Source organism: Adiantum capillus-veneris, chromosome 27 (assembly GCF_014529385.1).
Source record: "Adiantum capillus-veneris isolate H3 chromosome 27, ASM1452938v2, whole genome shotgun sequence".
Classification (NCBI taxonomy): Eukaryota; Viridiplantae; Streptophyta; class Polypodiopsida; order Polypodiales; family Pteridaceae; genus Adiantum; species Adiantum capillus-veneris.
Window position 1 is genome coordinate 137523095 of NC_140957.1, and position 144179 is coordinate 137667273.

At 42.8% G+C, this 144179-nt stretch overlaps 1 protein-coding gene across 1 annotated transcript; it reads left to right on the forward strand.

Annotated features, from left to right (window-relative positions):
• Window positions 1-62743: 62743 nt before the first annotated feature.
• Window positions 62744-118679, forward strand: LOC147422817 (putative plant SNARE 12). The gene is made up of 10 exons (XM_086502508.1): window positions 62744-62934; window positions 77965-78057; window positions 86846-86939; window positions 87042-87079; window positions 87151-87236; window positions 87630-87709; window positions 87786-87842; window positions 117721-117813; window positions 117884-117958; window positions 118059-118679. Exons 1-10 carry the CDS (start codon window positions 62759-62761, stop codon window positions 118155-118157), a joined length of 891 nt encoding a protein of 296 aa, XP_086358634.1. The 5' UTR covers window positions 62744-62758; the 3' UTR covers window positions 118158-118679.
• Window positions 118680-144179: the final 25500 nt, after the last annotated feature.

Below are 144179 nucleotides of genomic sequence, written 5' to 3' on the forward strand. Positions count from 1 at the left end.
TATGCAGGGAACCTAGGGTTCCAACATGCAAAAATTCTTTGTAGAAGGAATAAGGATTGCAAAAATTCACAAGAAAGAGTAGTCGTGGAAGTGCGTCCCTTTGATGTATTTTTTCATGGAGATCCCTCTCCAAAGGATGTACTAGGGCTGCTTGTAACCTTCTTTTATTAATGCAATTCAAGCTCAACTGATCTTTTTTTCTAGCTCTATCCAAAGAAGAGCCTCCTTGTGAAGAAACTCAAGATACCACCAACATGCCACTTCATCAACAAAACAAGGAAATGAAGAGAACAATACATTAGAAAACGGTACAACAAATCTTTTTTTTTCTTTCTTTGCGAAACTCACAATTGTGAGTGGATTATATTAGCACCCCAAAAGAATTACAATTACTAGTCTTAATCTAATAAGTCTCCGGTTCAATTACAACAAATCTTAATAACACTTCGGTTCTGCAACCAACACTTGAGTACACATATGGCGCAAATAAAGATCTCCATTCGTTGATCGAGAAGTTTCAATTTTCTTAAAAAGGACAAAGAAAAAAAAAAGTGATCTCTTGTGTTCGGCGCTATGTTTTCCACTGACTTGGTGGTCAAGGAGTCTATTGTGGCAAGGCTCTCTCCTTGGTGGCAACCTTAAGACCATTTGGGTCTACCTTAGCTGGAAAGGTCGTATGAGTACAAGGTGGCACCCTTTATTAGCCGACATATCTAGCTCTATGTGACTTGGGTATGGTGTGATGCCATGGCTGGGAGGGAGCATGGCATTCCTTGTAACTTTTTGGTTTCTTAATTAATATAAACACTCACTATTGTGAGTTTTTTTTTAAAATTCAACTTCAACTTCAAAAAGACATACATATATATATATATATATATATATAGTCCCCTTAACAACCCAAGTAATTAAAAATCACGATAGTGAGTATCTATATTATAAATTCCACAAAGAAAAGTACAAAGCAACCTCAAGCTCAAGTCAAGCCTTGAGGGGCCATTGGTTACACCAAGAAGTTACACAGCCTCAACTAGAGGCAAAAAAGAAAACCCATGAGCCCTTACCCATTGTAATCAGTCCTGATGGCAGTAGTTGTCCAATTCTACTCATCTGAATTCTTCCTTTTTCCAATCACCATAATCATTTTCCTACTTTCTTGGATAATCTTTGTGAAGTTAGTTACAAAGAGGTCCTTTTCAAACACTTAGCAGTTCCTAGAAGCCTTTCAAATATCATGAAGGAAGCAGAAGCTAAACAATTTGTGTACAGATTAAAAGTACTTGGCTTTTCATCCCCTTCCCTTCTAAGAACAAATCGTCCTTGAAGACCCCTATCTTCCAAGTCCGTTGGATCCATTTATAGATCTTGCTTGCCAGGCCTCTAATCGTTTATTTTGCACTTAATTTATCCAATAGTAGCATGTACAATTAGAAAAATTGAAGATGCACCAATTAGGTCGCCCCAAATTTGGAAAATAAAAAAGGCTTTCAAAACATGAAAGGGAATAAGTAAAGGGTAAGTTTAAAAAATGAAAAGACCCATGGAAGTGAAAAGTCAAAAGACTTGTTATGTTTATATAAAGAGAGATGGTCGAGTGCAAATTACTAGATTTGTGTTAATCTTTGCTTAATTTTCCCTTAGTGTTTTTTTTTCGGCAAAACTCACGATTGTGAGTGAATTATATTGAACATCCCAAAAATTACAAAACATTGTCATGCTCGTGTCGAGCCATGACATCATCAAGAGACCCATAATTACATCGGCTATCTGGGGAGCCACCCCTAGCGGCCCACGCCCTTATCCTTGATAAACGAGGCCAATTATCTTGTCATAAAAACTAATATTTAATACTCCCAAATGATTTTCTCATGTTAAACTGATCATTTAATATGGGGAAGTACCAGGCGAGTAAAAGCTAGAATATTGGTAAGGCTGCCATCGGTCTCTATCAGGGATCCAAAGGAGGGAAAATAGTGATCCAAAGGGGGACATCCTACAAAAGAGCAATGTGCTTCAATGGGGCTTAAGAAACCTATCCATTAAGACTTCCATAGGCTAAGGTTCCAAAAATCAAACCTTTTATCCAATGGCCAAAGCAAGGGGAAACTGGATGGTCATGGGAAGACTAAAAGGTCTTCCCACATCCCTAGGAAGGAGGGGGCGAGCCCATATTGTAGGGGATGAGAGAGAAACACACACACACACACACACACTCCAAGGCTCCCCCTTGACACAAAGGGAATACACATGTCAAGCTCCTAGGCCAGTTGCCCCCAACCTCCCCTCAAATCCTATTGGATGGCCATAGAGGTGGAACAATGAGAATTAGGCTAGAGTAAATTTAGTCTAATCAATTAAAAAATTCTTGATAAAAGAACCAATAGAAATTAAGCTCCCTAGAAGACTATTGGACAGTCTACCAAGGGGTCCAATGAGCATCTAGCAGCCCAATGGCTTATTGGCCAAAAGACAAAAAGGTCCAATGAGAGTTTAGATGAATTATTTAAATACCTAAAGCTCTCACAAAAGGGGAAATGGAGACACTTGTCAAAAGGCTATCAACTATGATTCTAATTTTTGATTGGCTAAGCTTTACAGGAGCCAATGGGAGGCCAGCATGAGCATTTAGCAAGTGGGGTCAACCAAGATGAGAGGGGGGCTGCATTTTACTCAATCACAATGCTCTACACACACACACACACAACTAGTGTGTGCAAGAAGAACTCCATCTCCGTCTCCAAGCATTGAGAAGTAGAGGCCTACACCAACAACTCTTGGCTATGGAATGAAAATCCAACCATGAGCCAAGTTTCAATGGCATGCTCATCTCCTCTACCATGCTAATTACTAATCTAAGCTATGCTATTAGAGTGATTATGTGAGGAGAATACTTCTTTCTCGTAAGATACCTCTTCTTCCTCTCAATCTATCCCCATTCCCTACTAGCTCTCACCATTTTTGAAGGTGTGTGAGGTCTTGGGACTGAGGCTAGGGACACTAGGTGTGATTTTCAAGCATAATTTGGTGCATGAAGCTTCCATCTTCATTGCACCAATGAGTTTTGTCAAGGAACACAAGAATTGTATTGTACAAAAGTCTCCTTTGATGGGAGAAGCTATAATACAAAGCCTTTATGGAGGGGGGACCGTCTCCATGTGAATCCGGTCCTCAACTGTTGTCAATTGTTCTATATCTCTCTCTTTTCAAGTATTGTCAATGCCAAATTAGCTAGGTGTGAATTGCTATGTTGCTTTCTCAATTAATAAGTACTCTCTCTATGCTCATTAGGGACTTGTTATTAATGAAATGCTCACTATGTTATCAATTCCGCTACACACAAGTTATTAGTGCATTGAATGTTACATTGGTATCAGAGCTATTGGTTTCCCATTTCTTGCTCAAGAAGATAGGTCCTCAAGCTTGCTACAAATGGTTGGTGTTATTAATTGCAAAAGAGTAAGTAGAATAGGGATTTTTCATCCTTGAAGCACGCCTCCTTTATGCAATTAACGGGGACAAAGTCGAGAGCTATGGTTTTAATAATGGAGTCCTACGGGGCTTGCTTATGGCTTAACCATTATTGAGCTATTAGAAGCTTGACAGGAATCGGTGCTCTCCGAAATCTGTTGAGCCCTCTTTTCTATTCCTTGCAATTAATAATATTTGACCCATGGGTATAGATGCTTGAGTGCTTATCTTTGAAGGCAACTAGGGCTTGAAGTGCCAAAGTACAAGCAAACATTTACACCTATAATTTGCTAGTATGGCTGAGAAAGGAAAAGGAGAAAGTTGTCAACTGTTGGGCCATCCAAGAGCACCACCTAGATGCTCGTAGCAAGAGAAAACATGCTTTAGGAAAAAAGCTCGTGTTCTATGGAGAAGGATATAACAGATTCAGTGGTATTCTACTTATTGTAGACAGAGAATTGGGGCCAAAGATGGTTTTCAACCATCCCTTTGGTAGAGTCTTTGGAGTTAGAATTAGGTGGGAAGATCAGCCCCTTGCCATAGTGAATGTGTATGGCCCTTGCAATGCAAAGGATAGAGCTACATTGTGGAACATCAGGGATACTCAATAGAAGGGGAGTGGCTGTTGGTTGGGGATCTCAATATGGTAGAGAAGAGCAAGGATAGAACAAGTTCCACCAATACGTTGGCTGGCATTGAAAAATCTAAATGGATGACCTTGTGTGTGAAGTGGGCTATGGTTGATATGTGGGAGGTGGGCCCCTGGAACAGCATGTCTGGGTTCACCTACACAAGTCTCCGATATGCCCGCACCACTGACTGGATCTCGTCAATGTTGGAGATGAAGGTGATCTCAACAAAAAGCCTATCAAATCACGTGCCCTTACACATTCAACTCAAGAAAGCTAAAGGGGAGGGATAGACCCCAAAAGGGGTGAAAAAGTTTCTTGTAGTAGAGACACACCTGTTCAAAGACTTCTTTTTAGAAGCCTCACCAAGAAAGCATTGGTTAAGCTCAAGAAAGATGTGGATCTCAATAAACCTAGTACTTGGGACCTATTCACTCAAAGCATTCAAAAATTGATCAAAAGCCCAGGCCCTCGTATTCAAAAAGCCAGTGAGACACACCTTAAGCATCTCACAGCGGAGCCGACTTGGCTAGCCTTAAGAAAGGCTTTTGGGCAAGCTTTCGCATAAGCGATGGATCGAAGCTAAATCTAACCTGGCTAATTTGAATAGCTTGAGGAAATCAAAAGGCAAGATTTCTCTCTAGGGAAAACTTCCTACAACCTAAAGCCTCTAATCAAGCACATATGTAAAGAGCTTTGAAATTCAAGAAGATCCCGGACCGCCTTCTCGCCCTATGATGAGAATGGAAATCTAGTGCAAAACCAAGATGAAATGGCTGGTCTAATCTTGAACTATCTAAGTCAGATTATTGGCAAGCCAAAGACCCGGTCCCAAGTAGTGGATGAAGCTAGAGCAACTTTGCTTGAGAGTGTTGAGATGAAGGTTCCCCAATCAAAAGCCAACTTCTTGGAAGTGGCATTCTTTGAGGATGAATGTTCACTAGAATTACAAGCTCTTGGCAAGGAGAAATTTTCCCGGTTAAGATGGGATGACGATTAAATTATTCAAAGAATTTTGAGATGATCTCAAGATCCCAATCACGCGTTTGGCTAACCAAGGTGTGATAAAACCCATCCCCAAATAGGTATGTTGTTCTCAACTTAAACGTTGGCGCCCTATTGCTATGATGTCAGTATCTTACAAAATTATTACCAAGGCGGTAACCATCAGAATAGCCCCCCTTCTAAACAAGATCATCACTCCCCATCAACATGGGTTCATTAAAGGAAGATCCATCTAGGACAACATCTTGGTAGCAATGGTGGGCATCGAATACCATGCCTCCACCAAGCAAGAGTGCATTCTGCTGCAACTTGACCTTGACAAGACTTATGATAGAATAACATGGTCATATATAGAAGATGTCATGGAAAATCTGGGCTCTGGACCTCGCCTATGTCACCTCGTTTGCACTTTGGGCGCTAATAGCCAGTCAGAACTCTTGTTTAATGATAGAATTGTGGGCTCCTTCGAGGCCAAAAGGTCTATCAAGCAAGGATTTCCCCTAGCTCCCTTGCCTTTTGCCATCAGATTGCATCCTTTTATCACGATGTTGCTCAAAGCCAGTGCTGCACGAGGGGAGATACAAGGCTTAACTCTACGAGAAATGACCAGCTGCTGGCAAAACTATTTGCAAATGACTCACTCCTCTTCTTGAAGGCGTGCTCCCAGGTTGTTAGGAGAGCTCTAGAGAGTGTGAAAACATTTTCTATGGCCTTGAGTTCCATGTGTAATATAGAGAAGTCAAGGCTGATCTCCCTATCAAAAAATGATTCCTTTGACCCTTCTAATTGGGTAGGGGAGATTGTCTCAAAAGGGAATATCTTCAGGCACTTGGGAGCCCTCTTGGGGGTGGATGTAACTTACAAACAAAGATTCCATTGGGTCCTCGAAAAAGTCAAAACAAAAATGAAAAGGTGGGAGTATTCTCTTCTCCCACTCCAACTCCCGAGTTGGATTGAAGTGATAAATTCATTCATGATCCCTTAAGTTGCCTTCACCAGCCCACTTCTTAAGATCGCTAAGTGTCACTAGAAAGAATTCCTAAAACCATTAAAAAGATTTTTATGGAAAAACAACACAAAAACCTTCATACCATGGTAGTGGGCCAAATGGGAGTCGCTCGACCACTAGACCAAGGAGGTCTCAAAATTCTTAACCCAGTTTCCCATGTTGAGACCCAATGCGCCAAATTTATGATCTTCTTGGCAAAGCAAGACCAAGCGTGGGCTATCATGACCAAGGATATGTTAGATGCAGCTAAACTTTATTTGAAAGGTGGGAAGTGGAAAGGGGAAGAGTTTCACGACAAACTTTAAGCCCCAACGTGGTCTAGCCTAAGTCTAGGTGGCATCTCAGGGGAACTGGTGAGGAAGTGCAAAAGATCAACTGGGGTATTGGAGTGGGGTGAAGAAACCAAGTACTTCAAGAACTCCATCTTGCACTAGTCCCCCTGTCTCGGTAAAGTTGTAGAACCACCACAAAGCCCCTATTGCATAAAAACTGCCAGGAAAGTGAATAATAAGGGTCTAAATGGCTATGAGTTATTGTTAGTCGATAGAGTGTTAAAAGAGGTGGACAAGGTTGTAATGCCAATCCGTGAATCTAGGTTTGAGTGGAAAGCCTGGAGATGGCCCGGAAGTATTCTTTTCTGGAAACCCCATTCCAAAGGCATCTATCATGCATTAATGTACGAGAATAAGTCTCCTCAACAAAATATGGAAGAGGCATTGGTCAAAAGATCATCGGGAACAAGTCATGGAGAATATGTGGAAGCCAAAGTGGCCACAATTTATGAAGATATTTTTGTGGAAGGTGATGTGGGGTGCTCTATCGACGGGCGTGAAAAAATCCATGAAAGAGGGATTGGGTTTGATCATTGCTTGGGGTGCACGATAGCTAGTGAAGATCTAGCCCACCTTTTCATGGAATGTCAGGCGATCACAAGCCTAACAAGGAAAATATGCAAGTGGATCCAAAGGACATGGTAGATCAAGTTCTACAAGATTGATCTATTCCTTGGTGGCAAGAAGATGGATAGCCATGCTCTTCTTATCTGCACTCAAACTATCAGGTAAGTTTTCTTTCACCATATATGGCAAGCGAGGAACCCCTATGTGTCTGAGGGAGACCTTGATGTGGCAAGATTCTCAGATATTATACAAGAAAGCGGAGTGATGATCTATATGCTTGGAAGCAAGCAAGATTTGGAAGATTGGTCTAGGTCTACCCATGACATTTAGAACTTGCATACAAAGAAGCCAATCTATTCCAAAGAAACCAAGCATGTACAACAAAACAAACATGGAATAGATTGGCTTCTTTGTATGCAAGTTCTATTTTTTTGGCAAAATATGCTTAATTGTATGAGCTAGAATCCAAGGTTATTCATGAGAAGGATGATATGGGTGTATTTTTTGGAGGAGCAAAATTCTCAATGAGTAAGTTGGTGAGGTCATTTCTAAGGAGGCAGTGTTGGGTGTGTAGCATTTAGCCTCTGCACCAACATATGGTGTGTATCTTCTCTAGTCCAATTGCATCTCAAGAGGTTCACTAACAAAATATATGACTATCATGTGAGAACAACATAAGGGTATTATATTCCCTTAAAACTTACAACAAGAAATCTACATAAGTTTATTATTTTTACAAAATTAGAAAAGTTGCATGCAATATACTAGATTTAGACAAGTGAACCCCCCTGAGAAGGTCCAAAAGAGTTGTGCAAAGGTCCAAATCCCTTTCCTAGCTTCAGGGGGTTGACCCCCCTTTGTAGAAGGGCTGATTTGGGTTGCCTCTTGGGACCAAATACATTGGTTCTACATACTTGTACTACACGCTACGTCTACTTAAGGAGCCTATCTTGTACATAATTCTAGTCTGAATTCATGATCAATAATCTTGTTCATTTTTTTCTTGATATATCTTGGGTGTTGTACCATCGTTTATTGCTCTAATCATCATTATGTGATTCTCTAAAAAATCCACCATAAGATTAATAATGGTTAACTAGTTGGGTGGTAGTAGCAAGTAGCATTTGGAACCCATAGTGGCCTTTGACAATGAAGATCTTTTTGTGGAAGGTGTTATGGGGGTCTTGGCGACATGCATCAAGATTCAAGCTCAAGGTATCAACTTAGATAGGTGCTTGATCGGATGGCAAGTGAGGACCCCTCCCACTTATTCAAGGAGTGCTTGGTGATTAAAGGCCCGGCAAGTAAGATATGTAAATGGATTCAAAGGACATGGAAGATAGGGTTCATTAAGAATGATTTTTAGGAGGGAAGGGGATGAAAAGCCAAGCACTTCTAATTTGTGCACAAATTTTAGATTCTGCTTCTTTCAACAAATTTGGAAGGCCGAGAACCATTGAGTGTTCAAAAAGGACCTCTTTGTAGCTAACTTCACAGAGATTATTCAAGAAAATAGGGAAACAATAATTACGATTGGAGAAAGGAAGAATTCTTACGAGAGGAATCAGGAAACTCTCATTGTCTCATGACTGCTAAGGGCTCATGGTAGTGTTTCACCTCTGGCTGAGGCCATGAAGCTTGGCTCAAGGCTTGACACGAGCTTGAGGTTTTCTTTGTACACGTCTTTGTGGAATATGTAATACATCCACTCACTATTGTGAGTTTGCCCAAAAAAAAGACTAACAATTGGTATCAAAGCCATGAGAGGTTAGTGTCTCTAAATTAATTAGTATTAGCAACTCTTTTCTCTGATAAGTGGGAAGATTAGCCAAAGATGTTTATGCACTTGAGTTCTAATCCCTAGTGCTACTAATCATCTTGGTAAATTCAGCCTTGATCAGGAGAAAATCCAGGCATATTAGCTTGTGTGCATTTTCATTTCTTGCACCAATAACATCTTAATGCTAATCCATTTAGTCTACATCTAATTGGTTTAGTTGAAAGCTCCTCCAACATTAAATTAGTTGGGGAATGACATTTGATTAAGTTTCGAGTCCAATTAGGTTTTATTTTATGGACATTTAGGGTCATTAAGCTCTCTTTATCAAGCCCTCAACTCTGTAACTTGAGTCTCATTAGCCCTTGATACCAAAGCCCCCACTTTTGCTATTCTGAGGTGTGTGTAGTTCTAGTTAAGGCAAGCGTAACCTTTCATTTTTTACTTCCGGTCACAATTATCCACAAGTGGGCTCTTGGTTAGCCTATAACTTGGTAATGCTAACCTTGGTGGTGAGGTTGTGGGCTCAACCCTCCTTGTTTTTGGGAGAGAAACCCGACCAAATGTGACATTCAAAATTCAAAACATCTTATGAGATGGGTAAGTATGTTGGTGTATTGGTTTTGTGGATACAGGCGATGTTGAGGATGTTGCAAGTTTTTTCAAGGACTTCACCCATAAATATGTTAATGTAGCATGTGAGTTTAACATAAGGGAATTTTAAACCATTTATTTTACCCTTATTTAACATACAAAAGGGTACCAAACAAAGGAGTTTTACACAAATTGAATGGAAAAAGGGATTGTTTTATCCATGAAAAATTTATAGGTAAGGGATTTCTAAAATAAGCCTTGAACCGCACATGATACATGGGGTTTATATAAGGTGAATCCCCCCCCCCCCCCCAACAAGTTTTGGTGGCAGGATTGCTGCTAGAGCTGTTTTGCCCACCACTAAGGAGGTTGGGATGTAAGAGATGTGTAGGCTCATGCATTGCTTGCATTATCTATGAAGCACGCTATTACTCCTCAATCGCTCAGCTAAATCAGCTAAACATGCTTGGGATATTCTGATTGGTCTTTATGCAAGTCGCAATGAAGCTAAAATTGCATCGCTGCATAAAGATATGGAGTCAAAGATTATGCATGAGGAAGATGACATGGACACTTTCCTTACTGGTATCAAGGATATTAATGATCAACTCATTTCTATGGGCAAATTTATCTCTAACAGTTCCCTTGTGCAAACTATTCTTGATGCTTTGCCAAATTCTTGCCAGACTTTTGCTAGTACTTGGAGACTTACAACCCAAGGAAATCCTAAAGTTGTCAAGTTTGATGCATCATGCACATTGTTGTTGCAAGAGTTACTTTCAAGAAAAAAAAAAGGCTAAATAGTGTGCAGTTGAACAATCCTTTATTATTGCTCGAAGAAAAAGTGGTAACATCAATGTAGCACTCCTCATGGTTCTTCTACGAGTGGAAAGGCACATGTTCCTAATGCTTTCACTTGTAGCACTTCGTCCAAAAATTTTGGTGGAAAGAGAAAAAAGAAGATGCATTGTCATTATTGTAAAGCTAATGATCACTTGATCAAGCATGTGTCTGAAATTGAAGGAAAAAGAGGCTAAGAAGAAAAAGGCTAGTTCCACTACAAGTACAACTATTGTAAAGTCTTCTGTAAAAGGAGATTGTGATGTTGATGTAGATGCAAAATGAGATTTTAGTGTAGAGTGAACTTATGATCCTTCTATCCATGATGCATGTATGTCAGTTGCTGCAGATGCTCGTGTGTGGTACTTTGATAGTGGTGCTACAAAGCACACTACCTGTCATCGTGACTTGTTTACCTCTATCAAGGATGTCCCTTGTGGGAACACAATCACTTGTGCAAACAATGCCTCTTATCCACTAAAGGGAGTTGGAAAGATTGTGTTGACTACTGCAAGTGGCAGCTCTTTCACAATTGTTGATGCACTTTATGTACCTGGGATCAAAAAGAACCTTTTGTCTATATATGTACTTGTTAAACTTTGGTCTTGTTGTCAAATTTGTGGATGACATATGTATTGTTCATGATCTTAGTTTTGGTGATGAAATTGTTGCATCTTGAATTTTATGACATGGGTTGTATAAGCTCACTTTGTATGACAAGTGTGGGCAAAATTTGCAAATGCAGTGGTAAATTCAAAGGCTATTTCAGATGCAAAACTTTGGCATGCATGTTTTGGGCATCTGAATTTTGTCAGTTTGTTGTGTTTGCAAAAATTTGATATGGTTGCTTCTTTGCCACCTCTTGAAGCACCTATGAAGCATATTTATGAAGGCTGTATTTGAGGTAAGATGCAGCATCTGAAGTTTCCAAAGGATGGTTTAGTTAGGGCTACATGTAGATTGCAGCTTATGCACAGTGATGTTTATGGGCCCATGCAAACTCCATCCTTGGGCAATTAGCATAACTTTGTGACTTTCATTGATGATTACTATGGGCATTCATGGGTGTAGCTTAAAGGTGAGTTTGAAGTGTTTATGTGCTTCAAATAATTTTTGGCTATGACTGAAAATGTCTCTAAATGTACTATGGGCACCCTCGTTCCGATCGAGGGAGAGAGTATATGTCTCATGAATTTAATGCATTTTTGGCTAGTCGTGGGATAAAACACCAATGTACAGTATCATATACACCTCAATAAAATAGTGTTTTTGAGAGGAAAAACATGTCACTTATGAAAATGGCATGATGTATGGTCAAAATTCAAGATTTTCCACATTTGTTTTGTCTTGAGGCTATCATGTGTGCCACTTATGTACTAATCATGTGTCCTACAAACTCTTTGTAGTCTATGACTCCATATGATACATGGCATGATAAAAATCCATCTATTGATGACATGCACATTCTTGGTTGTTTGGCTTATGCTTAGGTGCAACGAAGGCAACCTAGAAATTTGAATGATAAGGCCGTCAGATGCATTTTTGTTGATTATAGTACTAAAAGTGAAGGTCACATGTTGTACCATCTATAAACAAAGCGTATCTTGGTTTCACGAAATGTTGTGTTTGTGGAAGATTCTATTCAACCCTTGTTGTCATGTACTAGAGACAATAATGTAAGCTCACATGATAGTTATGACAATTTGTTGCCTCTTTTCAATGGTGGAAATTTGAATGCGGCAAGTGTACAACCTATGGGGGTTTGGGAAAATGTTACAGATCAGCCTATTACTAATGCACATGTACATGATGTACTTGATGTGGAAAGGGTTGAGAATGCGGAGGCTAGAGGTATGCCAAAATGGATGGTACATACTTTATGTGACAGTAAATTGGATGCACCTTTGTCTTGTTGTACTCATTGATGTTCTCTCCATGTATCTTATGCATGGAATTGTTATGCTTTTGTTGTTTCTAGCTTATGTGATGTAGAGGAACCTCTGTCTTTTGATGAAGCACAAAATTCAAAAAATTGGATGGTTGCGATGCAATCAACATATGAAGCACTTATAGAAAATGACACATGGACTTTATGTGATTTGCCTCGTGACAAAAAGGCCATTGGTATGAAGTGGGTTTACAAGTTGAAACGTAAGCCGGATGGTGAGATTGATTGCTATAAGACTCATCTTGTTGCAAAAGGTTAGGCACAACAAAAAGGCATAGATTATGAAGAGACTTTTGCTCCCACTTTTTGTATGACTACTATGCATTTTTTATGTGCATTGGCAGCTCATTTTGAATGGGATGTACATCAATCAGGTATTGTTATTACTTTCTTGAAGGGTGATATATTTGAGGAAGTTTATGTAATGCAGCCTCACGGTTTTGTCATTAAAGGGCAGGAATATAAAGTGTGCAAATGTAAGAAATCTTTGTATGGGTTCAAGCAATCTCCTCGTGCTTGGTATGAGAAATTTAACACTCATTTGGTTAAACAAGGCTTTCATAACAGTCCAACAGAAAGCACTTTGTATGTAAAGTGTGAGGGTGATGTACTCATCATTGTTGTTCTATATGTGGATGATTTGTTGATCATTAGTCCCAATGAGGCACATATTTTTGAATTTAAGGCTGATTTGAATGCTACTTTCAAGATGAAAGATTTGGGGATGTTTCATCATTACTTGGGATACAATTTAAGCAATGTGATGGTGGTATTGCCTTGTGTCAGAGACACGCTACGTAGAGACATTGTTATGTAAGTTTGGACTTGAGGACTGCAAGCCTATTGCCACTCCAATGGAAACAGGTTTGAAATTGAGTCTTCATGATATTGGTGATCTTGTTGATGTCACTCTTTACCAAACTGCCATTGGATGCCTTATTTATGTATGCAACAACACGAGGCCAGGTATTCAATTTGCAATCTCACAAGTCAGCAAATTTATGCATAGCCCATGGTCTAAGCATTGGTAGGCTATCAAGTGGATCTTTCACTACTTGAGTGGCACTTTGCATCTTGAGTTGTTTTATCCGAAGAAGGGATCATTGCCGCCAGATTTACATGGTTTTTTGGACTCAAATTGGACTGGTTGTTATGACCTGCGAGTGTCCACGAGTGGTTTTTGTTTCGTTCTTGCCAATTCATGCATTTCATAGTTGAGCAAGAACTTGAGCAAGAAGCAACCTATCGTGGCCACTTTGAGTTATGAGATTGAGTACAGGGCAGTCTTCATAGCTACGGTTGAGTGTGTATGGCTCAGATGCCTTATGGATGATTTGGGTGTTGGAGAAGATGCTACCAACATCATCTGCACTAACATTCAAAGCGCATTGTAGCTGCAAGGAACCTAGTTTTCCATGTCGCACAAAGCACATTGAGGTGCATTACCACTATGTCAAGCAGAGATTGTGGTGCCAACACAGGACAATCTTACAGATCTTTTCACAAAGGCATTGCCTCATGAGAAGTTCAAAGCTTTGGGCTTACTTCCCTTTGTGGGACTAATCATGTCCTCAAGGCATGTTGCTTCCCTATACTATATGTGCCAGCTCTCATTCACTGTATCACTCCCAGGGGAGATTTGTTACCATACATATGTGGTAGTGATGTGAGTGAGCTCACTTAGGACTACCGGGGCATTTTTTCCCTCACTAGGAAGTTTTTTCCCCTGTGCATTGTATATACGCCCGTCACTCTAGGGGTATCTTATCTTCCCATTGCACACCAAGTAATACTACTCTATGTTGTGTGCCTTGAACTTCTTCGTCTTCTCCAAGTTGTCTGTGTTTCCTTGCAGCCCTATTTCCAACACTAATCACCAAATTTTGAGTTGGTCAATCCCTCTAATTACCTTGATAACTTTAGGGGGGTGTGTGTGTGTGTATACACTGCACAATCAAGTTGGATCACATTGTGTGGAGCCTGCACACAACAAGGCTTTGAAGCTCATGTGGTTAGCTCGCCAAGGAGAGAGTGCTCAATTTTGAATGTTCCAGGGTCAATCCCTATCAACCTATTTTAGGAAACATGAACGAACGTCAAAGGTCATGGAAATGGGTCTATAGGTCTAGGGCACGTCCACAAGCTAGGATTCCCATGCACCCTCTTTTTTGCCACCAATAGGAGGTGACCGACACTTCAGTTGGCTTCATACATCGCAGTTGGATCCACCCCAGCCAGAGCTTCCTTCCCACAGTCAGCTTAAGAGCTCAAGTTTTCCCTTACCTAAGTGCTTGCTCCCTCAATTTAGGTCTCCTACCCTGAGGCCTAAAAAGGCATACATTGGGAGAGTTAGTTAAGGGGTATTTCTTATAGAGGTAGAAACTAAGTTTCGCGACGAGCCAGAACGATAGCAAAGGCAAAGGATAAAAAGGAATTCTTTCTTACTTCTCTAGTGTGAAGAGTGGATTTACCCCGATGAAGAGGTTCTTCGCATTAAAGAATTATCTCCCTCTCTTCCCCATTTTGTAATAAAAGGGATTTCTTCTTACTGCACACTTGGACTCTCGGCTTACAGCCAAGGAGACATCATTAGTTCTTTGCATAAGTATTCTGCATAGCATTTCTAGCATGTACACGTCTTTATGATGCATAAAATATATCTTGATTTTTCATAAAAGGAGGATAGAAGCACTTCAAGGGGAGCATACAAAGACAAATTTGTTCGAGGGGGAGGATATGGAAAACAAAGATCATGTAGCAAAGGAAGCACAATCAGATGAAGATGAAGGATTTATTGCTATTGTAATAGTTGTTCTATGAAGACCCAAAACGCCATGAATAAATGAATGATGAACCTTTAATGGCATATGAATGGTGTATGGATGAATGAATGAGTGTCTACCATAGTCCTAAGCCCAAGGAAAGGGTTGTTGGGAATGAACCTCTTTGTGAACCTCTCCTTAGAAGCATAATAATTTTTACCCATATAATGTACCTCTTGTCTACTAGGTAGTTTAGGTGCTAGAAACAATTTAATAACATGGAAAAAGGTGCCCTAAGGGTATATAGACCCATAAGGGGCATTTCTAGGTCATGTGCATTCCCCTAGAGATAGTATAGGTCACCCGAAAACATCCTAAAAATGTGATTACGAGTTTGCAACTTGTCTTGAATTTGGAAGCCTTGTATGAAGTCATCAATGATGTTAGAGAAGCAGGTTAGCTTAGCTCTGTATAAAGAGCTCTCTTGTAGTCATTTTCAAGTAATCATCATTTTGTGTCAATACTCTACTCCAAATACTTTGTGCAATTAGTGTTGTCATCAGTATGTTATTATCATGAATGTCTTTCTCTCTTATCCTCCCTAATCCCATCAGGGACGATGAATCCAAACACAAATATATGAGTCCGCTAGAGGACAGAGGTAAAATCACGCTTGACAAGGACGATAGGAGCAGTGCTCAATTAGGTGCCTCAGTACACACAAGGTCCGAGATCCTTTGTTATTATAAATGCGAGAATACACTTTGGTTTTGCTCGAGAATGCAAAGTCAAAGGCAAAAGTAGGAACTCACAAGACGAAAAAGGCAAAGGCAATCTTGACAGAGATAATGATTATAAAGATTTGATAGAGGAGATTAGCATGGCACAAGTGGCCACAAGATGTTGGATTTCTAGTCAGGTGGTAGTTCCTGTAAATAGCTTCAACCAGGAAGAGGCTTCTGAGAAGCAAGGAGGGGAAAAATAAGCTCCCTACATATGGTGTTGTTCAAATATCAATGTTTAAACTTGTGGGTCAAAGTTCAAGAAACGTGCATGTTTCAAGGAACCAATGCAACATATTAAATACACTATGGATGAGTGCACCAATCCATTGCTGTTGGAAAAATTATGGACAAGATTTGTTTCAAAGTTCATTGTCTAGGAAAGTTTGGATGTGATGTGTTCACAGTTCACAAATGGGGATTCTTGGACATAGTATGGTCTATAATTCAATTTTTCTACGAGCCAATTGGTGCTCGAGTTGGATTTCTTCCAAGATAAAAAGATGGAGGTAGCAAAACTGAGGAGTATCCAAGAAGGGCCACTGTTGGCGTGTCCATGGTACATTCTTCATTGACTTGGTCTTCCTACAGATTTCCATTATGAGCTACATAGAGGGTGTTAAAGTTATAACATCTCAAGTGAATAGCCCAATGTGATCCAAGGTAGGTAGAAAATCAAAGGTGCATTCAATAGGAGTGACTGATGGAGTGTCCATGGTAACTTCTTCATTGACATGGTCTTTCTATGAATTTTCAATATGAACTACATAGAGGGTGTTAAAGTTATAGCATCTCAAGTGAATAGCCCAATGTGATCCCAATATTTATTTTGGCTTTAGGTATTTGTTTTACTTATTTGTCAAAGCCTTGGGTAAGGCAATGAGAGGGGTAATAAAAGCCCCCAAAGCTAATATATAACGAGCACCAAATCCCCCATTGCAATCACTAATTCACTGCGCCAAGTTGTTTGGTTCAATAGAGGCTCTCTCTCTCTCTCTCTCTCTCTCTCTCTCTCTCTCTCTCTCTCTCTCTCTCTCTCTCTCTCTCTCTCTCTCACACACACACACACACTCTTGTTCATGTATTCTCCCCATTGCTCTATACTTTTCCATTGTTGACTTTCACAAAGTCAACCTTGCAAAATCTAAAGATGACGAAGATAAGGAGGAATACTATGAAGAGGATGGGATCTAGAAATTCCTCTTAGTTTCCATGAGATTATAGAGGTAATTAACATTTTGACAAATAGGTGCTTTCCATGTGTGCAAGAATGGCACATGCATGTGCACGGCGTGTGTGTGTAGCTGTTTTATTTCACTAAATAAACACAAAGAACATAAAATTTCAACAGACAGGTGGCTTTAGACTAATGACCAGGGGTACCACAAAAAAAACTCAAGTCTTAGAATTATTTTTGTACATTGCTATAAGAATGAGGTCTCATTCTAGTGTATAAGTACAAAGAATGATCTATGTTGATTGTTCCATAAAGTGGTATGAGTTCGGTACATAAGGGACGGACAACATCTAAGCCAAAAAAAATCCAAGAAAGGATAGAGTCTTCACGTGCATTCATTCAACTAATTTAGCATTGAATGCGTTTTACAGGTGTCAATGGACTATATCAATTGTTATCCATATCCAACTTACAGCCTTTTTAACGTAAAACCGTCATCCAAAGTGCTCATGCATTCCTAATGTTTCAAGTACAAGGTGTGTTTTTTGTTCTTTTTAAGTTAATTATAAAGCTTGTAAAAAAGGCCATTACTCCTTTAAGATACAAGCAAATTTTGTTAGTAATTATATGTATGGTTTTTATATAGCCCGAATTTTTTAAGACCTTAAATAGATATTTACATACATATCATTCTGATCGGAAGGCCACCACCCCTTCCAATCCAAGTGTTTTATTCCCAATTTCATTCCTAAGTCATTTTGCACCTATTCCTCAGCCCTACAACACTATATATTGCATAGCAAGGTTGTTATGCACTTTCTTAATGCAGTAAAATCAGTCCAGGAACTCATTCATACCAAGCAAGCAAGTGCACGTGATATCACTCTTACTGCTTGCATCCCTCTCTCCCCTTTCTTTTATATAAAACAATCAAGCAAAACTTAGTAGCCTTATCCTCTGTATCAAACAAGACCTTATACAACATAAATTTGTCTTGTGTTTGGCTTAGGCATCTACACAGCTAAGCATATCAAGGCAAAAGAAATCAATATGACTAAATTGTGAATGAGATACCAATCCTTCCTGTTTTTTAGAAAAAAAATCACAAAAAGTTGAAGTTGTATCAGAAAAGCAACAAATGTTATGAATATATGCATTATATGTTAAAAAACCTACTTTCACAGTTTGTTCAGCCACGAAACCCGCCAATAGGTGTTTCAAGACCAAACCGCAAGCATTATCAAAAACTCCACCATAGTATGTAGTACAACCCCAATCAAAGTATGTAGTTCAACACCCAGTCGATAGTAAACGTGTGCACCAGGGTCAAAAGCGACACCATTATTATGCCAGTAGTCCAATAGTAACCAAATATCAAATGAAACTAAATCTCATCGGGCTAGGTACCTTCTTATACAATGTTGCCAATACACCCTCAACAAAAAATCTGCGCTAAACTCCATTGTATAGCCCAAAGAAACAAGGGATATATCATATTTACCACCCCCTCTCTCTTTTTACCCAGTGTATCAGACCAGCTAGCATCAATAAGTGTCAAAACGTTTGTGCTAAACTCCATTGTATAGCTCAAAGACACAAGGGGTATATCAAATTTACCACCCCTCCCCCTCGTTTTACCCAGTGTATCAGACCAGCTAGTACGAGTAAGTAGATGAATGCCCCTTGTTAGGTGCATCTTACCCCAAAGTGACACCAACATCGCAAACCAAAGTCTGTAGTTTCAAACAGTGAGTCATCAAGAAATGTGAGCCAAAGTTTGGTCTCAAAAGCTTTACTAAGCTCACATGTGAAGTGCATGGAATCCAACCAAGTGCCAGGCATCAAAAGATGGCCGCAATACCGGGTTTAGAGCAGTTTTTACAAAGTATATGCCAACCATGGCCACAATGATGAAATACCTACAACAATGAAGACATAAACCATAAGACTGTGTGTCACCCCAAAAAATCAATTCTTAATTATGCAGAGCACAAGACTAACCCCTAAACTCAGAGCATAAACAAAATAGGGTGCCGTAACCTGTAGCCAGCAGATAACAATTCCAACAAAGTGCAGTCTGCCATAAATGTGCCAAAGTACATATTATTGATGAAATTAAACAGGGAACTCATAGACCTGCGACAATTGCTCCACAAGCTCCATGTCCACTTAGTAAGCGGAAACCACCACACTCCTCTCTTTCACATACACACACTAAACACAATCAAGGCTAAGTGAGGGGCAAAAAGCACCCTCACCTCTTTACATAGAAGTTCAGGCGGGGTTGCGGCATCGTGAGGGGCTCCAGGCAGTGACACCCACCACAATCTATGTTAGATTCTTCATCTCCAGATGCTTTACACTCTACCTACAGGCTTCACACACGTCATGTGCACTGGTCCTTGGTTATGGGTTGGCCACCCATACACCTGCTAGACAGGGATCTTCAAGCACATTTAGGGTTTTGCTCAGCACTTTGCCTGGTCGGACAAATTCTCGTCCTTTTTTATTTTTTCCTCATTTATGGGTTTTGTGCATGGTCGTTGGGGCTTCTGGTCTACCCTACCTACTCCCTATTCTCCATTCATCTTGCTCATCTTGTATACATCAGTTTTGCCATCTAGAGTTATTCGGGCTTGCCGGTCTTTTCCATATGTCTCTTGTGTGTCCATCACCATTGTCTCTCTCTCTCTCTCTCTTTCCACCTTCCGTTGCTCACTCTGACATGGTATCAGAGCTCTAGGCTTGGATCTACCATCGCCTACACCTGGGAGGTCATCGTGGAGGATTTCATTGCGAAGTAGTGCTTCTTCTACATCATCATTTTTTTGGATCCATCGTTTTTTGCTTTAGCCCTAGGTTTTTGGTGGACGGTACCCTCTTCTACATCCTCTGCTCTCGCCCTCCCTCCCTATGCCTCATCACCACCTTCTGCACCTTCTTGCTCCAGCGTTTTCCCCCATCCTTGGACTAGTGGATTTTGCAGGAGATACTTCCTTGCATTCGCGTTTTTCAGCCAACCTGTGGATCTAGCGTTTTTGCAGGAAGGCAGCCTGCTGATCTGCGTTTTTCAACCCTAATCCCTAGCATTTTTGGGCAGGACAACAGCCAACATTCTGTTGGGGTATAAAGCCCAATGTGGTCGCCCAGGTAAGTGGGCGAGACGCCAGGTATGTACACATATTCTTTGTAAAAAACTAATAAGAACTCACTATGCTCTAAACATTACAGTAGAGAGAGTTCACCATATCTTCGTGCTCTTCTTCTCGCACTCTCTCTCGCGTCGCACTTCCGCTCTTACTCCTTCAACTGGTATCAGAGCTCAGATCGAGGCTCGGGGCAGCACTGCACGAGGCTAGAGTCACCAACTCAGATTGGAGTGAAATTCGACAGGCGACGACACGGCCCCAAATCTCGTTGTCAGAATTTCATTCTGAGGTCATCTCGGCCACCGTTCGGCTTCGACAAAGGTCTGCGCATGCCATTTTCAACTACGTGGTCTCGACGGGTGCAGATCCGACTCTGCAAATTTGGGGTTTTTGGCCTACGACTGCAGGTGCTGAGGATATCGACACTCCTAGAGTGTTGATTTGTGGCTATCTACACATCAAAGCACGGCTCACAGTTCTTGGAGACGTGTCACATACAACACGGGCGTATCTACACACAAACTGTAGGCGACATCCACTAGTTCATCAGGTAGCTTGTGTTTGCTGCTTGATATTCCAGATTTCATCCTGACATTGCAGGTACTTCCACATGGTATGTATTGTCAGAGATGATGTATGTCTGTTGAGGGTTTGCTGGCTGTGATTCACGCAGCAAACAACCGCCGCAGCGGTTACAGCATACAGTGGGAAATTTGTGGATGTATGACTTTGTGGGAAGTCTATGTACTGTCAGATTTACTGCAGCCTTTGTTGAGGGTCGAGTGAGGTTTTATTGAGCTGGGGGATTCTCGAATGTTGAGATCCTTTCGGTGATACAGGTCTTGGAGCGATCCCTCGAGCACCCTTAGATAGGCAGCTAGGATGTATTGACTGTGAGTTAGACAGTTGGGATTGCATCTTTGCTTTACTGCCGTTGAGGCATTGTCGAAGTCTATGCTTATAGGACAGTGACAGGACAGTGAGAGATAGTACAGGTGCAGGACAGGTTTACCCGCAGCTTACAGTGTCAGAGAGACATTGTTTTTTGAGCTGTTTTTTGGTCTATTTTTTAGTACACCAGAGCCATTTTACAAAGGAGACAGTGCCAAAATTTATGCAGAATCTGAAGCTTTCTTGGTTCATTTGACAGGTTGATATTGGTTCAGAGGTCAGTTTACAGGGGAAACTCTGCCGAATTTTTCCCAGGAAAGTAAACCACTGTGAAGCGTAGCTATGGCTGGATCACAGGACACTGCTCTTTACAATATCAAGAAGCTGGATGGAACCAATTTCCCATTGTGGAAGAAGCAGATTTGGCACGTGTTGGTACAAAAGAAGCAGATAAAACCTATAAAGCTCAAAGGGATAAAACCAGAAGATATGGACGAAGATGAATGGAGCGAAATGGATGAATTGGCACTTTCTACCATTATGTTGACTTTGGCAGAAAGCATTTACTTCAATGTAGCAGACGAGATGTCGGCTTATCAAGCATGGTTAAAGCTGAGTGATCTTTATGAGAAGCAGAGTGCAGCTTCACAGGTATACTGGCTTAAGAAGTGTGTTGACTTGAAGATGAAAGAAGGGACACCTATGTCCAATCATCTGAATGAATTCAACACAATCTATAGTCAGTTGTCAGCTCAAGGTGTCAAGTTTGATGAACCTGTTAGAGCTATGTTCCTGTTGATCACATTGCCGAAAAGTTGGGACACTTTTCGCATAGCTTTGAGTAATTATGCACCTCCAGATGGTTTGAACATAGCAGGTGTAGAAGGGAGTCTGCTTGCTGAAGAAACCAATAGAAAGACAATGGACAAAGGCAAAGAAACAGCCTTAGTTGTCAGGGGAAGGACCAAAGAAAAGTACAAAGGTGGAAAGAGGAATCAGTCTCGTAGCAAGTCCCGTAGTGCTAAAGGCAAGAGTGACATAGAATGCTACCATTGTGGCAAGAAGGGTCACATGAAAAGAGACTGCAAAGAATGGAAAGCAGAAAAAGGCAAAGAGAAAGCTGAAGACCATGGTGAGAAGAACAAGTCCTCAGTGAAGATTCAAGAAATAAATGTGACAAATGGGTTTTGGGCTGAAGGTGTATCAATAGCTGTTCATCTTGTAAATAGATCTCCTAGCAAGGTTTTGCAGAAGGATTCAGTGCCAGAGATGGTATGGTCAGGCAACATGCCCTCATACAAGCATCTCAGAGTCTTTGGCTGTGAGGCATATACTCACGTTCCAAAGGAATTTAGGAACAAACTTGAGCCAAAGAGTAGAAAGTGCATCTTTCTAGGCTATGGTAATTCTGGTGAGATGGGGTACAGACTTTGGGATCCCGAATCCAGAAAGGTTGTCCGCAGCAATGATGTTCACTTTAATGAATCCAAATATCATTCTAAACCAGAGAGGGTTGAGGAGATTAGAAGAGTTGTCTTCCAAGAAGATGGACCTGCACGTGCAAGACAAAATGTGAGGGCTCAAGAGCAGCAAGGACAGGATAGAGTGGAACCACAGGTTGTGGCTGAGCCTGAGCCACCTATTGTGCATAGATCTGGACGTGTCACACGACCTCCTGATAGGTTTGTTCCATCTATGAACTATGTCATGTTGACTGATTGCAATGAGCCTTCAGGTTACAAGGAAGCAGTGCAAATGAAGGACTCCGGGAATTGGCAATTGGCCATGCAGTCAGAGATGACAGCTCTGCATAAAAACAAGACATGGAAGCTAGTTAAATTACCACAGGGCAAAAAGGCTCTACCTTGTAAATGGGTTTACAGGTATAAGATCACCGCTCATGATAGTCAACCAAAGTACAAAGCAAGGCTTGTTGCCAAGGGCTTTAAGCAAGAACAAGGCATTGACTTTGATGAAGTCTTCTCTCCGGTGGTCAAGATGACTACATTGAGATGCTTTCTTGCATTGGTTGCCATATTAGATTTGGTGTTGCACCAAATGGATGTCAAGACAACGTTCTTGCATGGTGATTTAGATGTGGAAATTTACATGCAGCAGCCAGAAGGGTTTGTTGAGAAAGGCAAGGAAGATTGGGTATGCCTGTTGTTAAAGAGTCTTTATGGCTTAAAACAATCACCGAGGGCATGGTACCATAAATTCCACAAGTTTATGCTTTCTCAAGGCTACAAACATAGTCAGTTCGATCATTGTCTATATACAAAGAAGGCTAAGGATGGTAGTTGGCTGATCCTTATTTTGTATGCGGATGACATGTTGATTGCTGGCAAGCACTTGGAAGAAATTTCAGCTTTGAAGTCAAAGATGGCAAAATCGTTTGACATGAAAGACATGGGTGAGGCAAGTCATATACTTGGTATGCGCATTGAGAGAGACAGATCAAAGAAGTTGATTTGGTTATCTCAAACAGAGTATATTGACAAGGTTTTGCAACGTTTCAATATGGAGAAGGGAAAGGCATTGAGTGTTCCATTGCCACCATATGTGAAACTTAGCAAACAAGATTGTCCTGTGTCTGAGGAAGAACAGGTTGAAATGGATAAGATTCCATATGCGTCTGCAGTGGGTAGTTTGATGTATGCAATGATGGCTACTCGCCCAGACATTGCATTTGCAGTGGGATTAGTAAGTCGATACATGTCAAACCCAGGTAAGAAACATTGGGAGGCAGTGAAAGGAATATTGAGATACCTGGAAGCTACAAAGAGTATGCGTATATGCTATGGGAGTCAGGAGCTAAGTGTAAAGGTTTTTACAGACTCAGATTATGCAGGTGACTTAGACAACCGAAGGTCTACGTCAGGGTATGTCTTTACATTGGTTGGTCGAGCAGTATCATGGCGTTCTAGATTACAAGATTGTGTTACTCAGTCTACTACAGAGGCTGAATATGTTGCACCATCAGAGGCATGCAAAGAATCAATTTGGCTTAATCGACTAGTAACAGATTTGGGAATCAAAGAAGAGATGCATGTGTTATATTGTGATAGTCAAAGTGCTATACAATTGGCTCGCAATCCAGTTTATCACTCAAAGACAAAGCATGTGGATGTGAAGTATCATATCATCAGGGAAATGCTCGAGGATAAGCAACTTCAACTTGTCAAAGTTCACACCACAGAAAATCCTGCTGATCTACTTACAAAAGGACTTCCCTCAGAGAGCTTTGCGCATTTTCACAAGCAGTTAGGTGTAGGGTAGTACATCACTTCTCTACATCTCTTGTATATTAGCTTGTATAGTAGCTTCTCTCACACTTAAAGTACCACATTGGACTTTAAGTGGGAGGTTGTTGGGGTATAAAGCCCAATGTGGTCGCCCAGGTAAGTGGGCGGGCCGCCAGGTATGTACACATATTCTTTTGTAAAAACCTAATAAGAACTCACTATGCTCTACACATTACAGTAGAGAGAGTTCACCATATCGTCGTGATCTTCTTCTCGCACTCTCTCTCGCGTCGCACTTCCGCTCTTACTCCTTCACATTCCTAGCCTTTTCTGTGGCAGCCAAGACACCATTCGACTAGCGTTTTTTACCCTCTGCTCCAACCTTTTCTTCTTACCAATCTTGGACAACCGGAGCCCCGGTCCTTGCCCCTTGGTCTTCTCGGTTGGAAGTTGAACAGTTGTGAATAATTGTTGGCGATCTCCCGACCTCTCCATTGCTGATTTTCAGCATGTTTTGGTGCATTTACAGCCCTCACCTTACCTTCTCGGCATCCACTGTTCATCACCTAGCATTTTTGCTCAAACCCCTACGTTCTCACGGTGTTTTGAGCTCCCTTTTGCTGTAATTTTAGGTTTGGATAGCACCTCGACTTTGCTTCATCAGCATCCCTTTGGGTTTCCCTTGCCTCTCCCATCACGTACCCCCTACTTCACAGTCTTCTAGCGTTCTATCCGGCGTGGTTTGCTGATGCTATCTTCACCTTTGCTTCTGATTTTACACACAAGACTTCTCTACTAATTTTTTGTCTGTACCTATGGCGACACTCCGAGTGTTACCATATACATGTGGTAGTGATGTGTGTGAACACACTAGGACCGCCGGGGCATTTTTTCCCTCTTTAGGAGGTTTTTTCCCCCGTGCATTATATATACGCCCATCACTCTAGGGCTATCTATCTTTTCCATTGCACACTAAGTAACACACTCTATTGTGTGCCTTGAGCTTCCTTCGTCTTCTCCAAGCTGTGTGTGTTTCTCTGCAACCCTAATTCCAACAATTGGTATCAGAGCAGGTCACGTCCTCCCGGCTGAGTCGCCAGCTGCTCCAGTACACGCCTGCTCACTTTCTCCTATTTCAGTGAGCTTTGGCAAGCGTTCACAAGTCGACAAATATTTTGGGTAAGCTCGTAGACCTTAGTCTGCTCAGATTTTGGATTTGGGCTCATTTCGGCCTCTATTTCCACTACAGTTAGTACTGCACAGGCTATTTCATCATTTTGTGCAGAATTTCTGTCAATGCCGTTTTCTGCATAACAGGTGCCTTATAGTCTTCTACGGTTTGTGCTATATAGCAAAGGTTGTTCCCACTTCATTTCTCCTATTTTCGAGCAGTTTTCACATCAGGTGCAACATTTACCATGGCTGACAACAACAACACAGATGTGTTCAAGATGTTTGCTGCTGAGGAAAGGTTGGATGGGGATAACTACCCTATGTGGGCTTATATGATGCAACATGTTCTAATGTCAAAGGGTGTCTGGAACATGTTGCAGGGCATTGATGTACGTCCTGGTTCTGAGGATGTAGGCGATGTTGAGGATGTTGCAGGTCTTGCTGCAAGGATTGCAGCTGTTAATTTGCCTACGGCAGAACAAGCTCGTTGGGATGTTGAGGATGCGCAGGCTCATGCATTGATTGCATTGTCTGTGAAGGGCACCATTGTTCCTCACATCCGTTCAGCAAAATCTGCAAAACAGGCTTGGGATATTCTAGCAAGTCTTTATGCAAGCCAGAATGAGGCTAAAATTGCTTTGCTGCGTAAAGAGCTGGAGTCAAAGATTATGCATGAAAAAGATGATATGGACACTTTCCTTGCTAGTGTCAAGGATATCAATGAGAAACTTATTTCTGTAGGTGACGTTATTTCAGACAGTTCCCTTGGGCAGACTGTTCTTGATGCCTTACCAGATTCTTACCAGACTTTTGCTAGTACTTGGAGAATTATGACCCAAGGAAATCCAAAAATTGTCAAGTTTGATGCATTATGCACATTGCTATTGCAAGAGTCACTTTCCAGAAAAAACAGGACTAGACAGCGTGCAGTTGAACAGGCTTTTATTGCTTCTCAAAGAAAGGGTGGTAACAGCAATGCAGCCACTTCTTATGGTTCTGCTACGAGTGGCAAAAATTCCGTTCCTAATGCTTCTGCTGGCAGCAAAAAGAAGATGTTTGCAAAAAGAAGAGGCGTTGCCATTATTGTAAAGCCAATGATCACTTGATCAAGTCGTGTCCTAAGTTGAAGGCCAAAGAGGCTAAGAAGAAAGAGGGTGGTTCCACTGCAAATGCTGGTTCCACTACAAATGCAGCCATTGTTGAGTCTTCTGTGAAAGGAGACTGTGTTGTTGATGTTGATGCAAAATGGGCTTTTAGCGCAGAGTGCACTTACAATCCTGTTGTCCATGATGCATGCTTGTCAGTTGCTGCAGATTCACATGTGTGGTATTTCGACAGTGGTGCTACAAAGCACATTACCTCACATCGTGAATTGTTTACCTCTCTCGAGTCTGTCCCTCATGGGAATTCAGTCACTTGTGCCAACAACGCCTCTTATCCAGTTCAGGGAGTTGGAAAGATTGTGCTCACTGCTGCTAATGGCAGCTCCTTCACACTTGTTGATGCACTTTATGTACCTGGGATCAAGAAGAATCTCTTGTCTGTATCCGCACTTTCTAGACTTGGACTTGTAGTCAAATTTGTGGATGATAGATGTACAGTTCATGATCTCAGTTTTGGTGATGAAATTGTTGCATATGGGCTTTTGTGTTGTGGGCTGTATAAGCTCACTTTGTATGACAAGTGTGGACAAAATTTTGCAAATGCTGTTGCAGATTCAAGGGCTTTTTCAGATGCAAAACTTTGGCATGCACGTTTTGGTCATCTAAATTTTGCCAGTTTGCTGCATTTGCAGAAATCTGACATGGTTGCTTCTTTGCCGCCTCTTGAAGCACCTATCAAACATGTTTGTGAAGGCTGTATTTTGGGTAAGATGTAGCATTCTATGTTTCCAAAGGATGGTTCAGTTTGGGCCACATGCAGGTTGCAGCTTGTGCATAGTGATGTTTGTGGGCCCATGCAAACTCCGTCCTTGGGCAATTACCTGTACTTCGTGACTTTCGTTGATGATTACTCCAGGCATGCATGGGTATTTCCACTTAAAGCGAAGTCCGAAGTTTTTATGTGCTTCAAACAATTTCTGGCTATGGCTGAAAATGTCTCGAAATGTACTATGGGCACCCTCCGTTCCGATCGAGGGGGGGAGTATATGTCTCATGAATTTAATGCATTTTTGGCTAGTTGTGGGATAAAACACCAATGTACAGTGCCTTATACACCTCAGCAAAATGGTGTTGCTGAGAGGAAAAACAGGTCACTGACGGAAATGGCACGATGTATGGTCAAAAGTCAAGGTTTGCCGCATTCTTTTTGGCTTGAGGCCATCATGTGTGCCAGTTATGTACTTAACATGTGTCCTATGAAAGATTTGCAGTCTATTCCTCCATATGAAGCATGGCATGATAGAAAGCCTTCTATTGAGCACATGCGTGTTTTTGGTTGTTTGGCATATGCTTTGGTGCCACAAGTGCAACGCAGAAAATTGGATGATAAGGTTGTCAAATGTATTTTTGTTGGTTATAGTGCTGAAAGCAAAGGTTACAGGTTGTATCATCCGCAAACAAAACATATTCTGGTTTCTCGGGATGCAGTGTTTGCGGAAGATTCTGTTCAGCCCTTGTTGTCATGTACTAGAGACAGTAATGTAAGCTCAGAGGACATTTATGACACTTTGTTGCCTCTTTTTAGTGGTGGAAATACGAATGTAAGTTCCAATGAGGCGAATGTACAGCCTATGGGGGTTTCTGAAAATGTTTTAGATCAGCCTATTACTGATGCAGATGTACATGATGTACTTGATGAGGAAAGGTCTGAAAATGAGCAGGCTAGAGGTATGCCAAAATGGCTAGTGCACACTTTGTGTGATAGTAAATTGGATGCACCTTTGTCTAGTCGTACTCGTTCAGGCTCTTGCCATGCATCTTATTCATCAGATTGTTATGCTTTGGCTGTGTCTAGTTTACATGACGTTGAGGAGCCTCTGTCTTTTGATGAAGCACAGAATTCAAAAAATTGGATGGCTGCCATGCAATCAAAATATGATGCACTTATAGAAAATGACACATGGACTTTATGTGATTTGCCTCCTGGCAAAAAGGCCATTGGTACGAAGTGGGTTTACAAGTTGAAACGCAAGCCGGATGGTGAGATCGATTGCCATAAGGCTCGACTTGTTGCAAAAGGTTATGCACAGTAGATTATGAAGAGACTTTTGCTCCCACTTGTCGTATGACTACTGTACGTTTTCTATGTGCATTGGCAGCTCATTTTGGTTGGGATGTACATCAATCAGACATTGTTAGTGCTTTCTTGAATGGTGACATATTTGAGGAAGTTTATGTAACGCAGCCTCGCGGTTTTGTCATAAATGGACAAGAGGACAAAGTGTGCAAATGTAACAAGGCTTTGTATGGGTTGAAGCAATCTCCTCGTGCTTGGTATGAGAAAGCTGACACTCATTTGGTCAAACAAGGTTTTCGTAACAGTCCAACAGAAAGCACATTGTATGTAAAGTGTGAGGGTGATGTACTTCTCATTGTGGTTCTTTATGTTGATGATTTGCTGATCACTAGACCAAATGAGAGACATATTGCTGAATTTAAGGCTGATTTGAATGCTACTTTCAAGATGAAAGATTTGGGGCTGTTGCATCATTACTTGGGTATACAGTTTAAGCAGTATGATGGTGGTATTGCCTTGTGTCAGAAAAGTTACATAGAGACATTGCTATGTAAGTTTGGACTTGAGGATTGCAAACCTATTGCCACTCCCATGGAAACAGGTTTGAAGTTGAGTCTACATGATGCTGGCGATCCTGCTGATGTCAGTCTTTATCAAACTGTTGTTGGCTGCCTCATTTATGTATGCAACATGAGGCCAGATATTCAGTTTGCAATCTCACAGGTCAGCAGATTTATGCATAGCCCAGGGTCTAAGCATTGGCAGGCTGTCAAGAGGATTTTCCGCTACCTTAGTGGCACTTTACATCTTGGCTTGTTTGATCCCAAGGGGGGATCATTGCCACCAGACTTACATGCTTTTTCGGACTCAGATTGGGCTGGTTGTTTTGACACGAGAGTGTCCGCAAGTGGTTTTTGTTTCATGCTTGGTAGTTCATGTATATCATGGTTGAGCAAGAAGCAACCTATTGTGGCCACTTCGAGTTGTGAGGCTGAGTACAGGGCAGTCTTCATAGCTACGGTTGAGTGTGTATGGCTCAGACGCGTTATGGCTGATTTGGGTGTTGGACAGGACACTGCCAACACTATCTACACTGACAGTCAGAGCACGTTGGCAGTTGCGAGGAACCCAATTTTTCATGCTCGCACAAAGCTCATTGAGGTGCATTACCACTATGTCAGGGAGATGCTCTCAGCTGGCTTATGTGCCAACACAGGACAACCTTGCAGATCTTTTCACAAAGGCATTGTCTTGTGAGAATCTTGAAGCTTTCCGCAAAGCTTTGGGCTTACTCCCCTTTGTGGACTGATCATGTCCTCAGGGCATGGCACTTCCCTTTACTCATGTGCCAGCTCTCGTTCACTGCATCAATCCAGGGGGGATTTGTTACCATATACATGTGGTAGTGATGTGTGTGAACACACTAGGATTGCCGGGGCATTTTTTCCCTCTTTAGGAGGTTTTTTCCCCCGTGCATTATATATACGCCCATCACTCTAGGGCTATCTATCTTTTCCATTGCACACTAATTAACACACTCTATTGTGTGCCTTGAGCTTCCTTTGTCTTCTCCAAGCTGTGTGTGTTTCTCTGCAACCCTAATTCCAACACCCAGCCATGCCCTGGAGATGTTGTTGATGCAGAAGGAGCTTTGATAGCGGAAGGAGGCAACAAGAAAGGTAAAGGTAAGAGGAAGAAGAAAAACAAGGACATTGAATGTTACCACTGCCACAAGAAAGGGCACAAAAATCAAAATGCAAAAAGAAGAAGTGAGACAAGGCCAACAGGGAGAAACAGACAATCTCGACTATAGTTGTAGCCTCTCACGAGACGACGAGGACCGCTCTAATCACGACAATGGACCACACTCTTGCTACATTGCAGACACATACTTCGGTTGTTGACAATGGAGCCACCACTCACATGACTCCCCAACAGTCTTGGTTTAGCTCTCTCAGGGAGACTCACGGGCAGCAGACCATCACTATGGGTGACAACCATGAGATTCTAGTGTCTGGCACAGACCAGATTACCCTTTATCATTCTACCTTAGACTCGAACTTCAGTTCAGTGGAAGCACCTTACATTCTAGACATGGCCTTCAACTCCTCTCTGTGTCGAGTTTGGACTCTCAGGGAGATGACATACACTTTGGGAGTGGCATAGTCACCATTTATGATTCTACGATAGGTACTATCCTTGTATGCGATGAGCGTGATAGTTCTCTATACCGCCTCACTTCTCTTCTGTCTCAGACCACGGAGTCTTCTTCTCTATGGCATGCACGATTTGGACATCTATGCTATCAGCAGCTTCAGCAGGCTGCTAGGAACTCTATGGTGGAGAGTTTACCGGTGATACATTCCTCATCAGGCGTATGCAAGGCTTGCCAGATGGGCAAGCAACACAGGGTTGCATTTTCGAAGCAGGCATCCAACAAAGCTTCGGCACCACTTGCACTGGTTCACATTGATCTAGTGGCCCGATGAGCACTCCTTCATTTTCTGGCTCACAGTTTTTGCTTGTGCTTATGTATGATTTCAACATGTACACTTAGGCTTCATTCTTAAAGCTCAAGTAGGAGATTTTCAGTTTCATTCAAAATTGGAAGACGATGAAGGACTTGCACATCAAATGTATTCGCTCAGACAAAGGGGGTGAGTTTACCTTGAAGGACTTTGCACAGTAGTGCAAGTCAGAGGGCATCCAACGTCAGCTGACTACTCCTTACACTCCTTCCAAAATGGAGTTGTTGAGTGAAAGAATCGGACTATCATGGAGATGGATTGAGCATGCTTTCGCATGCTTCTTTGCCCCGGGTTTACTAGGCAGAGGTGTGCAACACGGTGGTTTACATCTAGCATGGTTATCTTACCCATGCTTTGCAGGACATGAGTCCCTATCAGTCTTACTACGAGTGCAAGCCCTCGGTCTCACACTTTTGATTTTTTGGGTGTTCGGCCTTTGTCAATGTGCCAAAGAAGAAGCGACAGAAGTTAGACTTCGAGGCAAAGAAGCTCATCTTCCTAAGCTATCCACGAGAGTTTGATGGATATCGGCTTTATGATCCTGATGCCAAGACCACCACAGTTAGCCGTGATGTGACTTTCATGGAGCTTTTCAGCACACCTATAGAGGGGGCATCATCCAAGCCTATACCTTCCCTACCTCCTCCTCGTCCACCTCCTACACCTGATCCTACCCCTATCCATGTTCCTGTTCCTGTTCCTGTTCCTATACCCTCTACACCACAACCAGTTACCTCACACGATCGTGCCATGTTAGATTCCGATTCTGATGTGGATTATGGTTCTCCTTTGGTGGAGGTGGTCCCACCTCACAAGGAGAATGTACCTGGTTGGCTCTACTCTATGGTTTCTTCCTCTGGAGTCACAAAGTTACCAGCGCCACTAGACCTTGGATAGCCTCGAAGTTCTGCATGCCTTTAGGATAGGAAAGTTTATGACGATGTAGAGTTCGTGAACTTTGCACTCATGTCTCAGATTCAGGCTTCACAAGTTGAGCCTTCCTTGATGGAGGAAGCACTCCAACATGATTGTTGGAGGCGTGCCATGCAGACAAAGATCGAGCGGAATAAAACCTGGACTTTGGTTCCCAGGCCCAACAAGCGGAAGGTGGTTTCTACAAAATGGATTTTCAAGACAAATTACAAGGCCAATGGTTCCCTCGACAAACACAAGGCAAGACTTGTTGCTCGGGGTTTCACACAGTGACCATGCGTGGACTTTGGCAAGACCTTTGCTCCCACCGCTCGCATGGAGATTTGGATAAAGAAGTTTATGTGGAGCAACCTCCGGGGTTTCGTATACCAATCAAGGAGGATTGGGTTTATTAGTTGTGGAAAGCATTTTATGGACTGAAGCGTGTTGGACGACATTGGTACCTCACACTTTGACCAGTTTCTTGTGAAGCTGGGGTTACGACATACCTCATCAGATTCCAAATGTTATGTTGTCTATGGTGGCTCTTTGGTTGCAATAGTGATTGTCTATGTGGACGATCTTATTTTCAGAGGCTCATGGACCAGCAGGATCAAGTCGATCATGAAAGCTATGGAGACAAGTCTCGAGATGATTGATCTTGGGCTTCTTTACTATTTTCTTGGATTCGAGATTTTTCAAACACTAGACGACATCTTCTTTTCTCAGCGGAAGTATGTGAAGGCCATCCTAGAGAGATTCTAGATGAGAAGATGTAGACCAATTGGAACTCCTCTTGAGCCCCGAGAGAACATATTGCTTCACGATCCATCCCCACAGATTGACTTGGAGCAGTACAGGAATGTTGTTGGCTGCCTCGTATGGCTTACATATTCCCGACCAGACATCTGTTACATAGTTTTTGTCCTCAGTTCCTTCAATACCCGACCTCGTCAACGACATTGGCAGTGTGCCCAACCTACTTTGTGGTACATCAGTGGCATCTTGGACTCTTAGGGTCTTGTAGTCATTCAGATTGAGATTGTGTATTGAGAGCATCATTTGTAGAGCACTTGTGTTCTCCCTCTCTCTCTCTCTCTCTCTCTCTCTCTCTCTCTCTCTCTCTCTCTCTCTCTCTCTCTCTCTCTCTCTCTCTCTCTCTCCAATGTTTTTGGCGCGCGTGGCTCACACCCTCTGCGTTGCTCACTCTCACAGTAGGGAGTGAGGAAGATGAAGAGAAGAAGATGTATCTCTACGAAAAAGAAGTAGTCTCCTCACATATAATCACTCTTAGAGCATAGCTTAGCATAGTGATAATGAAGATGGTGAGATTGATAAGCATTGCTTTGAGCATAACTCTTGGTTGGATTTGCATTCCATAGCCAAGGGGTGTTGGTGTACGCTCTCTACTTCTCAAGATTGGAGAAGGAGATGACTTGTGTGCACAACACACAATGGGGGAGTGTGTGTGTGGCTTGTGGAGTATATGGGGGGGGGGGGGGGGGGGGGGGGGGGAGAGAGAGAGAGAGAGAGAGAGAGAGAGAGAGAGAGAGAGAGAGAGGATTCAATTTTTCTACTTTACTCTTGCTACAAGCCTATTAGCTCAAGTCTTGGGCTAGCCAATGAATGGTTCTAGTCGTAAAGAGCTTGAGCGTAGAGTCCGTCTCTAGAGCTTCCATCATAGAGAGAGAGAGAGAGAGAGATCTTACTTTTCCAACTTGGGCACTTAAAAAAGTGTATGAGAGGAGCAAGAAGAGCCAAAAATCCCCACAGCCCCTCGTTATATGCTTTGTGCAAGTGTGCAACTAGACTTCAATTAGAATGCTTAACACTTGGCCAATGAGGTGGAAACACCTCATATTGCAACTCATGCGTGCCACACACTCGTCCACTCTTGCCTTGCATGATAGAATTCATCCCCTCCCTTCCCCCTTGTTGGGTCTCTTCTTGGCAAGTGGAGACAAAAGACACTTTTTGAGTTCACTCAATGCAAGTATGTGCTACTTTGGACATGTGGCCTAGTCAAGCTTAGTAAACAAAGACTATAGTCAACTTACTAAATGAGGAAGGTATGATCTAATCTTAGTCTTTAGCTTTTCCCTTTAATTTAATAAAAACCATAAACTTACCTTTTTATTAATTAGCTCGGGTTCAAGACCTTTGCACAAACCTTGGAGGCTTATGAAGCTGACCCGGGGTTACAACCTTCCTGCTAATTTGGGACTTGCTAAATTAGGATAAACTTTTGTAAAAATTTTAAAAAAAACTCACTCTAAGACAATTTGTGGCAATTTAGAATTTCATCCTAAGGCTCCCCAGACTTCATACTTGGAGTCTAAAGATCATTCTCAGACATCCCATCTCTTTCTACCTTAATGATCTCTCTTCTCCATAGTTGTCTTGTATACATATATGGTGTTGTAGGTGTTCTCTAGTGTCAAAGATCTTTTCGGAGTCAGCCACATTGGAGTCGAGGTGTTTAGTGGATCAAAGTTTAATCTACGTCTTCATTACATCTTTCGTTCCCTATTTTGATATGAAAATGGAGAAGATAAGGAGCAGCTCAAGAACAGATGGCATAGGAAATAGTATTATTGAGTGTGCCAATATAAAGATAAAGCTTTCCCAAAAGTGATGGGTGTATATACAAGTCGAGGAAAAACAAGTGAAAGGGTCACGGTGGCTTTCTAAAACAATAAGAAAGTGATAAAATCATTAGGTTGAGTTTAACTGGAATCAGTGTTTGGGAAAGGATTGCCTCAGCTTAACCTTGATTCGGTTGAAAATTGAAACTAGCCAGTTGCAAACCATGGTAAAGGGAAGAAAAATCGATGAGATAAGTGAGAGAATAGTTCAAAAATCCCAAGAAAATAGTTAAAAATCTTTCAAAATTGAAAATTTCTACTAGTAGTGCTAGTTTGCATCTTTATATGCAGAAGACTTGGCCGCTTAGGAGAAAAGGCTTTCCCAAACATTGTCGGCTGCTAAATAAAAGAGACTTTCCCGAACACTGACGGGAACTAAGCTATAGAATGCAAGAAAAGTAAAGCCATGTGAGGCTGTGAAATGAAAGGTGAAATTAAAATAACTCATTAATATGTGTGTGTGTGTGTGTGTGTGTGTGTGTAGGTTACAAAAGACCACGGCTCTTCAAAAGGGTAACAAATGGAGAAAAGAATACCACTTCTTGGTTAATGAGAAGAAAAAGCTAGAAATTGATCAAGATACATAGGCATGCCATTATCAAACCATAGAGAGATTATTCTTGCAAAAGCATTTAGGGTAAGGGGTTCCTCTATACCTGTTTGCATCACAGTCAACAAAAGAAAATTTCATTAGTCAATGGAAGACATGTGTCACAAAAGAAGCCCACATGTTATAGATGTCAACCAAAAATACAATGCAAAGGAAATTCCTTATAGTAGGAAGCTGGCACCTGGGTATTGCTCTCCATAGCTATTGGATTGTGTCGAATGTAGGAAAAGGGGCCCAATAATTGCTTTGTGATGCCAAGTGTGTTGTTGTCATACACGAGCACTTGTATGTAGTATGTCTTTGCTTGCACCAAGTCCATAAAGGACACCTCTTTTAAAGCCATGGCTATGCATGCAAAGGGTAGTGGTGGAGTGGAGCCACGCCTCAACCAAGCAAGAAAAAATGTCTTTCTGTGGGGGCTACCTCCTGTAAGTGAAACCATATAAGCGCAGGGCATATCTGCCAAGTGGTGGGAAAAATTTCTCATCGCGCCAATAAATGATGGCCCCTCCACACATTTTTAGACATGCATGAGATGATAACTCTATAAGCCTTTTAGGCTTTTCCAATTTTTGTTAATAAGGAATTTTTTAAGAGGAGCATTGTATGGACCAAGAGAGTCCTAAAAAAATTGGTGCATCGGCCCATGTGGTAAAAAAACAATTATTTATGGGCACTATATGTGTATCCCTCCTTCCAATCCCACACTAGGGACAGAGATGGGGCACTAGGCCCCCTCTCATGGGGGTCGTAGTGCCCATCATCAAGAGACACTAGGTGTAAGAGTGCCTTAGGATCACGAGTAAAATTGGAGGAACAATATCCCTATGGGGCCTGCGTTATCAATCTCCATAATTTTGCTTTTTCAAATCCATTTCTACAAAAAACAGCTACTAGCTGGTGAATGTCTATATAGGCTTTTAGGGTATCCGAGTTGAAAAATAAAATAGGTTTTAGTTGTGATAGGATGACTTTATGTGCCCAGTTGCTAGGTCTATTGCTAGCTCTGTGGATGTATTTTATATAGGAGGAATTTGAAGGAGTGTATGATTTTTAGCTAGAGCTTTGTGGATTTTTCCATCAATTTTGGAGAGGGAAAGATTTAGGAACATGGTTTCTAAAGCTTTCTTTCCTTCAATGGTGAGCTTTGGTGGGTAGATACCTTCCTTAGGTATGAACCATTCTGAATTTTGACAATCTATCAAAGGATATCATCAAAATACCTAAAAGGGTTGGCTAGCTCAATTAACTTTACCCTAGAGGTAGGAGACAACATCATTTTTTCATAGTAATCGTACTCACATGCATGTAAATAAAGATTACACCAGATGGGTGAACATGCAAGCCCCATGGAATTCCATTAGTCTGCTGGTAGAATTTTTGGTAGCATTGAATGTGCATATGGTTAATCAACCAAGTATTGATATTAAATACATCATCAAAAGAGAAGGAGAGTCCATTCCTATATTTGGTTATTGACCAAGCCCCTTCTTGACAAAAAGTTGGGAAGTTCTAGAAAGAAATGAAGGGGGTGTTAGCAACTTGGAAAGCACAAGTAACGAGATTATTGATAAGAGGGATAGTCTCATATCTCCATTATCGGGGATGTTCTCATAACATTTCTTAATGTTTGCTGAGTAGAAAGAGCTAGCACCTTTTGGTAGGTTAATTACACAATCATAAATGCATTCAATAATCCACCATGACTATATTTTTAGATTATGGCAGAGAAGAGCTTTTTGGTTCAGAATTTTTGCTCTTTGTTTTAGCTTTGGGAGGCAAGATTTCAATAAGCATGCCATAAGTAAAGAGGCTTTTGAGTAAATACTAGAAGCTGTTGAAGATGATGAAACAGGAAACAGAAGGAAGACAGCAACTCAGAGTAGGAAGAAGATGGAGAAGGAGAAGACACAGAGCTTGTGTACGAGATCTCTGTAGTCTCTCTCTCTGTATTGGAATAATAGAGTATGTACAAACTCAGAGCTACAAAGCTTATATGAAACCCTAAGAGATAAAGTGTCCTTTCACACCGGATGTCCAGGGGGAAAAACCCAGTGGGAGAAAAGTGCCCCTGGTGAAGCGCGTATACACACTAACACTACTACATGTCTACAAATCCCCCCTGTAGTGATAGTGTGAATCCGTACAAGGTAGCAAATCATCATGTGTATGAGAGTAAGCCCAAAGCTTTTCGGAAAGCTTCAAAATTTTCTCCTGATAACGCCTTCGTAAATAGATCTGCAATGTTATCCTGTGTAGGACAGTAAGTTAGTGTGATCTCCCCTGCATGTAGCCTTTCCCTGACATAGTGGTAGTGAACATCTATGTGCTTTGTTCTTGCATGAAATACTGGATTCCTTGCAATTGCCATAGCACTCTGACTGTCAATGAAAATGGTAGTGGGTGCCTGTTGACACTCATAAAGATCTGCCAATAACCTGCGTATCCATACACAATCAACTGTTGCTGTGAAAGCTGCCCTGTACTCAGCTTCACAAGTTGATGTAGCCACTGTGGGTTGCTTCTTGCTTAGCCAAGATATACATGCATTTCCCAAGAAAAAACAATTGCCACTTGTGGAATGTCGTGTGTCAAAATCACCAGCCCAATCTGAATCGCTGTAATCAAGAAGCTGCATAGAACTGTGCTTTCCTTACATATCCCCCCTTGGAAAGAACATGGCAAGATTAGGGGTACCTGAAAGGTAACGAAATATGCGCTTCACAGCCTGCCAATGATGCATACCTGGGCTGTGCATAAATCTGCTTGCTTGTGAAACCCCAAATTGAATGTCTGGACGAGTGTTGCCTGCCAAATATATCAAGCAACCAACCGCTGCTGCATAAGTATGTACATCAAAAGTTTCTCCAGCATCATGCATGCTCAACTTTGATCGAGTTTCTACGGGTGTAGAGATTGGCTTACAATTTTGCATACCAAACTTGTCCAAAATTTTATGCAAATATTTTGCCTGCAACATGTATATGCCATCCTCTGATTGCACAAACTGAATACCCAAGTAATAATGTAGCAAACCAAGATCAGACATCTCAAAGGTTTTTCTCAAAGCATCTTTAAACGCTTGAATTTCATCTGTAGTATTCCCTGTAAGAAGCATATCATCCACATAAAGTGTTAGCATAATGAGAACTCCATCTCTCTATTTGACATACAAAGTACTTTCTGTTGGACTATTTTGAAATCCCTAGCCAATCAAATAAGTATGTATCTTCTCATACCATGCTCTTGGAGCCTGTTTGAGACCATACAAAGATTTATGCAATCTACATACCTTTTGCTCTTGACCTTTTACAACAAAACCACTTGGTTGAATTACATAAACTTCTTCCTGCAAATCACCATTCAAAAAAGCAATTTTGATATCCAAGTGATGCACTTTCCAACCATGATGAGCAGCAATTGCAACTAGTGATCTAACTGTGGACGCACGAGAAGTAGGAGCAAAGGTTTCATCATAATCTATGCCTTTCTGTTGCGCATAGCCTTTTGCCACAAGCCTTGCTTTGTACCTGTCAACAGTACCATCTTGTTTCCTTTTTACCTTAAAACCCCACTTTGTACCAATAGGCTTTTTACCTGTAGGCAAGTCCACTAGATCCCATGTATGATTCTTATGAATAGAATCAATTTCTTGCTGCATAGCATCTTTCCACTGAACACACTCTAAAGCTTGTTCAAATGAATCAGGCTCATCTGCATCACAAAGAGTGCTAAAGCAAGCCAAATCTACTTGCTCTCTGCCAAAAGTAGTACCAACACGTGTTTTTCGTGGCAACGGTGCATCCAACTTGCTATCCTGCAAAGTTTTCTGAACCCATTTAGGCAAGGTTCTTTCTTCCCTGAGAACTTCTTGCTCTTCACGCACAATTTCCTCTACAGCATGAGGTGTCACATGCTGATCAAAAGATTGATCAAGATTATCAACCTGTTGTGATTCTTGATTCTCCACAAAAGAAGGAAGCAAACCTTCAAATACATCATGTGTCTGCATATGAGGTACATCAAAAGAAACCATAGGTTGAGCAGTAGTTTTTGCAAAAATTACATCACGACTTTCAAAAATCTTGTTTGTAGCAGGATTGTAAAGTCTATAACCTTTACTTCCACTACTGTACCCCACAAATATACATTTGATTGCCTTATCATCAAGCTTCCCACGTAACTGCTGAGGGATGTGAGCATAAGCAAGACAACCAAAAACACGAAGATAACTGACTGAAGGTTTTCTGTCATACCAAGCTTCATATGCAGTAATGGTCTTCAAGGCACGAGTAGGACACCTATTCAAAACATGTGCTGCACAAGCAACTGCCTCCATCCATAGCTTATGAGGCAAACTCTTAGCCTTGAGCATACATCTAGCCGTCTCCATTAAAGACCTGTTCTTCCTTTCTGCAACACCATTCTGTTGTGGTGTGTATGGCATAGTGCATTGGTGTTTAATGCCTTTCTTTCCCAAAAAATCCTTAAATGCACCTGACATGTATTCACCTCCTCGATCGGTACGAAGAGTCTGTACTTTGCAACCTGTTTCATTTTCAACCATGGCGACATAATGTTGAAAAACTGCAAACACATCTGACTTGGCTTTGAGTGGATACACCCAACAAAACCTGGAAAAGTCATCAATGAAGGTCACAAAATAAAGGCTGTTTCCTATAGATGGGGTCCTCATAGGACCACATACATCACTGTGTACAAGCTGCAACTTTCGTGTCGCTCTAACTGAACCATCCTGCGAAAATGCAAATCTGTGCATCTTTCCAAGAACGCAACCTTCACATACATGTTTTGGTGGCATCTCCAATAAAGACAAATCATGCACCATATTATGACGTTGTAAAGTCATCAAACTACCATAACTAACATGCCCAAATCTAGCATGCCACAACTCAGCATCCTGCATGGCCTGAGTCTTTGTTTCTGCAATACATACCTGAATCTGCTTTTCATAACGATCTAGCACAAATAGTCCATTGTCCAGCGTACCTGTAGTGATAAGAGAATAACCATTCTCTCGATCTCGTACAACACATCTGTCATCCTCAAAAATGACCCGAAGACCATTTTTTGCAAGAGAGGATACAGACAACAAATTCTTCTTGATCCCTGGAACATATAAGACATCTGGCAAGCATAAATCTGAACCATCTGAAATGGTAATCAAAATCTTACCAACTCCTTTGATTGGATAAGAAGCATTATTTGCACATGTCACCTTCTTTCTTGCTGGAGCTGCATCCAATGAACAAAACAAATCCTTCCTTGAAGTAATATGCCTGGATGCACCACTATCAAAGTACCAAATCATTTGTGTCTTGTCAACACTGTAAGCAGAAAAATCTGAACATACTACAAAAGCATAAGAATCCTGCACAAAGTTTGCAGACTCTTCTTTAGCTGTAGAAGAATCACCAGAAGCTGAAACAACCAAACTTGACTCTTTCTTCTTTTCTTTAGCAATTCGCTTTTTACACTCACTAATGTAGTGACCAAGTTTCTTGCAGTAGTGACATTTACCTTTCTTCTTGGACTTGTCGGAATCACCTTTAGACTTCTCTGAAGATTGTCCTGCACTAGACTTGGAGTGATGAGCACTCTCTTTACCCTTGTTTTTGTTCTGTACAACAAGAGCATGATCCATACCATCCACCTGTAAAGACTTGTTCTTACGTGATTGATCCTCCTGCAATAGCAAAGCCACTAACTCTTCAAAATGAAGAGGGTCAGGATTAGCTCGCAAAGACAGAGTCAAAGAAGTCTGAAAAGTCAAATAAGATGGTGGTAGTGAATTGAGTGTTTTGGAAACCAAGTCCTTCTCTGGAATCACTTCATCAATGCTAAGCAATTGCTCTTTAAGATCCCTGATTTTTGTAAGATGCTCGACCATATTGTCACCTTCGTCCATCTGTATTTTGTCAAGTTGTTTCTTCAAAAACTCTATTCTGGCAGCGTTTCTTCCTCCAAACATAGCTTGCAGAGTGTTCCAAGCATCCTCAGAAGTTCTGCAAGATCTGATATGTGGTGTGATTTTCCTCTTTATGGTTAAGGCAATCACAGCCATAGCCTGTGCATCTTTAGTATCCCATCTCTTTTGCTCTGGAGTGACTTGTGAGGGTCCAGCACCAACAGCTGCACCACAACCAGGCGTGGCAGGTGCAATGCTACCTGGACGAACTTCATCTCCAGATACATAATCCCACAATCCTTTACCAACCAAAACATTTTTGGCCATATGTTAACCCTCGTGGCTCACGGACACCCTATCGCCTACGACGGACACTGTAACCGTATTATTTATTTAAGTAGAGTCAGGCACCGGGCTTGTCGGTCCAATAGGGAAAGGTAGAGTGATCGCCGATGAGAGGCGCACTCTAACACGAACATGCTAGGGTTAGTTGGCTAAGCATGGGCGCCCAAGTGTGAATGGGGTGAGCTCACATAAAAGCCAATTAGACCTAAAATTGGGGGATTCTCTCATTGTGCAATAGAAGCTGCTCTTGCTCCATCTCCACCTTCTCCTTCACCATCTCCTTGTGTGTGTGCATGTGAGAGAGAGAGAGAGAGAGAGAGAGAGAGAGAGAGAGTGTGAGAGTGTGTGTGCGATCGAGCGTTGCGGCGGCACGACGGCGGCGAGGCGGTTGAGCGCGGCGTAGCGGCGTCTCCCTCTTCTTCGTGGCGAGGAATCCTCTACGGCAGGAGCATAAGGCGGTGAGTGACACACCATTGCCCTCTTTGAGCTTACTAGTTAAACTAGTTGTGTGCTTGGAGCCGTCTGCGGCTCGTACACGGTGTATCGGCAAGTCCCTTGCTTCGACAGTGCGGCAAGGAGCGCACATTTTTGGCGCCGCTGCCGGGGAATAGCCCTGCACTAAGCCCAAGAGGCACTTTGTGCTTCTTGTATGAGTGGTTTGCAGTAGGAAAGAAGAGGGAGAGGAAGTTAGCATTTTCTGTTTTTCTGCTACGTACATTTAGTATTAGTTAGACAGTTAGCAAAATTCTGTTTTTCTGTTTGCACACAGTTAGCATTAGTCACACAGTTAGCATTTCTTGCGTTTTTTGCGTTTTCTGTGTTTTCACTGCACAGTTCTGTCAAGTTTCAATTTCTGCATTTTCTTTGTTTTCTGTGTTTTCTGGTTTGTGCACAGTTAGGCGCACAGTTAGGCGCACAGTTAGTTAATTAAGTAGGTTAGTAATTAGGTGAACCACCGATTAGCAGGTTAGTAAGTAGGTGGGACAGTAAATAGGTAGGTGAGGTCAACGCGCACCAAAACGCGTACCAAATAATATCTCAAAAAATAAATAAATAAATAAAATAAATATATATATATATATATAAGAAAAAAATTGTTTTTTTTAAAAAAAATATATATATATAAATTTAAAAAAATTGTGAAAAAAAAAATCCAAAAAATAAAAACGCGAGTGAGTGGGAGGTTAAATTTTCGAAAATAAAAAACGTGAGTTATAAAAACGTACGGGTTGGTCTGTATAAAAGATAGATCGGGATCATTTCCCCAAGCCCAGGCCTCAGTCCTCAATCTTATGATATATACTAAACTCACTCTTATATATATACCCTACTCCCTCAAGAGAGAATGAGAGCATGTGGGACAAGTCCTCCACTCTCCTCCCTTCTCTTCCCACTTGCACCCTTAGACTTTCTAGTTTGGGCCTAGTTCCCTACTGGAAATTGACAGTTTTAGGGATTCCGAGGGCATAGAGTGACCAAACGGAGGGCTGTAAAGCACGGCACGACCCTCTGACCGATACGCTCGTTTCGAGCTATCACACGGCCCATTCCACGACACGCTCTAAAAAATCTAGCAAAAAAACAAACAAAAAACACGCTAAAAACTAGTCACAAAGCCTCCTAGAGCAGCTTTTTGACACCTTAGGGTATCAAAAGCACATGCACTTACGCTCTGGGCGGGTGCTAGAACACGAGCATATTGAGGGTGCCTCTGTTCATACGGACACCCATTACCCATCCACGATAGGCTCTAGACCCTCAGCGGGGACACAAGGTAGCACCACCCAAGACCCTAAAATAGCCGCTAGTGATTCCTCCTCCGACTCAGAAATCATGGAAGCATACCCTACCCAAAACACTGAGAGAGAAGGCCATGCACCTCCTGAAGCTCCACAGCCTAGTACTAGTATGTTTAGCCGTTTCATGGAAACATTAGGTAGAGCTACTCGCTCGGAACCTGATGCAAATGAAGCACACGAAGGGGGTGGGGAAGTGGACTCTCCTTTCACATCGCACGTGGACCCCACACCCCCAAAGAGTGTCCATGTGGATATCCTGCCAACTTCTTACCAAGAAGGCCATGTTGAGCTGCCTCCTTCAGAAGTTCCCTCTAGAGTACCGTTGGTGACAAGTAAAACCACGGGGAGCAACATTGCTTCTACCTCACAAGAAACCGTTAACACGTCGACTCTAGAAGGATTGTTCATTAATGATCATTGGACATACGACCTCCACACTGAGGTGTTGACGGATCTACACTCTGGCCACGCCTACCATGTAGGATGGATAGAGATTGTACAATCCACCTCTAGTGCCACGAGCATCGAAGATCAACAGAAAATGATCTGTAATGTTATCCATGGCATTATTCAATCAGAAAGGCAAAACCGAGGGGTAAATATACTCTCAACTGGCCCCATGATATTTCTGGATACGAGCAAGGCTCAACAGCCTACTCTATCACAAATGGAGACTCCTCTAATGAGCCCCATGGACCCATCTTACGTCATTTCACCTGGGGTCTCTATGCAATCTGAGCCTCCGAGCGACAACTTTAGCTTCCCTAACTTGGCTCAACCCTCTATTAAGGAAAACACAATGCTCACTCCAGGGATAAGCCTGACAGAGAATGTACCGATGACATCTACGGTTAGCGCAGTGCCACTACCTAGTGTCGTAGTACCTAATATGGGGCCTCGACCGTATGTGCCTCTAGCCCCTTATGCACACATGGCCCCCACACCTCCAATTGTACCACTTGTTTATGCTCCTCGAGTGCCGCTCCCTAGCCCTTATCCGAGTGGACCTATGCCCGGTTATGTTCCATATCCTGCATCATCCACACATATGCCAAGACCGGTACCCGTCCCTCTCCCACATATGATTCCAAGAGTACCTCCACCGGCCCTGCCTCCTCACATAGGTGACTTGGCAGCGTTTGCTCAAACCATAGGTCGATCTATCGCGGAAAATATGCATCATGCATCTGATAGAGAGCCTAGAAGTAAGGCAGTACAAATTGCCAAACTCACGCAAAAATTCAATGGGGACGAAGATGCTAGAAAACACATTGAAGTGTTTTAACAAGTATGTGATTCCTTAGGGAAACGCAACGAACTACATAAGTGCAATGCCTTAAGCTTGACATTAAGTGGGAAGGCTGGAGATTGGTATAGAACCCTAAGGGTGGACGAGAAAACAATCTACCCTACCCTTCGAAGGTTGTTTCTAAAGGAGTACATACGAGAAGGTGTGCTTTGGGGTGTAGCATCTCAGCTACAGAAGGCCGAACGTAAGGAAGGAGAGTTAGTAAGGGACTTCATTAGTCGTCTAAAGCACTTAAACTCTCGCTGCACTGTAAATGAGCGCTTCAACAATAACCAACTGCTTGATCGATTCATTCGAGGGTTGAGGAATGAAGGAATCTATAATGGACTAGTGATTAGAGGTATCACAACCTGGGAAGATGTCACTGCCAATGCAATCCAATTAGAGGACAACTTGATGATAGCAGGTATGAGGGTGTCTACTGACACGAGATCCACTAGCTCACAAACCATTGAGTATGAACCCATGACTGCAAAGCCCATTGCCAATGAGCCAAAGGTATTTGAGACATTCTTGACAGACCTCACCAAGGCAATCCAAGAGTCTCTTAAGGATAATCGACCCCCTCAAAATAGTCACATGTATCCAAGAAGGGAGCAACAATGGTGTTCCATTTGCTTAGGTCCACATAGCACTAGTGAGTGCCCTACGTTTAGAGTAAAATTTAATGGAACTTGCAACGCATGTGGTAGGTATGGTCACCAAGCTAAGGATTGTTTAATGATCAAACGTATGATGGCAAATAGACCACCTGTAGCCTGGACGGATGCACCTCGAGCTCCTGTATTGATGCCTGCTCCACCTGTTGAGCAACTACCGCAACACATGGTCCCTAGATCTCAAAATGTTGTACAAGCTACACCGCTACCACCTCCTGTGCTAGGACCACAGCCCCCGCATCCAAGAGTCGCCCCTATGAACCAAGTGGGTTGCGAGCCATCAAATGCTTATGTAGATGGCTGTGAGGAGGAAATAGACACTAGTATTGCTTACGGACTTGATACATTGGAAGAGTGTCCTATATACTACATGGAAGATTGTTGGGGGCAAGTCAAGCCGGTTTATCAAGCTGCTGCTCTCGCATCCAGAGGTCAAAATATCAATACCCAGGCTAGGAGGCCACCTCTTCAATGCTACGAGTGTGGTGGACCACATCGGGCAGCGGAGTGCCCTATTAGGCTGCAAAAGAATGCTGCACAGATGCAAATGAATCGAGGGAGCACGTCTGCAATGCCAATACTCACATGTAATCGTTGTGGCATAGATCACTTGATTGCCCAATGCCCCTATAACCCAAATGCGCCTAAAATCACACCCCTAAATTTGGTCGAAATTGCTAGTGTGACATCACCAATACCACCCGTCGCACCCGCTTATGCGATTACACGGTCCATGCTTCAAGGGCCAGGCCATATCCTCGAAGAGAGAGATACCGCGTCAGTTATCCAAGCAAAGAAAAAGAAGACACGAAGGAAGAGGTCGCAGAATACGGGAAATTCAAAGCCAAGTTCCAAAACAAACATAGGAACAGGAGATGACCCCGTGTATATGAATGACCTCGAGGATGATTCAGATTCAATCGAGACAATGGAGACTAGAACCAATACCACAAAGGGAAAGACCGACAAAGAAAACCGTAACATGGAACCAAATGAAAACCGAATAAGAGAAAACCATAAAGAGCCTCTGAAAACACCACAAGTGTTTCCAAATCCAATCCAAGACCCCCAAGATAAACCGCAGGGGCAAAAAGGGAAGAATCGTAAAAAGAAGATTGGGACGTATCCAAACCCAATAGACGAGATTGAGCAGGTGAAACATCTAAGAGGTTTAGTGGAGGAGACTCAAGGGAAACTAGAACCAGAACCCATGCATGTCAAAATTCATGACACAGTGTTTCCCACGCAAGTTCATCCAGCCCACATGAACCATAGACCGTTAGCCATATCTAGTATCATCCAAGAAGGGAGTGAGGACGGGACATCAAAAAGTGAGCATACACGTTTCTTGTTGGAAAGGATGTTTAACGAAGGAATACCTGATCCCATTGAGGAATATGAGATTCCATCCTCACCAGTTCCTAGTCAAGGACCTACACCCTGCAAAATGCCAATGAATGTTGCCAAACTAGTGGACTTCATGTCTTCTGAGGTCCGAACCACGATCATAGCACAGCTGTATGGAGATCTTGAGTTATTCCTTGCACTTCGAGCGTTCCTTAACGGAGAGCTACGAACGGGATTACCACAGTTTGCGCAACCAAATAGGCCTGACTCGATTATGATTGATGAGGAAAATCATGTGCAATCACTTGACTTAGATGGACACGAGTCCGTGATCGAGGTACCCATTAACGAATTAGGGCAGTATTTTGAAGGCGACGAGTCTAATGCGACCCTACCCATCACTACCAAGGGATTAACTATAAAGGGAATTCTTGATGGTGGTGCGGGAGTTAGCATCGTTACAAAAGATTGTTGGGAATCCATGGGAAAACCCCGCCTCAGTGTTACTAACATTGTGGTAAAGATGGCAAATGGTACCATAGCCAAACCTATGGGGATGCTCAAGGATCTTAAGATCAAAGTTCTAGGACACAAGGTACGACATACGTTCATTGTAATGGATTTCTCTAAACACCTTATGTCATATGAAATGATTTTAGGACGACCATTCATGAGGGAAGCACAAATGGTTCATGATTGGTCTAAAAATCATGTCGATTTGCAATTCCAAGACTCTGTCCTTAGAGTGGATTTGGTGACTGGTAAGGTACACCCCTTAGGGAGTAAAACCATTATTGATCATCGCTCTGACACCACAGTTCACTCGGCCCCACTACAATATTGTTACACTTGTAAGAGGGATACAGACATTGGCCAAGATTCTCCTTACATGGATGTGTTACCGGGTATGACAGAATCAGACAACGTAGACTGGGTACACCTAGCTGCAACCATAGATACCTGGGGAAATAGAGGAACCACTTGGGTCACACCAGAGGGGGAAGAGGTACCACAAATTGCACCTCTGAACATGATAAGTGCCATACATGCATCTTCTAAGGGCAAGGCAATTGTGGACCAATGTGACAGTGACACCGATAGCTCAATAGAAGACTTTGACCAACACGACTTGGACACTGACTCCCAGAGTGAAACGGATTCTGAATCTCATGAATTAGAGAGTGGAGCAAGTTTAGAGTCAAAACATTCGGAAGGACCGAGCACATCAACCGATGATAGCTCCCCCGAGAGTGAAGAGGACACCAACGAGGACTCCTTTAGTGAGCCAGATCTAAATGCAAATCAAAAGCAGGTCTCAAATAAGAAAAAGAAAAACCTTAAGAGGCGTCGATATCGAGCCAATGTACGTGCTAGGATAAAAAAGAAGAGATCCTCAGCAGAATGGCTCAGTTATATAGGGGCATGTGATGCTCATCGAAAATTGGTAGACAATTGGGGTGAATATCTCCAAAATGTTATGTGGTGTAGACCACGACCCCATGACATAGCCCAATTAGAGATCATAGACAAGCCAAAGTTGAGCCGCACTGCAAGGAGGCGTCAAAACCAAGAGTTAGCTCGACAACACAAGAAAGCAGAAATGGAAGCACAAACCAAAGCACAACCAGAATCCACAGACTTGCATCCTGCACCAGAACATTTCAAATCTTACACCACAGGGGAAGCAAAGATTGTGTACACAAAAGCCCAAAGAATACCTATCGATGGGAATAATGGAATCTATGATGGTCCGGCAATAGTTAAGGAAATAGAATTAGCTGACCCCGGTGAAGAATCAAAACCTGTTTTTATTGCCCAAGACCTCACAGAAGTTGAAGAGGCGGTCCTCAAAGAGCTTCTCAAGGAATTCAAGGACGTATTCGCTTGGACATACCATGATATGAAAGGTGTTCCACCTTCTGTGGTCCAACATACAATCCCTATGATTAGCACTGCGAAGCCCGTACAACAAAGACCCTACCCGATGAATCCTAAGTACGCAAAGATCATTCAAGAAGAACTAGAAAAGCTTATCAAATGTGGGTTCATATATCCTATTGAACACTCTGAATGGGTGTCTCCAATAGTTATCGTGCCAAAAAAGAATGGGAAACTCAGGGTGTGCGTGGACCTCAAAAAAGTTAATGCAGCTACTAGAAGAGACCATTACCCCCTACCATATTCCAAACATGTACTCGAAAGAGTTGCAGGCAAGGAAGCTTATAGCTTTCTAGATGGGTACTCAGGCTACAACCAAATCACGATAGCGCTAAAGGACCAAGCTAAAACTGCCTTCATCACAGAATTTGGCGTGTTTGCATTTCGTGTGATGGCTTTTGGCTTAACAAATGCCCCTGCTACATTCCAACGATTAATAAACACTGCTTTTAAAGAATATTTGAGAGAGTTTTGTGAAGCTTTCTTAGACGACCTTTGTGTTTACTCTTCTTGGAAGAACATCTATCATGTTTGCGGAAGGTGTTTGAAAAGTGTAGGTTATATCGTATCTCATTGAACCCGTTCAAATGCCAATTTTGGGTCAAGCATGGAGTTATTTTAGGGCATATAGTATCCAAGAATGGTATCTCAACCGATGAGAGCAAAATTAAAGTGATTCTAGAGTTACCACCACCAACCAATTACAAGGGAGTTCAAAGGTTCATGGGACACGTGGGTTATTATCGACGGTTTATTTTATTTTTCGTTGAGATAGCACGTCCTTTGTACAAGCTTCTCATTGAATTTAAATGGACTGAAGAGTGTGACCAGGCCTATGAACAATTGAAGAAAACACTAGCAAGTGCTCCGATTTTAAGGACACTTAACTGGGATGTCATTTTCCATGTGTATATTGATGCATCAAACTTTGCTATTGGGTGTGTTCTCACTCAACCAGGAGAACATAAATTGGACTATCCCATTAGCTTTGCAAGCCGTCAATTGAACGATGCTGAAAGGAACTACACCACTACAGAGCGAGAAGGTTTGGCAATGGTTTATGCAGTAAAGAAATTTCGCTACTACCTTCTGGCAAACAAGTTTGTATTTTATGTGGACCATCAAGCGTTGTTGTATCTAGTAAACAAGCCATGCTCCACAGGAAGAATCACACGATGGTTGTTAATTCTTCTGGAGTTTGATTTCACGATTGTAGTGAGACCCGGTAAAAGGCACGTCATGGCTGATCATTTGTCTCGCATACCCAATGGTGAAGCCCCTACAGGAGTTGATGATGAATTACCCAATACTTCCCTATTCATAGTTGAGACTATGCCTGAATGGAGTGAGAACATTGTTAACTTTTTAGTTAATGGTTTTCCACCCAAGGAACTTCGTAAGGATATCGCTCGAAGGCTAGTAAAAGAATGTGAACCCTATTGTTTGATTGCCGGAACTCTGTATAGATTAGGCAAGGATGATATTCTTAGGCGTTGTGCCCGCGAGGATGAATATTTGTATATCTTGCAAGAAGCACATATGGGCATAGCAGGAGGACATTTTTCAGCAGACCTGATTGCTAGAAAGGTGCTGCAATCAGGCTATTGGTGGCCAACTTTATTTAAGGATGCATCACTTTTTACAAAAGGGTGTGATGAGTGCCAACGTTACAAGACCACACAGCGCAAAGACAGAATGCCCTTACATCCTATTAAAGTAACCCAACCATTTGAAAAATGGGGCTTAGACTTTGTAGGTCCAATTAGTCCCGCAGCTCGCAACACTCAATCTCGATATATTCTAGTTGCTACGGACTATGTAACAAAGTGGGCTGAAGCTAAGGCTTCACAAAAATCTGACGCGAGGACAACAGCTAAGTTTCTTTTTGAGAACATTATCACAAGATTTGGTTGCCCTTTTGAAATTGTTAGTGATAATGGTACCCATTTTATAAATGAGGTAATAAGAGAGCTTACCACGACCTTTATGATATCCCACCATAAGTCTACACCTTATTACCCGCAAGCTAATGGACAAGCCGAGAGCACCAACAAGACTCTAATCTCTATTTTAACCAAGACGGTAGAAGCTAATCGCACTGATTGGGATTTGAAGTTGACATCTGCTCTATGGGCTTATCGTACTGCTTATAAAGTGGCTATTAATTGTACGCCATTCAAAATGGTATACGGCCAAGAAGCGGTTATGCCTTGGGAGTTTGTCATTCCTAGTCTTAGGGTAGCTTCGCAAGAAGGATGGAATAGTAACCCCTTAACCGAGCATTTGTATATCTTAGAAAAACTAGACGAAGAGAGACAGTTGGCTGTGCAAAATGCTCTGGTGGAAAAGGATAGGAGAAAGAAGTGGTTTGATCGCCATGTGAAGGACAAGGACATCAAAGTTGGTGATAAAGTCCTTATGTATGGAGTACGTAAAGAGAAGAAAAAGTTGAAATATGTTGGTAAAGGACCATATAGAGTATGTGAAATTACCCCACAAGGTACCCTTCGTGTGGAAACTCTTGATGGAGTTGAAACCATTGGATTCCTCAATGGGAGTAAATTCAAAAGATATTATGATCCTTTAAGCCAAGAAGAACTACGGGCCATTCATCAAAAGAAGGCCGCCAAAGCACAAACCGAGTTAAACAAGATACAAGCTCAAGCTGAGGCTAAGGAGCGACAACAACGTATAAGACAAAAACGAGAGGCTAACCTTGGAGTCACAAATGCATTCCACGTGGAAATCGAAGAGGATGGGTTGGACTTTGACACACCTCTACGATACCCTATTGAGTTAAATAGTGCCTATGGAAAAGTGTTATATAACGCCTTATTGGACACGGGTGCTAAATATAATCTGCTATCCTATGGGGTGTGGTGTCAGTTAGGGAAGCCACCTCTATCTGAGAGTATTATCCAAGTCAAGGGTGTCAATAAGAAAAAAACTACGGTTTTTGGAATCTGGCACACTTCTGTCAGTTATGACAATGGGATTGTAGCTCAAGACTTTTTGGTCATGCCTACTGGAACTATGGAGGGTAATATAAACCTAGGCCGCACGTGGATGATAGCCACCAAATGCACTATTGATTGGGGGACTGGGGGTGTTACAACGCAAAAACCAACTCTTAGCCCTACCACTCAAGCCATAGTCCCTGAGATATTGCCTAAGGAAATAAAACCCAAGACATTGCATGTCCAGGAGGTTGAACCATACGTCCCCATAGCCCAACTCTCTAGAGCTTCAACCGATGTAGTTGAAAGAAAGCTTGAGACACACAAGAACCATCCTAATATAACACAGAAAACATACAAGTGGGTCCCTAAAGCCTCTGTAGTGAGCATGGTTGATGCAAAAAAACGGAAACCTAGTAAGAACCGTCCCACTCACTCCAAGAAATGTAAAGAAACGTTGCGTTGGATTCCTAAACGACTATTGGAAGCCCAAGGATACTATGAAGGGAATGATCAAATATGGGTGCCCAAACGTAAAGTGTACTCTTACCTGTCACTTGGCCCATGTAAACCCAATCCTGTGGCTCCAAAACAAATTGAAAATCGCGGAAAAGAAAAAATCATGGAATGTTACACACCCGATCTAGAGCTAGTTTGGGTACCAAAGAAAGAACGATTTGTTCCACCTAGCTCAGGAACAGGGAAATCAAATGAAGCTTCTTGCTCTTCATGTAGTTCCTCTACGCAAATAGAAGCTTCGACACAACCTCCACCTACCACTGTACATATCCATACAAGCACGAAAGAGTTTGCACCTCCCGGGGTAAGTTCACCACCTACAACAACGTTGCAAATAAAATCATGGGAGAGTACCTTACCACCCTTGCAACTAGATGAAACGCATAGGGCGGTCGAAAACTATTGGTTAAAACCTTCACCCATAACAACTTGGAACAATTGGTTTCAAAAGGTGACGACCTCATTCCAAAAGGTATGATCTACCCAAGGAAGGGGGGAGTGTTTGCTAACATCAATCATTCACTCGCTCCCCTCTCAACCTTCCTCCTTGACCTCTCAATTCCAATCTTAGGGAATGTATATATATATAGCCTTATACTCACAAAAAACAAAAATAGTAAAGAGCAAGAGCGACTAGCAACGAGAGAGCACCCTATCAGATCTTACATATAAGTCCAAATTCACCGTGTCAATTCAAGCAACACACAAAAACAACTCTTATGTTTTAAAGGCCTAACCAAATCTATCTGTCTTGTCAGAAATGGCTACTTCACCAGAGGCATGCACTTCTATTTTCGATGAAAGGTACCCTTTGTCTTTTCCTCAAGTGTTCTACGTATGCTACCCTATACTTTCTTGCGAATGGGATTTGATAGAGAGCCTTGCATGTGAGAGAAATTTTGAGGAGTTAGAATGGCTGATACGTCTATGGCTAACTAGTGATCCATACCCAGTAGCAAATGTGTCTCCAATGACACATGCTTATTCTTTTGCACAAGATGAGTATCCACGCATCGCGAGGTTCTTGATTAGCATGCTTGCACAAGAGGATGATGAAGAGGAACTAATAGAGACCGAGGAAGACTATGGCCTCACGGACAACGATTTTATTTATCTAGATGATGAGGATAGAGGCCTAGCCTTAGGGTGGCCACCCGGTTTATATAATATCCTCTTTCCTTGATTCTAAAAGGGGTGACAGATAGGTAGGTTAGGGGTCTAGATTGTGTTTTGAGTTTGTTTTTTAGGAGTTTTAATTTTTCACACTGACACGCCTCCTAGAGGTATAGTGCCTGTTTTTGGATGTGTTAGGTAGGACTTATATGGATCTCCATCCACATGCCTGAGGACATCTGCTTCAACGAAATGAGCCACTCCATACCTCCATGTGTACTACTTTCCATGATTCATGTTGGTGGATATGTGTAATTGCTAATAATGATTTTTCATTCTTTGTTTAAATGCAATAGTTATGATGTTATCTGCCATTATAGATGTATAAATTTGTCTTTGCTTAAGTTGATTGAACTCCAGTTTAATCTTATGGATGAGCCTGGAGATTAGGAGACCGTGACTTTAGGTTAACTCATTTACTTGACCACTAGGCCTAGCTAATAAAATTATCCGAGTATTTGAGACCTTAGGAATGTTTTAGGCAGAGAAAGGCTTGCTCACTCAAACAACAAAAAACACTAGTGCGAATACCAAGGAAATGGAAGCAAAAAAAAAAAAAAAAAACATAAGTGCCACAAATGAAAAATCTTACGCTGGAAGAGAAATCCTGGCTTGAATTGGTACTTCACTCACATGTATTGTCTATGGTACTAGAGCCCTAGAGGTTCCCAGTGTGGGCGCTTTTCCTTGAGAAGCAAAAAACCCCGGACATACCAAAAAAGCACACACGTCACATGATTGTGACCTAAAGTAAAAAAGTATTAAAAAAAAAAAATAAAAAAAATTAAAAGACTTCCATTGAGCTTACACTTAACATTTCAAGCTTTTGTTTGCAGTTGTGAGAGTGAGTTGGCTAATCAAAGCTGGAAAGCATAATTAGGGAATCTTGCATTTAGATAATCTTCTTAGCTTAGCTAGTACTAGAGTAGTTGTTTTAACCTTAGTCATAGCTAACTAATTGATAGATTCACCCATAAGCTCAAAACTCTTGATTAATTAATTTACTCAAAGTGCAATTTATTTGTCCTTAATGGCAGTCTAACATTTCATAAATCTTGCATTTACTCATTTCCACATGTACTTTACATTCCCCTCATGATTTATGGCCATATAATTCCGCTTGCTAAAACAGTGACTTTGCCTTGCAGATTCAAATCTAGATGCTCTACAACATGGACATACCAAGCTTCAACTCAATAGCTTCCGAGGACAGAATCTACATCAGGAAGGGGGGCAATGTTAACCCTCGTGGCTCACGGACACCCTATCACCTACGACGGACACTGTAACCGTATTATTTATTTAAGTAGAGTCAGGCATCGGGCTTGTCGGTCCAATAGGGAAAGGTAGAGTGATCGCCGATGAGAGGCGCACTCTAACACGAACATGCTAGGGTTAGTTGGCTAAGCATGGGCGCCCAAGTGTGAATGGGGTGAGCTCACATAAAAGCCAATTAGACCTGAAATTGGGGGATTCTCTCATTGTGCAATAGAAGCTGCTCTTGCTCCATCTCCACCTTCTCCTTCACCATCTCCTTGTGTGTGTGCGTGAGAGAGAGAGAGAGAGAGAGAGAGAGAGAGAGAGAGAGAGAGAGAGTGTGAGAGTGTGTGTGCGATCGAGCGTTGCGGCGGCACGACGGCGGCGAGGCGGTTGAGCGCGGCGTAGCGGCGTCTCCCTCTTCTTCGCGGCGAGGAATCCTCTACGGCAGGAGCATAAGGCGGTGAGTGACACACCATTGCCCTCTTTGAGCTTACTAGTTAAACTAGTTGTGTGCTTGGAGTCGTCTGCGGCTCGTACACGGTGTATCGGCAAGTCCCTTGCTTCGACGGTGCGGCAAGGAGCGCACACCATAAAAGACCAAAGAGAATAGTTGGTACCATCCAATTTGTCTTCGGATGTAAACGCACCAAAAATCTCTTTCTTCGTAGATTGAGCCATACTGTAGATACACACAAGAGAGCAAAAGAACCTCCAAGAGATTCACAAATCTCCTCTCCAATCCAAGCAAAACTCTACACAAAATCTCAGCACAAAGCTAAGACAAGCTGCTTCCCAAAAGAACTGTTTACCTGAAGAAAATCTGTCAAAAAGCACACCCTCTTGATCTAAACGCCTCCGAAAAGTAACTTCTGCTACGCTGCTCAGAACAAAATTCTGAGGGCTCGAACGGCTTCGAAAGGGGGGTAAAACTGTAGGTCACCTGATCAGAATACTCCCGGAACGTCGAGGATGCTCCCACGAGCAAATTTTCCGAAAACTGCCTGAAAACTGCGATTGCGCGCGCGGACGCGAAAACGCAAGTAGAGGCTCTGGAAATCACCTCGCTCTGATACCAATTGTTGAAGATGATGAAACAGGAAACGGAAGGAAGACAGCAACTCAGAGTAGGAAGAAGATGGAGAAAGAGAAGACACAGAGCTTGTGTGCGAGATCTCTGTAGTCTCTCTCTCTGTATTGGAATAATAGAGTATGTACAAACTCAGAGCTACAAAGCTTATATGAAACCCTAAGAGATAAGGTGTCCTTTCACACCGGATGTCCAGGGGGAAAAACCCAGTGGGAGAAAAGTGCCCCTGGTGAAGCGCGTATACACACTAACACTACTACATGTCTACAGAAGCACCACAAGTTAGCCACCTAAAACTATTTTTGTGTAATTTGAAAGATGCCAGTAGGAAGGGCAGAGGTGCTAAGGAAGGTATATTCATCCTCTTAAGCATATCCCTTATAATCTCAGAAGGGTCTTTTGAGCAATGAGAGAAGTCACTACTAGTGAGTCTTTGTTGAGTTTCCTTTTGTACTAGTGCTTTAGAAATAAAAAGTGGGTTGTTCGGGGCCTTGTCAATAGATGTAATAAGGTATTAATTTTTGAGGGCAGTAAAGATAACATTCATATCCACATCAGGATCTTAACCAAATTTTTGAAGTAGCGAGCCAAGACAATAATCATAAAAAGCTAGCTTAACAGTATTGATGTCCAGCCAAAGGGGCAAGAAGACAAATTTTTCATATAAAAGTCTTAGCATAACCGAATAAAGCTCTTCAAAAGCCTCATGCAGATTAGGGGAGCAAGAAGGTATGTGATTCAACCCTTACATGAGTACTTTCTCAACCTTGGGGGGAACTAGTAGGTGTTCTACACTTGCCAAAACATGACCAAGATTAGGTACAAACCCAGGGTCAGTCGGGGTACGAAAACAAGGAGAAAGCTCAGAGGTAGAAGTGAAAACATGCTTCTGGTTATAAAGTAACAACTTTAGCAAAGGTTTAAAGCTCCAAGTGAACATACATTTCTCCCAAGATGGGGACAAAACAAAGTTCAAGCCAAAAAAGAACACCCCAAAAAAAAGTTGCAGTACAAGATATTAATAAAAAGATGATCGTTTTTCCTTTGCATGGGGGACTAAAGAGAAACGTCCATTAGTTTCTTTTGAAACCTGCAACAATAATCAAACATCAGTTATACAACAACGACTTAGCACTAGGGAGGCAGCTTCGGTTAAAAGCCTGTTGTACATGTCCATTAGAGTTGCAGATGGTGTCCAAGGTTTATAGGGAAGCTAGGGGTATGAGAGGTTGTTGGGGTCATGCAACTACCGGTAGAATGAACTGGGGATGTGGCATTCCAATTTTGATTAGGGGGAGGAGCAGAATATGCCATCTTGTTATTGCCCATAGGCCTTTCCCTACCACGATTAGGTTTCTGGAATTCACCCTGGGCCCGTTTAGGAGTCATGCCATCATGCAACAAATACTTGCCGAGGGAGATAGCCTTTCTAATGAAGGCATCTACCTCTGAGATGTTACTGCTGGGGGCATACAGCTGGCCGAACAAAGCCACCTGTTTCACTGCATCTTTGAGTTTTTCTCGGTAGAAGACATGGATTAACAGAGCTTTGATAGCCCCTTGAGCTTCAGTAGTAGCAATCCATCTTAAGAAGGTTAACATGGACTTCTTAAGGGAAGGGCCATGAAAGAATGTTGACACGTAATGTAGAATCATCCATATGGCATGGTCAAACAATAACATGTTGGCATCCTTGCAAAAATCCCCCTCTCCCACATGGTCACATCCACACTTAATGAATGGCCAATGCACATTCCAGAGTTGGGTGGTATAGTTAGAATCCCGGCCAGTAGTGTTGATTAACCCCTTCACTCCAAGAAGGCATCCCACAGAGGCATTACATCTTTGGGTTTCAAAGCTGCTCATAAAAAAAGGGCATGCCATTAAATAAGACTCGATAATAGTGGAGCAATTATTATGTAGAGTTTGCTGCATCTCAATTTTATCTGCCTCCTTGTCCCTATCATTTTGATTAGTGTAAGAAACGAGCCTTCAATTAAAGGGGCAAGTAAGGCAAAATTGCCAAGGGTCCATGGCTTGTGATTAGCATCACTCAAGTAGACCTCTAGCAACCGAGCAGGGATATACGGGTCTGTGTAGGTTTCAAAGGGCTTCTTAGCAATACCAAGTGAGGAGCTATTCATGGAGAAATTTTGTGTAGTAATAGCTACCTCGTCTTCATCAAGACCGTCAGGGATCAGCCAATTTGAAAATGTGGTAGGAGGTGATATAGACAAGGAAGGGGCCCCTTGGAGTAGATGCTTTTGCTTGATAAGGGGGTCGTTACGAAGCTTTTTGCCATGCATATCCATAAACTTCCTCATAACATGAGGGGAGTTTTCGAGCCATTCACGGTGTTCCCTGCCATCATCATCTTGGATATTCCAAAGATTAGCAGTAATAGCCATGAGCCTTGACACATCAGCAACATGGTTATCTTTAGCCAAAGCATAAATATTGAACCAAGCCGGGATATTTAATTGAGCAAGTACTAGTAAATCAATAGTGTCATCCAAAGCCACAGTTGCCTTATTTGCATCCATCAAAGTTTTATGGAAAGATGGATCTTTGATGCAAAAAAATAGGCCTTGCACAATAGAGGGAGGAGCCGTTATGCTACCATCATAACCTAGGGCTGCAAGTGCAGCATCCCATCCACCTAAACTTGCCTGTAGAAAAAGAAAATAAGCGAGCCGAGAGAGAAGGGATCAACATTTTAAAGATGATAGGTAATCAATAACAACTACTATCACCACAAGCGTGTGTGTGTGTAGGTTACAAAAGACCACGGCTCTTCAAAAGGGTAACAAATGGAGAAAAGAATACCATTTTTTGGTTAATGAGAAGAAAAAGCTAGAAATTGATCGATAGGCATGCCATTATCAAACCATAGAGAGATTATTCTTGCAAAAGCATTTAGGGTAAGGGGTTCCTCTATACCTGTTTGCATCACAGCCAACAAAAGAAAATTTCGTTAGTCAGTGGAAGACAGGTGTCACAAAAGAAGCCCACATGTTATAGATGTCAACCAAAAATACAATGCAAAGGAAATTCCTTATAGTAGGAAGCTGGTACCTGGGTATTGCTCTCCATAGCTATTGGATTGTGTTGAATGTAGGAAAAGGGGCCCAATAACCGCTTTGTTAATAAGGAATTTTTTAAGAGGAGCATTGTATGGACCAAGAGAGTTCCTAAAAAAATTGGTGCATCGGCCCATGTGGTAAAAAAACAATTATTTATGGGCATTATATGTGTGTGGGTGTAGAATTTACTAGAATTATGCAAAGTGAAGCCTCATTTTAGCATTCTTAAACTATAGAATGCAAGAAACGTCAAGACATGTCATGATGTGAAATAAAAAGATCTATTTAATATTTAAACCAAAATAACATTTAAGGTAAGTCTCAATCATCACCGAAAACATTGAAAGTATGCCCAACTCAACTCTCCTATAAGGCTTCTTTTACATAGCCAAAAACCTCCTAAAGAGGGAAAAGAGTTCTCCAATGGTCCTAAGTGTGCTCACACATATCACTATGATAATATGGTAACATTGCATATAATTCTTTATATTATCAATTTATATCTTAAGTTTTTGATTGAAAACCCTCATTTTCATATCGAGAAGACTGTTATCAACACCATTACTTTTGGATAGTTTTATGAACTTTACATAATTATTCTTGAAAACAATTTAGAGGAATAATGTAAACAACAACTCACTGTAGCCACTATTCAAGGAGTTTACATCAAAAATAAAAATTAATGTTCTATTTTGGCACACTATACGTTCCGAAATGGAGAGAGACTTTCAAACTTGTGTCATCCAATGCACACACTTTTTGGGCTTAGACTGTGACTCATTGTTTTACCTCCCTTTAAAGGTCAACAAGCGGTCCAAACATTCATAAGGGCAAGGCTTTAGAAGATATATCTTTGGGCCTCTTCTATGCTATACTTAACTATTCACTCTCATGTGCACCCTCTGTACTATTTGGTGTTTGCTTAGTCTTCTAGTCGTAATCTTCCTCTCGTTGTAAATCATAATAAATTGGTTCAATAAGAAGGAAGAAAGAAAATACTCATTTCCCTATGTGGCGCCGTGTGCAATTCTTTGATTATTGTTTCAAGTACTCCATTTGTGTTTGTAATTGCTCATTGATTATGTTTATGTGAATACAAATTGTGTTACATAGTAGGAAGAAACCAAGAGGCTAACATATATTGCTTAAATCTACATAATCCAAATTGCTAATGCCAACACCTATCTGTTAAAAATGATAATAATTTACATACAATGACATAAATCTGAATCTAGATGTCTTCCTGAACTCACAAGAAATGGATAAGTTTATATAAGGCTAGAAAATGCAATGGATTTTGGTGCTCTACTAAGAGGTAGCTTATACTTACTATATTTGGGACTTTAGAGTATCAAGCCCACAAGGTGTAGTGGTTAATTCAGCCCACTAAATATTGTGTGTTTATGTCCAGGTTCAAGGCTTGCAAGCCATACTATTTTTTCATATTGAGTGAAGACATACAAGTCACACAATGGCTTGATGCTATTTAGATGGTAAAGTGTTAAGAGGAAACTGAAAAATGATTAATTCCTACTTGTTGCTATGATAAGAAGACAATGTTATAAGTTTGAAACCTATTCTAATGTATAGTTGAATGTCATAAGCCTAACAATGATATTTTAGGGTTGATGCTCTAGTTCTGGTTGGGGTCCTCTCCTTTCTCTCGTAGGCCAACTCTCTTAGACGTTAACAGCTCTATTCTCTCTCTCTCTCTCTCTCTCTCACACACACACACACACACACACACACACACACACACACACACACACACACACACACACACACACACACACACACACACACACTATGGTACTATAGGTATTCTGGTTATAATCTAATATAAAACACCCCCCCAATACCCCCCTTCTACACCCCCCCCCCCCCCATTGATCTAGCCTGGAATTTGCTGGGACACTTCAAGTGATACTGCTCAAAATATGCCATATAAAGACCATGGGACCTGGCCCTTGAGTAATAAAGCTAAAAATGTTTCCCCTGGCGTGTTGAGTGTGATTAAAGTCTCTGTCCTCATTACGCCGAGAAGGTGGTCTCTTCTCCCTGGCTATGGATCTCCCCTTTCATGGGTATCTACGTGCCGTTTGATGCTACCTCACACTCACAAAGGAGGGCGGCTCGGCTCACTCATTACTCACGCTCAGAGGATTGACAGTCCACCCTCTATTTAAACAGGTGAGGGCACACCTCTGCCCCTCACTTAGCCAGTGATTGTTCTCTTGTGTTTTTTTCTGAGAGGATTTACTGCCTGCTTCACGAATGGAGCTATGGAGCTCACCACTCAAGTATCTCAAGTTTTTTTCTACCCTAAATTTGCCTCGCTGCCGGTTATGCAGTAAGCATTACCATGCTATTTTGTTAACACAGTAGGGAGAATGCTTTTCAATAGCATTGTGGTGGTTGTTTTACTGCTTGCGGTCGTGATTGGTTTTTACAACTGTCGATAATTGTGGTTCTTGTACACTGTGCGTATTACTCATGAACAATAGGTTATTATGGTACTCAACATGGAATGTGTTGCTAAAAATGGTTGGCATCTACTGCTTGATTTCTTTCGAGGTATAAAAAAGGTTTTTTCCTACTGTTTTTTGAAAGGAAACTGTGCGCAGCATGGCTATAAACTGCTATATCATCATGTAACTTGGGATTCTTCAAAGCCGCTGCAGGGTTTTACCGTCTGTAGACATTACCTAGTCTTGGCATAACTGGTTTTTTTCAAAAAAATGGGGTTATTATGGGCCTTTGTAGCATCTGAGGCACTGGGTACTTTTGTACTACTGTGCGTACTCACATTCTGAGTGAAGGGACATAATTTATACTTGGCAATAAAGCTAGATATAACCCACCATTTTGGGGTTGCTAATGGTTGATGGAATGGTTCTCTGTTCACTTTTTTTGAAGGTAAGTATATGGCAGTTTTGGCTTAACATTTATATGGGAAGAAACCGAGCAAGAGCTCTGAAAAGCTTGTACCTCAGATAAGGATGGATTCCTACTACTGATTTAGTCGCTGGTATTAATGGATGGCATGTTGTCTACCGCTTTTGTCACTTGGTAAAACCTTCCGTATGGAGGGAGTGTTAAACTGTTGTACCACAGTTTTCGGACCCATGTACTAGTGTATGTTGCTTTTATAGGAAGGAATATGATTCATTACATTCTATGAAGGACCTGATCGTTATGATTTGGATTATTTGTGACAATGCTTTACATCATTTGCATTCACAGTTTGTCCTTATTTTTTGGACAGGCTAGGCCTCTACCACTTGGCTAGCTATAAGTTTGTAACTTATAAGAATAGATTGCATTGGACTCCATTTGTAACATTAAAATAGTATTAGTTCTATACTTAGAAGGAAATATCTATGCTTGTTTACTGATAGAACTTCACTAATATGACAAATAAATAACTCATCAAGCTTGTTTTTTTGGGGGAATATACCACTCAGATTAGAAGGGGAAATCTGTCACTTAGATTATAAGTGATAATTAAACTTATAAACAAAAAAGTTTTACTGTGGACTTAGCTTGTTAAAGGTAATTTTTTTAAATAAAATGGACATGGATAACAAATGGTATGGTCCATTGATACCTGTAAAATACATCCAAAGCTAACTGAACTGTTGTTTTGTTTGGGTGGATGCAAGTAAAGACTCTTATCTTATCTTGGAAGGTTTTTTTACTTTGGCAAGCTACCCTACTTTGGATGGAACACTCACCGATGACTTGAGAAGTTCTTTTACTTTCTGCCTACTTAAAATGGATCTCTTTCTTACAAACATTGTACTTAAATGATTTTAATACTGAGTTGTTTTTGTACATATCTATTCCTTTTTCCATTGCTAGCTGTCTTTTGAATGTAAAACTTCAATTATGTTTTATTATCTAAAATTTGACAATTACACACACACACACAAACACACAAAATTCTTAAGCGTATAAGATTTTTCATCTATAGGGGGGCCCCCCCCACACAGAGAGAGAGAGAGGGAGAGAGAGAGAGAGAGAGAGAGACACACACACACACACACACAAAAAAGTCAAGGCTTTCGATAGTGCCATAAGATGTGATTTGTTTGTATTGAGCGTATCAAAAATTGGGATATAAGCAATTGATGAACGAGAGCGCGGGGCGCTTCGTGCGCTTTCATCAGGTGCCTTCTCCATCGCACCAGATCTCATCAGAACTTACGGCTATGGTGCCCTCCTCCTCCGCCTCGCCTCCCCTCGATCTGCCACCTCGTCTCGCGGATATCGATGGCCAGCTGCAGGATCATTTTCGAGCCCTTCAGTAGGCTCTCTGTCCCATTTTGACCTCTATTTGTTGTGCGCTTTTCCTTACTTGTGCGTGTTGTGCTTCTATGTCCTTGTTGGCAGTTTTCCTTCATCATTTCCTCCTCTGAGCTTGCTCTAAGCATTATCTGCGTTTGATCTGTTTGGGCGTCAATTTCGTGATGAGCATTTTGCTATGCTTGTGAAGTGCTGCACTTTTGTGTACATGTTGTGCTTGGCTTTATATACATTGCCCAGAAATTTTGTGTTTTGACTTCCTGTGAGCTGGGATTTGGTGGATGTGCTCGCATACCCCAACTGAGCATGCAGCCATGTCTGCTCTCTATCATATTGTGAGTTTCAACAAGTAAGTTTCTCGAGTTAAACAAGTCGAGACTACACAAGATAACGTGGCTTGTGAAAACTTTAAAACCTAGAACCGTGAGTTAATGCTCAAACTGGATACTTTGAAGACACACCTTGAGAATAGCATTAAAGGTATCGATGAGAGAGCATGGTCGCACTTATTCTAGAATGGGAGACCAAAACTCAAATCGCCCTATTCTATGCACAACTCCATCTTAATTAAGGAAGAGAGAATAGGCTCATCTTGATTTCTTAGAAGTGAAAGGGAGGGATTGGATTGGCCGGTTGCTCATCGAAATCAAGGGAAGAGAGAATAGGCTCATCTTGATTTCTTAGAAGCGAAAGAGAGGAATCAGATTGGCCGGTTGCTCATCAGGGTCTTTTGATATTGCGGGCTTCTGCTCAGGAGGCTGTTGAGCCACTTGCTCTTTTATGTGATGTTGCTTAGGGCTTTCTTCAACCACCTGCGTTTTTGACACTTCGAAACGGTTGAGTCTTTTGAATGACCTTAGCTTTTGACAAGGTTCTGTAGGCTTTGTACATGTGAAAATGATACTGGGCTAGAAGCTTGTTCAATGGGTGGAGAATAGGTAGTGGTGATAGGGATAGATATAATGAGACTTATAGTGATTGAATTGTGGGTAAGGATCTTGAACATGAGAGGAAGATGGCATGCCATTAGGTCTAAACTTAGTCTTATTTTTTCATGCGCCCCTGGTGGTATTTCTTTATTATTATCAAGAGGTTTTGCAACTATGTGCAACCACACATTGGGTCTGACGTTTACAATGGCCTATTTATAGGCACCTAGCCTTACAAAATCAACTTAAAAAACAGCCTCAAGTCAACTGCTTTTAATAGTTCCCCTCAAAAGCTAGTACAAAAGCTGCCACATAACTTCTGGTTAGTATAGTTGCCATGTCAGCCTATCGTACATTAGCCCGCGTTTTTTTGTGGGAATTGCACCGCAATGCCGGGTCTGTAGGTACGGATTTGGGCGAGGGCTCTTAGATGCTTGACTGACTACTCCTTTGATGGCCTTCTGGGTCATTAGCTTGTCAATTAACCCCCCTTTAAAGAAGAGTAATTGTTAGCCTTTTTTTGTTGAAAGAAACATAGTTGAGATTCTATTAGTTGAGCCCCCTTGGAGTGCCCAAATGGTCCACATTCCAAGGGGAAGTAAAAACTCTTACAAAGAGGTTTGTAGCAATTACAAGTCTAGTCATCGACAAGGTGGTGAATGGGCAACAGATCCACAACTGCATTGAGCTAGCAGACCCACAATTGCACTGAGCTTGCAGACACTCAAAGTGGAAAAGAGCACAATCAACAACTAAAATGAGAGTAGACGAGACATGGTGGAGCGAAGCTCCCCACCTAGATGCATTGGCTCTTAAGTCAGGCTCTCCTTGCGATAATTTTGTATTGCTTGATAATCACAGATTCAACTGTTGGAGAGTCGCTTTGCAATCTACAACCGTGTAATGATCTACAGAGTGCTTTGAAGGCCTCGTCTTAAAGACACCTTGCACAAACAATTTCAGTGATATTTTTTATACCCAAATGTTTTGACGTCCCAAAGCTAGAGCGTCCTCAAATGGTGAATGCTTTCAATAGTTGTTGGAAAAGCACGGGGGTCTCATTTTGCCGTGTCACTTGCGTACAGAATGTTCTCATCCTGTCCGGTAGATATATGCCACGTCATCAATTTGTGATGTATCTGCCTCTTAAGAGGAGTAATTACAGTTGCAAAACAATCAATAAATGCAACTGGCTTGGCACTGACAAGACAGTAAATCCTTTGCAAAACACATATAGAAAATAAATTTTAACATTTACTCTTGAAAACTCAAAGTAGTTAAGACACGAAGCGATGGAGTTCTGCTTCTAGATGCACTGGCCCCAAAGTTTGCGATCCTTTTGGTACTTCTTTCTATATTGAGAGGAACATAGTACAATTGCCGGGGAGTGCTCCGCTATGTGTGACCACACATTGAATCTATAGAGCTAAGCCGCAAGGCACTTGTCTCAAGGCTTCAGTCCTAAAAGCAAAGGAAACAAAAAGGCTAAAGCTGACGCAAATCCCAAAGAAATCGATAAAATTAGGGTTGCGTTAAAATTTGCCATGTCATCAATTGCAAAAAATTCGCCGCGATTTAAGGAAGCCATGTTCTGCCACGTCGTTAATAATGATCTTTGACTCTCCAGCCGGCGGCTATAGTGCCATGCTATCACTATTTGTGACATGCCCCCCTCCCCCCCTTCCCCCAAAACCTTAAAAGAACAGTTAATCGCCCTTGACTACACTTGCAAAACAAACATAAGGCAGAGAATAGCTCAGTAGACACTGACTGTCACGTGCACATCTAACCTCACGTGTACGTGGACAAGCTACTTCATGACATGGGTTCAATTTAGTTAGCTTAAGAAGTGTTCTGGCACTTTTGTGAGTTTGTTCGCAGACCGTGCATGTCCAGACACTTAGAGTAGATGCATATCCTCTGGTTGCACACAACATGATCATCAGATTACAGTGAGAACCCATGAGGAGCATTTTTACAGTGCATAGACCTTCCCTATTTTAGCCAATTTTCACTTATTATTTTTAAGTGACTTTTCTTGGGAACTAGGTAGGGCAATTTTGATAAGCAAGTACATAAGAAACCTAGCGCTAGCATAATCTGGCAGAAGAGGTAGCAGGGACCTGACATCCAATAGTGCACCTTCTCAAGCAAGACCCCCCCCCCCCCGGGTAAGAAGACTCGGCGTTTTCAGCCATCAACAAGAAGCGCCAACGTTTTTCTTTCCATTGCAGATCAGCCCTAGCGTTTTGCATTTGCAGGCAAACCTGGCGACAATAGGACTAATCAGATCAGTAGCATTTTTGCAGTAGTACACACATCAGCCCTAGCGTTTTTGAGTTTGAAGAGCACCCTAGCGTTTTTGCAGATTCGTCGCGATAGGACCACAGAAACATCAGCGTTTTTAGTTTTCAGCAATCAGACACCGCAATAGAAGTCCTGAACCTTGTAGATCTCACCTTCCCACAACAGATCCTCACCGCACGGCTAGATCCATCGAAGTTTGCAATTTCAGCCCGGAAAACGTGGATTTCAGCATCTGCGTTTCAGTGCATAGTCGTTGCATCATCGTCATCGCTGTCGTCATCGACATAGAGTCAAAATTCAGCAGATAAAGATTTGCAGGTTTCAGCCATTAGCGTTTTTAGATTTCAGCCCGTCTCGTCGTCGTCCTTATCGTCGGCAAGTTCAAAGCATTGTAGAGATTTGTGCAATCAATAGTAGACCGCTCTCGCCATAGAGAGTGGGGCCTTCGGAGGAGGGTTTGACAACATTCAAGTGTCGTATTCTTCTCTCTATCTCTCAGTCTCAGCACCTTCATTCATAGTGTACACTTTGTCTGTGTCCATTGCACTCTCTCACTAAAGGAACGGAAGGCTCTCCCTTCCGTAAGTAAAAGGAACCCTTGAGCACAGTTCGGAGCGCTCATCTTGAGCAAAGTTCAACATTCACTTCCGCTGCACCTTACAGAGCTTTGACAGTGTTTTGTATCACTCAAGGAAAGAACCACAAGAATTTCTTTTGCTTGTTGTAGTCGCACGTAACCCAAGTCCTCTTGGGCGTGTCGATTCCTAATCGTGTTTTGAAGAGTGACAAGAATCCCAAGAAAGAAGGGCTTTTCAAGCCTCCCCTTGTTTCTCTTTTCACTCATTGAGAGCGGACCGTGCACTTAGCGGCCGACCAATCGACGTGAGGTGGAAAAAAGCAACCTTGGTGTGAGCGCAAGGCTGCCAAGGGGTGCGGCCGTGAGAAAGGGAAGAGCTTGGGTGCAAAGAGAAGATCCTTTTCTAACACAGATTGCAAGCTAAAGAAGAACCTCAAGAACCGCAAGAATCTCAGGAACCTCAAGACTCAAGAACCTCAAGAACCCAAGAACCAAGACTCAAGAACCCAAGAACCAAGAACCACAAGAACCCAAGTTCCTCGTGAACTTAAGAACCCAAGCCTTCAGTGGATGATCATCACTCGAAGAGGAATGGATACTTCGCATGGAGGTGATGAGCATGGCAGTGGCGAAGAAGAATTTTCTCCACCAGGAGGTTTTTTTGACCCTCCCCCTTCTCCGTTACGCCAAGGATTATACCAGATCCTATGGAGGCTTTGGTCAAAACGATGATGGACAGGAAGAAGTTACAACAGGAAGCGCAATGCGCCACCTTGGAGCGCGAGCGCGAGGAAAGAAAAGGAGAAAGAATGGCAGCCATAGAGCATAAATATGAAGAAAGAATGGTAGCCATAGCACGTGAACACGAAGAAAGACGGTTAGAGCTTGAAGCACAGAGAGCCCAACACATGCAAGAGTTGTTCCGACTCTTTTCTAGTGTGCAGGTGCAGAGTGACGAGAATCAGGAGGAGACCCTCTCAGTCTCTTCTTTTCCAAAGCATGACACACATGATTTGCATGATAATGATAAGCATGATGATTTGCATGATCAAGTTGTGATTATTCACGAGCATGATGATTTGCATGATCAAGATGTGATTATTCACGAGCATGATGAACTGCATGATAATGATGAGCATGATGATTTGCAGGATAATGATGTAATTGTTCACAAGGATGATGGTTTAGTGAATACTTTGTCTAGTGAAGCTAACCTCATTGCAGATTCGATCGATCACGAAGAACCGATCTTGACTCTCGAGTTGAGGTCCAAAGAACCCCCACAAGAAGTATTATGTGTTCGAATGATTAGTCAGCACTCATTGTTCGAGTGTTTCATTCGTGATGCTTTCCTGTATTTTAGTCACCGTCCTTGTGTGATCCCTTTTCGTAGGCATGTCATATTGTACGATGAACACGATTCACTCATGAATGAGCACGGATGTATGCGGATTACTCATGAAAAGATGAAATGTTTGCACCCAAGGAATTCACATTCCATGTCTCTTCCTTGGCATGACACAGTATCCGAAAGAGCACAAGAAGGATTGAGCATCAAGCATAGGCATTTCCATTGTGATTTGCCACAGTTGATTGATTTAGATCAGAAAGTCAAGATTCGACCCCATTGTTTGCGTGTGTTTGATGAACGGTTTGGCACTCCGTCACTTTGTTCATCTGCATTGCATGCACAGTTTTTCGAAGGAATAGTATTTTCCTAGTTACTTTACATGGAATGGGTATGTTCATGTTTTTGTGTTGAAAGTGATTTCAGGAATTTTCATCATTTGGAGATTCTTGAAGAAGGTAGATACATGACTATAGAAGCAGTTGAAGCATCGATGGAGCCACAAATGACTTTGTGTAGCGACTTTGTGTCGCTTTCGGCGCGGCCCAAAGAAGCAAGCGTTGCAAACCTTTATGAAGTTCAAGTATCGCATGACCTACGCATCAGAGTGGACCGGCGAAGAGTCCTTTCCAGGATTCCAGACGCTGTTGGCGATCTCCGTCGATGCCATACAGTTCGGTACCAGTATCTCACTTTGAAAAGGAGGGGATGTCACGTGCACATGTAACCCTATGTGTACGTGGACAAGCTACTTCATGACATGGGTTTAGTTCAGTTAGCTTAGGAAGTGTTCTGACACTTTTGTGAGTCTGTTCACAGACTGTGCATGTCCAGACACTTAGAGTAGATGCATATCCTCTGGTTGCACACAACATGATCATCAGATTACAGTTAGAACCTATGAGGAGCATTTTAACAGTGCATAGACCTATTTTCCCTATTTTAGCCAATTTTCACTTATTATTTTTAAGTGACTTTTGTTGGGAACTAGGTAGGGCAATTTTGATAAGCAAGCACATAAGAAACCTAGCGCTAGCAAATCTGGTAAAAGAGGCAGCAGGGACCTGACATCCAACAATGCACCTTCTCAAGCAAGACCCCTCCCTCCCCGGAGCCATCAACAAGAAGAGCCAACGTTTTTCCTTCCATTGCAGATCAACCCTAGCATTTTGCATTTGCAGGCAAACCTGGCGACAACAGGACTCATCAAATCAATACCGTTTTGCAGCAGGACACACATCAGCCTCGCGTTTTTGAGTTTGCAGAGCACCCTAGTGTTTTTGCAGATTTGTCGCGACGACAGGACCACAGAAGCATCATCGTTTTCAGTTTTCAACAGTCAAACACCGCAATAGAAGTTCAGAATCTAGTAGATCTCACCTTCCCGCAGCAGATCCTCACCACACGGTCAGATCCATCGCAGTTTGCAGTTTCAACCTGGAAAACGCAGATTTCAGCATCTACGTTTCAGCGCGTTGTCGTTGCATCGTCGTCGTCATCGACATAGAGTCAGAATTCAGCAGATAAAGATTTGTAGATTTCAGCCATTAGCGTTTTCAGATTACAGCACGTCTCGTCGTCGTCGACATCGTCGGCAAGTTCAAAGCATTGTAGAGATTTGTGCAATCAATAGCAGACCGCTCTCGCCATAGAGAGTGGCGCCTTTGGAGGAGGGTTTAACAACATTTTGGTGTCGTATTCTTCTCTCTCTATCTCTCAGTCTCAGCACCTTCATTCATAGTGTTCACCACTTTGTTTGTGTCCATTGCACTCTCTCACTAAAGGAACGAAAGGCTCTCCCTTTCGTAAGTAAAAGGAACCCTTGAGCATAGTTCGGAGCACTCATCTTGAGCAAAGTTCAACATTCACTTCTGCTGCACCTTACGCTGACTCTATGCTTACATGCATTTCACCACTTCAAACCATGCATTGGCACAGAGACACAAGTCATTGAGCAATCAAAATCACATTCACATCACTATCTCCATCGGGATGCGAGACATGAACCATGATCATTATGAATTATTTAGCCATCACATCCGGACCGCAATGATCATTTATAAATGTCTTGATGCACTAAATCTTGTCACTTGGGTTTCACATCGACAAGAAAAAATGCTCAAACAAAAACAAATGAAAAAGTACATGTTCCGTTTAGTTCTTTAGGGCATGCCACATCATCACTTTAGTACATGTTCCATTGTTCAACCCACTTTAATTTTATATAAAAGTGACGCTAGGGGTCATTTCTCAAGCATAAGTCAATACCCTCAGTACAAGCACCAAATACGTGCAATGCCTTAGCATCTCTAGCATTCTTGCACTAGATCAGCCCCCAAGACAACAAATCAGCCAGCATTTTCAAATTCAGCCCTCAGATCAGCCAACGTTTTTCAGTTTTCAGCCCATCGCCACATCAGCAACAGTAGATCAACCCATAGCTTCGTCGTAGTTGCAGATCCCATCAATTACCCTAGCGTTTTCAGTTGTGAGCCCTTAGCCTCACATATCCAAGCATCAGTAGCAAGATCCCATCAGCATTTGAGCATTTAGGACCATTGTATTAGCATTTGTGCAATCCAAAGCAAATCTCTCTCTAGAGAGGGGGCCCTTGGAGGGGGGTTTGGGACCGAGGGGGGTTTGGGACTCCATCTGTAATAGACTTGGACACCCTAAGTCGGGAATATGGCACGACACACGAGAGAACACTTTAAAATCACTTAGCAAATTGAATCACAACTAAAGAGAGATGACACAACCCGACGTAGTTTTGTGCCCAGAGGTATCGGCCCCAAAGTCTGGCGCTCCTTTTGGTACTTATTTTTATATTAATACTCGAGCAAAGTACAATGTCCGAGGAGAGGCCCAATGGGCTGTTGAAAACTTTGGGCTGCAATGGGAGGGTAGCACTAGCAAGACCGGGCCGTGACCGGCGAGGGAACGACGCCAAATCTGAAAACGCCAAGCTGATCTGCTAGGAAATGCAAGCCTTGGGCTGATCCACTGTTGTTGAGCTAAAACGCCAGGACTGATTGCTGACGCAAAAACGTTGGTTGGTCCTCTGCAAGCTGATCCTTGGCTCTATCTGCTACTTGTGCCAAAACACTAGTAGATACACTCCCTTTATAGTGAAAAATTGGGTTTAAGAACTTCTTAAGGCTTAGATAGGGCAGAACCTTTGTCAAAGTTTTTAAAATAAATCAATAAAATTGACTTATTAGTAAACTTGACTTCGGTTAAGTTTTCGAGTGAAACTGTGGCACATCTGCCTACCCGGGAATTTGATTGAGCGGGGAATGGCTCGTTGGATTCCTTTGACCTAAGATTGCATGCACGTCGTGCTAATCGCCCACTGCACTGTAACAACATTTGTCAAAACGCTTGCACAATCCATTTATGCAATAGGGTTCCAAAAGTGGAAAACTGAATCTAATGTACTTGTCTGGACATGTAGGTCTTGCGAACAGGCTCACAAAATTACCAATACGAATCCTCCTAGAATTCTAGACACTACTATCTAGAGATAGGTACAGAATTGGCTTTGGAAGTGATGAAGTGTTAGACTTACACCACTCTGTTGCTTCACTCAGGTCTAGGGCATACATGTACGCCTAGTATGTCTCTCGGTTAGCCACCCACTACATTATCTTGCTGCCCACTTCTGGATCGGTCGCCCACCTTGTATGGACACCCATCCTTATTTTTTCACGCTGGGTCGTGGGGGTTTTCTCTACATTGCCCTACCTCCCCTTGGGCACCTATATATGGGGCTAGGGGGGGTTACCCACTGCTTAGTCACAAATATTGATATGTTGTATTGCAGGTCTCTTGCTCTGGTAGTCATGTGGGGACTGATTGCCCCCTCTTCCACTCACCAGCGTTTTCTCTCTCTCTCTCTCTCTCTCTCTCTCTCTCTCTCTCTCTCTCTCTCTCTCTCTCTCTCTCTCACGCTTCCGCACACGAGCACTCTCACATGGTATCAGAGCTCAGGCTCTCCATGGTCCAGGCGCACCTTCCGCATCAGGTACTCCTCCCAAGAAGATGATCAGCCAGCGCTTTTGCAAGAAGAGGCCAACGCTCAACCTACAACAATGTTCCATCGGGAAGAGCTTGCGTTTTCAGCCCATCTGCTTTTTGGCAACAGAAAACCCTAGCGTTTTTTTGGAGACTGCTTGGTTTTTGCTCTCCTTGGTGGTGATCACCTCCTTGCTGCCAGCGTTGGCCCTTTTGGGCACTTTCCTCCCCGGAAAACCCCTCCCTCCAGCTGCGTTTTTCGGAGCATCTGCGTTTTCAGCCAGCAGCTGCGTTTTTGACTGGTTGCTGCGTTTTGTAGAAGAGGGGGAGCACTAGCCTATGCCCATTATGGATCTTGCGACCACCAACCCTGCTTGGCATTTGGTGCCTCGCCGGCCCTGATCCTCTTTGTTTACAACAGTTTTCAGCCTTTAACCATTGCTATTTTCTCTGTTTTCAGCCCTCTTGGGGTTGGGACTTTGATTACCCACCCATCCCAGACCCTCTGCACCGCTCCGGACCTTGCCGGGAGCGTACGAGCACGCTGAAAATCGCTGCACAGCAGTGTTTTCATCACCTCGCAGTTGCGTTTTTGGGTGGACAGCAGCCTCTTGGCTTGTGTTTTTCACAGAGGATGAAGTTACCTCCTGCCAGGACACCATCCGATGGTGGTCCATGCGGTCTCTCAGTGATTGCTGCTGTACATGGTAGTTTCACGTTGGCTTGATGCACACGATCCTTGAGAGATCCATTCATTCCAACCATCATTCGGCGGTTGCGCACTCCAGAGGGAGTGGTGACTTGTGGTTTGCTTTGGACACACCTATGCACTCAATAGAGGAGTTCACACGAGATATGGCCATGCTCATGGCATATGGGATTCCAAGATTTCCAGAGAGGACATCACCATCTTGGGTGGACAAACACTTACCACTTGACCTCGACACGTCAGATCACTTGCTTACCCAAGAGCATCTACATGAACTTAGGGAGAGGATCTTGGATCTCTTCTTGGACAGGTTCATTGCTTGGATCTACAGACTGGAGTGGGACTTCAGCGCTTTGGACTCTCTTGGAGAGTTGACCCGCAAGATGCGGGAGATCAGGCATCCTGTGACTACATTCGGAGTCACCGGGAGCCCGGCTTGGATGATAGTGCAGTTGCTCTTCTACACTCCTGGTCATTTGGATAGCTACCTTAAGAGTTGTTTGCACTCACCCTCAGTAACCTTATGGCAGACTTACCCCCCGACCTGGGCAGTAGGCCACTCCCAGCTCATTCACATTGATGCGGTTTGGTAGCGTTGTTGGCGCGGATTTTGTTTTGGTTGACACCGGAGGATTGGAGGCAAGATATACAGGCAAGACGGCGCAGACAGATTAGTCTGGCCTTTTCCTCTTCTCAGAGATTATTCACAGCGCATACTGCTCAGTCTGGCTTCCTTATTTCTACAGGATGATTACAGTGTAGACAGCTTGGTCTGACCACACCTCTTCTCAGAGGCCCTTTGTCACAAGACGGGCACCACGTGCCAATGGAAAAGAACAGACTGAACAACTTTAAGCACTTCAATAACAACTGAACTAAAAGAGAGAGACGACACCGGGAGTGGTGAAGTTCCACCCCAGAGAGTATTGGCCGCAAACCTTGGTGCCCCTTTCGGTATTTCTTTATATAACTTGAACTTAGTACAATGCCGATACTCCAACCTCTGCACCTTCGTACTGAAGCATGCTAGAGAATGAGCCCTCTGCACATATTTAAAGGTCCTTAGCCTTGAAAAGTAGTTATATGAAAAACAGCCAAACTTAAAAGCAACTAGTTTCAAAAGCTGGTGCTGAAAATTGCCCATCGTAAATCACGAAAATCTGTACAGGTTGCCACGTCAACAGGTCAACGTAAAATCCCAAAATCTGTACAGGTTGCGACGTCAGCTGTCAGCGCAAAATTCGGAGATCCGTATGTTGCCACGTCATGAGCTTCTACGCTTATAAGCTTGTGTGTGTGTGTGTGTGTGTTTTGGTCGCGCTTTATTTTAACATCTTTAGGTCACTTGGGCCCCATCGGACGGGGTCCCATAAGTTGGTGGGAACTCTTCTTTAAAAATGGGCCACTCGGCAAGACTTTGCAAGTTGGTAAAACTTCTTTTGCTGCTTCTGCTTCTTGACGTAGGGTTTAGGCCCCTCGATTGAGATCTGCAAGTCGGCTCCATTCTTCAGTGGCTTGACACGTCAGCAATTTGTGACACCCTTCACAACGCAGATTGTTGAGTCTGGCTTTCCCCTCATCTTGGATTACCCTACCTACTGATAGGACACCATCCGGTGGTGGTCCGTGCGGTCTCCCGGTGATTGCTGCAGCTTACGGTAGTTTCTACAATGCAGACTCTTTAGTCTGGCGATCCTTGTTTTGAAGGACGTTTACGATGCAGATTGCTATAGCTGGCCTTCCTGCAATTTTACATAGCTTAGCCACCTAGCCACACTGGGTTACAAGTTCATGCATTGACTGGCTTCCGGTAATTCTCATGACGGTTCCTGGGCTTCCCCATTTTCTCTAGACGGTTTGACTACAGACACTATAGATCCTATTGGGCAGGACACTTGCAGGGCTATTGGCATTTCTTTCACGACAAGGAGTTGTTTTCACTCTCAGTTCGGGACCTTCACGCAGTACCTTCACATTGTATCGGCGAAGTACAGCAGTTTGCTACACTGCTCGTGATGGTACTTTAGCATGGAGAGTTCTTTGCGGTCGGGACACCTGAGATTGCTGCTACACGCACGAAGCTCGCTGGAGTATCATCTTTTAGTGGACATTGCAGCAGACATCTTCATCATTCGTCTCACATCTTCGGCTTCATTTGGTTTGTTAAGCATCTGATGCTGAGAGGGGGTGTTAGACTTACACTACTCTGCTGCTTCACTCAGGTCTAGGGCATACATGTACGGCTAGTATGTCTCCGGGTTGGCCACCCATTGCATTGTCCGGATGCCCACTTCTGGGCCGATCTCCCACCTTGTATGGGTACCCATCCTTATTTTTTCATGTTGGGTCGTGGGGATTTTCTCTGCATTGCCCTACCTCCCCTTGGGCACCTATGTAGGGGCTAGGGGGTACCCACTTCTCAGTCACAGATACTGATGCGTTGTATTGTAGGTCTCTTGCTCACGGGGGGCTGATCGCCCCCCTCTTCCACACACCAACGTTTTTGTGTCTCTCTCTCTCTCTCTCTCTCTCTCTCTCTCTCTCTCTCTCTCTTCTTTCCTCTCCTCTTTCATGCTTCCGCACATGCGCTCTCTCACATGAAGCATGTCCACGTGGCACACAGAGCCATGCGCATGTGACAATGGGTTGGAGAATTTTATTTGGATGTGATAACTAGATCTGGAACTTTTGATGCACAAACAACAATATCTAGTCATCTCATCCAAATAAAATTCTCAATGCACTAGAATCACGTTCACTTAGCCCCTTGATGGAAGGATGAGATGGCTACACAGAGATCTAGGTGCATCAAGAGTTCTAGACTAGGTGAGATGACTAGATTGAATGTTTGCACCTTGGTATTCAATATGAACTAAGTTTTGATCCGTAAAATACATACTCTGTGAATGTACTGTCTTATTTGAGATGTTCATTAGCATGTTTGCTTGAAATGTGAGAAAGGGTATGATTCTGATAGTGACAAGATCTAGTAGATCAAGACATCCGTGAAAAGATTAGGACAATCTGCATGTGATTGCTAAATATGTTACAACGATCATGATTTGTATCTGGGACCCTCAACGGAAATCTGATGTAATGGATCAATGCTTGTTATCTTTGTGTGCTGGATGTGTGTGCAGTCTACTGCATGGGAACATAGAGTCAGTGTCTACTAAGCTAGTTTTTGGCCTTTGTGTGCTTTGCAAATGTCACAAGTTTGTGATGTGGCACTACAAGGTTTGGGGTTCGTATGTAAACCTAACCTTACCCAACTTGAAGAGCATGACCGAGGGGCCTAAACCCTAAAAGGACAAAGCATAAAGGCTGACTGCAGATTCTGGGCTGATGCTGATGTGGCATAAATTGTACGGAAGTTCCGCGATTTGTGCTGGCTGAGTGTTGATGTGGCAGGGCTGTATGGATTGTAGATTTGTGCCAAGCTTTTGAGGATAGAGCTTTTGGGGATGTGAAGCTTTTAGACGTGATGCTTTTGGGGCTCAACTTTTAGCATCCCTTGTATTGTTTATAAGAGCCCTTGAGTCCACTCTCTAGCAGAGCATCTGGATGGAGAGTCGTGGAGAGTTGGACCCTCGGGATTTTTACCTCTGTGATTGGAAATAAAAAAAGAAACATTGGAAGGGGCACCAATCTTTGGGGTGAGTGCATCTGGAAGCGGAACTCCGCGGCTTCGTGTCTACTCTCTCTCTCTCTCTCGCGCCCCCCCCCCCCCCCCCCCCTTCAACACACACACACACACACACACACATTCAAGTTCAGTCAATTATTTACAGTTTATGTTCGTCTGCTGCTATTGACTTCTCGCTTGGAGTGTCCAGGCCTATTACAGTCCATAGAGTGGCCATGCCAGCATGCCATATGGTAGCTTGTGATTTGTGGCACCCCATTTTTGGGAACAGCAGGTATAGATGTGGGAGATGCTTGACCAGTTGCTCAAGTGCACACTCTACCCTTAGTTATGCTAGCTTTCTTGGTGGACAAGATTCTCGTACAATTAACACGTCGTAAATTTTTGTGGTACTATGACATGAAGTCAATGGAGGGATTGCATTATTATTTATGATATATGAATGTAGAGCAGCTCAGACATGGTTTCTTGCAAGTTAGAATGAGAGAATCAAAGAGGAGATGCTAGGGATGGAGGCAGACAGAGTGTCATGTGCACATCTAACCCTACGTGCATGTGGACAGGCTATAACTCCTATCTCGAGGGCTTAGAGCAGCCTAGGAAGTGTTCTGGCACCCGTGTGAGCTTGTACGCAGGACGTACATATCCAGGCACTTTAGAGTAGTTACATACGCTCTGATTGCACATGAGCACAACCAATGTCTGCTAGGTGTAGGCATTGGGGAGTGTTCCCTTAAAGCACCATTAGGACAAAGTCTAGGCAATAACTGCGTACAAAGCACCTCTTATTAGTAGTTCATCAACTTACTAAAAAGTGACATATTAGCATCATTTAATAAAGTTGTGGAGGCTCAACCTGACACTGCTCGAGTCAGGCTTTTGCACCTATATAGGAAACGCTAGGGGTCACCCCTCCAGACATCCAATACCCGCGGGCCGCAGTACAAGTACCTACAACACAAGCACCGTCAGGGTTTTTCAGCCATCAGCCCATTGCAAGCTTCATCAGCAAAATCAGCCCAGCGTTTCCAGATTTCAGCCCCAGCCTCATCTTGAGTTTGCAGATCCATGTCAAATCAACTCAGCATTTTTAGTTTCAGCCCTTAGCCTTGCAGATCCAAATCATCTACCGCAAGATCCCATCACCTGAAGAAATGTTGCATATGCTTTTCAGTTTTTTTCAGCTTTCTCAGATCATGTATGCTATCAGTTTAAAGCCATCTTTCAGAGGAAAATTGTTATTTCAGTACTATCTTTTTTCATGGAACAAGAGGTCCTGTATGTTTGGTGTTGGAAGGCTATTTTATTTGTGGGCATGTTGTTTTATCATGTATGTATTCATTACTGATTGAGAAGTTTGGGTCCAGTCTGCATTCGGATTACACTCCCTATTCCTTAAATCTCCCTTACTGTGGGTCTCTCCTCCCTTGTTCTGGCTTGTAACATATGTTTTTTGGTATTTTAAGATTTGGCACTAACAATGAAACTTGAATCTCTGCAGAAATGGGTTTCAAAAACTTGATAAAGTCAAGGATCCCAACAGACAAGGCAAGCAGTTGGAGGAGCTCACTGCAAAAATGCGCGAATGCAAAAGGTTCATCTTTTAGCCCATTATTGACAGCAGTAGATGTTTTTGTTTGGCAAAAGAAAGAAAAAAAGAAAGACCTGCAATAATGTCTACCTTGCTACTGTCAATGACCTTTTTTTTTGATGGGCTACATTCAGTCAATTTTTCTGCAGCATATCTCCTTGAGGTTGGTGTAAGGCTTGTCTCAAGGTGTAGACCTCTCTCTCTCTCTCTCTCTCTCCCCCCCCGCCCCCCCCCCCCAAGTGCCCTACAGTTGTATTTTAGTTGTTTAGTTTTTTTCCCAGACATTTTATCAGATTCTCTTGAGATGTAACTTTTTTGGGTCTCATAGGTCATCTTGGCCTTTTGAAGATGTTTGATATAACATTCATTTCATCCCATCTCTCTCTCTCTCTCTCTCTCTCTACTAATTACTGATCCCTTGTGCCTTTGCATGGACCCTTAATTGGATGACACATGGTATTTGTCACACAAGATCCCTAGATTAAACATCTTGACTTGCTATTGTTATGTGTAGTCACCAACGCAGTACACAATTGACCCATTATATCACCTTCTTGTACTAGGCACCCATTGTATTAGTAAATATCCCACAACAGTACCAGCTAGTAGCACTCCTAGCTTCATTTTTAGAATCTCTTTTTTGTACCCACACATGGTATCAGATTCAGCAGTTTCTATCGGTTTGGTCTCACAGGTCATTTGGCCTTTTGAAGAGTTTAATATATCATTTCATTTCATTTCTCTCTCTCTCTCTCTCTCTCTCTCTCTCTCTCTCTCTCTCTCTCTCTCTCTCTCTCTCTCTCTCTCTCTCTTCAGACTCTACATTGACGAGATCTCCGACTTCATCCTATGGGCGGGAGGGACAAGAGCGCACCTAGCAGGTACCCTAGTCCACATTATACTATATGCTGATGACATTGCAGAGTCACCAGAGGGCCTACAGAGCCATTTGAGAGCTTTGGATGAGTTTTGTACGGATAGGGGACTCACAGTGAACCTTGGAAAAACCAAGGTCATGATCTTCCACACCTCCAGATCAGTCCGACGAGCAACCACATTTACAGCAGCAGCAGGAGGACCAGTAGAGGTGGTCACCACCTCCATCTACCTGGGAGTCACATTCACCAACAGACAGGGACCCTTCTCCATGGCACAAGCCGCCATTGACACTCACCAGAGGATATGCAGCATTGGCCACGCTAGAGCGGAGATGCCATCGGACACACTTTCAGGAGACCCGCACGCAGGGGTGGCTATTCGACACATTAGTCACTCCAACCCTGATGTATGTGGTAACAGTGTGGGCACCCGGATTGACAGATAGCCAGTGGGCATGGATTGCGAGACCACAAATCTATATGATTTCTCGCCTATTTCGAGGCAAGCACATAGTACCACAGGACATCATCAGGGTAGAGCTTGCCACCCCCCCCATGGTAGTGGAGGCACTCTTCCAGACGGTGTAAGGTGCAACGGAATTGAATGTTGATATTGCTCAAGATGAGCGCTCCAAATTGTGCTCAAGGGTTCCTTTTACTTACGAAAGGGAGAGCCTTCCGTTCCTTTTAGAGAGAGAGTGCAATGATCACAAACAAAATGAATACTACTGTGACTGAAGGTGCTGAGAAATGAAATGTAATATTAACGTCTTCAAAAGGCCAAAACGACCTATGATACCAAAAGGTTACATGTGGTGAATCTAATACCAGGTTTCGGTACAAAAAGTACAAAGAATCGAAAAGAAAATAGTGGGTAGGGGTGGAGAGAGAGAGAGAGAGAGAGAGAGAGAGAGAGAGAGAGAGAGAGAGAGAGAGAATACGACACGAGACGGTTCTCAAACCCTCCTCAAGGGCCCCCCTCTCTATGGTGAGAGAGGTCTATGCTATAGATTGCACAAATCTGGTACTTTGGTCTAGATGCAATGGACTTGCCGACGATGACGACGACAATGATCATGACAATGAGGACGGGCTGAAAATTGAAAAACGATAGGGCTGATCTGCTAAATTTCTGAAAACGTTGACTTCCTGCTGAAAACTGACACTGTGTCGGCGAGGATGGCGACGACACGACGACGCGACGACGATGCGCTGAAAACGCACATGCTGAAATCTGCGGACAGCGGGCTGAATCTGAAAACGTTGGCTAATCCGGTTTGGCGAGGATCTGCTGCGGGTTAGGTGAGATCTGTGAAGTTAAGGGGTTAGTCTGCAATGGCTAAGGGCTGAAAACTGAAAATGCTACCTGATCTGTCTGAATCTTGCGACGAAGAATTGCAAACGCTAGATAGATCTGATGGAGAAAGGTTGGGGCTGATTTGCAACTGAAAACGCTAGATGCTCTGGAAGAATCCAAAAACGCTAGCAGTCCTGCTGGCTGAAAACGTTAGGTCTTCTGCTCTCTTGCTGAGGAGAGAACACTGCAAGCCTGAGCTTCTTTTGTCCCTTCTGCTGGGAATGAGTGCCCCCCCTTCTGCTTATATGCCTGTAACAGGCTAGGTGGAGCAGTTTCCCAACAGCCCACGACCCCATAAAATGGTGCAATTAAATAAATAAAAATGCCACAATTTCCTGTAAAATGTTCTGCCCCAAACTGACCGGAATTTGGACATGCTGCTTTGACAATGCATATGCTGGGTGGTATTGGTTGTGCAATCAGAGGATATGCAACTACTCTAAGTGCTTGGACATGCACGGCCTGCGCACAGGCTCACAAAGGTGTGTTCTAAGGTGCCAAAACACTTCCTAGGCTAACCTGAACCCTAGACTTGAGATAGATTGTCCACATGCACATAGGGTTAGATGTGCACGTGATAGACGGTGTGTTTTATACAGAGAGTGAGAGAGCTCCCGGTCGACACTCACACGACGAGCATTTGAGTCAGCTATAGAGATATCAGAGGCTGGATATGACAGTGCATGGTACACATGGATTAGAGTATGGTTCGAAGCACACGGCCTTGACCTTGAGAGTTTACCGCCTTTCCAGTACGGCCCCAACTCCCCTTAGCTTCATCTCTCACACAGTGAGAGTCTGACATGTTTCTGCTGTTTTCTTGCCGAGGCAAAAGCAGATTGATGACCCAAATAACCCGGGAAGTCTGTTCCTTTCTTTTGCTTTTTGTCGTGCTTTTTGGCTTTGTTGGTTGCGTCAAAAAGCTGGGTAATCCATGTATCAACCACCTCTTCTAATTCTTGCTCTGTAAACATCCTTGGAGTAGGTCTCTTGAGTGCCGGTTTGAGGGGTGGTTCTGTGGCCTTACGCCACTGTGAGTGCACTTCGTCGAAGGATATCCGCGTCAAAATTTTTGCAAATTTCGGATCCTTTGCAATGTTTATCATCATCTTTGTCGCATCGTCAACCAATTGTCGATGCTTCATCTCTTCAATCTCCGCCTGAGGAGGCCGAGGCGGGCCATACTCCTCGTGAGAATCTTCTTCGTGATCTCTTCCCGCATCCCCAGATGCAGAGGAAGTCGACTGATCTCTGTTTGAATCCATAAGTGTTGCGAGAAAAGGATCGGATTTCCCGGTAGAAGAGAAATCGGCCGCGGTCTGATACCACTGTACCAAACTTGGACACTCCAAGTCAATATTCTACCGTGGCACAGTAGAGATTCACTTCAAAATAGTTCACAGTTCACAATTGGTTCAACATGGTCCGGCGTAGCATAGTTGACACGTACGGTCACGTACGACGGGTACACGTACGAAGACGTGCGGTACTAATCGAACTAAAAAAAATTAGACGTACGGTGACGTAACGTATGATGCAAAAAAAAAATCATGCGTCTTACACATGATAGATCATATGAGTCATGACATAGACTTAGTACTTACTACTAAATACTTGTAACTTAAGTCTTACAAGTTAGAACATGAAAGATCTGTCCATGGACATTGGAAAAGGCAATGTCCGAAGAAAGAAGAATCATGATCTCCAAAGTGGTCGTGGCCATAGTAGATCCGCTACCCAAGCCTCGTCGCACATAGGTCATGGTTGTTTGAGCCAATGCAGCCATTGGGCTCTTGGTCAAATGCAATCGAGATGCAAAACAATCCCACACCAAAAATCGCCCCCGCAAAAAAAAAAAAAAAAAAAAAAAAGACGAGTCATGTACGAAACGTACGAGTCGTACGGTACGGTACGGAACGTCCCGTACGTTGAACGTGGACAACCCTGCGGTGTAGTTCCGTGCCTAGAGATGTTGGCCCCAAATATTGGCGGCCCTTTCGGTATTTCTTTTTGTATTAAATCTGTGCTCAAAGTACAAGGGAGTGGGAGGGTTTTCACTCTCAGACTCTGCGTCTAGATGCTTTGCACAGTGGGAGCCTTGCCCACTAATTTATAAGTTTACAAGGGGTGCTAAAAACAGAGCCCCAAAAGCTGCCAATTAAAAGCATTCAAAAATAAAGCAAGGTGTCTCACAAGCCTTGCTTGGTAAAATTAAAGCAACTTGTCAAAAAGCCTTCGCGTAGAATTTTGCAGCCCTGGTTTGCGTAGGAAAAAGCATCCGTATACTACCGCAAAACCCGAGGGTCCGTACGGTAGTGCCACGTCAACAAGACATCGTAAATCCTAGAAATCTGCCACACCACTGCCACGTCAACATTTTTGCCGCCTTTATCGGAACTGCGTGTCAGAGGGAGTGTGTGTCTGATGTGTCACCATGCCATGTCACCAGTTTGTGATGGATGAAAACTCCTCCAAACTTGTGGATACTGTGAAAAAGCATTCAAAAATAAAGCAAGGTGTCTCACAAGCCTTGCTTGGTAAAATTAAAGCAACTTGTCAAAAAGCCTTTGCGTAGAATTTTGCAGCCTGGTTTGTGTAGGAAAAAGCATCCGTACACTGTTGCAAAACGTGCCGCAAAACGCGGGGGTCCGTACGGTAGTGCCACGTCAGCAAGACATCGTAAATCTCGGAAATCTGTTGCGTCACTGCCATGTCAGCATTTCTACTGCCTTTATCGGAACTGCTTGCCAAAGAGAGTGTGTCTGATGTGTCACCATGCCATGTCAACAGTTTGTGACAGATAAAAACTCCTCCAAACTTGTGGATACTGTGAATGTAGGTACTATTGCGATGTAAACACCGACCAACCAAGTTACTAGGTAGCCTTAATACTGTCACAAAATACGAGCCTTGATGCTGACTTTGCCTTGCGAGCAAGTACTAACCATTGGATGAAATTGAAAGGTAAGGGTGCTCGGAGGTATGTCCAATGGTTGCTTGTCGACGGAAGCGGATGCACGCTACATGCGAATGCGGTTGTAGAAGAGGGTTAGGGATTCTTTCTCCAACTCCTTCCATATCCGCATACAAGGCAAGCGAATCTTGGTATTCAAGATTTGGATTTTTGTGTATATGATGTTGATCTTCGTTCAAAGACATAGCGATGAAGACGGGAGCATGCCCGATGCGCGATGGAATAAGGTTCGGACTGAGAGTGCCTAATAAGTCCGGGATCGGGACACAAAAATTCTTTGAGAAAAAAACTGAGAGAGGTTTTGCTTGGGTTTTTGGTTCTTCCCTCGAGTTCGCGAAGCGGAAGCACGCACAGAGCTCTGATACCAATGTCAGGTGCAACGGAAGTATTTAGGGATGCTAATGGGTAGAAGGTGCTTGATACTGCTGGAAATGTTGGGTACTAAAGGCTCTTAGTGCTGCGGTGCTGTTGAGGTGCTAATTGGTATCGTTGGAGATGCTTGGTATTGCGACGACGATGACGGTGATGATGCTTGTACGGCGAGGCTATGGTTGACATGCAAAAATGCTAGGGATGCTTGCGGGAATCTGCGAATGCGACAAGGCTATGGACCGATCCCCTATCGCCGGGGACGGCGATGGGCTGAAAAACTGAAAACGCTGAAATGTTAAGGGGCTGAAATCTGAATCTGCGACAAGGCTGCTGAAAACGCTGGTTTGCTGGAGCTAAAACGCTGATTTGATGGTTGCCAAACAGTGCATATGCTGGAATGACTATACTGTGCAAGAGAGGGTATGCAACTATGACCGGCTTGGACATGCACGTCCTGCTAGATGCTCACAAGGGTGCCAGGCTAGGTCCTAAGCTAAGACTGATGCTAGACTTTAGTAGAAGCTTGTCGATGTGGCTCAAGTGCAGTGCGCATGTGACAGTAAGTAGTGCCACATCAGTCTCCCTTCTCCTCTGCTTTCGGGTCAGTTCTGTACGATGCGTGCCACATCACCAATCTGTGACAATCCTCTTGCACCTTCGATAGGGCTTACCCACCAGCTTACAGATGCTATTATTTAGGTGTGGCTATAGCCTTTCCCCACCCGTGTGGAGCAAGGACATGGCAGAATAGCTAGTCGATGATGAGTGTCGAGGGACTAGAGCCAGATCACAAAGAGGATGGCGTTAGGGGACACCACACACCTATAGACACAATTTAGTTTCCAACGCCTCGTGAGGTATATGACCTATTCTTGAGCTAAGATTCTAGAGAGGGATGAAGACTATTATAAGATCAGCGATCACCTACACCCATTACTTCTATTGACACATGGGGACAATATGTGAGTAGTCTATATACAATGCCGGGGCAGTCTCCCCTACCATTGTCACTAGGGTCTTGGCCCTTGATTTCCTCTTTCTTCATTGTTAGTATGATACTTGACGCCATTGATAAACTATGCATAGATAGATAGATCACATGACTAGTTGTTACATAGCATTTAGATCAACCCAAGATTGTCGGTGCACATGCTCAATAGAGCTATATGTGAAGGTTTTCTCGACAATTCGAGCACTAACACTTTTGTGCGGATATTGAAGGCTAGGCTCCCTAGTAACTATTGTAGCATCATGATAGGCCACAGATTGGCAAAGCTTAATGTTTCCATGCTTTGAGCATCATGAGCTCAGTCGTTAGACAAAGAGAGGGGATGTCAGAGCACGTGGACTGGATGGATTCAGTAGACGATTCTGTCACAGAACAGGAAGAGTAACTTGGTGTGGAATCACTCTTACTTAACTCAATGTCTTGAAAGGTAAGCACATAGAAGAAAGTGAGAGAAGAGATAATTCAACACTGTGCTAGTGACCGAGAGATGGGCTGGTCCCCTCCCTTTGACCCTTTGAAATGAACACCAAAAGGACAATTTGTCGACTTTACCTGAACATAGCATTTTTGAACTTTCATAAAATGTATGCATGCATGGCCTTGGCAGGCTCGTGTTCTGTTGCACTATGTTTAACTGTCTATGTTGAGTGTTTTTTTTGCTTTTGGCCACCCATGTAAGTTGTGATACAGGATGTGTGTTGGGAAGGTTTCAAGGTGTCTGGATATTTTTCCTGGTCCAGCACTTTTGTGTTTATTATCTTCATAGTTTGGACGTTACATCTTCAAGCAGCCAAATACCCACATAGAGTTTGATTTTTCAAAGCCTTTTGCTTGTGCTGCCTTGCTTGCTTTAGGCTTGGTTGTGTACCACTCGTTAATGAGCTCCTTTCATGTGCCTCCTCTCTATGCTGCTTTTTAACACGTCATTGGTAGCTGTGCTTAGTATAATTTTTAGGTGTCTCCATACACTGCTGCCATATCCTACTTACATGGTAAGGTATGATAGTATAGTATGGTAGAGGGTCACTGGATGATCAAAAGCAGGGTTTCAAAAAAATTCTTTTTGAAGTGTCCACTCTCTTTGAGCTTTGTCATAGCTTTGGAGCTGTCTGTTTTGTAAATCGATTTTTGCGCCTGCTGACTGGCCCATGTGGTGTCTAGCCTATTGTGGGTAGTGTACTTCTGCGAGTTTCATGTTCTATAGTGTTTTAAATGTTCATTCAAAGAAAACACTTGAGTTCAAGGTACTGTGGTTGGTACTAGAGCAATTTTTCTGATTGTTTTCTGTTTTCAGGTTGAGAGCTCAGCATTTTGAAAGCTCATTGAAAATTTAGCTTCTGGCATGCATGACTTGGGAACTTTTGGTGGGGCCCTATTTTGAATTGACAGTTTTGGATGTGTTCTACTTTCCCTTTATCAGAAACCAAAAATACCACAACCTATGTCACTCATGTTTTCACGTATCTTGTCGATTTTAGTGCACTAACGCAATATATGTACTCCTTTCCCTCACCCACATCAATATCACCTTGATGAGTAGTGGCATGGATTCTTATGGGTTTTGGAGCTCTTGATATCGTCATCGTGTTCTAAATTATGTTTTCAGAGTATCCAATTTTCAAGTTTTTACATGTATATGTGGCTTCACGTTGTGCTATTTCAAGGTCAATTTGAATTGCTGGTTTTTAGCACAAACATTCACATGTTCTGGATGTGTTGCCACACCTTGACCTTAGCACTCACATGTTTGAATCCTTCACAAGGCGTAGGCTAGCTTCACAGGGCGACTGAATCTGAAAAAGGAAAACTCTTCCCGTTATTCACAGTTCTCCTATTTTTTTGTCCACCTTCCATAGGAGAATTTCTCAATTGGTGCTTAGTATGAACTGCCCAAAGCCAGGAAAACTTTGTTGTGTATGTGTGGTTGTGATTCAAGTTGCAAAAGGCATGCTATTTATAAGCAGGTAGGCTTGCTTGTGTTAATATTGTGCAATCAGTGACCGCTCCTTCATGAGAGGAGATTTTTCCTGTAATCTTGCATGCAGCTTGTGTAGGTGTGATGGAGGACAGGGATTTGTTTGGGATTCACAACTAGATTTTAATTGTTGGTTCAGCAGGATAAGGCTGTGTGTAGTTTTTGGTCGTATCTCTTTATGAATATCATTGGTGCTGATTGGCTTTGACATGTGCGTATTAAATAGGCTTATCAAAGATTTTGATCGAGAGATTAAAGAGGAAGAGGCTGAGTATACCCCAGCAATCAACAAGCAGCTCAATGAGAGGAAACAGTCACTTGTATGTGGATGTCTTTTGTAATAAAGGCAAAAGGGCCTTTTATTCTTAGTTACCACTTTTCTGATGTTCAAGCATTGATTAAATCTTTTGCTTTCTCTGCAGATTAAAGAACTTAATTCCTATGTGGCACTGAGAAAAACGTAAGGGAAGATATGAATTAATTTTTTGGGATGTTAAGATTGTTTCTAAGAGTTTTGTGGGTATTCATCAGGTATACAAGTGCCTTAGGGAAGAAGGAACTGTTGGATGGAGGGGGTGGAGAGCCCTTGGTTGATGACAATGTCAGAATGGCCTCAAGTACAATCTTTCTCTATCCTGCATGGTTGCTAAGTTGCATCTTAAATCAACTAGTAGGGAACTTGCACAACATGCACAGAGTGCTTGGGTTTTGGGGGATGTATATTTAAAGTTTTGACCGTGTTATCTGTTGCTTTCTTTCAGATCTTTCTAACAGTTGGAACATGTAGACAGAATTTTATGGGCTGTATAAATCAGCTTGAGCCTGTTTTAAAGGGTTACAGTAGAAGAATTTTTTTGGTCTAGCAATATACAAATTTTGATCCTGCAGTTTTTTTTTTTTGGGGGGGGGAGAGGGGGGTTTTGTACGGTTTTAACTTGAATATTACACACTTCAATCCTTTCTTTTATTAATGTAGAATATGTACTTTTGTTTTTTGGTAATTTCTGCAGCAATGACAAATCAGGAACTTATTGATGGTGGTAATAAAACCATGGATGAAACTGACCAGGCAATTGAAAGATCTAAGAAGGTTGGACGTTTGTTGAGCTAATGCATACTACACCTGCTCTTCTTTTTGCTTACTCGAGTGTTTGTTGGCATTCCAGGTTGTAGAGGATACTGTCAACATTGGTGCACAGACGGCACAGACCTTGAAGGCTCAGGTAAAGGACTAGGAGTATGAGCTCTGAGGCTGCATTGAACCAATTCTTTTTGTGCAACTTACCCTACCTGTGTGTTTCTGATCACTTGAGTATTTGCTTTGTTATTCAGTAAAATGTTGATTTTTCTTGTTTGCATTTACTGATCACTGGAGTTTTCTCTTTGTTTTTCAGTATTCATCACTAAGTTTTGAGGCAAATAGAGGCCAGATTTATGAATATGATGTGTCCCTTTGCTTTTTCCTCATAAGTATAAAAGCAGTCTTCCTAAAGAAGCCATAGGACTAAGATATCAAAACCGTTTCATTGGCTTACTAATACAATGGCCTTGGGTGCCAGCAACCTCAGCCATGGCACCCCTTCTACTCTGTATATAGTCTGCCACCTCGTCTGTGTGTAGCCCAAAGAGAGTGGGTGTTAAGGGGACAGCCTCGCTTAACACCAAGGGTGTTAGGACTGCAATCTGACAGGTCTCCGGGGCAGCTTTCTCTGCCAGTGGCTCTCATACTAGCATATGTCCCCCGTATCATCTATGACGGAACCCTGAGGATAGAAGTTGCTGTATTAATCACCCTCAAGAGACCTTGTAACACCTTGTGGAAAACCACAAAGCAGCAGTAAAGGCACCTCTCAGCCTGCTCCTAGGAGATTCGATCGTTAACATGTGATCCATAGTAGAGAATTTGTGTTCTAAAGCCTGCCTGTCCCTGTGCTTTCAGACCCTTGCATTCTGCATCAGAGTTCAAATCAGAATCCAACACCTGCCGCTTGAATTGGATGAGTTTTCAGATGAGAAAACTCTCCTACTCGCAGTTCTTCACGACAGAAACCTGCGTACCTGTGGGGGATTAGCAATTAGCTAATCATGTTCCTGTCCAGAAGGCTCTTGCCTTGGCAAATGGGCATAAAACCCACGCAGTCGTACATGACCAATTGAGAAGCCCATCTACCGGGGAATCTCGATCTGAATGTGTAGCGTGTGAGAGAAATTGTCGCACTACTTAAGACGGCGAGAAGGCAAGGTTTCCATTAAAGCTTCAAACTTGAAAATCCACTCACGGAATGACAAAATTAGCCCTCTCTCTCTCTCTCTCTCTCTCTCTCTCGGGTTCGTGCAGCAGTCAGCAGCCTGTTTTTAGGGTTTGCGCAGCAGATAGAGGCCTGTTTTAGGGTTCGTGCAGCAGTCACAGGCTGTTTTTAGGGTTCGTGCAGCAGACAGAGGCCTGTTTTTAGGGTTCGTGCAACAGATAGACAGGCCTGTTTTAGGGTTCGCGCAGCAGTCAGCAGGCTGTTTTTCTCTCTGTCTCTCTCTCTCTCTCTCTACAGAGATGGCCGGGTTGTGATTGTAGAGCGGCACTCCACTTGACGGTGCGAGACCCATGGGACCACACTCAAAGTTGCCACGTGGAATTGTAATGGATCTATGCGACTTGATGTGGGCGCTTTTGAGGATAGTTTCAGGGGAAGAGACATCGTCTTCTACTCTAAGACACAGCAGGCCCCTGGGCAGTCTATGCCTCACATTAGTAGATATAGATGGGAGATTGCCTATAGACAGGAGACACGATTAGAGCACAAAGGGCGGGGATTAGGAGGAGTGGCAGTGTTATTCAGGGAGGAGTTGCAGCCATTGATACATATAGCCCGCAGAGATGAGCAAGCTAGGTACATGTGGGTGAGACTGAGAGCAGAGACAGACAGATATCTTTACATTGCTATTTGCTACTTTCCCCCGAGCACGTCAGTGTATGCACCACCCAGAGGACAGTCCCCTTTCTCTATTTTGGATGATGACATATGGAAGTTCTCTGGAGATGGTGACATCATCATTCTAGGGGATTTCAATGCTAGGACTGCCCATCATCAGATAGTATTTTATGATACTTCAGAGGAGATGCTGAGAGAGCTGGATGCCGCAGAGACAAGCCTATCCAGACTATCACAAGATGGAGAACACACTGAGTATGGACGACACTTGATAGACATGGGGACTGCATATGGATTGGCCATCTTGAATGGCCTACAGAGATTTCCTGCTTCAGGGAGTTTTATATGCTTTCCACACAGACATGGAGCTAGCACAGTGGATTATGTCATGGCACAGCCGAGCCTCATCTCTAGTATCCAGGATCTCAAGGTTGGACCCAGACCTGTTGGTGTGGCAGTGGATCATGCTCTTGTGTCAATGACCATCTCTTTTCAGCTTAGTGTAGCACACAGGCTACGGACAACAGCCCCTACTCGCTACACCTTCACGCGGGAGATAGACTCTGTATACATAGATGGGATCTACAGACGCCTATGCACAGAGGAGCCAGGGCGACCTCTGGAGGAGCTTACTACTATATTGACACAGACACTACATGATGCAGCAGCAGAGGCATACCCACATACCTAGCTTGAGCAGAGACGCCGTTCGAGGAGCATGCCCCAGAATAGTTGGTATGATGAGGAATGTCGGGACACTAGAGCTAGACTTCAGAGGGAGGTGCTTTTGGGGGACATCACTCACAGACAGTCACAGATTGACTTCCGACGCCTAGTGCGGTGGAAGAAGAGGGCATTTTTGGCTCGGCTAGAGCAGGATCTATATCAGCTATTCTTGAGTCAGGACTCACGTGAGGCATGGCGGCTCTTTCAGGAGCACTCTCCCCCCCCCCCCCCGCCATCACTTCTACAGAGGACTGGGGCCAGTACTCATCATCTTTGTACACAGTTCTTGAGCAGCCCCCCCTTCTTGACCCTCTCGATCCATGCCCACACACATGTGCTTTTTTCACCGCGGAGATGGTGAGGAAGGCCATTGACAGGATGAGGACTGGGAGAGCATACGATCATGATGGTTTAGTGGCTGAGCATTTCACGCATGCCAGAGATCTACTAGCAGTGATGTTTAACCGTGCCATGTGTGAGGGCTTGCCTGATACTTGGAGCCTATCTACTATTGTACCTATCTTCAAGTCGGGAGACGCTATGGAGCCTGGAAATTATCGCACTATCATGATTGGATACACATTGGCACGGTTGTACGCATCTATTCTTGAGCAACAGCTGAGTAGATGGGCAGAGAGGGAGGGGATACGCGCAGCCGGGTAGGCAGGGTTCAGGAGGGGTTTTTCTACTCTTGACATATCTTGACACTCAGAGCCATCATTGAGGAGGGTAGATCGCGTGGAGACGGATCTATTGTAGCTTTGTGGATTTCCGCAAAGCATTTGACACAGTGCCTAGAGCTAGATTGATGCCCAGATTACAACAGATGGGAGTACCCAAAGAGCTCATTTGGGGGGTCATGGCATTATACAGGTCAGTAGTGGGGCAGGTACGCACCTCAGAGGGTCTATCCACACCGATTCACTCCACTATTGGGGTGAAGCAGGGCTGCCCGCTCTCTCCTACTCTGTTTGGTATGTATGTGGATGAGGTTTCTGACTACATTAAGAGAGAGGTGATAGAGGTGCACAACTGGCAGGGACATGGATTCCATTATTGTTATATGCTGATGATATTGTGTTGATCTCCGACTCTCCGGAGGGGATGCAACGTCACTTGGATGCTTTGAATAGGTTTGCCCAGGAAAGTGGTTTGTCCGTCAACCTTGGTAAAACCAAGGTCATGGTATTTAATACCACCCCACAGTGGATCAGGAGGTCAGCCCCAGCATTCACATACGGCCAGGAGACTGTGGAGTATACAGATGCGTACACTTACCTCGGAGTGGTTTTTAGTGGGCTAGCATTCTCATTGAGGAGGGCAGCAGAGACTAGACTGACCAGAGCCCATGCAGCATTGGGTAGATTGGAAAGGATGTGTTCACAGGTTTAGTTTCAGGAGCCTCGGACGAAGCTATGGCTCTTTAACACTTTGGTGGCTTCTGCATTGCTCTATGGAGCTGAGATTTGGGGACCTTCATTGGATCATCACGGGAGGACAGGCCGCAGTGATGGATGGGGGGACATGGAGAAGCCTCTGGTCTCTATGATCTCGCGGCTCATTAGAGCCAAGGCCTCAGTACCACGTGCTATTGTTCGAGCAGAGCTAGCGGCCCCCCCACTAGTGGTTGAGGCGCTCACAAGATCTGTCTCCTTCATACACCGCATGTGGGAACTTCCCAGAGACAGATATTCCCGCCTTGCACTTGAGTCCTCTCGACAGTTAGCCATGCAGGGAGATACAACATGCTGGTATGGGGAGATGACATCATGGTTTCAGGCGCATGGGTTCAGCATAGACAGATTGCCTCCCTTCCAGTACTCACTGGATGCACCCTCTCTGACTCTTACACAGTCCGAGATCACCAAGCTCATCCGCCAGGACTTGACTCAGCTAGACACCAGGAGGACATGGATACAGCCAGCACAGGAGCTGGGCACGAAGATGGCTTTCTACAGAGAGCATCTCCTCCAGCTTACGGTTGATGGTTTTGTGACGAGGCCCAGATACATGGACACCCACTTGTCTCATGGGGTGCGATGTGCTATCGGCCAGATACGCACATCTTCACACCGGCTGCGGATCGAGATTGGGAGATACAGCGGAGTACCAGCAGAGGCCAGGACATGCCCCCTGTGTGACATCGAGCCTGAGACAGAGTTGCACTACACATGCCACTGCCCCGTGTACTACGAGATACGAGGCCGCTTCCATTGCTTGTTCAGAGAGGGCTTTGGACCATTCTCCAGAGTCATGCAGTACGAGGATAAGAGATGCTTGGGTTTGTTTTTGCTTGAGCTACGCAGACACAGAGAGAGCCTGATGAGAGGAGAGGCTAGCCAGTCTCAGAGACAGATTTCTTTAGAGCTGCCACTGGACACCCGGAGGAGTTACTACCACAGCAGAGCTCGTCATCTCACACCAGAGGCACACTGATCGATCGAGTGACTGAGCTGGGGAGATCTAGACGCCCACGATTGGGGAGGCCTACACAGCATCGACGGAGGCTGCATCAGAGGATTCGGATCACTTTGGCTCGACATGCACGACGCCCGGTCAAACTATTGACCATGGAGGAGATTGATGAGATCCGCCAGTGACCGATGCTGGATCTCTTGTGATCTAGCTATCCCAGCTAGCTGCTTAGTTCACACCTAGTAGTTTAGGATTCCATAGTATTTTATTGTGACATTTGTCATTTCATTTTTGTCATCTTGTTACTCTGACTTTGTATCAGATCCACCACATTGTAACTTTCTGGTCTCATAGGTCACTTTGGCCTTTTGAAGACGTTAATATAACTTTTCATTTCATTTCATTTCTCTCTCCCTAGAGCCTATGCAGCATTGGGGAGACTTGAGAGGATATGTTCGCAGGTTCAGTTCCAAGAACCTCGGACAAAGCTTTGGCTTTTTGACACTTTGGTCACTTCGGCCATGCTGTACGGAGTGGAGATATGGGGCCCCCTCAGTTGATCATCATAACAGAGCTGGCAGTACTGATGGATGGAGATGTATGGAGAAGCCCTTGGTGTCTATGATTTCTCGGATGATTAGGGCCAAGGCCTCAGTAACACATGACATTATTAGGGCGGAGCTCGCTGCTCCTCCATTGGTATGGAGGCACTCACTCGATCAGTTTCATTTATGCATAGCATTTGGGCTCTCCCTGGAGACAGATATGTTCGATTAGCACTAGAGTCTTCGCGGCAGCTGGCATTGCAGGGAGATAGATCATGTTGGTATGCAGAGATGGCATCTTGGTTTCAGTTACATGGCTTTAGTATGGATCGGCTACGGCCATTTCGGTACTCTTTGGATGCACCCTCCATCTCCCTCACTAGGGAAGAGATTACCAGGCTCACCAGACAGGACTTGATTCAGTTGGATACGAAGAGGACATGGATACAACCTATGCATGAGCTAGGTACGAAGATGAATTTCTATAGAGAGCATCTTCTCCAACTCACGGAGGATGATTTTGTAATCAGACCAGGATACATGGACACTCATCTATCCCACGGGATACGATGTGCTATTGGTCTGAAACGCACATCCTCACATCAGCTAGAGATCGAGACAGGCAGATTTAGAGGAGTACCCGTTGAGTCCAGGCTTTGTGAGGTGTGCCAGATAGAGCCAGAGACAGAGCTACATTACATATGTCACTGCCCAGTATACCATGAGATACGAGGCCGCTTTCACTGTCCATTTAGAGAGGGTTTTGGGCCACTTTCTAGAGTCATGAGTTACCAGGATCAGAGATGCCTCGGATTATACTTACTGGAGATTCGCAAACACAGAGAGGACCTCTTGAAGAGGGGCACAATGAGAGAGATCCAGCAACAGCGGAAGATTACAGATTTCTTTCAGTCACAGACAGAGGAGTCCGAGCAGCCCCAGTAGCATAACAACACCAGAGGCACCAGAGGCATATTGCTTGATCGGGCGATAGAGTTGGGGCGGTCACGTCGCCCACGGATGAGGGGGCCCTCTCGACATCGACGCAGATTGCGACAGAGGATCCATACCATACTGGCGCGACATAGGAGCCGTCCCGATAGAGTTGCCTACCTTGGAGGACATTGAATCTCTATAGCCTTTTGGATATTGATGTATATGTATATGTATATGATGCCTCGACTGTCAGAGAGCTCCATTGTATCAGCTCACCCCTCCCCCTTTCTGTATTCCCTTTGTATCAGCTTTCACCCCACCCCTACCCACTATTTTCTTTTCAGTTCTATGTACTTTTGGTACCCAGACCTGGTATTAGATTCACCACATGTAACCTTTTGGTCTCATAGGTCATTTTGGCCTTTTGAAGACGTTAATATTACATTTCATTTCATTTCATTTCTCTCTCTCTCTCTCTCTCTCTCTCTCTCTCTCTCTCTCTCTCTCTCTCTCTCATGGCGAACTGCTGCTGATGGTGAACTGCACAAACTGCTGCTGATAGCGTAGCAAGCTGCTCTCCAGCAGGTCACGAGCAGCAGATTGAGCAGGCATCCTTTGCAGTTTCGGCACCTTCAGCACCTGCAGCAACTGACGTGCCTACCCGCAACAACAACACACACCCAGTTGCAGCTGCAGCCTTGCACGGCAATTTGCAACAGGGCAGCACGCAGGCAGATCAATGAGACAACAATAAAAGGGCGACGAAACGCTACGGACGTCAAATTTGCAGCAAGGTTTTTTCAGATTTTTGGTTGACGGCCAGAAATTAAGCAGGGTCAGAAGTAGAGACAGACTGCAAAATCTGGGAAATGTATGTGGATAAATGTGGAATAGACATGTATGCATAGTGTGGAGACACCTGTCTACATAAGGTGAATTTCGTTCTCTCTCTCTCTCTCTCTCTCTCTCTCTCTCTCTCACCTCATGGCATCCCCGACAGGGAAGAAAGCCACATTTATGGCCCACAACAAGCGGTTAGCAATCATGGAGAAGGAGATGGAGTACAGGGTGGAGATGGAAGAGTGGAAGAAAGAGAAGGCGATCTTCCTTCAATGGAAAATCAGCGAGGACAAGCTTCGGACTGACGAGAAAATGGAGCTTTGGACCGAAATTGAAGAACTCAAGGAGCAGATTTCAGCCCTTAAGAAAGAGCTAGCCGAAGCAAGAGCCAATGGTGGACTTGAAGAGGGAGAAATCCAACCCTCAATGATGGAAGGACTTAAGGTAATCAAAGAACAAATGCAAGCCATCAAGGAAGAGGAGCAGCAGCAAGAAGCTAAAACATCTTCATGGGTAGAGTTGATCACCAAAGCCCAAAAGACAGTGGATGAGGCGGAGAAGTGGATTGCAGTCGCCAAGAAGGGCAAAGGGAAAGAGGTATCAACCCCCACTCCCACTATCATCAACATGACACTTCAAGAGGAACAACGAAGGCGTACAAGGGCTTTACATGTGAGAGTCACCGGCCTTAAAGATAGGGATCAAGTCGACGAAGAAGTGAAGGAGCTCATGGTACTAATGGGGATATATAAAGCGACACATGCAAGAGCATGGAGAGTTGGCAAGGAAAGTGGAGGCATGGGGGATACATCGAAAGAGAGGGCTCTCATTTTGCGCTTCCCCTCTATTGAGGCAAAGAAGGAGTTCTTGAAAAAGAGGCCCACCCTCAGAAGACTCGGGTCTATCTTGGCGACGACCTCACCCTTTGACAGCTTGCCCATATGCAAGAAGTCATGCCAGAGATTAGGGCAGCAAGAGACAAGGGGAAGATAGCCTTTGACAAAGATGGTCGGGTGGTGATTGTAGAGCGATACTCTACATGACGATGTGAGACCTATGGGACCACACTGAAGATGGCTACTTGGAATTGTAATGGGTCTATGAGGTTGGATGTTGGTGCCTTTGAGGACAGTTTCAGAGACAAGGACATTGTATTCCTCTAAGAGACTCACCAGGCCCTTGGACAACTCATGCCACATGTGGCGGGGTACAGATGGGAGAGAGCCCAAGACGATCACGAGATCTGAGCACGGGAGTAGAGGTTCAGGAGAAGTAGCAGTGCTATTTAGAGAGGAGTTACAGTCACTAATACATATGTACAGAGAGATGATCATGCTAGATACATGTGGGTGAGGTTGAGAGCTGACACAGGTCAATTTCTATACATTGCCATATGTTACTCCTCCTCCTCCCCCCCCCCCCCCCCCCCCCCCCCCCCCCCCCCAGTACGTCAGTATATGCTGCATCCAGAGGGCAGTCACCCTTCTCTATACTAGACGATGCTATATTGGAGTTTTCTAGGGATGGTGATATCATCCTTCTAGGAGACTTCAATGCCCGAACGAGCAACTCTCAAACAGTCTTCTATGACACTTCAGATGAGATGCTTAGAGAGCTGGATGTGGGTGAGTTGGGGTTTGACAGATGCTCACATGACAGAGAGCAGACAGAGTATGGGAGATACCTCAGAGAGATGACGACTACGCATGGGTTACCCATACTTAATGGCTTACAACGATCTTCTGGAGCAATAGGTTTCACATGCTTTCCACACAGACATGGGGCCAGTACAATAGACTATGTTATGACACAGCCGAACTTTATTCCTTCTATTCAGGATTTCACAGTGGGAGCCGGACCGGTGGGCGTAGCAGTGGGTCATGCTCTCCTGACATTGTCCGTCTCATTTCAGTATAGTACAACACAGACATCAAGAAGCAGGTCACATACCCGTTATACATTTACACTAGAGACTGACTCGCACAGTTGGCCCGTGCCTCTCAGTGGAGGAGTGCACGACTTTACTGATTGAGACATTGCATGGTGCAACATCAGAGGCATACCCACACACTCAGCCGGATTGGAGGTGACATTCTGGGAGCATGCCCTAGAACAGTTGGTATGATGAGGAGTGCAGAGAGATGAGAGCCCAGCTTCAGAGGGATCTTCTTTTAGGAGTCATCTCTTACAGACAGTCTCGGATTGTTTTTCGACGCCTTGTGCGACGGAAGAAACGAGCTTACTTGGCCCAGATGGAGCGAGACTTGTATCAGTTGTTCTTGAGTAGAGACTCGGGAGAGGCATGGCGACTCTTTCATGAGCACTCCCCTCCCCCAGTGATTACTTCTCCTTATGTGTGGGGCCAGTATGCGACATCGTTATATATGGTTCCTGGATAGGACCCCCTTCTAGATCTTAAAGAACCATGTCCACCTACGAGCACCTTCTTTATCATTGAGATGGTAAAGAGAGCCATTGACAGGTTGAGGATTGGGAGGACATATGATCATGATGGTCTAGTAACATAGCACTTTATACATGCTAGGGATATGTTGGCTGAGGTTCTTGCAGTATTGTTCAATCGGGTCATGTGTGAGGGATTACGTGAGACTTGGAGGTTGTCTACTATTGTGCCTATCTTCAAGGCAGGTGATCCTACAGAGCGAGGAAATTACCGCACTATTATGCTTGGACACACATTGGCACGGTCGTATGCATCTATTCTTGAGCAGCAGTTGAGTAATTGGACAGAGGGTGATGGTGTACGGGCAAAGGGTCAGGCTGGTTTCAGGAGGGGTTTCTCCACTATCTTATTTTGACACTAGAGCCATCATTGAGGAGGGTAGGTTACATGGGAGACGGATTTATTGTAGCTTTGTGGATTTCCGTAAACCATTTGACATGGTATCGAGAGCTCGATTGATGCGCAGACGGTAGGAGATGGGGGGTGCCCATAGTGTTGATTTGGGGGATTATGGCTTTATACAGAACAGTGATGGGACATGTACGCACCCCAGAGGGGATATCTGACCTAGTTCACCCCACTATTGGGGTGAAACAGGGTTGCCCATTGTCTCCTACTCTATTTGGTATGTATGTTGATGAGGTGTCTGAATACATTGACAGAGAGAGTGATGGAGGTGCTCAGCTGGCAAGGACGTGGATCCCATTGTTGTTATATGCTGATGATATTGTGTTGATCTCTGACTCACCTGAGGGTATGCAACAACATTTGGATGCATTACAAAATTTTGCAGAGGATAGTGGATTGTCTGTCAACCTTGGTAGAACTAAGGTTATGGTGTTTAACACCACACCACAGTGGATCAGGAGATCAACACCTACTTTCACATATGTTCATGATACTGTGGAGTATACAGATGCATACACGTACCTTGGGGTAGTCTTCAGCAGGCCGAGGTTCTCTTTGGTGAGAGAAGCAGAGACTAGATGGACTAGAGCTTATGCGGCCTTGGGAGGCTTGGAGAGGATGTGTTCGCAGGTTTAGTTCTAGGAACCTCGGACAAAGCTATGGCTCTTTGATACTTTAGTAGCCTCAGCTATGATGTATGGGGTTCAGGTATGGGGACCTTCTGTAGGCCAGGATGGTTGGAGACGTATGGAGAGGCCCTTGGTACCTATGATCTCTCGACTAATTAGAGCCAAGGCCTCCGTACCTCTTGCTATCATTCGAGCAGAGCTAGCTGCCCCCCCCTCCCCCCCCCCCCCCCCCCCCCCTCCCCTCCTACGGAGATTGAGGCGCTTACCAGACCAGTCTCCTTTGTGCTCAGCCTATGGGATACTACTAGAGATAAATATGCTAGACTGGCCCTTGAGTCTTCTAGACAGTTAGCACTACAAGGGGACAATTCATGCTGGTACGCACAGATGACATCATGGTTTCAAACGCATGGCTTCACCATGGACAGGATGCCCCCTTTCCAGTATTCTCTTCGGGCACTCTCTTTGTCTCTTACACGGGTGGAGATTACTAGACTCATTCGTCAGGACGTGATCCAGCTGGACACCATATAGACCTGCCTCAGGAGTTGGGCACGAAGATGGATTTCTATAGAGAGCATCTTCTCCACCTCACAGGAGATGGGTTTGTGATTCAACCCAGCTACATGGATACACATATGTCCCATGGTTTGCGTTGTGCCATTGGTCAGATACGCACATCCTCACATCAGCTCGAGATTGAGACTGGTAGATTCAGATGGATACCAACAGACGGCATGTTATGCCGCTAATGCCAGATAGAGCGAGAGATTGAGTTACATTACATATGTCATTGCACAATGTACTATGAGATATGGGGCCGTTTCCAGTGCCTATTCAGAGAGGGTTTCGGTCCTTTATCTAGGGTCATGAGTTATGAGGATCAGAAATGTCTTGGACTATATCTACTTGAGTGACACAGACATAGAGACACTTTACTGGGGAGAGCTAGAGAGAGACAATCCCAGAGACAGATTACTGATTTCTTTTCACTAGATATGGGACAGCCAAAGGAGCAGCGACCACTGCAGAGCTTGGCCCAGACTCACTCGATCACTACTGGCACTCTTATTGACCGAGCATTGGAGCTACGGAGATCTAGATGACCACGACTGAGGAGAGGAGCAACACAGCATAGACGGAGACTACATCAAAGGATTCGAGCTATACTCTCTCGACACTCAGAATGTAGATGAGGATGGATCCTCATCATTTCTCCACCCCCCATTCTGTCATTGTTTCACATTCACATAGTTCCAGCTTGTAGCAGTAGTATTTTGTTCTAGTTTCTTTTGTACCCAGACATCGTATCAAATTTACTATTTGGTAACAAATTGGTCTTAGGTCATTATGGCCTTTTGAAGACGTTAATATCACATTTCATTTCATTTCATTTTATCTCTCTCTCTCTTTCTCTCTCAGGCGTAAGCTACATCAAACCGTTGTATGAAGGTCAAAGCTTGCAATTGGCCTTGTGTTCCATTGAAAGTTTCAAACTTCATTGCTTGCCCATTTTGCTTGTAATCCTTTGGTTGACAGAAGGAGTCAAATTGTCATAAACAAGTGCTTTTAAAAGTGGTGCTCTAGAATTGATCATTCCACACTAAGCATCACGTGTTTTATATCTCGTATCCACATTGTGAGCATGTGGCTATGAAAAACTAGCCAAAGCAAAGTGTGTCCCAGGCATTCAAAAATTGCCATAGGCACCCTGAAAACTTCGTTGAACACCTTTGTTCCCATACATAGGGTTAATCGTGCTTGGTTGCATTGCCCCAAACACATTTCTTGGCATATAACCTTGCAAACCATAGCCTGCAACACTAAACCATTTCCAAAATAACCAAAATATAAAGTAGGTGGCAGAATGGTTTGACGCATAACCCGCTCATTACTCCCTTGACCATTCACAAACAGTTCCTGTACAGGTGAAATAGATTGCTTTGGACTTATAGACACCGCCTGTTATTCAATCACATGGGTTTTGCCTCATCCATCCCACCATCATACTTACTTAAAAGTCAACTTTTCAATCATTGGATTGTTGGAGTCGTCGTGTCTATCTAGTCTATGAGATGACTAACTGGACTCCTTGAGTGGATCACTCTTGGAGGAGAGCACGTGCAAGACCAAGTCTTGCATGCATTGGTCTCGCATAACCTCATGCCCTTGCTCCATTACTGCCCTCTTCTCTTCTGTCGCTCGTAGAGCTTTGCGTGCCTGCTCACGCTCTAGCTCCATAGCCACCCTCCTTTCTGTAGCAGCTACACGTTGAGCTTGGGGTTCCCTTTCCACGGCGGCCCGTTGAGCTTCTTGTTGTAGCATCATCTTCATCATGGAATTTACCAGAATTACGTGCAATCCGTGGCGTAGATGGGGACCAAGGAGGATCTAGAAATGGTCATGCTATGTAGGGACTTCTTCTCCAATTCTACTCTCATCACCTTCATGCAAAGTATCCATTTTGCTTCGGGTGACGACCATGCACTGAGTACTGTGGGTACTTAGGTACTTGGGATACTCGGTTCGTGGTACTTGGGGTCCTTGACACTTGGTACTGCTTGCAATGTGCATTGAAGAAGGCTTTTCCTTGCCCAAGCTCAACTCCTCCTTGCGGGTGCAACCCTTGGTGGCCTTGTGCTCTCGCCAAGGTTTCTTTTTGTCACAAGTTGGTGACGTGGCAGGCCCTTGGACACACACACACACACACACACACACACACACACACACACACACACACACACACGAAAGGCGTTGACATGTTGACGTGGTAGGCCGTACGGACAACAATACGAACACTCCGCTTTTTGCGCTGACAGGCCGTACGGAATTTCTGGAAATTTCGCTGAATGCTTTTTGCTGGCTGATTTGGCGTTGGCAACTTTTGAAGAAGTTTGCTTTTATTTTTAAAAGCTTTTGGGGCTCTGCTTTTGGGCATCCCTTGTAAGAATAAATAAGTCCTTAGGAACACACTCCTTAGAGCATCTGGACACAGAGTTTGAGAGAGTACTCGCGGACTCTCTTTGTACTTTGTACACAAATTAATATAAAAATAAATACCGAAAGGGGCGCTAGTCTTTGGGGCCAATACCTCTTGGCACGAAACTACGCCGGGCCGTGTTGTCTTTTGTGAACTGTTTTGAAGTGAATCTCTCTGTGTCGCGGTAGAATCTTGACTTGGGGTGTCCAAGTTTGTTACAGTGGTATCAGAGCACGACCGATTTCTCTTCTACCGGGAAATCCGATCCTTTTCTCGCAACACTTATGGATTCCGAAAAGAATCAGTCGACTTCTTTTGTATCTGCTGATGCGGGAGGAGAACACGAAGAAGATTCAACCGAATTAATAGAGGAAGAGTATGGGCCACCTCAGTCTACTTAGTACGAACTTCAAAAGATGGAATGTCGACAACAGGTTGACGAGTGCACAAAGCTGATAATTAAATTTGTGAAGGACCCCCCGCAAAATTTTTGGCTCTGCAATCCATCGTTTAAGTGCACACTCAGTGACAGAGCTCGAACATGGTGGTCCACCCTTCTTTTGAGGAAAGAAGCTCCAGTCGAGTGGTTGAAATTCAAAAGGCTCTTTATTTCTTATTAACTGACCCGCGAGTCGGATGACCAAGGGAAATTCTTTGGACGCTTATTGCGAGAGATTTTGGGACTCTTTTCCGGTTTGCGGACTCCCTACAGAGATCCGAGACTACTGCCTTGAACAAAAGTCAAATTCAATTCAAGAATTAATGGGACATGCGAAACGGGGTTTCTCGATACATTTAGGAAATTTGACTTACCCCACTGATGAGATCTTGACTCAGAGAACGAGACAAACCTCCAACAATGAAAGTATAAAGAGAGAGAATTCCCAAGAAAAGAAAGATAGAGATGCACGACCCCGACTGACTCTTCGAGAAAGAGCAAATTATATTAGAGAGGGGAAGTGTTTTGGTTGCGGGGAACATGGGCACATCTCTGCAAAGTGCCCAAAAAAGGCACAGCAAGAACAGATTGAAGACATGCCAGAGAGTCCTAGAGCTGCAGAGGAACGTGGCAGAAAAGGCAAGATGAAAGCAGGACGAGTACCAGATTGCATGGGTACTGACCCAAGCCTGATTGATGAAAGTACAGAACTTTCCCGAGCTTGGGCAAAGTGAAAGATCAAGAAGCCCTGATTTTCTTCGATGGAAGAGCCAAGGACAACTTCATTTCACCTGAATTGGCGGCGCAGCTCGAGATTACACCCAATCGGTTGGGACCACCAATAGAGGCAGTTCTAGCGGCACCCGAATGGGACATAGCCATTACACCTGTCATTGGCAAACTTCGGTTGCATTGTCAAAGGTATTTAGGGCACGAGGGCCTCTACATCATGCCTTTAGAAGGCTGTGACGAGTCCCTTGGTGCCATAGAACAACACCGTGGTCAATTATCGGGCAAAGAAAGCAACCTTGATGAATAAAAAGGGCCAAAAAATTGTACTTGATGTAAAACTGAAGGGCGAGTCCATTCCTATTGTATCGGCCTCGGCCATTTCCAAATTAATGAAATCCAGTCTCTTTGTTTACTCGATCTACTTGAAAGAGTTAAATGATGAACACAGAACGAACATGTCTGAACTTGATAGAGAATGCCAAGATTTTCTCCACACTCATGCCGATTGCTTCTCTGAGGGCCTGCTAGGCGAGTTGCCCCCATCTCGACTTGAGGATCACACCATTGATTTGATTCCTGGAAGCACACCACCGAACGTCACCTTACCGTGTTAGCTGAGCCTAGAATGAAGAGATCATGAACCAAGTGAAAGACCTTCTGGAAAAGGGTCTTATCCAGCCTAGAACTTCACCCTACTGCTCTCCGGTGTTGTTGGTATTAAAGAAAGACGCATCTTAGAGAATGTGCATTGATTACAGAGCTCTCAATAAAATCACTATCAAGAACAGATTTCCGATTCCAAGGATCGATGATATTCTTGACAGACTTTAGGAATCCTCTTGTTTTAGCAGGATTGATTTGAAAAGCGGATATTATTAGATGTCTACAAGACTGCCTTTCGGACGAGCTTCGGTTTGTATGAATTTTTGGTGATTTTGGCCTTACCAATGCTCCAGCGACTTTCAACCGAATAATGGATAAGATTTTCAGAGAGTATAGATCCTTTGTCGGCACTTTCTTTGATGACATTATAGTCTTCTCCAAGGATAAAGCAGAACATAGACACCATCTGCTACAGGTCTTTCAGGCATTGTGAGATCACAAGTTTGTCATCAATGCCAAAAAGAGTGAATTTTCCTTGTTGGAGATACACTGTTTGGGACACATTGTCTCAGCAGGAGTCCATATGGACCCGGCGAAGATTGAGACTATGCGTGAGTGGCCAGATTTGAAGAACTTTCATGAAGTTGGAAGCTTCTTGGGCTTGTGTTCTTACTACCGGCGATTCATTCGAAAGTTTGCAGAGGTAGCTTCCCCTTTGCACATTCTGACACAGAAAGGAGTCCCTTTCTCGTGGGGACCCAGAGAGGTGACTGCCTTTCAGACACTGAAAGAGAAATTGACTATTGGACCAGTATTGACTTTGCGGGATTTGCAAAAGTCATTTGAAGTATATTGTGATGCTTGTGGTCGTAGTCTGGGAGCGGTCTTAATGCAAGAAGGCCATGTCATTGCCTATGAAAGCCGATTGTTTTCAAGGCCAGATTTGACATCACAGATTTATGAGGAAGAGCTTTTGGCAGTGTTCAATGCTCTTACTCAGTGGTGACGTTACCTACTTGGAGCTGATTTTACGGTCTTCACTGATCATCAGAGTTTACGCTACTTCCTGTCACAGAAGCAGCTTTCGGAAAAGTAGATGCGGTGGGCTAACATCTTGTCACAGTTTCACTTCCAGATTATCCATGTTCAGGGACATAAAAACTTGGTGGTAGATGCTTTGTCTCGGAAGCCGTTAGTCTTGGCTATTTCCGTGATTCATCATAGAAGCTTCAAGGACATGGTTGATCAGTACGCCACAGATCCGGATTTTTCGAATGTATTCACTCGAATACAGAATGGGGAGGTAGTAGCGGGATATTCCATGCGAGATGGCTACTCGATGAAGAAAATGATGTTGTGCGTCACACAGTCATCGAGGGAAAAGGTTCTGACTGAGTGCCATTGTCCACCTTTTACGGGTCATCGCGACATTGACACCACCTTGAAAGGTGTGGAGCGTTACTTATTTTGGCCGAGACTCAAGAAGGATGTGGACGACTTTGTACGTAGTTGTTTAGTATGCCAGAAGGTCAAGTTTGATATGCATAAGGCACATGGATTGTTACAGCCTTTACCCATTCCCACCCGCCCCTGGGAAAGTATTGCTATGGATTTCATTTTTGATCTCCCGAAGACACGGAGTGGGCATGATGGCATTTGGATTGCCATCGGCAGATTTAGCAAGCAAGCTCACTTCATTCTAGTGAAGAAAACAGACAAGCCGGATCATTTAGTGAGACTGTTCATTGCACAGATTTTCAGATTACATGGCATGCTTGAGACAATAGTCTTCGACAGAGATCCCCGATTCACGAGCTTGTTGTGGAATGTTATTTGGGAGACATTGGCACATGGTTGTAGTTCTCGTCATCTTTCCATCCGCAGACAGATGGGCAATCTGAGATTGCAAATTCAGTTGTACTGGTTTTATTGAAGTCTTACATTTCTTATCAGAAGACTCAATGGGAATTTTTTTTGCCCTTGGTGGAATTTTCCTATGACAACACGGTTCACTCTTCGACAGGGAAGGCGCCATTTGAGATCATTGAAGGTGCTCCGAAGGTTCTACCCTTCCTAAATATAAGATTTTTGAAGCGGACCAGTACACGAGGGACTTGGACATTGCATTTGCCAAGGTCTGGGAGGCTTTAGCGAAATCTCAAGAAAGACATAAAAAGGTAGCATATCGACATCGACGAGATTTGAAATTAAAGGAAGACGATTGGGTGCTCCTATGTTTTGAGGAGGCACACCTAAGAAAGAAAAAGGGAAAGGAGCGGCTTTTTTCAAAGCGATTAGGTTGTTCTTGGTTAAATTCAAGAACTATCGTGCATTGGATGCGAAGTGGATGGAGGAGGAGGACCTAGCAAATACTCCTCAGATTTTGGAACTTTACCTTGAAGCATTCAGTTTAGCATAGTCTACTCCGATAGGACCCCGATTTCAGTGAGGGTGAATCTAGTGCAGCGGGTTTACACAAGAGGGTGAAGGGAACGCTTGCAGTAGGAGAAGGTAGCGCTTGTGTTGTTTTGCAGACAACGAGCGTGAGAGAGAGTGAAATTGTACGTAGGTCTTGGCGTGTTCTTAAACGACACATCTTTCAATGTATATTTTATTATTATGAGGGTACACACTATAAGGGTCACGTAAGTGACCATAGGGGTGGTCCACATCCAAAGAATAAAATAATGTACAAGGGTGGCCAGAGGGCCTTTAGTCCCAACAACCTCCCACTTAAAGGCCCGATGTGGTACCTTTAAGTAACTCCCACTAAGGGCAAGCAATGCTGATGTTGTGTCTTAGCAAGATACTTAGTGAGAACATCTGCGGGATTACCTTGTGTTTTGACCTTTGTCAGTGTGACAAGACCATCTTCTAGCACCTGGCGTATAAAATGGTACCGCACATCAATGTGTTTGGTACGAGCATGGAACATGGCATTTTTAGCTAGGCATACAACACTCACAACCAAGCGCTGGAGCATGAGTTGGAAGACTAAAAGTCCTCACAAGACGACCGAGCCAAATGGCTTCTTTTGAAGCCTCTGTGATTGAAATATATTCAGCTTTTGTAGTGCTCAATGCAACAATCTTTTGCAATCTTGAACACCAAGAAATAGCTCCACCAGCCAATGTAAAGACATAACCATTGGTAGATTTCCGAGTGTCAAAATCACCTGCCATGTCCGAATCACAAAATTCCCGCACAGACAATGTACCCTTTCCATAACATATGCATGTGTGCTGTGTACCTTTCAAGTACTTGAAAATGCTTTTCACTACCTCCCAATGTGGTTTGCCAGGGTTAGACATAAACCTGCTAACAACTCCCATTGCGTAAGAAATATCTGGTCGTGTAGCAACCATGGCATACATCAAAGACCCACAAGCTGATGCATAAGCAATACCTGTCATAGCATGGGTAGCTGCAACATCTTTTGGGCAATCATGCTTGCTAAGCTTTGTGTGTGGTGGTAACAGCATACCAAGAGGCTTAGCATCAACCATATTAAATCTCACAAGCACCTTTTTGATGTACCTGTCTTGAGAAAGGAATAAAAGACGTTTCTTTCTATGTCTTGCAATGCGCATACCCAAAATATGTTTAGCTGCACCCAAATCTTTCATAGAGAAAGCTGAATTTAACTCCTTTTTCAAAGCATTCAAGGTTTCCTTATGCTTGCTTGGAATCAGCATATCATCCACGTGTAGGACTACCACAATAAGACTACCATTAGGAGCCTTTTTAGTGTAAAGACAGCGATCTGCATGACTATGTTTGAACCCATGGTTGAGCATAAAAGTATCAAACTTTTTGTACCATTGCCTAGGGGCTTGTTTCAGCCCATACAATCAGTTTGCATACCAAATGCTCTTTCCTTGGAATGACAAAGCCTTCAGGCTGCAGCATGTATAGGTCCTCATCCAAATCACCATGTAAGAAAGCAGTAATTACATCCATTTGATCCAACTCCTAATCCAAGAGAGCACATAAAGCAAACAAAACCTAGAGCGTAGTCATCTTCACCATAGGTGAAAAGATCTCGTGGAAGTCTATGCCTTCCTTTTGTGCATAACCCTTAGCAACCAAACGTGCTTTGTACTTGGGTTAGTCATCAACACATTTGACCTTATAAACCCACTTGTTAGGAATAGCCTTCCTACCTTTTGGCAAAGGTACAAGCCAAGGCAGGATCCGTATGCACTTACGGATCCGCACGGTACGTTACGTCCGTACGATACGTACCGTACTGTATAGATTCGTACTGTACATTTTTTTTTCCTCTCCGTTGGGTTGTCTTCTGGGTTATGTGTGGAAAAAAACCCTATTTCTTCGGCAATGTTTGGTTTGCCCTTCTTTAGCCTTATCCCAACATCTAATTTTGTACACATTTCGACACAACCTGCATTTGTAGAGCACACACGAATTTCATTGCGGTCGTGAATATAGGAGGGCAAGCACGATCAGTAACTCGTACGAAAGCTTTGCCTTGGTCTTTGTAGAATAGTGAACTGACATCCTTGGGGTGATACTTATGACTTTTTTATGAAGTACATACCGTATTAAAGGTTTTTGACCTTTAAAAAAAAAAAACCTACAAAATTTACGTACCTAACAACTCTATCCATTCAGTACTACGTACAAGTCGTATCGAATACGCACTGTACCTTACGTACCTTACCACCTTGGTACAAGCTCCCATGTATTGTTTGCATACAGTGACTGCATCTTAGATTTCATAGCAAGCTCCCACTTACTTTTGTCTTCACAAGACTAGGCCTCTTTGTATGTAAGAGGCTCCCCTTCATCTATCAACAAAATGCAATCCATAGATGGTTGAACCTCTGTGGTTGCCTTCTAACACGTGTAGACCTTCTCACCCAATGATCTGCATCAACTGGTAATGGGTCTACATCGTCTGGAATGTGCACACCATCAATTGGCGGCTGATTTTCAGCATGCTGGCCATGTGGTATAATCCCATTTTGTGCATCTATTTGTTGTCCATTGTCTTCTGGCAATTGCACAATAGGTTGCATCAAAAGGAGTTGAATTTTCAGCCAAAGGTGGCTTTATGGCTGGCTGATTTTTGCTGAAACTTGACCTTCTTTTTGTCAATGTCTACTTGTATAGCATTTTTCAGCAATTTAACCTCATTGAAAACTACATCTCGGCTGCGTATTATCTTCTTGTACTGAGGTATCCAAACTCGGTAATCCATCTCCCCTCCATTATCCGTCCTAATAGCTTTTAACTTCAAGCCCTTTTGTTGGTCACAAATGCATGACACTTTTTGAATGAGTCAAGTACATCACTTTTACTTTTTAGTACATACACCCATGTCTTTCTATTGTGATCATCAATTGTAAGGTGCAGCGGAAGTGAATGTTGAACTTTGCTCAAGATGAGTGTTCCGAACTGTGCTCAAGGTTCTTTCTACTTACGGAAGGGAGATCCTTCCGTTCCTTTAATGAGAGAGTGCAAGTGATCACAAACAAGTAGATAAACACTGTGAATGAAGGTGCATGAGACTGAGAGATAGAGAGAGAAGAATATGACACGAGAATGTTGTCAAAACCCTCCTCCGAAGGCCTCACTCTCTATGGCGAGAGCGGTCTACTATTGATTGCACAAATCTCTACAATGCTTGGACTCGACGACGATGAGGACGACGACGAGACGGGCTGAAATCTGCAAATCTTTATGTGCTGAATTCTGACTCTTTGTCGGTGACGATGTCGATGACGACGATGCGACGTCGACACGCTGAAAACGCAGATGCTGAAATCTGCGTTTTCCAGGCTGAATCTGCAAACTTCACGGGATCTGACAGTGTGGCGGAAGGTGAGATCTGCGAGGTTCGGGGGTTCTACTGCGATGTCTGACTGCTGGAAACTGAAAACGCTGGTCCTTCTTGAGGTCTTGTCGCGATGAATCTGCAAAACGTTGAATGTCTTGCTGCTCCAAAAACGCTAGGGCTGATCTGCTATCTGTGGGGGAAATTGCTAACGCTAGGGCTGATCTGTCCTTTGCTGTCGCCAGGCTGATGTAGATGCAAAAACGCTAGCTCATTTGTAGTGATGCAAAAACGCTAGAGAATCTTGGGGTCCTGCTGAGAAGTTGCTTGTGAGCAAGCGCTCCTACTGCCTCTTCGCCAGAAAGTGCTAGTGTTTGGTTTCTATCTATACAAACTTAGCAAAATTGCCCTACCTAGTTTCCAATAAAAATCACTTAAAAATAATAAGTGAAAAATGTGAAAAACATGGAAGATAGGTCTATGCACTGTAAAAATGCTCCTAATGGGTTCTGATGGAAATCTGATGATCATGCTGTGTGCAGCCAGAGGATATGCATCTACTCTAAGTGTCTGGGTACGCACGGTTTGAAGGAGTACGAGCGGAAGTGCGACGCGAGAGAGAGTGCGAGAAGAAGAGCACGACGATATGGTGAACTCGCTCTACTGTAATGTGTAGAGCATAGTGAGTTCTTAGAGCACGACGATATGGTGAACTCGCTCTACTGTAATGTGTAGAGCATAGTGAGTTCTTATTAGGTTTTTACAAAAGAATATGTGTACATACCTGGCGGCCCGCCCACTTACCTGGGCGACCACATTGGGCTTTATACCCCAACAACCTCCCACTTAAAGTCCAATGTGGTACTTTAAGTGTGAGAGAAGCTACTATACAAGCTAATATACAAGAGATGTAGAGAAGTGATGTACTACCCTACACCTAACTGCTTGCGAAAATGCGCAAAGCTCTCTGAGGGAAGTCCTTTTGTAAGTAGATCAGCAGGATTTTCTGTGGTGTGAACTTTGACAAGCTGAAGTTGCTTATCCTCGAGCATTTCCCTGATGAAATGATACTTCACATCCACATGCTTTGTCTTTGAGTGATAAACTCGATTGCGAGCCAATTGTATAGCACTTTGACTATCACAATATAACACATGCATCTCTTCTTGGATTCCCAAATCTGTTACTAGTTGATTAAGCCAAATTGATTCTTTGCATGCCTCTGATGCTGCAACATATTCAGCCTCTGTAGTAGACTGAGTAACACAATCTTGTAATCTAGAACGCCATGATACTGCTCCACCAGTCAATGTAAAGACATACCCTGACGTAGACCTTCGGTTGTCTAAGTCACCTGCATAATCTGAGTCTGTAAAACCCTTTACACTTAGCTCCTGACTCCCATAGCATATACGCATACTCTTTGTAGCTTTCAGGTATCTCAATATTCCTTTCACTGCCTCCCAATGTTTCTTGCCTGGGTTTGACATGTATCGACTTACTACTCCCACTGCAAATGCAATGTCTGGGCGAGTAGCAATCATTGCATACATCAAACTACCCACTGCAGACGCATATGGAATCTTATCCATTTCAGCTTGTTCTTCATCAGACACAGGACAATCTTGTTTGCTAAGTTTCACATATGGTGGCAATGGAACACTCAGTGCCTTTCCCTACTCCATATTGAAATGTTGCAAAACCTTGTCAATATACTCTGTTTGAGATAACCAAATCAACTTCTTTGATCTGTCTCTCTCAATGCGCATACCAAGTATATGACTTGCCTCACCCATGTCTTTCATGTCAAACGATTTTGCCATCTTTGACTTCAAAGCTGAAATTTCTTCCAAGTGCTTGCCAGCAATCAACATGTCATCCACATACAAAATAAGGATCAGCCAACTACCATCCTTAGCCTTCTTTGTATATAGACAGTGATCGAACTCACTACGTTTGTAGCCTTGAGAAAGCATAAACTTGTGGAATTTATGGTACCATGCCCTCGGTGATTGTTTTAAGCCATAAAGACTCTTTAACAACAGGCATACCCAATCTTCCTTGCCTTTCTCAACAAACCCTTCTGGCTGCTGCATGTAAATTTCCACATCTAAATCACCATGCAAGAACGTTGTCTTGACATCCATTTGGTGCAACACCAAATCTAATATGGCAACCAATGCAAGAAAGCATCTCAATGTAGTCATCTTGACCACCGGAGAGAAGACTTCATCAAAGTCAATGCCTTGTTCTTGCTTAAAGCCCTTGGCAACAAGCCTTGCTTTGTACTTTGGTTGACTATCATGAGCGGTGATCTTATACCTGTAAACCCATTTACAAGGTAGAGCCTTTTTGCCCTGTGGTAATTTAACTAGCTTCCATGTCTTGTTTTTATGCAGAGCTGTCATCTCTGACTGCATGGCCAATTGCCAATTCCCGGAGTCCTTCATTTGCACTGCTTCCTTGTAACCTGAAGGCTCATTGCAATCAGTCAACATGACATAGTTCATAGATGGAACAAACCTATCAGGAGGTCGCGTGACACGTCCAGATCTACGCACAATAGGTGGCTCAGGCTCAACCACAACCTGTGGTTCCACTCTATCCTGTCCTTGCTCCTCTTGAGCCCTGACATTTTGTCTTGCACGTGCAGGTCCATCTTCTGGAAGACAACTCTTCTAATCTCCTCAACCCTCTCTGGTTTAGAATGATATTTGGATTCATTAAAGTGAACATCATTGCTGCGGACAACCTTTCTGGATTCGGGATCCCAAAGTCTGTACCCCATCTCACCAGAATTACCATAGCCTAGAAAGATGCACTTTCTACTCTTTGGCTCAAGTTTGTTCCTAAATTCCTTTGGAACGTGAGTATATGCCTCACAGCCAAAGACTCTGAGATGCTTGTATGAGGGCATTTTGCCTGACCATACCATCTTTGGCACTGAATCCTTCTGCAAAACCTTGCTAGGAGATCTATTTACAAGATGAACAGCTGTTGATACAGCTTCAGTCCAAAACCCATTTGGCAGCTGTGCATTAGACAACATACTTTTGACCTTCTCTTGTATGGTCCTATTCATCCTCTCAGCAACACCATTTTGAGGAGGATTGTAAGGAGCAGTAAGTTCACGTTTTATACCTTTTGACTCACAAAAGTCCTGAAAGGCCTTTGAAACATACTCTCCACCATTGTCAGTGCGTAAGCATTTAAGCTTCTTGCCACTCTGACTCTCCACAAGTGTCACAAACGTTTTGAAAACACTAAACGCTTCATCCTTGTGCTTGAGAAAGTAAACCCATACTTTCCTCGAGTAATCATCTATAAATGTCATAAAGTAAGAAGCTCCCCCTAGAGATAGGTTAGGCATAGGTCCACACAAATCACTATGAACAAGTGCCAACTGTGTATCTCTTCTACTGCTTCTATGCTTATGTGGCTGCTGTGTTTGCTTACCATACAGACAATGTTCACAGAATTCAAAATCATTAAATGAAAAGGCAGGCAAATAACCAGAACGAGACAAGATTTCCATTCCCTTCTTGGACATATGTCCTAACCGGCTATGCCACAAAGGAACGTTCGACTGCTCGGTTACATTGATTACATTTTTAGAGACATTGGATACATAAATCATGTAAAGTCCTCCAGACTTTACTCCATGTGCTACTGTCATAGAACCCTTGGATATCTTCCACATGTTCTGTCCAAAAGTGGTGACGTAGCCAGCATCATTAAGTAAACCTGTGCTGATCAAGCTCTTTGTAATTGCGGGAACATGTCTCACATTCTTCAGCGTGAAAGAAGAGCCATTCTGAAACTTCAATTGAACATCTCCAACACCTAAGATCTCACATGTCTGCCCATTGCCTAGCCGAACATGATCTTTAGTGGTCACATAAGAGGTAAACCACTCCTTGTTTGGAGACACATGAAGTGATGCCCCTGAGTCTATAATCCAGTCACTCAGTGCATTTCCATCAGATGCTGTAAGAAGAGCTGAGTCCATTGTATTCTTCAAGAAGTAGATGTCTCCTGACACTAGACTGTCATCCTCTGCAACAGTGTTTGTCACATTTATTTCTTGAATCTTCACTGAGGACTTGTTCTTCTCACCATGGCCTTCAGCTTTCTCTTTGCCTTTTTCTGCTTTCCATTCTCTGCAGTCTCTTTTCATGTGACCCTTCTTGCCACAATGGTAGCATTCTATGTCACTCTTGCCTTTAGCACTGCGGGACTTGCTACGAGACTGATTCCTCTTTCCACCTTTGTACTTTTCTTTGGTCCTTCCCCTGACAACTAAGGCTGTTCCTTCGCCTTTGTCCATTGTCTTTCTATTGGTTTCTTCAGTAAGCAGACTTCCTTCTACACCTGCTATGTTCAAACCATCTGGAGGTGCAGAATTACTCAAAGCTGTGCGAAAAGTGTCCCAACTTTCCGGCAATGTGATCAACAGGAACATAGCTCTAACAGGTTCATCAAACTTGACACCTTGAGCTGATAACTGACTGTAGATTGTGTTGAATTCATTCAGATGATTGGACATAGGTGTCCCTTCTTTCATCTTCAAGTCAACAAGCTTCTTAAGCCAGTATACCTGTGAAGCTGCACTCTGCTTCTCATAAAGATCACTCAGCTTTAACCATGCTTGATAAGCCGACATCTCGTCTGTTACATTGAAGTAAACGCTTTCTGCCAAAGTCAGCATAATGGTAGAAAGTGCCAATTCATCCATTTCGCTCCATTCATCTTCGTCCATATCTTCTGGTTTTATCTCTTTGAGCTTTATAGGTTTTATCTGCTTCTTTTGTACCAACACGTGCCAAATCTGCTTCTTCCACAATGGGAAATTGGTTCCATCCAGCTTCTTGATATTGTAAAGAGCAGTGTCCTGTGATCCAGCCATAGCTACGCTTCAGAGTGGTTTACTTTCCTGGGAAAAATTCGGCAGAGTTTCCCCTGTAAACTGACTTTGAACCAATATCAACCTGTCAAATGAACCAAGAAAGCTTCAGATTCTGCATAAATTTTGGCACTGTCTCCTTTGTAAAATGGCTCTGGTGTACTCAAAAAACAGACCAAAAACAGCTCAAAAAACACTGTCTCTCTGACACTGTAAGCTGCGGGTAAACCTGTCCTGCACCTGTACTGTCTCTCACTGTCCTGTCACTGTCCTGTAAGCATAGACTGCGACAATGCCACAACGGCAGTAAAGCAACGATGCAATCCCAACTGTCTAACTCACAGTCAATACATCCTAGCTGCCTATCTAAGGGTGCTCGAGGGATCGCTCCAAGACCTGTATCACCGAAAGGATCTCAACATTCGAGAATCCCCCAGCTCAATAAAACCTCACTCGACCCTCAACAAAGGCTGCAGTAAATCTGACAGTACATAGACTTCCCACAAAGTCATACATCCACAAATTTCCCACTATATGTTGTAACCGCTGCGGCGGTTGTTTGCTGCGTGACTCACAGCCAGCAAACCCTCAACAGACATACATCATCTCTGACAATACATCCCATGTGGAAGTACCTGCAATGTCAGGATGAAATCTGGAATATCAAGCAGCAAACACAAGCCCTTTGGGCTTTCCCACGAGATTTGGGGCCGTGTCTTCGCCTGTCGAATTTCACTCCAATTTGAGTTGGTGACTCTAGCCTCTTGTAGTGCTGCCCCGAGCCTCGATATGAGGTCTGATTTCAGTTGAAGGAGTACGAGCGGAAGTGTGATGCGAGAGAGAGTGCGAGAAGAAGAGCACGACGATATGGTGAACTCGCTCTACTGTAATGTGTAGAGCATAGTGAGTTCTTATTAGGTTTTTACAAAAGAATATGTGTACATACCTGGCGGCCCGCCCACTTACCTGGGCGACCACATTGGGCTTTATACCCCAACACGGTTTGCGAACAGACTCACAAAAGTGCCAGATCACTTCCTATTTTAGACTGACTTGACTGAACTGAACCTTTGTCATGATGTAGCTTGTCCACGGACACATAGGGTTGGATGTGTTACGTGACTTCATTGAAAGACACACACAGAGAGAGAGAGAGAGAGAGAGAGAGAGAGAGAGAGAGAGAGAGAGAGAGAGAGAGAGAGAGAGAGAGAGGAGGAGGAGGAGGAGGAGGAGGAGAAGAAGAAGAAGAGGATTTTAACTTCGTAGCAAACTATCCCAAGAGACCTTAAAGATCTATCCGACGAGAGTTGAATTCAAGGCTTGTTTTTGAAGAGGGAAAGGAGAAGAAGAGGATTTTAACGTTGTAGGAAAGTATCCCAAGAGACCTCAAAGATCTATCCGACGAGAGTTGAACTCAAGACGTGTTATTCAGGAGGGAAATGGCATAACCAATCTACCACACTTGGGTGATAGAAAGGTTATACCGTTTTCCTCTTTTTATTAACACACTCACACACTCACACACACACCTGAGAAGAAGAGGATTTTAGCGTCGTGGGAAACTATCCCAAGAGACCTCAAAGATCTATCCGACGATAGTTGAACTCAAGACGTGTTATTCAAGAGGGAAATGGCATAACCAATCTACCACACTTGGGTGATAGAAAGGTTATACCGTTTTCCTCTTTTTATTAACACACTCACACACCCATACACACACCAGAGAAGAAGAGGATTTTAACGTCGTAGGAAACTATCCCAAGAGACTTCAAAGATCTATCTGACGAGAGTTGAACTCAAGACCTGTTATTCAAGAGGGAAATGGCATAACCAATCTACCACACTTGGGTGATAGAAAGGTTATACTGTTTTCCTCTTTTTATTAACACATTCACACACTTGCACACACACCCAAGAAGAAGAGGATTTTAACGTCGTAGGAAACTATCCCAAGAGACCTCAAAGATCTATCCGACGAGAGTTCAACTCAAGACATGTTATTCAAGAAGGAAATGGCATAACCAATTTACCGAGAGAGAGAGAGAGAGAGAGAGAGAGAGAGAGAGAGAGAGAGAGAGAGAGAGAGAGAGAGAGAGAGAGAGAGAGAGAGAGAGGACTAGCACTGGATGGGGTCCCAAACCCCCCTCCAAGGGCCCCCTTCTCTATCGCTAGAGAGGTATTTGCTTTAGATTGCACAAATGCTGATACAATGGTTCTAGATGCTCTACTGCTGATGGGATTTTGTTGTGGGTGCTTGGATCTGCGAGGCTAAGGGCTGATCTGCTATGGTTGATGTTGAGGGTGCTGATGACGATGTTGGAAATGGGCTGAAATTTGACAACGCTGTTGGGTTTGAGGGCTGAAATCTGGAATCTGAAAACGCTACTGCTGATGGGGTCCTAATGGCTGAGCTGGGCTGATGTGCTATTTCCAGGTTGATCTGGGTCTTTAGGCTGAAAAATGCTGATGGATGAGAGCTGATCAAGGTTGTAAAGGCTAGGGTTGCTGAGGTTCATGGCAATGAGGGTGCTCGAGGGTAGAACACTATGGGAGTCTACTACTAGCCAAAACGCTAGAGATATTGAGGTGCTGTTGGTACTTGTACTGTCGGTACTGATATGGTTGGAGAGTTAACCCCTAGGGTCACCTCTATAGTGAAATTATGCGGGGTCAAGCAGTCTCAGATAGAGCCCCACGACCTTTAAAAATGATGCTAAATGTCAATTAATAGTAAGTTCAAAAACCTATTATAAGAGGTGCTTCGTATGCAGATAATTTCTAGGCTTGGATAATGTTGCTAGACTATGGGAACACTCCTCAGTGCCTACACCTAGTAGACATTGGTTGTGCTCATGTGCAATCTCTGAAGTGCTTGGACATGCATGTCCTGCGTACAGGCTCACAAGGGTGCCAGAACACTTCCTAGGCTGTCCTAATTTCTAGAAGTAGGAGTTACAGCCTGTCCACATGTACATATTTAGGGTTAGATGTGCGCGTGATATTTGCCCCAAAGTATGCTGATTTGTTGCAGATTGTGGTATCGCTTCCATAAGGGTGTCCGGGGTTGGCTCATCACTGCCTATCTATTATCGAATGACTACATGGCCTAGTACTTTGTAGATCAGCCTCCAGCTGGCCATTAGGGTTTTATCATTGAGGGGGCGTTGTGACCATGCCACCTTGATCAGGACCTTGACCATGCCACCTTGATCAGGACCTTGCCCTCACTTTGAACCACGGTTGCATCCATTCATGTACCAAACCCCTTGTTTTGATACCAAATCTGCCATACGTATTCTACTGATGGTTCAGCTCTCACGACATTTTTTGAAACTCAAATACATGTGGTGGTAGAGCCATATTTTACATTTGCAAGTCCCTTCTTTTAGTCCAATAGCATCCTTGTTGGCTCACTGGAAATATCTTTTTTATGTGTAGTTGATGTGAACAACAATTTCCAAAATAAAATACGTTTTAGTATTTTTTTCAATACATTGCGTACCTTATCCCAGGATGATGAACAATACGCGTATCGTACCTGTACCTAATGTACCTAACTATAGTGCTTTGAACTGCTTATTAGACTTCCAACTCGCAACAAGGCTCAAGTATACATTTGAAAGGTTTTTGTGCATTCATATTCGTTAACAGGGGTTTGAGTTTCTGATGGGCTCTCCCCACTTAAGTAGTAGTGTAGCATAGGTGCGTTATGAAAGGAATTGACATCTAAATTTTGTATTCTGTGTACCTGCTGCAGACCGAACAAATGGGACGAATCGTCAATGAGTTGGACACGATTCAGTTTTCCATAAAGAAAGCGTCGCAGCTTGTAAGAGAAATTGGCAGACAGGTTAGTTGCCTTGTTTAGCACTAGAGTTGACAACTGAATAAGCAGCTGATATGCTGGGTCGTGCTCGCAGATTGCGACAGACCGTTGCATTATGATGTTTCTCTTTTTGGTTGTTTGTGGAGTTATTGCTATCATAATTGTCAAGGTAATACGTCGTAATCTGAAGGATTTTGTTCCAAATTTTGTCCATCGTTATGGAACTCTGAGCTGGGACTCTTCTTAATTAATGTGGCTTCATGGTCTAGATTGTTCATCCAAACAACAAGAATATACAAGACATTCCCGGGCTGGCACCTCCTGCAAATGGTAGCAGTCGGCGACTATTGGCAGCGTTCGACATTTAGCGGCGAACATGAAGTCTTTTCATGTGACTGAGCTTAGCATGTGAGAAGTGGCTGTGGTTGCATGCGCTCCCCTGGTCGAGGAGTCCGCAATATTTGAGATTGTGTTTGTTGGCCTTGTGAGCTGCTGCCACACAAGGTCTGGCCACAGATCCAACCAAGCGCTTTTTTCCTGCGAGCAATAAGCTTTGAGCGTGAGTTGCACCTCATTCACATCTGAGGTGGGGGTTTTTTCATAGCCCGTTAGATGACAAAGAATACAAGTCTCTTGCGTAGGTAGTCGTTACTCTAGCATTAATCTCTTTGCTTTTGGCCAGGTTGATTTTTTGGCACTGTGTAATCCCTTTATTCTTTGACACTGACAGCCACACCTTGTTGGCAGATTCTTGTGTGTATTTTTATAATCCATCAGCAGTATTATTTTTTCAAGTCAGGATCTGTGTACATCTTTGGCACGTCTGCTTGACGTAAACCTTTGTAATTGCTCAAACAAATTTTTATTGAGGTGGTGGTCAACTCTCCTCAGGCATGGTGTCTCATAAGTGAACTTTTGCAGAATGAAAGGGTTATTTTTTTTTTTTTGAAGGGAAAGTTACCAAAATACCCCTAAAATTTGTGGATATTCTCAGAGTACCCTCGAATTTCAAAAATTCCCAAAATACCCTTTATGTTTTGCTTAAGTTTCCCTGAATTCCCTTTAATATTTTCAATATTCCTAAGATACTCCTTGTTATTCTCTCAAGCAATTTCCAAAGATTGTTTTTTTTAAAATAAAATAACTCCATGAGAAAATTGGTTCTGCATTGACCAAAAAGGATAGGACTAGGATTTTAGATGGTATTGTGGCCTCTCAAGATGAAATTGTTCAATACTTGTAGACACAAATGCCTCTTTGGTGAAAGCCTTTCATAATTATGAAGAAATTACTTCCAAATTTAGTACAAAGATATTTTGGGAGTTTTTGGGGGAGTACGCACAAATACTCTGGAACTTTTCCCTTTTTCCTTATTTCTAACATGATAATAAGCTCTTTCCATTTTGCATCTATGCGGCATGTATAACTCTAAGATTTAGATGCTTGTGATTCTCCCTCTTTTCTTATGGTTTAGAGAAGTTTAGACGTTCACAATCGAGAGTATCGAGTAGGCAAGTAGATGTCGATTGTAAGTTTCTACTTTCTGCCATCCTTCTTTAAAAGGAAAAGGTTAAGGCAGCCTAATAAAAGTTAAAAGTATGGTATTTAAGGTTAAAATAGGCATGCAACTAGGTAGTGCATCCAACTCCTAGGATTTGATGATGCACTCTCTCCAACATGGAAGAGGACAAAGTGTCATGGAAGAGGCTCGGTAACAAGAATTGTAACATTCTCCTCTATAGAACAACCCCCTAGGCTGATTGCATTCATCAGGAAAAGGCTATGCCTTGCACTTTAAATTGGGTATCATTAATCCTCTCCTTATTCCACCATTAGGCATCTATCAATAACGCCCTATCTCTTAGCATCCTTAATGCTCATCTCTTGGCAATTCCTTAAATTCTTGGCTCGATATTTGTTTAGTTAGTAGCATAGGGCTATAATTAGACTCTTTTGGGAGAAGGTAACTTTCCTCGCGTCATTTGTTCTTTTGCAGAAAACTAGGTATAACAATTCATACCTACATATTCTAATAATCAAGAGCTTTTAGATGTGCTCTTTAATGTTGTAATTGGAGCCCATTAAGCAACACCATTAGTTCCTAATTGTGTTTTTAATATTAGGTGTGTAAGTGTGTTCCTACTAGGTGTTCAAATTTTTGGGTGCCCTCATCACACAAGGCCATATGGCCATATTGTCACCAAGTGGCCGTGAGCTAAAATCATTGTTGACTTGTTTGAGTGGAGACGACGAGAAAAATTGAAGCTTGTAGTCAATTTTAGAATCTCAGTGAAGGCTCGAATCCGATCCATTGTGGTTTGCTAATACGCAAGAAGTCATGAAAAGTTAGTGGATTGTTTGGACGTGAAGGGGCAATTTGATTCAACATATTGACCTAGTAGTTCCATGGCAAGGCGTATTCCCACGTAGTCTATTGACACTAAATAGCACTTAGTGGCATATCCCCACAAGAGGACCATTCCAAGCCCTTTAATAAGAGGTGATTCCCACAAATTTTTGAATGCTAAGTCATCGTCATCTTAGTTTTTAATAGTGTTGTCCAACAAAAAATTCACTTGGAGGGGCTTCAAAGACTCTCTCTCTCTCTCTCTCTCTCTCTCTCTCTCTCTCTCGTTTTTTGCAACCAAGCATGACACACACAATTACAATGTATGGCCTAATTATATTAATATATGGGATGATTGATTCTGTAATTGTGAGGAGTTTTAGGCACTAGCGTTTGAGAGTCTCGAGGTGCAAAGACCACTCCAAACACAATGGGAGAGGGGGGGCTAGAAAAGCTCAATGGAGATAGTTTCCACACATGGCAAACCAAGTTAGAGGGGCTGCCTAATAAAGGAAAGCCTATGGTATGTAGTAGAAGCCCCTAGAGACCCCTACACTAGTGAGAGCACACAATCTAGAGTTATATGAATGCACAAAACCAAAGTGGAGGATGAACAAGCCCTAGGTACCATCATCGCCTCATTGCATGACAATTATGTACATTTTATTGCCGAGTGTGAAACATCCAAGTAAGTGTGGGTGATACTAAAGAAAAAAATTTGGGCTAAAAGGAAAACAAGTTAGGTGATCTAGTAAAAAGAACCATACAAATTTTGAGCCAAATGAGGATACCGCTAGTCTTCTCATCGTCCTCAAGTGCTTTTTACACACTACCCATCATCTCATATATGGGCTTCAACACTAGAAAAGAAGAGCATGAAAACATGGCACCTTTATCCCAGGGAAACACCAAATTAATAAGCTTCCATTCTTCCTATATTGGGAGGGCCCACCAAAAGCTTTGCCAACCTTGTCCAATAATTGCCATTACAAAGTTGCACTTATTGTATGTAACTAAAAAATCTATTTAAATGTGGTTTGGAAAAGTGTCATCTCAATATGTAATATACATTGAAACAACACTCCCTTTTGTTTTCATAGGCACCATATCATTGGCATAATCTATCCATGTTTATTGCATGTGATAACGACAAGATTTATGACCACAACAAGTCTAATAGAGGACTTGCATAAATTTCAATTGATAGGCTCAGGTTCATCAATAGGAGGCATGAGTGTTCTATGACCAAGCTTGAGGGTTGAGAATAGGGCTTTATACGATTGGCAAGCATGGACTTGGGGGTTGAGCAAGCTCCTCTTTTGATACAACAAGAGCATACCAAGAAAAAAATGTACAAAAACATCTCCCTTGCGAAGAGATGAGACACCAGCACTCACAAAATGTTTCTCTAGGGAAAGATATTGTCTCTTAAGTTCTTATATTGAAACAAAGTCTTATCCTCTATGCACTTTTCTCATTTAGAGGAGCCAGTAGAGTATATTGATGTGATTTTGAAGAACAACCATGCTACCCAAACACTTGAGAGGGATATTTATACTATAAAATAAAATGTCCATATGCTACATTAGCTCAACAATGTCCATGTGCTACATTAGCTCAACAATGTCCTTGCTTATTGAAGAGTAAGTGTGCATGGATACATAAGTACAATGCTGTATAAGGATGGAGAGCATGGAACGGGTGAAGCAAAGAGAGTGAATTATCCTATCTTGCTGCTTATTCTATATTCAAGTAAAGAATAAATAACTTACTAATGGTGGGTTGGTGACGGGCGTCTGAGTAGTTGGGACGAATCCCAACAATCTCCCACTTGAAGGCCAACGTGGCCCAAGAGGCCTTTGTACATACCACCTGCATAATCGTGAAGCATTTTATTGGCTTCACCATACACCCATCCTCTCCATGTAATGTGCAAACCGCTTTGAGGCTAGACTCTTCATGAGAGAATCTGCAAGGTTGTCATCCATATGAACCTTGACTATATCGATGCGTTTGCTAGCCAATATTTTGTGTATCACATAATACCTGACCTCTATGTATTTTGACGTGTATTGAAACACGGGGTTCTTCGCTAATGCAATAGCACTCTAACTATCACCAACACTGGAGTCTGATAAATGCAAAGATCTCCCACTAGACGAGCTAACCATACGGCTTCCTTGCTATCACTAGAAACTGCAACATACCCTACCTCTATGGTGAAAGACGAAGTGCAATCTTGGAGACATAATCTCCATGACTTGGCTACTCCAACAAACATGAATACATAGCCACACATGGATCTTTGACTATCCACACAACCCGCATAGTCCGCATCCGTCTACTAACCCAATGTAGATGCATCACTATTTTCAAAATGTATGCACTTGTTTGTTGTACCCTTGAGGAATCTCATAATGTGCTTCACTAATTCCCAGTGATTCCTGTGAGGATTTTCCATGAATTTGCTAACCACTCCCACTGCAAATGCAATGTCTGGGTTGGTGGCTACCATGGCATCCATAAGACTTGCCTATTGTTGAAGAATATGGCGCCTTTGCCATTTTTTCTTTTTCAATATCAAATTTGGGAGCATCATTCTTGCTAAATTTGGAATATGCTTGCATTGGGATACTCAATGTAGCTTCTCCCTGTGCATATTAAAATGTTGCAAGACCTTGTGGATATATGTTTCCTGATACAACTCCCGTATCCCACATTTATTATCTCTCTTGATACACATACTAAGAAAGTGACTTGCATCTTCCAAATCCTTCATAGAAAATTGTATGCTAAGTGACTATTTCAAGATGGAAATCTCGTCTTTAGACTTCTTGGCAATGATCATATCATCGATATAAAGTATCAAGATGATAAATGAACCATCATTCAACTTTTGGGTTTACAAGAAGTGATCTTCTTGGCTCCGTATATAACCTTGAGCCTGCCTGTACTTGTCAAATTTTTGGTATCACTGCCTTGAGCCTTACTTTAGGCCATACAATGCATGATGCATTCTACACACCAATTCTCCTATCATAGTATTTTCAAGTTTAACTTCAATCCTTTTGTTGTTTCACATACATGTCTTCTTTTCGATCTCCATGAAGGAAAGCCGTCTTCACATCTTTGAATAAGTTCCATGTCCTCAGTGGCTACTAGTAAAAGCACAAGATGCAATGAAGTAATCTTGAAAATCTCATCAAAGTCCATGCATTGCTTCTACTTGAGTTCCTTACCAGCTAATCTAGCCTTTTACTTAGTCTTGGAATTTTCTATCGTGTAGTTCTTTTTATACGCCCATTTGCACAACAAGACTTTTTTTTCCCTCTAGAGACTATTAGTTCTTCCCAAGTCTCATTTGCCACAGTGAGATTATACTCCTTCACGCAGGGACACGAGACACTCATGTAGATCTCCTCAGTCCTCGATTGCTGACACCGTCTTGAGCACTACTAGTGGTAGGAACGTCACCAGTAGACTGAGACGTTTGTTTGATCTCACTTGAGCCTACACCCTTGAATCTTACCTTGTGATACTCAATCTCTTTGATAGGCTGTCCGTGCATCTTCGACTCATTGAAGATAACTTGTGAGCTAGAAATAACTTTTTTAGATTTTGGGTGCCAAAGATGATAGCCCATCTGTCTCTCCATCTATACCGTATCCAATGAAGATGCATTTGTGTGATTTGGGGTCTATCTTTTTGTGTAGATCATAGCTACCATAAGTCAATATCTGCAATATATTTCTTACTCTTTCAGAACTACATGGTCCAGGATCACTTCCGAGTGCCTTGTTCCGTGGTTTCATCCTTCTTGCACCTGGAGTCTTCATAGAGGGTATACCAAACCCCTAATCTAGACTGCTCAGAACCACTTCTATCACCATCATCATGTGCAACACTCAAATTTGGAAACTTAGGGGCATCACCAACTTTTTCTTTCTCTTTTCTTGATACATTTGAAGAGTTAACAAGATGCACTCTTTCACACAACATGCCACTCCATGGCTTCTCACCATGACCTGCACTTGGTAACCCTTGTAGTCCACTCAAAACCTGTAACTTTGCACCTACATTTTTTGCATCCACATTCTCTCTTGCATCAGCCCCTAAACCATCTTTCACATCCGCATACCAACTTGCCATTTCATAAAAAAACAACATCTTGGCTCATCCTCACATTACATGTGACAAGATTGTAACATGTATACCCTTTCTGCCCAAGGGAATAGCCAATGAGCACACATTTGTTTGCTTTTTATTGAAGCTTACTTCTTAGCTCATTCGGAACATGCACATAAGCAATACATCCAAAAACTCTAAAATAGGATACATTCGGTTTTTCATCACAAAACTTCTCTTCAAGTGTCATATCATGTACTGTAGTAGTAAGGGTAATGTTCAGACTTGTACCAATAGCTTCAACCCAATAAAATTGAGGCATGTTCTTCTCATTCATCAACGCTCTCGCAACTTGTGCAATGTGCATGTTCTTCCATTTTATTTTGCTATGGAGTATACTTGCATGAAAATTGCCTCTAAATTCCATGCTTTTTCAGAAAACCATTGAACTTTTTGGAGAAAAATTCTCCCCCTCCATTTGATCTCATGAACTTGACATGTTTCCTAACATGTTTTTCAACCATAACTTTGAAGTTCTTAAAGTGCATAAACACCTCACTTTTCTGCTTCATGAAATAGATACATACCTTCCTTGTATGGTCATCAATGAAACTTACATAATGTCTACATCCACCCATAGATGCTGTCTTTGTGAGACCACATGCCTATGTATGCACTAAATCTAATACATTCGTGCTTACATTCCACTCATGAGGAAAGGATGCTTTTTCTTGCTTTCCAAACTGACAAGATTCGATAACTATTTGTATTTCAACAACTATAAATGTAGTCAAACCTGTACCATCTTTTTAGTTTGCATCATCTTCAGCCTCTGAAAATTTACATGACATATACGTTTGTGCCAAATCTCAATATCTGCAACAACTCCTGCACCTTGTGTAAACATGGCAGCATCCATCTCGGGCACATTTACATCCAAAGTAAACATTCTTCCCACTTTCTTTCCTTGTGCAACCAATCTTCCATTCTTCTTATGCTCTTTGACAAAGAGACCATCAGAGAGTTAAACTTGACCTGCAATCCCCGCTCACCCATCTGCCCAAGAGAAACCAAATTCTTTGTAATGTTTAGTACACGTAGTACCTCAGCCTGTTACTTTACTTTACCATCTATCATAGACAATGGCACATTTCCTTTATGCATAATCGGATGTGCAATATCATCCCTAGTCTCTATATAATCAAGACTTTGCAAAGTATGCATTCCTTTGAACCATTCACCATGATTTGATGCAGTGGCTCATCTACATTTTTGCTAGTGGTTGCATAATTCTTTTGCCGCCTCTTGTCTAGACAGTCACTCTCAAAGCGACCATGTCCAATCATAGTCGTCCATCACTCCGATAGGTAGAACAACTTGGTGTATTACAGTTGTAGTATCACAAGCAAAGATATGCGTATCCACCAAGGTGTGCCAGTGGTGATGACTGTCGATATGATAGTCATCTAGGAGTCGTACATGCTGAGCTTGATATCCACTATGATGAATTTTGGGAACATATTTATGCAATAAGCAAAGACAAAGAAAATACGGAGTTAAAAGTAGCAGATTCAGTTTCAGAGGAGCAAATTTTGAGCAATGAAGAAAAGGTAAACAATGAATTTAATGCTGAAACAGACTTATATGATTTTTTTTCAAAGATTTCTCGCATGGATGCTACCTCCAATAATGGTTTCAGTGAAGACATAGACTGTACAACAAGTGGTTCACAAGCTGTTGACCTTGACATGGGTTATTTTGAAGGAGTTCATCAAGCAACTGAGTCTCTACAGGATATTACTGAAACTATTTGCACTACAGTCGAGCACGATAACATGTTTACTGTAGATGCTTACATAAATAAAGCTATTATATACACAGTAGTAGATGAAGTGACCGAGATTGTGGACCCAACACATGATGAGCTTGAGAATGCCAATGAACCTCAGGGGGTTCATTATGTGTAAAACTACCATATCACGTGCGTTCAAGACATGTTTGTAAAACCTCTTATCTGGGAATTTTGTTAAGAATATAATGTACCCTTTTCTTTTAAAATCTGTAAGTTTTTTTCAAATTTGAAAAAATAATGCCCTTTTGTATATATATTTCTGCAAGTTTCAAGAACTTTAAATACCCTTCTGTTGAACTCACGTGATAGGTTACATTTTTATTAGGTGACCTCCTCGGGCAATGAACCTATAATTGCTAATAACAATATATTTATAGATGCTGCTATCACAGAAGAGGTTGCCATAATCAATGAATTTTTGTCTAGATTTGAAGGAGATGATCATGACAGTATAGAAGAGCTTTCTGGTATGTGTACCTCTTCAGAGGGGATGTCAGATGAGCCTTTACAGTGCTATGATGGATTGCTAAGTAACATGGATGCAAATGAGGGAGCAGAGGATGACATGGATCAGTATGAAGATTGCCTAGATCATGCTGTGAACAGGTTATCGACATGGATTGCCTAGATCATGCTGTGAACAGGTTACCGACATGGATTTTACATCTATGCTTGTACATGGGCTGCATGAGGAATAACTCCTACAATTTTGATGAATGCTAAGACTTCCAAGGGTGATTTTCCCAAGGATGCTATGGATGAAGATTTACAAGTTGAAGCTATTTTTCATGATCAAGCTAAAACCCCAACATGTAAAAATTCCTCTAAGGATACAGGTCTAGAGACTCCCAAGGTTTTTCTTCATGGCTATGAAGCTAGAGTGGGTGATGATGCTAAATCATCCTTGATACTACATAAAGTGCACATGGCTTTTCATTTCCTTGGACAATGTGCCAAATGTGGCTGGATTTGGATGCTATTCATATTGATGCTTATGTGAGTGATGTCTTGGCTTTCAATAAAAGGGAGTCAGAATTCTTTAATGCTTGCTGGTAACGAGCTTAAGTTTCCAACAACTTATGAGATGTGGGTGCTGCACTATGCTTTAGGTGAAGCTCTAGTATATTGCGGAGCTCATCAATGCTATGTGATCTCAATGGTGTTTGATCCAGGAGATTCTAAGGATATTCATAAGCAGATTCAATATGAATGGATACTGTTAAGTATGCATAGTAATTGCGTGCTAATTGAACCAGGGGTAGCATATTTGCACCCGAAATGCTTGATGTTGATTGATACAAGAGATGTATGCTCATGTGGATTTTATGTTGCTCCAGTATGTGGGCAATTCCTTATTATTCCATTTGATCCTGGGGGATACTGAAGTCAAGTTACAGATTCAAAGGATACCAGATGTCTATTGTAGCAGGTTGCATGGTACAAGTTTTGTTTTCTAGATTTATGCTAAGAAGAGTTTTTGGTTATGCATTCAATATGATTACATGGTTGGCTTCCAGTTGACTTCTTTGGACAAATGATGAAGTATCTTCACATCTTTTAAGTGTTATGGAAATTGATATTTTATTGTTTATTGCAGTTGACAGGTGGAAAAGACTTGACCGAGTTAGGCTATTGCAAAAGGATATCATATTTATGTATATTTGATTATTCAAGTGCTCTTAAAGAGCTTTGGCCATTTATGACCGGCCGACCAGTTTGTACTCAATTTGACCATTCAAGAAATCTATAAATAAAATACGTGCAAGAGTGAAATGGTCACTCTTGCATGGGGGGAGATTGCACCCAGTGCTCGTGTCTGTTCTTCTCTCCTCTTCTCTTATCTCTCGCCGTGCCGGCGTAGCACTCCACTTTAGGAGGTGCGCATGCAGGCTTCTTTTCTCTCTCTACCACTCTTTGTCTCTCTATCTGTCCGAGTACGGCGTTGCATACGCGCTATGGGTTTGTGCCAGGTATACCGATTTGTGCTTTCATGGATTGCAACATGTTAGTTACGTATTTCGCAGGGCAGCCGCGCATCCATTTGTAGTAGTGGTATCAGAGCATAGGATACGCTCCAAGATTAAGGATTTCAACGAGCATCAGCTAAGTATTTTGTTCTCGCATGCTTATATGTGTTGTTAGTTGCAATTTTGTGGACACAATCGACCCCACCCTCGGCCATGAAAAATTGGGCGGACGCTGCCTCATTTGCCATGTAGCTATTATTTGCATGCCAACTTTGAACAATAGCCGCCCCTCCCACTCGAAACAGTTGCATGCATGCATGCCTTGCCAACCCCTCTCGGCCGTGAAATCACTCTCTCTCTCTCTCTCTCTCTCTCTCTCTCTCTCTCTCTCTCTCTCTCTCTCTCTCTCTTCCCCCCCCTTCGTTTGCTGTTGGCGCCAGTATCCCACCTGATCTCTCTCGCTATCTCTTCCTCTTCTCCCACTCACTCTAGCTGCCATGCAGTCCTCTTGCGATTTACAGCTGCGTAACCTCTCTTTTTCTATCCCTCTGTCATCAAACTGCAGCCCAACCACCAGGCCGCCAACCACTCTCATGCAGATGCTACCAACCATACCCACCAGCCCTTGCTTACGACCACAACTTTTTTGTACGCAATATAGCTAGTGTCTCCTTCGTTGATGGATACACATGCACTCCCCAAAGCAGGCATGCAGATGACAGTCAAAACTCTCTGTCTATCTCTCTCTCTCTCTCTCTCTCTCTCTCTCTCTCTCTCGTTCTCACTCCTCGTTCCTGGACCCAACCACCATGCACACTTTCAAATGGCTCTAAGGACTTGAAGTCCAGAAGCAGGGAATCATGGCTCTGCTAGTATGCTTCAAGATCCTGCATTTGGGTCAAGACAAACTTCATTGTGCGTAGCCTCAACGATAGCATGAGGGGTGACAAGGATGAGTTTCCGGGTGTAAGCATATGCATTTCTTGAGCTATACGCATGCTGATGAAGGACGGTCTGCCTAATGCTTCGACAGGAAGCCAAGCCAGAGGAACCACTGCGGAGGAATACCAGTTGTGGGAAGAAGAGGCAGCGAGCTCATCAGGGTTCACGTGACCGAGGTCACTGTCGCCAATCTGCAGAGCGTGAGGGATCGAGCTAGGTTGGTGGCACCTGCTGCCATGAAGAGATTGCAATGGGGTCATAAATAAGGGACTGCAGGAAAATGGGTAGCAATGGAAGCTCTCACAGTGTCAAGCACTACTAGTATCAATAGATAATCAAATATCAATTCTTGGCCCACACAATTTTCTGGGAAGCAAGCTATTGTGGGGGCTCTAAATAAGAGGGGGCATGTTCGTCACACTTGTCAATATGATAGACAAAGAGACACTTTAATTTTCTTCACTATAGGTGATCCCATTGATGTCAACGGTCAATGCAAAAACCCGTGCATGAATCAACAACAACAGTCGTTCAAAGTTCTCGCCACGATGTTACACCATTGAACTACGAGGCAAGGCGAGACACGGGGATATGTCATGGTGAAATTATCCAATGATCCTCAATACCACACTCTGCCATTCTCTTCCAAGCTGTCTTGATTTTACTAACCCACAAACCCTTGCTGCTTAATTTTTTGGGATCATTTCCACTTGATGGTGATCTCATAGGCATATAACTCCGTAACTCTCAGGGTTTAGAGCTCCACACTAGTCAATTCAATCCTTGCGACCTACTCTTTGAATTGTTCTGGGACATCTATTAAGACGTGTTCGACATCGGCCCACACACAAGAAAAAGTGATACGTATATTTAATCTCTAGTCTCACTCGAATTATCGTGATGATTACCAAAGTCGATCATCGATCATGCCCAACATATTGGCAATGTGCCTTCTGCAAGACGCTCCCGTGGTAGCAAAGTAACGCACGATAATCAACACACAGGATTTTATTTCCATGATTATATTTGTCATTGTGCATAAACTCTCTATTGAATTAATAAACACTGGCGGATATGGGTGAGCGATCGTTGCAATACTTTTTGGAACAGCTCGCCATCCTTAGTAAATGTTCCTTTTAGCGTTTATTATTTTGTTTCCAAACATTGGATTAGATTCACAAGGATTGTAACACTTTGGTCTCATTATTCATAGGAATATAACATTTCATTTCGTTTCTCTTTTTCTCTCTCTCCCCTCCCCTCCGTTCCTCACTCAGAATTTGTTACTATGGCTAATACAATATCTCTATAACGTGACCAGCTTATCTAATATATGTTGTTTTTTAAAGAGGGGTTTCCTTCAAATTCTCTTTACTTGGCATAATGGTTGCCTTGATAAATCAATTCCTCTCTTAGAGCTCGAAATACGAAACCCAAATTAAAATTCGTTAATAATTGAAATTTACTTTCACACTTGAAAACAAAAACCTCGTGTAAACTAGAGCTCTTGAAAAAAATTGGTTTGCAAACATAGATATATAATAATAATAATAATAATGATAAAATGTATATTTCATTACAAATTTTTCACCTGTTCAAACAATTAGTGTGTGCTTCAATTAGTTTTACAATTGACCAAACGTCATTTTCTTACCCCTTGTTTTTGAGGATTACTATTGCAGATAAAGCTTTGACTATTTGTTTCATGTCAACGAACTTCCAGTACACTAGTGATTTTATTGCCATTTCTACCTTCCCTAAATATGCTTGCAAGTTTTTGTAAGCATTTCTTTTTCTAAATTCTGGTATAAATAGTCATAAACATCCTCCATGTGCAATTGAGTTCAAAGTGTAGCCTTTTATACAATGGTATCCTTAGAGCGGACATGTAATACTGCTCTTCTTTTGACATACATTGCATTATATTAAACAGGCTGTCATTCGATTACATACCATATTTTCAAGCACAAAATTACCACATTTTGCAATTGTTGACTATACTTTCGTGCAAGGGTGATAATGATACCCCCCCCCCCCCCCCCCCCCCCCCCCCCCCCCCCCCCTACTTGCCTCCATCAAATACGTCTTTTCTTATTTCATTTCTCTCCATTGTGTTCTACGTTGAATACTCAAACAACACTACTAAAGACATGGCTTCTGATTGTATTGAAAGGAAATTTCATTGAGATGATTTGTCAATAATCTATTCAGCTACTCATGTGAGCTAACGTGCTTTGAATTAGTGAACAAAAAAATTGTAAGTACTCTGCTACTCAACTAACTCCAATGTGGTGTCACATAGGTAGTCAATGTTTTGTTTTTATGTCTTGTCTAGTCCATTGGTCACAAGCACACAGATCCGCCGATTTAGGCAGTGTGTCAATGCTCATCTAGTGCAGATTCGCCGATTTAGGCAGCACAACAACATACTACAAATTCATGCTTTTTGAACTTATATCAAATGTAGATTCGCCGATTTAGGCAACACATCGGGTGTAGATTCGCCGATTTAGGCAACATCGATCACAAAATCATGCTGCAGTGACTGGCCACCACTGTAACTGGTATGATTTTGTTACCCGGGTACAGAATGAAAGTTGCTTTCCAACGGAGAGGTATGTTATAGAATTGATATTTTATTATTTATTGCAGCTGATAGATGGACAAGACTAGACCCAGCTTGGCCTATGCGAATGGATATGTATATCATGTACATTTTATTATTCAAGTGCTCTTTTATGAGCTTTGGCCATTTATGACCGGCCGGCCAGTTTGTACTCACTTTGACCATTCAAGAATCTATAAATTAAATACGTGCAAGAGGGAAATGGTCACACTCTTGCAGAGGGGGAGATTGCACCCAATGTCTGTGTATTTCTTCTCATCTCTCCTCTCTTCCCTCTCGCCGTGTCGGCATAGCACTCCGTTCTAGGAGGTGTGCCTGCACTTGCCATCTCGCTCTCTCTCTCTCTCGCTCTCTTTTCCTCTCTGTTCATGTACGATTTGATTATATTCTCACAGGCTTTGTCAGGTATGCGTATTTGCGGTGTTTTGTTGTTTCCATCATGCTATTCGAGGTATTTTGCAGGGACGCTACGTCTTCCGTATGTAGCGACTGAGGACAGTTGCTTTCCAACGGAGAGGTATGTTATGGAAATTGATATTTTATTGTTTATTGTAGTTGAAAGGTGGAAAAGACTTGACCGAGTTAGGCTATTGCAAAAGGATATCATATTTATGTATATTTGATTATTCAAGTGCTCTTAAAGAGCTTTGGCCATTTATGACCGGCCGACCAGTTTGTACTCAATTTGACCATTCAAGAAATCTATAAATAAAATACGTGCAAGAGTGAAATGGTCACTCTTGCACGGGGGGAGATTGCACCCAGTGCTCGTGTCTGTTCTTCTCTCCTCTTCTCTTATCTCTCGCCGTGCCGGCGTAGCACTCCACTTTAAGAGGTGCACCTGCAGGCTTCTTTTGTCTCTCTACCGCTCTTTGTCTCTCTATCTGTCCGAGTACGGCGTTGCATACGAGCTATGGGTTTGTGCCAGGTATACCGATTTGTGCTTTCATGGATTGCAACATGTTAGTTACGTATTTCGCAGGGCAGCCGCGCATCCGTTTGTAGCATTAAGTCGGTTCTGCAGAACTTGAAGTAAAGGAATTCAAGGCCATTCTGTGTGCAGACAAAGTAAGGCATACTTGAGCTTGAGAGGGTTCCCTATAGTGAGCTCAATGGTCAAGCCGTGTGCATCATTAACTGGAGTACTTGAGTCTGGCGGGGTTCACTAAACAGGTTTCCATAATTGAATGCTTCGGAGATACGACAATATGGTTCAAAGATTTCTGATGGGCAACTACCTAATGATTAAGCTAGAACATTGATGATAGGGTATAAGCCTTATATTATTTTTGATATGTTTACCAGTTACGTGAGTTTGATGATGGCAAAGAGCTTGAGGTACCTATAACAGATGCAGATTGAAGTGCAGTTGGCACAAATCGGAAGCTGTGCAGGTTCAGAGGGGGTGCATGTCGTGAGCTCTGCTTTCATTATGGAAAAAAGAGCAAAGAAATGTAAGCTAAAGCTTCTTTGAAGCCTACACATTTATTGATTAGTGATCAGGGCTTGTTAACAAGCCAAGTTTAATGTTTATTGTATAGTAGATGCGGCTTTAAAGGGCCAATAGATGCCTTAATGATGCTAAAAAAGAGTATGCTTGAAGTAAAAACATATGGGAGTTTATGGTCTAGAATTGCAGTGCTTGAAAGTGCTCTACCGACTTGTCTTTACGGCTCCTCGATAAGAGCTACGGTGAGGAAGTTATGGCAGGTTGAAGTTTGAGTCAATTGCAGATATGTATTGGATTGGGCAAGTGTAGCTGAGGGGAAAAAAATGAAGTGAATGCATGGGCCTGAAGTGCTCACTTTGTGGAGCACGTTGGTCTTTTCAGATCAGTGATTGGAGTTACGGTTACCAAGATATTGCCAGATTAAATTTTCCTGGGGGTTAGTTTCGTGCCAGGTCGATCGCCTCAAACGGTGTGCAATCTGGGAATTTTACAGCCTCATCAGGGTTTGTATGCATTCTGTGCAGCTTGAGAAGTCTATAGGAATTTATAGCTTGCCAATCGGAGTCCGGAGCTGTAAGATATTAATGTTTGAAGTCGGTGACAATGATCGATGATGAGGTACTAGATGGCTTTTGACATATTTGGCAACCTCGGTTAGTGGCCCACAAACTTCGGGATGGTGGCTTCCAAAAGAAGTTGATGGCTCAGTCATCAAATTGGTGGGCCACTAAGCTCTAGGGAATCTAACCAAATGCAAAGGGAATACCTTCCTCCAAATCCAATCACCTGTACTTGCATCTCAAGGGTAGGAGACATTGATATGGGCAGTAAATTTCACGATGATATTTTCATGAAATACCAAATGTCCTGCTATGCATTGCTTTGTTCAAAATGTCGTCTCATGGAGCATATTGATTATAGGATATGCCTACCTCGACAGGGGCTGCTCGAGAAAGATGTTGTGCTTGGCAATGCTTGCCCGATATGTATACAAATGTGGTGCCCAAGGGGTGCCATTACAAAGCCTCCCAAAGGCATGGCCCCCGCCTCCTTGTCTAGAGCCTTACTTGCTCCTTCTCCGACTCCTTCCTTGCCTTGCTTGCTTCCTAACTCTACGGAGAGGGATATCAGAGAGAGAGAGAGAGAGAGAGAGAGAGAGAGAGAGAGAGAGAGAGAGAGAGAGAGAGAGAGAGAGAGAGAGAGAGAGAGACCCTCGCTTATTCATGCATGAAGAGAGAGAGAGAGAGAGAGAGAGAGAGAGAGAGAGAGCCTTCTTCTTTTCTCCGAGAGCTCCCTCCTCTTTTTCCTGCTTGCCTCTCCTCCTTTCGTTACTTTTGCATGCTCCTTGCCCTCTTAAAATAGCTCCCCTCCCTTAGCAACGACGATGCCATCGTTGCTAGGGCCGTGGGAAGCGGGGATAATGACGTGGCAGCGGCTTTTGGAGTAGCACCAAATTTGGCGAAACCGGTGTCAAAAAGAAACGCCAAGGCAAGCTGAGCAAAAATGTCTTGATGCCTGTCGTCGTCCACGCACCAGAGCGTCCGGCACGAGTTGCTCCATCTTTGCTTGTGCCGTCTCTGCTCCTCGCGCTGTTCAAATAGATCCCCTCCCTTAGCAACGACGGTGCCATCGTTGCTAGGGCTATGGGAAGCGGGGATAATTACGTGGCAGGCGGCTTTTGGAGTAGCACCAAATTTGGCAAAATAGGTGTCGGAAAGAAATGAAAAGGCAACCTGAGCAAAAATGTCTTCATGCCCGTCGTCGTCCACGCACCAGAGCGGCCAGCACGAGTTGCTCCATCTTTGCGTGCACCATCTCTGCTCCTCGCCCTGTTAAAATAGCACCCCTCCCTTAGCAACGACGGCATCGTCATTGCTAGGGCCATGGAAAGCGGGGATAATGATGTGGCAGGCGGCTTTTGGAGTAGCACCAAATTTGGCGGAACCGGTGTCAAAAAGAAACGCCAAGGCAAGCTGAGCAAAAATGTCTTCATGCTCGTCGCCGTCCATGCACCAGAGTGGCCGGTGCGGGTTGCTCCATCTCTGCTCACACGCCAAACTTTGGCATGCACGTTTTGGGAATCTAAATCTTGCCAGTTTTTTGTGTTGCAGAAATCTGATATGGTCACTTCTTGCTGCCTCTTGAAGCACCTTCTAAGAATGTTTGTGAAGGCTATATTTTGGGTATGATGGAACAATCAAAGTTTTTAAAGGATGTTTCAATAAGGGCTAAACACATGTTACAACTTGTGTATACTAATGTTTGTGGGCCTATGCAAACTCCATCCTTCTGAAATTATCTATACTTCATGACTTTCATTGAGATTATTCTAGGCATGCATGAGTGTATCCGCTTAAAGCTAAGTCCAAAGTGTTCATGTGTTTCAAGATAAAATTGGTTATGGAAAAAAATGTCTTTAAATGTACTATGGACACCTTTCGTTTAGGTAAGGGGGGGAGTATATGTCTCATGAATTTAACAAATTTTTGGCTAGTCATGGGATAAAACACCAATGTGCAGTGCCGTATACAACTCAACAAAATGGTGTTGCTAAAAGAAAAAACAAGTGTCTTACGGAGATTGCACGATGTATAGTCAAGAGTCAAGCTTTACGATGTTTGTTTTGGCTTGAGGCTATCATATGTGCTACTTATGTACTTAATATGTGTCCTACCAAATCCTTACAATCTATGACTCCCTATGAAGTCTGGCATGATAAGAAGCCATCGATTGATTGCACACACATTTTTGGATGTTTAGCTTATGCTTTGGTGGTCCATATCAACATGCTATAATTTCTATTTTGGTCACTTCCAGATGCCCAAAGCTTCGATAATCAACTCCATAGATTCCTTGCTATGAAAAGGTTACAAGTGATATCATTTGCAAACACAACGTATATTGGTTTCACGAGATGTTGTATTTGTGAAAAATTCTATTCAATCTTTGTTATCATGTACCATGAGGCAAATGTATAGCCTATGCCATTTTTGAAAATGTTACAAATCAGCCTATTACTGATGCAGATGTACATGATGTGGAAAGGGTTGAGAATGAAAATGCTAGGGGTTTACCAAAATGGAAGCTGCATATTTTGTGTGATAGTAAATGCCTAGGGGATCATCCTATTTGTTTGTTTTCTATGTGTATTGGTAGTTTACTTTGGATGGAATGTGCATTGATCAGACATTGATATCGATTTCTTGAATGGTAATATATTTGAGTAAGTACATGTAACGCAGCCTCACGGTTTTGTCAAGAAAGGACAAGAAAAAAAAGTGTACAAATGTAAGAAATCTTTATATGGATTGATGCAATCTCGTCATGCATGGTATGAAAAAGGTGACACTCATTTGGTTTAACAAGGCTTTTTGTAACAATCCAACCGAAAGCACTTGTATGTCAAACATGAGGGTGATGTGTATCTCATTGTTGTTTCATATGTAGAGGATTTGCTCATTACTGGTCCAAATGAGACACACATTGCTGACTTCAAGACTGAATTAAAAGCTACTTTCAAGATGAAAGACTTAGTTCTTTTACATCATTACTTGGGTATCCAGTTTAAGCTGTGTGATAAAGATATTGCTTTGTGTCAAGAAAGATACATAGAGACATTACTATGTAAGTTTGGACTTGAGGATTGGAAACCTATTGTTACTCCAATATAAACAAATTTGAAATTGATCTTCATGATGTTAGAGATCTACAAATGTCACTCTTTATCAAAATGTTTTTTGATGCCTTATTTATGTATACAATATAAGGCCAAATATTCAGTTTGTAGTTTCATAGGTAAACACATTTATGCATAGCCTAAGGTCTAAGCATTAGTAGGCAATTAAAAGAATCTTTTGCTGCTTTAGTGAAACTTTACATCTTTGATTTCTTTATCCGAAGGGGCTCATTGATGCTAACTTTTCATACTTCATTTAGAGCTCTTTATCCTTTAACAACTCTTTATCAAAAAATTCGTTATCGACATTAATTTAATTCCTCTCACTTAAGAAGTGTTCTCCAAACATGTTTAATGATAAAAAAAGCATAAAATTGCAAATAAATTGAATTTCTTTTTTTTTTTGTTTTTCTCATTAATACACACAAAATTGAAAAGAATGTAGCTAGTTGGAAGTCTACATTGACACAAGTAACATGAAATCCATGAAAGAGTTTAGAATGGCCAAAATGTTTGATTTGAAAATCCATTTGTTATAAGATGTATAAAACTAGGATGACCTAACAAAGATGTAACCGAATACCTAAATGTCTTAACCTCATGAACATGTTTATAAGAATACATTTATGTGCACAAGGTGGTGTCTCACATGATATTCTAAAATGTAAAATATGGGATATTAATACTTCTTGATTTAGCTCAACAAATTACTACAATAGCAAAGTAAAGATATTTGATAGCGACAGCTTAAATAAAATTCAAATTTTCTTTGTTGTTAATGGTTAGAATGGCTATATACATAAAAATTAAACTTGGGAATGGGATTTTTTTCACTTTCCCTAACACATTGTTTTTTCCTACTGAGGAATGGGATTTTTCCACTTTCCCTACTCCAATGTTTTTTTGTTTAATGCTCGCTAGTTCATGCATATTATGGGATCATTAAGCTTGGGGATATGATTTTTCTCACTTTCCCTAAAACAATGTTTTTTGTTCAATGCTCGGTAGTTTATGCATATCATGGTTAAGTTCCTAAATTCTGAAAGAGACCCCTCCAAAAATAACTAGTCATTCTAGGATCTCTATCCGACACTATGGACATTGGCAAGCCATGGTACTTGAAGATTTGTGAAATGAAGAGGGTTGCCATTTGATGGGCTTTGATAGTTTTTTTTGACAGGTATAAAATGAGCTTGTTTATTGAACCTTTCTACTATTGTCCATATTCCCGTATTCCCATGGATAGACTTAGGCAATCCAAAGATAAAATCTATGGATATGCTCTCCCATGGTGAATTAGGGATTGGCAAAGGTTGAAGCAATCCAGGTTGCTTCCCTCTATCAAACTTCGTTTTTTGGCATACCACACATTTAGAAACATACTCTTGTATGTTTGCTTTCATGGTAAGCCAATAGAAATATGGTAAGCCAATAGAAATATGTTTGCTTTCATGGTAAGCCAATAGAAATATGTTTCAATTCCCTTTAGGGTAGACTGAATCCCTCTATGCCCTGCATAAGGAGGAGCATGAGATTCATACATTACTTTCTCACGTAGTGAGCTAGTAACACATAGTCTATTGCCATAGAGAAGATAACTATCTTGTAAAGTAAATGGTTCCTCTTTCTTCCCGAGTGCAAGGGCTGAAATCACATCTCTAAAATCAGAATCAATAGCATACTCATCTATCAGAGAAGATAGATCATTGTGAGTTGCTATGGAAACCGCATTCACTCTCGGCCGTCTTGAGAGTGCATTGGCTACTTGATTATGCTTGCCAGCAATGTGAGCAATATTAAAATGAAATTGCGAGAAAGTTTTCCCACCTCATTTGTTTATCGGAGAGCTTGGTCCGCGTCATGAAGTACTTAAGACTTTGGTGATCCCTTCGTAGAATGAAAGAAGTCCCCAATAAATAGTGCTTCCATGAGTCTAAGGCATGTAGAACTACGAGGAGTTCCTTTTCATATATGCGTAGAGATTTCTCAACAGGGTTGAGTCTTCGACTTTCATAGCCTATGGCGTGCCCTTCTTGGAGCAAAACAGCTCCAAGGCAATCACCACAAGCATCACATTGGACCTCAAATGGCTTTGAGAGATCCGGTAGTGTAAGCACAGGTTGAGAGATAAGCTTTTCTTTAAGCTTTTCGAAGGCATTGTTCTCCTTGGCAGACCATGTGTACCCAACGTTTTTATTTGTTAGGGCATGTAATGGTCCTGCTACTAGTGAGAACTTTTCTATGAAGCATCTATAGTATGCACACATACCTATAAAGCTTCTTAGCTCATGAAAATTCCTTGGTTTAGGCCGTCCTTTTATTACCTCTAACTTTGATGGATCCATTTGGATGCCATCTTGAGAGATAATGTGATCTAAATATTGAATCTCTTGTAAGAAAAATTCACTTTTCTTTCAATTAACATAAAGTTTATTCTCTCTTAGAACTTGAAATATTACCTGGAGGTGTTGCTTGTGTTTGTCTAATGAATTAGAGTAGATGATGATATCATCAAAGAACACTCTAGTAAAGCTTTGGTGAGGCTTGAATAGCTTCTCCATCAAGCGGTTAAATGTGGCTGCTGCATTGGTCAAGCCAAAAGGCATGACAATGTATTCGTAAAGACCAAACATAGTGCAAAAATGTGGTCTTTACAATGTCTTGATCAACTATCCTTATTTGATGATAGCCACTCTTTAGGTCAATCCTACTGAAGTAGGTGGACGCTTGTAGCTTATCAAATAGGTCTTCTACCCGTGGAACGCGAAACCTATTCTTGATAGTGATCCTATTTAGTGCTCTATAGTCGACACACATACGATATGTGCCATCTTTCTTTTGCACTAGTAGCACAAGAGAACAAAATGGATATGAGCTAGGCCTAACCATGCCCTTCTCAACTAATTCATGCACTTGCCTCATAATCTCCTCTTGTTGAGCTTGAGAAACTCTATAAGGAGGTTTGTTAGGCGGTGAACTTCCTGGAAGAAGTTCAATTGCATGGTCATCATTGCCTCGTTTAGGAGGTAGCTCACAAGGGATGTCGTCAATAAAGACATCTTGAAACCCCTTGAGAAAATTGGATAACTCTAATTCCTTTTGGTTGTGTATATTTTCATTTGCTAAAACATTAGGTTCATTTTGAGAGTCTTTAACAAAAGTCATGTACAGGGAAATATAGCTCTTTATTGACTTATTGAAAGCTTGCGTATGTACAATGGGTATGGTGTTACCCATTTCCTTAGCATCTATGTAAATATATTTTTCCTTGAACCTAAAGGAGATTCTCCTTTTAGGGAATTTAACATTGGCAGCCATGCGATCAAACCATGGTGCCCTAGGATTACATCATCATGCTTGAGAGGAGACATAAAGAAGTCCTCTTTGTCCACATAGCTTTGGACATGGAGCCTCAATTTTCCAATTAAGGGAGTGAATGAAGCTTCTTGCCCCTTGAAAGCACCATTTGCGGGTAGGACATCTCCCATCTCGTAAGCTTGTATACCTAGCTTGGTATCCAACTCTGTGGATATGAAAATATGAGTAGAACCAGGGTCAAAGAGAATAAAAGCATCATATTCTCTTATCTTTCCCCAAGCATGGTATAGAGGAGATCCTTTGTGGTGAGTTTCATCCTCTTGGATTTCGACTTAGGTAGCTCTAGGAGGCTCATGGCGGTTGTTCTTTTGGGGACAAGCGCGATAAGCATGCCCTTGCTTTCCGCACTTGAAACAAGGGTTATCCTTGCAATAACGCTCAAGCTCTTCAGGAGAGAGTTTATTTTTGCCTTTGTAAATTTCCTTCTCTTTAGCTTTGTTGGAGTTGCCCTTAGGAGACTTTTGGACATTTTCCTTCCCCTTAGGCTCATTGGAACCCTTGTTTTCCGTGGGCTTAGAATTTCTTTTAGCCCCCGTTTGGAAATTGATTCGAGAGGCCACCATAGTATGGTGTATAACCGCCGATATGGTGCGAGGCCTTTGGGAGTTGACATACTCCGCCATTTCTTTAGTTAAGCTCGCACAAAATTGTTGCTTTTGCTCTCCAAAATCCAACTTTTTGAAGACAATGGCTTTGAGTTGTAGGTCCCAAAATGTGTCTACATATTTGTGAATGGGTTCATAGAAGTGAGTACTTTGTCTTTGGCATCGGTGGCCAAAAACTGCTTCATAATGGAAGCTCTTAAAGATTTCCATGTTTGTGGAGCTTCACCGTTGGCCCGTAGGCTAGACCACCATTGCCTGACGGACTTTTGAAAATGCATACCTACATGGAGTAGCTTAGAGGACTCCGTGAAGCCCTCATCTCCAAACGCCGCATCGAACTGTTGGATAAAGGCCAAGACTTTGTCCCTAGCACCAAAAGTACCATCGTAGGTAAGGAAAGAGATGCTCTTCCCTCCGTGCTTGAATTTCTTGAGCTTGGATGACCTCTTCCATGCGGCATAGGATTTCCTATGTCCTCTTCTTTTTGATGGTTCAAAGGTTGCACCATCACTTTCTTCAGAAGGTGAAGAATTTGAGGAAGATGGAGAAGAGGGTGACCTCTTCCTTGCCTTTTTCGTGCCTTGATCTTTGCTGTCTTCACCATCACTTTCATAAGAGGAAGAGGATGAAGAAGATCGAGAAGAGGGTGTCCTCTTTCTTGCCTTTTTCTTCTCTTGCCTTTTGTCATCTCTCTTTGAAGTATGGTGTGGAGAAGCATGCGATGGTCTTCTCCATTTTGTAGGTGATGGAGAGCGTTTAGCCCACTGTCTTCATGGAGCCATCTCCACCGAGGTGGCGGGAGACTCACTTCTTTCTCGTTCCTTCGGTGGAGGCACTTGAATTCTCCTTTGAGAAGGAGATGCATCATCAAGAAGCAAATTTTTGAGCCCTTCATATGGATCCTCTTCTTCTTCCTGAATCGGAGAGAGACCTCTTTTGGAAGTCTCACTAGGAGGCTTCCTAGGTGCTCTCTCGTCATGATGGGGAGCTTGGACAATCCCATGAGCACAAAGCTACCGTTGCACTTCACTTTGGAGGGATGTATTACCCATGGCTTGTTGAAGCCTAGAAACAAGAAACCACTCCCTTTGATATGACTTAAAAAACACATGCTTGTCACTTGTAATCAAATTCACATTTCAATGGACATTTTTGGCTCCAAAGAATGTTGAGGCCACATCCTAGGTTGCTCCTGCTTTCTACTCCAAGCTCCTTAGAAACAACCAAGCTTGATACCATGTTAAGAGAGAAAGAGGAGAGATCTTGAGCTCTTGCAAGCAAGCATGCACGCGTGCACACACACACACACACACACACACACACACACACACACACACACACACACACACACACACACACACACACACACACACACACACACACTCACACAGTTTTACTTAATAAATTCCTAGCTTATTTGTTCCTTCTTAAAAAACAAAAAGCTTCAAAGTGTTTGAGTCTCCACCATGGGACTTGGCCCTTCATAAATACTAAAGGTTTGGTAAGGCGTTGGTATTTTTTGGTTAAATGGCACACACACACTCCTACTTTACAATCTAACTTGGGGGTATTCCCGAGCTTACTTGGCTCCTAGGACTTTAGTCAAACCCACCGCCTATGGGCACTACCATGGGTTATAGTCCTTCTTAGTACTTGAGTGAATAAACCTTCGGTGAAACCCGGTCGTGAATACTCCTACTAGCCTCTTCATTGCAGCTCGTAGGCGGCCTCACCTTCTCTGGTGGAGATCTCCTAGTGCTTGGGTAACTGTGCGATATGCAGTTATGGACCCTCCCTCCCTTCTCTATTTAAAAGGTGAGGGCACATCTCTGCCCCTCACTTAGCTTTGGTTGTACTCTGTTTGTTTGCATGAAGTTAGTGACATCTGAATCTCCACTGCATCGAAGCATGGAGCTCTCAACTCATGTAACACAGGTCGGCCACCGTTATTTTATGGTTTGTTTTACCTGTTGTATGGCTATATGTTTATACTGCGAGGGTTTGTTACTCGGAGAGGATAATGTTTTTTTTCACAAATTTAGTAGGAAGCTATGGGTTGTTTCTTCTTGAAATGTTTTAATCCCAAACATGGGGGGTGCTCTGCGTCGCGTGATTACTGATGGTTCACAAACTGCTAATAACTGGTTTGTTTATAAAAAAAGTCCACCTAATGGGTCGGTGATCTAATCACTGGGTTGGCTAGGGTTGTTGTTTTTTTGCCTTGGAAACCGGTACTAACAGGGAAATATATTGTTTTTCTTGCCTACTAATCTTGGTTGCAGGATGGCAGGCTGTTTTGTGCCTTGTTGCATGACTATTAGTCTATGACGGGGTAAAACTCATGATATTTTTTTGATGGAGAGCTTGGAAAGGAGGGTGTTGCTTCACCCTCCACACACTTTTTGGTCGGGAAGCATACTGTCACTGTTTCGGAACATGGCTTTATATCAAGGGCTATACTTTATGTTTTGTCTACTGGCTCACTAGCGGTTACCAGTGTATTTTTTTTGGACACCGACCTTAAAATATTACTCAAGTTTTTGGCGAGAAAATGAATCTAAATTTATGAATTTGGCGAGCAAAGTATTTTAAAATTAAATTTATCATTTCTTCAACAAAAAACTTAATTTAGACCTTAATTGGTCATTTTTTTCAATATCACATGTAAGGATAAAAGAAACATCTCTTACAACTTTTTGTATAATAGAAAGAAGTGATTTAAGTAGTGCCACCTACACTTTTCAAATAAGTATCAATGTCACAACACACCTTATATGTACTAGGGTTGTGCTAGGAGACAACATCTTGTTGAGTAGGATAAGGTCTTTGAAATCTAGATGAAAACTAAATGAGAAAGTGTGACGATCTTATACCTCCTACATAAAATCTAGTTAATCATGCATAGGTCAATCATAGAAAAGTTAGGAGAGTGAAAAGAAAAGTAATTATGATGATAGGAGCCCGTTAAAATTCCATGTAACAAAATCTTACAACCACATGTAGGCTTTAATATTTTGGGTCCTATGTCATAATGTGATGTGTTTCATCAAACCTACTTGGCCCTCAATCTCCCCTACTATCAAGTTCTTCAGTGGGCATATCTTTGGCGACTAGCTACCCCAAAATACAAAACTTTATAGCAAAATCTAGCGAAAAACATCTTAAGGTCGACACTAATGAGAGCCAAAAAAAAGCTCAAAAATTTCAAGATTGACCAAATTGGCGATGTTTAGCCAAGAAAAAAACATTGGCGATTACTTGACCCGTTTACTTGTTTTTTTGCCGTTAACTGCTGACTAATGCTTAGGAAGGATTGTTTTGGAAAAAAGAAGAGATGGTTTACCATTTACATCACTATGGTATTGGTTGTCGCCATGATTATTTCTATGATGGTTCCCTAAGGTTTGGTTGTTACACTGCCT

Coding starts and splice junctions, on each gene's coding strand:
- LOC147422817 (XM_086502508.1), top strand. CDS start 62,759: ATGAACGAGAGCGCGGGGCGCTTCGTGCGCTTTCATCAGGTGCCTTCT. Junction 86,940..87,041: donor ATGAGAGGAAACAGTCACTT/GTATGTGGATGT, acceptor CTTTCTCTGCAG/ATTAAAGAACTTAATTCCTA. Junction 117,959..118,058: donor TTGCTATCATAATTGTCAAG/GTAATACGTCGT, acceptor TTCATGGTCTAG/ATTGTTCATCCAAACAACAA.